Genomic DNA, 144,179 nt, shown 5'->3' on the forward strand with positions numbered 1-144,179 from the left:
AAGTGATGTAGTTGTGCAAATACATCATTTCCAAAATCTTTGGGCTTGAAACATCTTGCAACTGAGAAGTGTTCCAAAGCAGGAAGGCTGGTTAACCAGTCAGTCCACCGCCTCTTTATGTGCTCAGGTAAGTCGTCATCCCACCCGATCTTCAATCTGCACAATTCCTGCAGGATAATCTTTGCTGGCAAGACTGCTGGCGCCAAAATGCCTAATGGGTCATACACTGATCCAATGACAGAAAGAAGTCCTCTTCTTGTGAATGGGCGATCTTTGATGTTGATCTTAAATCTGAATGTGTCTGACTCAACACACCAATTGAGACCAAGGGCCCTCTCAAGTGGAAGTTTGCCATGATCCAGGTCCAGGCTTTTCATTTCTGCTGCCAGTTCAGACTTTGGGATGGAGTCAAGCACCTTCCTTCGGTTGCTCACCCATTTGTTGAGACGGAAGCCTCCGTTGGCACAGATTTTCATTAGATCTTGACACATTGATATAGCTGCCTCCTCCGTAGCGACAGACTTGAGACAGTCATCAACGTAAAAGTTCTGCAATACTGTTTGAACAACTTCAGCTCTGAACTGCCTACTCTGGTCTTCAGCACACTTCCTCAAAGCGAAATTGGCACAACTGGGTGAGGATGTGGCCCCAAACAAATGCACAGTCATCTTGTGCTCAGTCAAAGCTTGATTGCAGTCGCCACCTGTCCACCAGAGGAACCTAAGTAAGTCAGAGTCACCGTCAGGCACCTTCACCTGGTGAAACATTGCTTCAACGTCTGCCATAATTGCAACAGGTTCCTGTCTAAATCGTATGACAACACCAATGAGACTGCTGGTCAAATCTGGACCCTGAAGAAGTTGATCATTCAGGGATGTGCCCTGATAGGATGCTGCACAGTCGAACACAACTCTTAATTTCTGCTTCACAGGGTGGTACACGGCGTGATGGGGTATATACCACACTTTTCCTTCTTTGTGCGCCAGTTCATCATTTGACAGTTGTACTGCATAGCCCTTTTTAAGAAGGTCTTCCATGAAGTCTGTGTACTCTTGTCGGAAGCAGTCATTCCTGAGAAATTTAAGCCTCAAGTTACGTGCTCGTTGTTCAGCGACTGAGCGATTATTTGGCATGTTGACCAATCTGTTCTTCAGAGGTAGACATATTGTATAGTGGCCATCCATCAGTTTTGCAGATTCCATGGCCATGTCCATAAACTGATGGTCCTCTCTTGACATTTCAATTCAATTCAATTCAATTTTATTTATATAGCGCCAAATCACAACAAAAGTCGCCTCAAGGCGCTTCATAGATACAGAGAAAAACCCAACAATCATATGACCCCCTATGAGCAAGCACTTTGGCGACAGTGGGAAGGAAAAACTCCCTTTTAACAGGAAGAAACCTCCGGCAGAACCAGGCTCAGGGAGGGGCGGCCATCTGCTGCGACCGGTTGGGGTGAGAGAAGGAAGACAGGATAAAGACATGCTGTGGAAGAGAGACAGAGGTTAATAACAGATATGATTCAATGCAGAGAGGTCTATTAATACATAGTGAGTGAGAAAGGTGACTGGAAAGGAAAAACTCAATGCATCATGGGAATCCCCCGGCAGCCTACATCTATTGCAGCATAACAAAGGGAGGATTCAGGGTCACCTGGTCCAGCCCTAACTATATGCTTTAGAAAAAAGGAAAGTTTTAAGCCTAATCTTAAAAGTAGAGATAGTGTCTGTCTCCCGAATCCAAACTGGAAGCTGGTTCCACAGAAGAGGGGCCTGAAAACTGAAGGCTCTCCCTCCCATTCTACTTTTAAATACTCTAGGAACAACAAGTAGGCCTGCAGAGCGAGAGCGGAGCGCTCTAATAGGGTGATATGGTACTACAAGGTCATTAAGATAAGATGGGGCCTGATTATTTAAGACCTTGTATGTGAGGAGCAGGATTTTGAATTCAATTCTGGATTTAACAGGAAGCCAATGAAGGGAAGCCAAAACAGGAGAAATATGCTCTCTCTTTCTAGTCCCTGTCAGGACTCTTGCTGCAGCATTTTGGATTAGCTGAAGGCTTTTTAGTGAGTTTTTTGGACATCCTGATAATAATGAATTACAGTAGTCCAGCCTGGAAGTAATAAATGCATGAACTAGTTTTTCCGCGTCACTCTGAGACAGGATATTTCTAATTTTAGAGATGTTGCGCAAATGGAAGAAAGCAGTCTTACATATTTGTTTAATATGTGCGTTGAAGGACATGTCCTGGTCAAAAATGACTCCAAGGTTCCTCACCGCGTTACTGGAGGCCAAGGTAATGCCATCCAGAGTAAGAATCTGATTAGATACCATATTTCTAAGATTTTCAGGGCCGAGTACAATAACCTCAGTTTTATCTGAATTAAGAAGCAGAAAGTTAGCGGCCATCCAGGTCTTTATGTCTTTAAGACATTCCTGCAGTTTAACTAATTGGTGTGTGTTATCTGGCTTCATGGACAGATAGAGCTGGGTGTCATCTGCATAGCAGTGAAAATGTATGCTATGTCTTCTAATGATACTGCCTAAGGGAAGCATGTATAATGTAAACAGAATTGGTCCTAGCACTGAACCCTGTGGAACTCCATAATTAACCTCAGTGTGTGAAGAGGACTCTCCATTTACATGCACGAATTGGAGTCTATTAGATAGATATGATACAAACCACTGCAGCGCAGTACTTGTAATACCTACAGCATGTTCTAATCGCTCTAATAGGATATTATGATCAACAGTATCGAACGCTGCACTGAGGTCTAGCAGGACAAGCACAGAGATGAGTCCACTGTCAGAGGCCATAAGAAGATCATTTGTAACCTTCACTAAAGCTGTTTCTGTGCTGTGCTGAGCTCTGAAACCTGACTGAAACTCTTCAAATAAACCATTCCTCTGCAGATGATCTGTTAGCTGTTTGACAACTACTCTTTCAAGGATTTTTGATATGAAAGGAAGGTTGGAGATTGGCCTATAATTAGCTAAGACTGCTGGGTCTAGAGATGGCTTTTTGAGTAAAGGTTTAACTACAGCCAGCTTGAAGGCCTGTGGTACATAGCCGATTATTAGAGATAGGTTGATCATATTTAAGATCGAAGAATTAATTAATGGCAGGACTTCTTTGAGCAGTTTTGTAGGAATGGGGTCTAAAAGACACGTTGATGGTTTGGAGGAAGTAATTATTGAAGTTAACTCAGAAAGATCAATTGGAGAAAAAGAGTCTAACTTAATATCAATGGTACTAAGAGTAGCTGTAGATAATATTACATCTGTGGGATGATTATTGGTAATTTTTTCTCTAATGATAAAAATTTTATTTGTGAAGAAGTTCATGAAGTCATTACTAGTTAACGTTAAAGGGATGGTTGGCTCAAAAGAGCTCTGACTTTTTGTCAGCCTGGCTACAGTGCTGAAGAGAAACCTAGGGTTGTTCTTATTTTCTTCAATCAGTGATGAATAGTAAGATGTTCTGGCTTTGCGGAGGGCTTTCTTATAAAGCAGCAAACTATTTCTCCAGGCTAAATGATGATCCTCTAGATTTGTGACACGCCATTTCCTCTCCAGATTACGAGTCATCTGCTTTAGGGTACGTGTTTCAGAATTATACCACGGAGTCAGGTACTTCTGATTTGAGGCCTTAGTTTTCACAGGAGCTACAGTATCCAGAGTCGTACGTAGTGAGGAGGTGAAATTATTAACAAGATAATCGACCTCTGTTGGGGTAGCGTTCAGATAGCTGCTTTGCTCTGTGTTGGTACAGGGCATTGGAGATGATAACAGTGGGTGGATTATATTCTTAAACTTAGTTACAGTGCTTTCAGAAAGACATCTACTTTGATAAAGTCTACTCTTCACCGCTGTGTAATCAATTATTGTAAAAGTAAATGTTATCAGGAAATGATCAGACAGGAGAGGGTTTTCAGGAAACACTGTTAAATGTTCAGGTTCGATGCCATATGTTAAAACAAGATCTAGAGTGTGATTAAAGTGGTGGGTGGGTTCTTTTACATTTTGAGAGAAACCAATTGAGTCTAATAACAGATTAAATGCCATGTTGAGGCTGTCATTTTTAGCATCTACATGGATGTTAAAATCACCCACAATAATTATTTTATCTGAGCTCAGAACTAAATCAGATAAAAGGTCTGAGAAATCAGACAGAAACTCTGTGTAAGGCCCAGGTGGACGATAGATGATAACAAGTAAGACTGGTTTCTGAGTTTCACTGCTGGGGTGGACAATGTTAAGCATCAGGCTTTCAAATGAATTAAAAGTCTGTCTTGGTCTTTCATTAATTAATAGGCTGGTGTGAAAAATTGCTGCCACACCGCCCCCTCGGCCTGTGCTTCGAGATTTCTGGTAGTTAGAATGGCTCGGGGGTGTTGATTCATTTAAGCTAACATAATCATCCTGCTGCAACCAGGTTTCTGTAAGGCAGAGTAAATCAATTTGTTGATCAATTATTAAGTCATGTACTAACAGAGACTTGGAGGAGAGAGACCTAATATTTAATAATCCACATTTCACTGTTTTACTCTTTGGTTCAGATGTGGATACTTTATTGTTCTTTCTTTGTGATTGTTTATGTTTAAGTTGTTTGTTGCTGGTTTTTAGTTTGTTTTTTGTCTGTTTGGGAGCTGACACAGTCTCTATGGAGATGGGTTTTTGGGGGGGTAGCAGGAGGAGAGAAGCTGCAGAGAAGCGTGTAAGACTGCAACTCTGCTTCCTGGTCCCAACTCTGGATAGTCATATTTTGGGGGGTTTAATAAATTTGTCCATATTTCTAGAAATGAGAGCTGCTCCATCCGAAGTGGGATGGATGCCGTCTCTCCTAACAAGACCAGGTTTCCTCCAGAAGGTTTGCCAATTATCTATGAAGCCCACATCGTTTCTGGGACACCACTCAGACAGCCAGCAATTTAAGGAGAACATGCGGCTAAACATGTCACTCCTGGTCTGATTGGGGAGGGGACCAGAGAAAACTACAGAGTCCGACATTGTTTTGGCAAAGTTGCACACCGATTCAATATTGATTTTAGTGACCTCCGATTGGCGTAACCGGGTGTCATTACTGCCGACGTGAATTATGATTTTACTGAATTTACATTTCCACTTCATCATGTTTTCCTCCCTCTGGAAAATCCACCATGAACTGTTGAAGCCACAGGTTCTCTAAACGGCTCACTGATATGCGGTTTGCATTAGCCTTGGCTGGGTTTCTCTTGTCTGCATGACAGCCAGTTTCTCTCAAAGGTCCATTCACAGTCCAACCTAGCTTGGTTCTTACAGCATACGGTCCATTACCTACACTGCTTACAACCTCCCATGGCTCCATTGCTTTAGGTACATTTGCTCCTATAAGCAATCCAATGTCAGTCTCAATTCGAGGCAGTTTTACTTCTTTAAGGTAAGGCCACTTTTCGAGATCTTTCTGTAGGGGTATGTTTTCTTTTCCTACAGGTATTGTCCTTTGTGTGAAGACATCTGGCAGAACAATAAAGTCGTCACCAGATAAACTACTGACCTCCAAGCCTGACACTACATGAGTACAGACAGGTTTCTCTTCATTCATAGTTTTCAGTAGTATGTCAGTTTTCCTTCCAGTGATCTTCAATTTGTCCATTAATGTCTCTGTACAGAATGTGGCAGAGCTTCCTGGGTCCAAGAAGGCGTAAGTCTGCACTACTACACTTCCCTTTTTGGCCTTGACCTGTACAGGAACTATTGCAAGTGTGCAGTCATCTTCCCCGGCCCCAGTTGGCCCACAATCCTCAGACTCTGCACAGACAAAGGCACTTAAGATCGTTTGACTTTCACTGTTCTTAGTTTTCTTCTCTGTGTCAGCATCTGTGTCCCTTTTCTTAATATGCAACAATGTATGATGAGCAAGAGAACATACCTCACAGCTCACCTTTCTCTTACAAAGTTTGCTCATGTGACCTTGCTTCAAACAGCTAAAACACAGTCCTTTGCCTTTCAAAAATTCCAACTTTTCGTTGTGTGGCTTGCCCTTAAACTTACCACACAGGTCTATGATGTGCCCACCGTTACAGAACAGACATGCCTGTGGAGTGGGTTTCACATAATTTGTGTTTTCCATTGTCTTTGTGTCTTTCTCCTGAATGTCCAGTGGTATGGCACTGGTGGTGAATGACTTCTTCATTACAACCCTTTTCTGATCCTTGTTACTGTTTTGTTTAATGGTGAATGGTTTAGCAGTGGTGCTATCCTTTATGTCACCAAAAACAGGGTGAAGTGCAATTTTGGCTTGTTTATTAATAAACTCCACCAAATCATTGAACTTGACTCGTCTGTCGCCTCGCTCTTGCATACCACACACAACAGATCTCCACCTTTCACGTAACTTGTATGGAAGTTTTGCTACAATGGCTTTCAGGCTTGCGACGTTATCAAGTTCCTCCATGTAACTCACTTCAGCCATGGTGTTACAGCAAGCTGTCAGAAAGAGTGAAAACGCATTTAAAGCTTCTGCATCTTCTGGCTTGATAGGTGCCCAGTTTGAGACCTTGTTCATGTAGGCTACAGCAACTTTGTAGTCATTTCCGAAATGCTCTTTGAGGAGCTGTTTAGCCTTGTGATAGCCTACATCTGGCTTCATATGAAGGCAGCTCTTTATTAGCTCTTTCGGCTGTCCATTAGTGAACTGCTCTAAGAAGTAGAGGCGATCCTTAGGACTTTCAGTGCGAGACTCTACTCCGTGCTCAAAGGCGCTTACAAATGTATTGTAATCTAGAGGATCACCACTAAAGGTAGGGATGTCTAAAGGTGGCAATGTCATCATTTTTTGTTGTTTCACCATCAGCTCAGTTATATTATTCTGACGTGTCATAACAGTACAGAGCGTTTCAACTGCTTGCTCATCTGCTGCAAAATCCACTCTAGACTGCTGCGTACCAATAGGGTGATTTTGTAAAGGCATGAATTCCCCATATCCATTTTCTGTGTTGGTGACTGGAGTTTGACTTACAGGTAATGGTATGAATCCAGAATCAATAGTCGTTGGGTATGCAGGACTCACATGTGACGAGCGCTCATTTTCAAAATTCTCTAATACCTTTATTTTAGCATCAGAGGCGGCAATAGCAGTTTGCAGATCTAGCTGCTCTCTTTTTGCTTTCAACTCAGTTTCCTGTCGTTCAAGCTCTTGTTTTTGTTTGAGAGCAGTTGCTTGTGCGAGCAATGTGGCTCTCTCCATTTCAGCTTTGAGGCGTGCTGAGGAAGCAGTGGACACTTGGCTCCCAACGGCTGACCTGCGCCTCCTGCTTTTACTGCTTAATGCAGCGGACATCACAGAAACACTGTCGGAAGGCTGGATGTCTGCATCACACTGTCTAGCTTGTTCTGTGCGCTCCTCAGCTGCTTTAACCCACGTTTCCACATGTTGCATAAATCCACGAATACGACTAGCATTAGGTTCATACCAAGCACTTTGGTCCTTTTCAAATTCTTCCTCATGCATTAATACTCTCAAACTATCATTTATCTTACACAGTTCTCCAAATGAATCTTGGTAGTCTAAACGCAATTTCTGCTTAACAGCATTCACGTTAGCATCATCTTCCATTAGCCGTTCGAGCTGATTAGCTTGGCTAGTTAGGTGGCCTAGCTTAGCCTTTCTAGACTGGGTCAACCTGTGCAGCTTTTCCTCGACAGCCTTTTCTGTCATTTTTGGTTCTCTTTTTCCACACACTAGTTCTTCATCACTCTCATGCATTATGACAAATTTCCACAGTAGCAAAGCTTGTTTTCACTGCTTACCGTGATTCTTCCTCCAAGTAGGCTATTGCCTTCAATCCACAGTGCACGGCGTTGCTAAACATGATCCTTTTCAGTATTCCTTTTCCCAAAAAAGGAGCAAGAGGGTTTTCTGACTAAATGTAGGGTAATTTCCAATAAACCAAGTTCAAAAAGGGAGAGTCTATGGCTGACGCGTGTTCCTGGTTTCCAAAAGAAATGCTTCCAGTTGCATTATGGTTTGAAGACTGTTTTATTTATTACAAACTGAGCATGTAACAATGAACTCCTTCCAAAAAAAGGCATGAAAATTCCAAAAAATAGCAGTTATCCAATACTAGCTGTGTACACGGTCAGAAAACCGTGAGACTCCTAACCTCTCTGTCCATGCTCCTCCCCTTCCCTCTCACGCAGGGTTTCATGCTACTACTGCACTTATGTAATGAATCTATGAATAATAAAACAAACATGAACTCAATCGTAAATAAAATATAAAGCAGACGTCTGGCGCTTACACAAAGTAAACTACAGTCTGAACTAACAAGGTTCTCATACACATGTACAGGCTAAAAATTAAATGGCTCACAACTGGACAGAAGATTGGAGAAACATCGTCTGATCTGATGAGTCAAATTCTGGTGTAACATTCAGGTGGAAGGTTCAGAATTTGGTGTAAACAGCATGAAAGCATCATGGATCCATGCTGATGTGTATTGGCAGCTCAGGCTGGTGGTGTAGTAGTTTGGGGGATATTTTCCGATAACACTATGGGTAACTTAGTGCCATTTGAGCAGTGTTGCATGAAAATTGTTGTTGACCACGTTCATCCCTGTATGACTATTTTCTGATGACTGCTTCCAGCTGTCACAGCCGAGGCCACACCAAACAGACTGACTCAGAGCAAAACTCACATGAAAGCACAAGATAACATGGTTTACTTTTAAGACTTTATAGCCAAGAGATCAAGAATATGAACTATAAACTAAGAACTGGTAGGGATAACCAGAAATGAGGACTATAACCTATGAATTAAGGTTTTCTAGATCAGCGGTCTCCAACCTTTTTTGCGCCACGGACCGGTTTATGCCCGACAATATTTTCACGGACCGGCCTTTAAGGTGTCGCGGATAAATACAACAAAATAAAACTAGTACCATCCATCCATCCATCCATCTTCATCCACTTTATCCGAGGCCGGGTCGCGGGGGCAGCAGCCTAAGCAAAGAGGCCCAGACCTCCCTCTCCCCAGCCACCTCATCCAGCTTATCCGGGGGAACACCAAGGCGTTCCCAGGCCAGCCGAGAGATATAATCTCTCCAGCGTGTCCTGGGTCTGCCCCGGGGCCTCCTTCCGGTGGGACATGCCTGGAACACCTCACCCAGGAGGCGCCCAGGGGGCATCCTTGTCAGATGCCCGAACCACCTCAGCTGGCTCCTTTCGAACTAGTACCAGTACCGAAAAAAAGAAAATTTATTCATAACACACGTGAAAAGACCCAGGAAAACCAAGTTAATGATAAAAATGATAACAAAATAAGGCTGAAAACCAATAAAAACCCTGAAAACTATACATTTCACACCTGAGCCTCAACTCTCGCGGCCCTGTACCAAACGACTCACGGACCGGTACCGGTCCGAGGCCCGGGGGTTGGGGACCGCTGTTCTAGATCTATGACATAAACGACAAACTATGACTAGAACTAAGCACAAACATGTTAAACATGAGGAACGTTAATTCATTTAGTAGACTTAGGTTCAAGGCTAGTGGGAAGGGCATCGGGAAATGCAACTGGGAGTCTCCGAACACTGCAAAGAAAAGAGGAGATTTAATGACAAAGCCCTGAAGTCCAGAAGAGGAGAATCAAAGTTGAGTCATCTCAGTCTTACAGCTGACGAAAGGGGAGAGGTCAAAAGGTCCGAATGAGCAGCCAGATTCCAGAGCGGGTAATCCGTAGGGCGCTGTGACGACGACTGGAGAGCAGCCAGGTGAGTAGAATAAACTGCAGATGCGAGAAACTGAACAGCCACGATTAAACCAGCAACAGGATGAGGGTGAGTATTGTTCGGGATTGAGCGCAGCAGTCGGCTGGAAGTCTACAGAGATAAACATAGCATCAGTGGCTTTCTGTGAAAAACACCTCTTTAGACTAAGACTGTGGTGACCATCAGTAACTATGGTTAGCTGAACACTTGGCGGCGAGTAGGGGTGAGCGGTGGTCTTAAATGCTGGCAGCAAAATTGCTCACAGGTGAGGAGGCGTGCCAGAGCACGGTGACTCCACCCAGAGGTGGAGGCAGCAAAACAGATAATTACGCCAGCACTCACCCAGACCATGACACCAGCAGAATAACACACCATGTCAGAAAGCTCAAATCATCTTGAACGGGTTTCTTGAACATGACAGTGTGCACTGTATTCATATGGCCTCTACACACAGCACCTTTGGGATGTGGTCGAACGGGAGATTTACGCAAGGGCTGTGCAGCCAACAAATCTTCACTAACTGTGTGATGCCGTCATGTTGATATGGAGCAAAATCTCTGAGGAATGTTTCCACATGTTGTTGAATGTGTGCCACAAAGAATTACGTTTCAAAGGGAACGACTTGCAGAGGGTATCGATAGTGGTGATCCAGTAAATGAGGGTCGTTACCTGACATAAATGTACAGTACCAGACACAGACAGGTACTGTTAGCCACTGTTAGACTAAAGGGTTCATCAGATCTGTGCATCAACAATCACTTATCTAAAGTAATAAATAGCACAGCTCACGCAATCTTAAACAAAACTTGTGACTTTTTTGAAAGTATGGAAACCACAAATCAGTTGTCTGTGCTGGTTTCCTTCCTCTTTATGGTATGAAATAAGCTTAATATTTGAATATCTGTATATTCCCAACATGAAATGGAAACTGTGCATGAAATCTTCAATACACTATAGGCTGGGTGGGGCAGTCTGAAACATGTACTCCCCCCATCCATGACACCATTTGTTAGAAGAGAATTAATTGCAATAAAATTATTATTTACAGTAGTGTTTGATGATCATTCAATCATTTAACAAATATATATATATATATATACACCCAGCACGCCCCTGCGGGCGGTTTATCCTTCAAGCTCGGGTCCTCTACCAGAGGCCTGGGAGCTTGAGGGTCCTGCGCAGTATCTTAGCTGTTCCCAGGACTGCGCTCTTCTGGACAGAGATCTCCGATGTTTTTCCCGGGATCTGCTGGAGCCACTCGCCTAGCTTGGGAGTCACCGCACCTAGTGCTCCGATTACCACGGGGACCACCGTTACCTTCACCCTCCACATCCTCTCGAGCTCTTCTCTGAGCCCTTGGTATTTCTCCAGCTTCTCGTGTTCCTTCTTCCTGATATTGTTGTCATTGGGAACCGCTACATCGATCACTACGGCCGTCTTCTTCTGTTCGGCCGTCTTCTTCTATATATATATATATATATATATATATATATATATATATATATATATATATATATATATATGATAAACATCAGCAGATGTTTTGGAGGTCCAGCATCATGTTGCTCTTTATCGTCTGCTTTCACTTTATTGTGGTATATGTGGGGTCGGTTTAGTACAGGCATTCAAATTTGATTGGTCTCGGATTTTTATTTATTCTTTAAAGACATGCACTGTCACTTCTTGTTTGTCTTGCAGTCTGTTGTGTAAAGTTCTACTGCACTAACTGCACATAACACGGTCAAAATGCTGAGAAGGCAATAAAAATAAATGCATTTCACTGGTCTGGTGATCAGGCAGCTGCATTTTACCACTGCAACACTTATTTTCAGTTTCATTAATTATATAACTTCTTATTTCTTAATTTTCTTGTGCTGTTCAGCATATCAGAAACCAAGAATGGTCATGAAGCACAGAGAAAGCATAAAATCTGAAACATGGAACAGTTTAACCAACCAGGCTGGTGGCTAACACTGTGGTTTACTGAGGCTAGCTCTGTGGACACTAGCGGTTATTTTTACTCTTTCAATTTACAGACTTCCCCTAAACTGACTGACTGAGTTTTAGATTATAATTGGGCTTTGATGGGTTAAAGCAATGAAAGGGGCGTAACTAAAGATACTGAAACAAACCTGCCTGTGTATTATGTATACAGAAGATGGGCTGAAAAACAAGACACAGCTGGGAACGGGGCGCAAGTAAAAACAGTTACAGGCAAACAGTCACTTCTAATTCTAGAATAAGACACATTAGAAACCAAACCTTCAACCAAAAATAGAAACTACTGAAAGACAATTAACACAGACAATCTAACAGTAACCACAGTGACAGAGATAAAGAAGACAGAAGACATGGGACAAAGAGAAACCAGGAACCCATGACATGACACAACGACAGATCCACTCACCCAAACTACCTCAAACTGTGGATCTGGTCAGCAGTTGTCAAGATGCTGAAGGACAGATGGACACATGGATGGACAGGCTGTCTAAATCTTGTGGACAGAGCTAAGCAACCAAACAGCTGGAGCAACACTGATATGAGATATAAAGGATGCACAAATTATTATTTGCCATCTACTGAGAAACTTGACCCTGCTCCTTCACATCTGCCCAACTGTAAAATACCCACCTACAGTGCAGTCAGAGGTGTGTGGGTATGTGTGTTTATTAAATCTATTTAATGAATGAATACCACTGCATATTAAAATATGAAATATAAAAACATGTCCCCTCACTTACAAACAATTAAACCCATGAAAAAAATCCTTAAGCCCTTAAGAAATATTTATTAAAGTTTTTTTTTTCATTAAATAATATATATCAGTGCATTCCAGTCAGGTTATTATGAGAGTGAAAGCATTGGTAAATAAGTCACGGTCTTAAAAAATAAACGAAGCCACAGTAAATAAAAAATCTCTTTGAGTTGATAGATACATAAAACAGTCATCAGTGCATGGAGACGGAGCTATAATGCATTTGAATGATCGCATTAGAAAATGAAGGAAGCAAGAGTGTACATGTGGACATACACTGATCAGGAGAGTGAGTCATTCACAAACAGTGCATACAAACAAATCTGTGTTGAAACCACATTCATGCACAAATGTGAATACATTTAAAATGCTCTACACTATACATATCAAACAAATTAAAGCCTAGCTGTCATGGAAAATTTCTTCTTCATTCCCAGTTTTCCAAAAGACCATTAACCAAAAACGCTCAACACTCTTTAATAAATACAAACACATCCTTACAGACTCAATGGTAGATTTTCCTGACTGTGCTGTACAGTGCAGATGAATCTTCCACAGTCTGTTCACCTCTTAATCTGTAATGATAAAAATACTGAATTATGAAGATTTTATAATAAGAATCTCACAATATTATGAGCATTAATTAAGGAAAAAAAAGTCATAGGAACAACAATCAAAGCAATAAACATTTTTCAACATTGTGGACAAATAAAGAGGCTCACCCTTGGGCTCCATTAATAAACTTGACAAGAGAGTATTCCACATCTCCCCCTCCCTCTTCCTCATCTTCTTCATTTTGTCCTTTGGGTTTAGTGGGCATAATGTTGGAGTAGAGAGGATCTTCTTGGCTCTTTGAGAAACTGACACTGGCGTAGCAAAGGTCGTCCTGCTGCTCTGCTGGTGGAGCTGAAGGGCCATCATGTTCTGGAGATGCACTTTTCTGAAGAAAAAATTTTCAGCAATAAGAATACTTAATACTCAAATGAATCCCACAGAAACAGGGTTGGACATCATAGGGTCCACCATGAGTGGACTGTATCTGTTTTTGGAGAGGTAAGTATCCCCAGCAAAAGATGGTGACGGCAAAAACTAAGTGAGTGAGAATGACCACCTGAAGGAAAATAACAGAAGGACACAGTGTTTTGGAAATGACAGTCTTCACTAGTGGGGATAGTTACAAAGCTTTCTTCGTTATGAATTAGCATACATGTTTTTATTGAAACTCTTGTAGACAACACAAAGTCCGAGATAGAAACGACAAGGAGCAGGTGCATCTAGTACAGGTAGAGCTGCTGTAAAAACCCACAGAATTCAGCAGCCAGCGCAACAAATTCTGGATCCTTGGCTTTTAGTTAGCAGTTAGCATTAGCAGCACATCCTGCGTCCGATGTGAAAGGACCTTTATGCTGCGCACTGTGGCTCACAGCAATGGTCCCGGGTCAGCCCTGACTTTGTGTTAAACTAATCCTAAAGTAATAATGGTATTTCTAACCACTGATATACCACAACTTTATCCTTTCAACAGCTGCTGAAAGTTAGGGGACCTAGCTTCTATCGATATTTACATAGAGATCCTCCAGCTTCAAACTGTATTACTTCAAGGACCTGCTGAACTGCAGATAGGTTTGGCTGTCGGAGGGGGCTTTTTTGAACTAAAAAGCCCCCTCCGACAGCCAAACCTATCTGTTCTCTGATTTGATAGTTAAATTTGTGATTGACATGACATTGACCAATCAGATGAAAGGAATAAAAATAGGGTCAAAATTCGTACTTGTAACTTGCAGAGTTTCACATGTATTTTTTTGGCTAAGTCCACATAAAAATCTTTTTTACGCACACACAAATTCTTTTTACACATACAAATCCTGATTTACAAGTACAAAATATTTATGACCACACTTTGAGCCCATATCCATCCGTCCGCCCGTCCGTCCATCCATCCATCCATCTTCTTCTGCTTATCCAGGGTCAGATCGAGAAGCCCAGACCTCCCTCTCCCCAGTCACCTTCTCCAGCTTATCCTGAGAAACACCAAGGCATTCCCAGGCCAGCAGAAAGATATAATTTCTCCAGTACATCCTGGGTCTGCCCCAGGGCCTCTTCCCGGTGGGACATGCCTAAAACACCTCACCCAAGAGGCACCAAGATTCATCCTTGTCAGATGCTCGAACCACCTCAACCGGTTCCTTTCTATATCGAGGAGCAGCACAGCTCCACTCTGAGCCCCTCCTGGATGGCCAAAGTTCTCACCCTATCATTGAGGGAAAGGTCAGCCACCCTTCGGAGGAAGCTCATTTCCAATTGCTTGTATCCACAATTGTGATCACTTGTGATCATATGTCAGGGAAGGATGTAGATCAATAGTAAACTTAGAACCAATCCTCAGTTGGGACAACTGTGTGCAGCCATAACCAGAGATACTCCTACAGTACAGCTCTTTCACATTAGTTTTGTATTTATCTTATGTGTGATGACCATTTAATCACCCTTTCTTCCTTACCTGTGCGATGCTGTTTGTCCTGTCTTTGGAGAAAATGACTTTTAAGGGCCTCGTTTTTCTATACAGAACAGAGAACGAACATTGAACAATGAGCATTGGAATTTCAGGAATCTTTGGATGACAAGAGTGAAGAACTAATTGTAGTTCATTTTAAAAACTGATCTGCTCACCTTATGAATATGACTGCAGAGAGGATTACGATAGCCAAAAAGAAAATAGTCATCGATGCAATTGCAGCTGATTTCACTAAACCTGGGAAACAAACTCTGGATTAGTAACTGGATTACAGGATTTTGGGTCTATTAACCCTAGAACACTATCGCTGGGTGAAAATACATTTACATGATTTCTCACTCCTGCAGCTGTTTGCGTGTCGAGGAGCCTGTGCCATCACCAGGGAAGTCTCAAATGTCCCAGGAATGGGTGGACCAAAGACCAGCTTTCCAGAGTCATTATTTTGTTTTAGGAGTTTTATTTTTCATTTTGTTAGACATGGCACAGTTGAAAGTAAAAGAAGACCACTCTAATTTGTCATGTGTTGTCATATTTTGATATATTTGATTACTGTTCATTGGTTATACTATACCGGGTATAAATCACCCGGCATTAGTGATCGTGTTACTATTTATAGCGATAGTGTTCTAGGGTTAAGAATGAACATAAAGCATATCAGACCAAAACCTTCTAGTTTATGACTCATGGACTGTGGTTTTGCATCTAATTCCTGCTAAAGTGGCTTTTATTCTGACAGCTGGTACGTTGTCGAGTAGGAGGAAGGATAGCTCCACAGTGGGTGGCATCAACTGTCAACCATGGAGGAGGACGTGTGATGGTCTGGGGCTGTTTTGCTGGATCCAGGATCGGTGACTTGTACAGAGTCGCCCTGAACCAAAACGCCTACGACAGCATTCTGCTTATCCATGCAATACCCTCTAGTATGTGCCTAGTTGGTCAGGGGTTCATCCTACAGAAAGATAATGACCCAAAATGTAGTCCAAGCTATTCCAGAACTACCTCAAGAAAAAAGAACAAGGTCGTAAGCTTGAAACCATGAAGTGGCCAGCACAGTCCTCAGACCTAAACCCCATCGAGCTAGTTTGGGATGAACTGGACAGAAGAGTGAAAGCAAAGCAACCTACAGGTGCTGCATGTTTATGTGAATTTCTGCAACAGATATGGTAAGAACTCTCTGAACAATGTTTGATTTCTATTGTAGAAAGAATGCCACAGGTGTGTTCAGCTGTTATATTTGCTAAACATGGCTTAGGTTTAAAATACATTTTGGAAAGACTGGGATGATCTAAAAACTTTTGACTGGTAGTCTACATTTTTCTATTTTTTGCAAAGTATTATATTTGGGTAATGCTGTATCTATTTATTCCTGATCTGATCTTATTTTCTCAATGTCAAAGTACTATAGGCACTGTCATCTATTTTGCGTGATTACAACTTCAACAAAAAAGAGAGAAATGGGGAGTTAGCCATCTGTAACATCTTTGAACTGGTAAATGCTGTTTTACATTAATAAAGTAAGAACAATATAACTAGTATTTTTGGAACTGCCTAGCAAAGACAATGATGTTTAACTGTCTAGTTGATGAATCACGCACACACTTAGATCCTAGTGTAATATTTCTACATGTATCAATGTTCAGGTCAATTTTTATTTATTTATTTCTGAAATGATGAAATGATGCAGAGATAAATGGGCAAATTTATAAATTTAGTCACTTACTTGCTGTAACAATCAGCTGTAAGGTGGAGTTATGATGTCCTCTTGTGTTCTGTGCAACACAGTAATAACTCCCAATGTGTTCGGGTCTGAAGTCAGTGATGGTGAAGTTCTGGCCTGATGCTTTTGCTGAGTCTTCATTCTCCTTGTACCAGGTGTAACTAGCTGCTGGGTTAGCATCACTGCTACAGGTCAGAGTCACTGAACTGCCCTCCACTATCTCAGCAGAGGGACTCACTGACACAGAGGGAAGCCTCGGAGGATCTGCAGCATATTGGAGACCAGTCGTCAATATTTGAAAGCCTTGTTTTGTTTAGGTTAATCAGTATTTATTTATTTTTTGACATTTTTAGAAACCCAATAATGCAGAGTCAGAATATATAGATTACATAAAACACATGGTTGTAAACTCTTTGCATGTACAGTACATTCAGAAAAGTGTTCACCACGCTTAACTTCCAGTTCCACATTTTTGTAATGTTACAGCCTTAAAGTTCTACACACAATACACCATAATGACAAAGTGAAAACATTTGCTAACCATTTAGAATAAGGCTGTAATATGACGAAATATGGAACAAGTAAAGCACGGAAAATACTTTCTGGATGTACTGTAATGCCAGTCTTAATCCAGTTTATCCTGTTCACACAGGGGCACAGTGACAGACTATAAATGGTGAGCATTAAAGCACACTAACAGAGAAAGAGACAAACATTCATATTGACCGCTACTGCCAGATTAGAATTACTGATTAACCTCATATGCATGTCCTTGGACTGTGGGAGGAAGCCAGAGCACCAGGAGAGAACCCACACAGGGAGAACATGTAAACTCCACACAGCTGGCAAGAAGATTCAATCCCAGAACCTTATCATACCTATAATTATAGTTTAGCATGTTTGCATCATAGATAGTATAAAAGACGGGCATGACGTGAAAAAGGAGGGAGGAGAGTCCGACTATAAAACCATTTACTTACTGCAAAGACTCAATCACAAGTCATTTGTCAGTTAGCATATAATTTTGAAAAAAGTATGACCAAAAATTCTGGTCTTTTTTTTAGCCTCATCTAGTGCTAGTGAGTACTTAATAGCGCAATTATTTGCAACCAGACATGTTTTCTGAGCTGTTCACTGAAATACTTACACTCAACATCTATGTATAGAGTTACGGACTGTGCTGGTCCATACAGATTCTCAGCTTTGCACGAGTAGTTCCCGCTGTGCTCAGAGCTGATGGAGGAGAAATGGTACCTTCCCACTGGTCCATGAAGCAATAATTTGTTCTCCTTGTACCAGGTGTAATTAGCTGCTGGGTTAGCATCACTGCTGCAGGTCAGAGTGACTGAACTGCCCTCCACTATCTCAGCAGAGGGACTCACTGACACAGAGGCAAGCTTTGGAGCATCTGGAGGAGAAATAGAAAATATACTAAAAAACATGTATTCCTGTTCCTGTTTGACCTAAAATTTGTGACATATTAAACCTTTTCTATAACTGAATACTGATAAAGGTTTTAGACCTGCAGCATTTACTCTGACTCTATGACTGTATCGGGGTTTGTAAAGTCTTGCCTTGTTTGGTTGTAAAAAAAAATTGCTGTTAAAACTATTAATTATGCAAAGATAACTGTCTTCACTCACATTTCACATTGATAGAGATGACTTCAGATGGTCTTTGACCCAGCTCATTCTTAGCGGTACAATTATACTCTCCAGAGTCAGAAGACTGGATGGATCTGAAGATGAGCTCTTGTTTTGTACTGATTGTTTTTTTGTCCTTGTACCAGGTGTAATTAGCTGCTGGGTTAGCATCACTGCTGCAGGTCAGATTCACAGAGCTACCCTCCACTATCTCATGAGAGTTATTCAGCACCAGTACTGAAGCAAATTTTGGAGCATCTAGGAGAGAGAATATAAAGATTGATTAGATTTGATTAGATTTTAACAAACACAATAAATAAAGCAATTTAATTATCAGTCATTTTCTGAATCTGTTATCTTCAGCATATAAACGTGTTTTGTATAGATCAATTGAGTTTCTCAGTCTTACCACTCTCACAATTCACAGGACAGACTTTACATCTGCAACTAACCCTCTGTGTAGTCAGAGCACTGCTGCTTATCTCTTGTTCAAAATTGCCACACAGGTACGAGTACCGCAATGCTCATTACATTGGTAACGGTATCTTCTGAATTAATTAAGCATGCCTTCCAAAAACAAATTTAATGATGATATGATAAGGCTATAATTCAGGTTGGCTGGATTAGGCACAAAAATGATTTTCTCAGCTTTTAGAATTGATTGTTTCTGTCATGGCTGTGTGCAGGCAGGCAGAGAGGAAGGACCCAAAATGCAGGACTCACTGACGCAAAGGTAAACTCAAACAGCTTTATTGCAGCTTGCAGACTGAACAGAAGACTAACTATACTGAGGAAAAAATAAACTAACAGGCAGGCAAAACAGGTAACGGAACACACAGCGTAAACTGAGGGTAAGCAGACATTAACAACGCAACAAAGAGTGTGTGTTCCGTTACCGGCAAACACAGGGCTTATATACACTGGGGAGTAATCAGGGAATGGGAAACAGGAGGGAGACACAGCTGGGAGAAATTAGACTAACGAGACAGGGGAGAAGTAAAACTGAACATTATGACATCAGACTGGGACTATCAATATATAACAGGAAACACAGAACAATTTACAAAGACACAGACCTGACACTGAGGCAGACTGAAAGAATATAACACAGGGAACCCAAAGACGACAGAGACTAAAAGAAGAATTAACATCAAACTAAACTTATAACCAGAACCAAACTGAAACCTAGAATAATAATAAGCAAAAAAGCATATCTTGAGAATCATAACATTACGGAGCCCCGCAAGGGACATGGGAGAAAAAAAAATTAAGACGGACTTTTGCGAGATCTCGCAAAACAAACTCGGGATCTCGCAAAAGTGAAAACATTTCGGAGACCGCCTGCTCGAAGCCGACCGGGAGTTCGAAGCACGATGTGCCGGGAGAGCGGTGTTCCCCCCGGCTGTAGTAGGTCTCAACCTCCCGTTAGCTTCGAGATGGTGGGTGTCAGACATCTCCAAAAACGTCAGAGCACTTTTGCAAATATGTGATGTCTTGTAAACCGAGCAGATATTTGACGTTTAAACAGCTACATTCACACCTCAAAATATCTTAAAAGTTTATTTTGTGACCCAGAAAGAGTAATAGTACAACTAAGTAGCTGCCGCCATTGTTGGAATTCAACTTTTGCAAAACTTTTGCGAGATCCCGAGTTAGTTTTGCGAGATCTCGCAAAAGTTCATCGTAATTTTTTTTCTCCCATGTCCCTTGCAGGGCTAGATTATGATTTAGAACATAAATATAATCTAGAACAGGGGTCTGCAACCCTAGGCACGCGTGCCACAGTTGGCACGCGAAGGGTTAACTGATGGCACGACCATAGCTGGACTGGCCATCGGGCATTTGCTGGGTGGCCAGATTATTTTTTTAAATTTTTTATTGTAACGGTATAAACAATGAAAGGTGGTGGATTGGCCAGATGCTGGCCGGTGTGTAAAAAATAACTCAGTTGTTTGGTGGTGGCTGTGGTGGAGCTTCCACAGATTCAGTAACATTAGCAAGTGGTGGAAGCCAACAGGTGGATGAGGGAAAGGGGAGGCAGGAGGAGGAGAGACCCAAGGTGGCCGCTGGTCCGAGTTTGAACTGAACTTCAGGTAAGAAGTTATGACCTGCAGTCTGTCTGGGTCAGATATAAACCAAGTTTAGGTGGAGTTTATTTTCGTTGTGCTGACTTTCTACAGTCAGTTACAATAACTCGTACTGCATACTAGCTAGCATGATGGATTTTCTATACAGCTGGGTGGGTGCTATGATGTTACTGATAGTGAACTTTATTTTATTTATAAGGTTAGTTAGTAGAGTTGCCAACTGTCCCGTAAAAAGACGGAATCCTCCCGCATTCAGAGACAATATTTGTGTTTCGTGTTGAGCTGAGAAGGGATGCAGTTTGTGTGGTTTTTTTTACATTCTAGCTGAAGTATGGGACAAAGCTGGAGTTATTCTGTGTCGTTACGCTGCACAGCTGCCTCATTCTTTCCCCCTCCCTCACCTGTTGCTACTTTAATCATGAAACTGATCAATGATCAGCTGATTGGCTTTTCTCTCTTGTTTGTTTATCGCCACTTTGCGCCAGAAAGAAGAAACCGCCGGATGTCGCACTAAACAACAGCAGCACATTTAAGCTTGATCAGCTGTTGTTAGAATTTATTTAATATTACTTTCTAGTGGGCAGCACGGTGGCAAGGTGGTTAGCACTGTTGCCGCACAGCAAGAAGGTCCTGAGTTCAATTCCACCATCAGGCCGGGGTCTTTCTGTGTGGAGTTTGCATGTTCTCCCCGTGTTTGCGTGGGTTCTCTCCGGTACTCCGGCTTCCTCCCACTGTCCAAAGACATGCAGCTTGTGGGGATAGGTTAACTGGATAATCCAAATTGCCACTAGGTGTGAATGTGCGAATGGTTGTCTGTCCCTTTGTGTTAGCCCTGCGACAGACTGGCGACCTGTCCAGGGTGTACCCCGCCTCTTGCCCTATGACAGCTGGGATAGGCTCCAGCGCCCCCCGCGACCCTGAAAAGGATAAGCGGAAGCGAATGGATGGATGGATGGATTACTTTCTAGTATCAGCTGATGTTTGCTGGAGCCACAGCTGTAAAAGCTGCTGGTCATGATATCGGTTTGGATATGTGGCGAGAGGGAAACATGAAATCAGGAGATGTCCTTACTGAATCATCAGAGATGAACAGGTGATGGAGAAACAGGTTTACCTTTTAGGTGACATGAATGAGTTGAAGGGAAGTTATGAACTGTTTCTGAGAAATAACACCAGGATCTGTTTCTAAGTAGCTGACAGCTGGTAACTGTGCAGGGGCGGGTCTAGCAAAGTTTTGCCAGGGGGGGCAGGTAGGGCATTAACAGGGAAAGGGGGGCACAAAGATGTACTTTCTTATTCTCATTTAAAATGTCTAGCTGTTATTAAATAATTATCTGAATCTTACAACCAAAGGTGTTATCTGATGTAAAATGTATAGAAATCATACATATACCAACAAGACAGTGTACATCACTGTCACAACAGCGTTTGTTTTCATTCAAAGGCTTTATGGCTTTAATACCTGGTGGGCAGGTCTTTAGTCAAAATGCCCGCGCTGATTTTTTGTCCCAGTCCAGCCCTGGGCACGACACCCAGGGAATTAATCTGAGAAGGTGCATCAAAAAATAAATGGCCGCACCTCGGTGCACACTGCAAATTGGGACTTTCAGGTGTATGGACCAATGTTTTATTTTCTGATCAAACCAGAGATCTTTAATGAGCAGCTGGATTTGTCTCGCATTAACTGGCTGAGTTAATACCAGTTAATGCGACATCGAAGCAGCTGGAATCCACAGCTGTGTGTGTTCATGGAGCTGCATTTTCACCTGCTGGACATCACTACCTGACAAGTTTAACTGTCTTCAGAACATTGCAGAGGCCTTATTGACAGTACTTGGCTCTAAATATCTGTGTGAGCAGATTTTCTCTCACATGAGGAGTGTCCTCAGGTAGCCATCTGAATGGGCACTCAGAGACCTGTGTCTCTGAGTGGGAGACCAGAGATCACATTAACATGTGTGTCTTTGTATTAACAGACATGCTATATTGGCTTAGTTTATTTTTCTTATCATCGTTGTGAGGAGACCATAAATAACATTTGTATTTTCTGTTGTACAGTTCATTTGCTGTTATGGATAAAAAGTGTCTTTTTTTTGTTTCAAAATAGCTGATAACTATTCGCTGACAGCTGCCAACATCTGCAAACAAATATAATTCTAGAAAGTGGTTCTATATATTGTGTAACTGTTCATATAGCGCGTTATTCAATTTATTGCTAATGCAATCATATGGCACACTGACTTCTGAGGAAATTTTAAATGGCACTCGTCATCAGAAAGGTTGCCGACCCCTGGTCTAGAAAAACATCAAAATATAAGAAACAGAAAATGCTGGGTCAAAATGACCCAGAACTGTGACAGTTTGGTTTGAAATGGGTAATTAGTTCAAGTTTAGTTAACTCTTATTTATCACACGTTTAACATTGATATCCATATTGTGACTGCAGAATCATCATGTTCCTGAATTATGAAGAAAAAAAAAGTCACATGAAATAGGCCTGGCAGTGAGAGAACGATGAACGATCTTTCCAAACTTCCAAAGGAAGAGCTCCTTGTTTCCTTACATGAAGCAGATTTCCTGCTCAAAAATCGTTCGGCGTACGGCCGTCTTTCATTAGAGTATATGATATCTTCACTATGCAGTAGCCTACAGCTGGGCAGTGAAAGGAGCTGATATATCCTGTCCTCTGATCACGAACACACACAAAACTGAAAGAAGGTTTCAATTTTGTGAACCTGACTCGAACTATCGTCACTTTGAAGTTATTTATAATCTGTCAGAATGATAAAAGTCTGTGACTGAATCATGAAGTGAACTCACACACTGGTGGAGAGTGGTAATCCTCATATCCTGTGAAAGCACAGGAGATGTTGTCTCCAGGATAAAAGCAGTCTGTATAAGTAGAAGTTTGCTGTTTTGTGTTTTTCTGTCCGTTCTTGAACCAGATGAAAGAAAGACGACCAGCTGGACTGCAGCTGCTTTCACACTTCAGCTCTGCCTCAGTCTGACACTCATGGACTGGTATTATTCTGCTCACCTTCACCTGCAGAGCTGTGTGAAATTAAAGTATTCACATTGTTAAATAGTCAAACGACAAAGACACCAACAAGTAAATAATTAACAACACAAGATTCAGTTTGTAAAATTCAACTGAATGAAATTATGAGTCACTGTGTGTTGATCAGTACCTGTGACAGTCAGAGTTGTTCCAGGTAAACTACTCTTCCATTCAAAGTCTTGTGTTTTGAATTTGAAGTGATACTCGGCTGAATCACTCTCTGTCAGGTCTCTGATTCTCAGAGTGGAGAGTCCTCGCTCTGTTTCAGTCACCTCAGCACGACCTGCATACTGGGAGTCTTCTGTGAGATCCTCAGATCCACGACCAGAACGGAACCAGGACTTTGATTGGATTGAACTTTCATAACTGTTGTAAGTACATGAAATGTCCACTGATGAGCCTTTGAATGCACAGATTTTTCTTTTACTGTAATTCACTTTGTTGCACCGTTGACCCTGTGTACCTGAAAAATTACAATTAAAACATTTTAAAACAAATTTAATGACAGAACATGACATTAATTATTACCCAGATAAGAAGTTTTAATTCACGTAAAACCTCAAAGTGAACTCACAAACTAACGAAGAGTGAAAATCCTCAAATCCTTTTAAAGCACATGAGTAGCTGTTTTTATTGTCATATGACCTTTGATATGTGTAGCTGTTTGAAGTGTCACGTGACACGTCATAAGAAGAAGAGCTGGCTCCATTCACTTGTTGCCCATTTTTGTACCAGACATAAGAAACATAAGGATCACATCTGGTGACACAATCCAACTGTCGTCCATTGAACCCTCTGACCTGAACATCTTGACCAGTGGACAAGAAACAATAAATAAGATGTCAGTCACTCTCACACTGAAGGAGTCATAATAGGGAATTCAGTTCTGAGTAGATGAATTCATGAAAATGATCATTCTCTCAAAGTGTAAACATGAAATCCCTCAAAAGTTAAAAGTGAAAGTGCAGTATATGTATATACATATATGTGTGTATATATATATATATATATATATATATACATATATATATATACATATATGTGTATATATATATATATATATATATGCAGATAAAGTATAAAGTTGTTCCTGATTAAATATCCATCAGTGTGTGTTGATCAGTACCTGTGACAGTCAGAGTTGTTCCAGGTAAACTACTCTTCCATTCAAAGCTTTGTGTCTTGAATTTGAAGTGATACTTGGCTGAATCACTCTCTGTCAGGTCTCTGATTCTCAGAGTGGAGCGTCCTCTCTCTCTTTCAGTCACCTGAACACGATCTGCATACTGGGAGTCTTCTGTGAGGTCCTCAGATCCACGACCAGAACGGAACCAGGACTTTGATTGGATTGGACTTTCATAACTGTTGTAAGTACAAGAAATGTCCACTGATGATCCTTTGAATGCACAGATTCTTCTGTTGCTGTAATTCACTCTGTTGCATGAATCATCTTGGACACCTGAAACATTAAATGATTTTGAAGTCAGATTTAGAAAGTAGTTACTGTGAGTTTGACTATTTTTATTCAGATGTATGTAATGACTCTATGAGATGGTTTTATGTAACTGAAATAAACTCACACACTGAAGGAGAGGAGAAATCTTCATGACCTCTTACAGCACAGGAGTAGCTATCTGAAGGATTCAGATTGGCTGAATACCGATACTGGTTTCTACTAGAAATCTTGTGTCCATTTTTGTACCAGATGTAGGAGGGATGATAATTTAGTCGACAACTACTCTGACAAGTCAGTGTTGCCCAGTTGGAATATGATTTGTCCACGTGTACCTGAAGAGCTGATTATGTCAAGAAATAATATCAGAGGAGAAATTTTAACATCCATTATCCATACGCAAACACACACAGTTATGTTCATAACAAGGTTTGACTGATGTGTAAATAAAAATGTTACCTGTGACAGTCAGAGTGACTCCAGGTAAACCAGTAAAATTTTTCTGGTTTGTTTCAAACCTGAACTTGTACACAGCTGAGTCGCTCTCTCTCAGGTCTCTGATTGTCAGAGTGTAGCCCTTCCAGTGAGAACTGTACGACACTCGACCTGCATACGCTGGGTCTGTTTTCAGATCTTCAGGATTATAATTGTTCCCTTTAGTGAACCAAACTCTTTTTAACACAATTACTCTTGAAGGGTGTTTGAAGGAGCAGCCTATGACCACTGTTGATCCTTTTACAGCACAGATCTGAGTAGAAGTGTAAGTCACTGCATAATCATTCTGACTCTGTACCACTGTAACACAGAACACATCAGAAACTAGATTAATGGCAACAACAAACATATTGTTTCAGTAAAAGTTCTGAGAACCTTTTCTCAGAATAAGCAGCACAGATTTATTGTTCCTGAGATTTTTTATCATGCATATGGTATTAAGTATTTAGGAAGGTATTTTTGTTTTTGTTGTTCTTGTTGTTTACATATGCGAGATCATGTCCATTCAGAAGTCTTCATCCAGTCAATTTCTGAGTGAGTTAATGATGTGATTTTTCTTTGAAAACAAGTCTTTGCAGGCTGTGAGAATGAGTCAAAACAGTAAGTTTATCCATCCATTCGCTGGCAGGGGGCTGCAGCCTATACCAGCTGTCTTAGGGCAAGAGGCAGGGTACACCCTGGACAGGTCGCAGGTCTGTTGCAGGACTAATACATAGACAGAGATAACCATTCACTCACATTCTCCCGCATTCACCCTATGGGCAATTTAGTGTTTCCAATTAACCTATCCCCACTAACTGCATGTCTTTGGACTGTGGGAGGAAGCCAGAGTACCCGGAGAGAACCCACGCAAACACGGGGAGAACATGCAAACTCCACACAGAAAGACCCCGGCCTGATGGTGGAATTAAACTCAAAACAGTAAATCAGTAAATCAAAAACAAGATAATAATAATGGTATCTGTGGGTTTGTTATTACAAATATAACAATTTGCATAATACATCCATTACAGAAATATGACAAAATGTTGTCAAATGTTGTCTATGTAAAATAAATTGCAGTGGCATGAAAGGGCCATTATATAGTGTAGTAAATTATTCAGGTGACATACAAATTTCGCTGTGTGCCTAGAATTTATCTCACAATATAATTTACAAAACATGTTTAGGAACCAGGAACTATGTGTTTGTGCAAAAAACAAAGAAAAGAAAAGAAAAGAAAAGAAAAGAAAAGAAAAGAAAAGAAAATGGCTGGGAATTCACTTTCTGTTTATCTGTTAGTTTCTGTTAAGAAACTTCAACCCAAGTTAAAGCAGCCTGAAAATTGTATTTGTCCATTAAATGCAGTGGAGACAATAAATAAAAAAAACTTTTCTACAATCTGTATTCATTTGCAGTATTGGAAATGCAAACCTTTAACAGCTATGTGCTGCAGATGGTGTGGTGTAAAAACCAATCAAAAACAGTTCAGTTGTGATCTACCTCAAGACTGACTTACTATTACAGAATTACCTGGCAGCGAGAGAAGGAAGAGAACCAATCCAGTTGCTGCTGCAGTTGAACTCATGGCTGCTCCTCTCGTCTCATGAATCCCATCAGCAGGTAGATCACACAACATGTAACATGTTGTAAACCAGCCACAATTTCTGCCAGTGTTGAAGATGCTGTCTCTGAAGACCGTGCTCTCTGTGGTTGGAAAATGTAACAGAGTTATCTGGCTGTCTTCCTTCCTCTGTACATGCTTAACATGCATGAACAGACTTTAAACCTGTAAACCCCCGCGCTTAAATAAAGAAGTGATTCTCTCACAACACTTTGCATGCAGCTTTATGTTCTTAAAATATCACCTTAAGAAAAAAAGGACTGCCTCTGATACAACTGCTGAGGACAATAGAAAACATTTTAACATGAGTCTTTTTTGAAAACTTCAGGCCTGACTTTATTAATGATCATTTTGAAAACTGGGCCATGAATAGATGTTTCATGTTTCATGGGTTCAAGTTCAGTTTAAATCTCTCTAGAGCTGTTTTTTGTCCAGAAGGAAGATAATAACTGCTGAGTGGAATCCTAACAGTTCAGTAGTAGGACGGCTAAAAAGTATGCTAGGTATAGCTAATATACTGATAGAGTTTTAAATGACTAAAAAATGTTCTTTGGCAAGCTAGGCTAACCCTTAAAACAAGTTTAAGTAGGGATGTTTTGTTACCCCCACTTCTGTGTGTAGTGTGGCTGGTAAAAGTGAGGGTAAACAATACCCTGATGCAAAAAGGAAACAAAACAGAAAGAATCACTAAGTGCCCAGCAAAGTTAAAATTGATGCAGCAAAGCTGATGGGAAATTGGGGATTGCATAAACTAGAGACTAGACTCAGACAATATTTAAGGATCTTCTGCCAGCTCTGTCACAGCCCCACAGCCATGTGCCTTGCTTTCTGCCTTGAATTCTTAGTTATTATAATCAAGAGTGAGTTATGTGTTGTTATCTTGTTATTTCTCTGTAGGAAGTTTAGATTAAGATGCCACGTCAATACTTGCCATCTCACATATTGATGTGCAGTTTAAATATTGATGTGGTGGGAAAGAAGGTTTGCTGTGTCTCACAAGCATGCACAAGGTTACAGGAGACAGGCAGCAGCACCCTGACTGCCAAGTTTCAGGATGAAATCCCTGGACCCAGTGTCATTACCCTACACTGCTGCAGTGTGTTACTTTAGTGCAAAGTCTTTATAAAATCAAGGAGACTGTGGTAGAAGATGATTGTTTTCTAAAGCTCTAGCAATGTTTTGAATCCAACAAGTCCAACAAATGCAGTGCCTCCAAAAAGCTGTTAAATGACTCTTCTAAAAGATTCAGTATCCAGCAAAGGAGTAAATAATGCAGTGGGGTTTTGAGTTCTTAATCACACAAAAGTTATGTTCAAAACCTTTGTTATGAATCCTGATTCTGTTTAAACTGCTACCTCGGTTAGCGGACTGCACGGTTAAGATGCAACCACAACATCTAAAATCGCTCAACAGTTCTCTTTTGCCACAAAGATTACATAAACCTTTTCACCAGGGGCAAACCAGAGCACAGGATCAGAAAATGAAACCAGCAGATACAGAACATTGCAGCTCAAACCAGCCCCTGAATACTGTGGTTAATAAAAAAGTGGTAACTGGTGTGGCAGCTGGAGCCTGTTAACACGAGGGCTTCACTTGCAGGTGGAGCAACCACAAAGCCAGCCAGACTCGCCACCTGAGAGAGAAAGAGGAAAACAAAATACATGCCTGACAGTCAACAGGACCAAAAGGATCAGTGTGTGTGTGTGGGTGTTCCTGTGCTCCGTGCAGGTCTGAGAGCCACATCAGTGTTCTTCTTCAAAACTGTGTTCGTACCTCTCATCAGTTAAGAACCTGCTCGATGACGGACTTATGATCTGCAAAGGGCACTGGGACCTCCTGATGAAATCCACAGCGTGTGTAGATTAGTTTATTAACAGGTGACACATAACAGAAAAGACTAAGTCAGGTATGTGCTGACTCAGCAAGGACTCTATAAAGAAAAGTGAAACACAATACCGGAGAGTTTTCCTTTAAATTTTCACCTGGTGCCTGTGAACTGTTCATTCTTTTAAATGCTTTGGATTCAGTTTAACTCAGTTCAAGTTTATTTAGAAAGCACCAAATCAAAGGTCCCCTCAATGACCTTTGTACTGTAAGGTAAAGACTCTTAAGTAATAAGGATCACAGTGGGCTCATTACTAAGGCATTACAGCTGTCACTGCTTATTTTCTAACATTACACAGAGCAACATGTGTATCAAGACAGATACACATCAGTACAGCCTCTGCACTCATTAGATGTAACTAATACTTGCCTGAAATCTAAGATTAATCTTCACACCAAGGATTTCTTCTGATCTTGAAAATGTTATTTTTACAGTTCAGTTCAGTGACTGTGAGCTAAACACACACACACACACACACACAAATGCGCTCACTCTCCTTTGCTGAAGTGTGTGAGTGTCCTCTTGTGTTCATAACGATGTCCTGCAGTGTTGCAGATATATTTCAGCCAGAAATGATCACCTACACAGCTCTGGTTTCTTCCTCTGCCACCGATGAAAGACAGCATGGATGTGCTGTAGGTGTCATTATGTGTATTTAATATGAAGCCATCATTTAGCAGTCTCAAAGGATTAATTACTAATGAAGCTGCTCGTGACCATTATCATTTACACGTGTCATTGTCCACCCGAGATTTACTTATTCTTTTAATGACTCTGATTCTGACTGAAATGAAAATGAATACATTATACAGATATGAATACAGCTGGTTTTATTTGGACCTTTCACAAAACACTGTTATGGTAAAAATGGCCTGTATTTGTATAGCGAAAAGCTGCTCAGATGACAGTGTCATCAAATGAAAGTAGCTCAGGATGCAGAGCGGGTCATCTACATCAGAAGGTTGGTGGTTTGGTGCCTGGCTGCTCTCAGTCTGCATGCCAAATATCCTTACACTTCCTTCAGAGTATAAATGTGTATGAATAGAAGGCACTTACGCTTTGAAAAAAAAGTGCTTGTCTGAACAAATGTGAACGAAGCAAATTGTATGAAGCATTTTGAGTGCTCTGATAGAGTAGAAAAGTGCGCTATAATAACCAGTCTATTTACTATTTAGCAAGGACAGCAACCACAAAAAACAGGAAGATGTAGCATGTTCATAAACAGGGATTATACTGGCAAAGGACGAGTTGATTCCTAAACTAAAAGCTGGAAGAGAAAGTGGAGACGTGTCTTTTTGAAACTGAAAAAGAAGCAGAGTTGATAAGAACATGCTTGTATAGCCGGCAGCCAAGAAAATACAATAAAATGAGGAAAAATGTCACCAAACTAAATCAAAAGTAAAAGACGGCTGTAGAGCCAAGCAGAACAAAGCCATAAAACAGAATGTCGACAACCTACATTAGTGGAAGGGAAGCTTTAACACAAAGTCCAATGAAATTGCAGGTTCGGTTTGCAGGGTGAGGTGCATTAATTAAGAAAGCAATAAAATAGCTTATACATTTTGTACACGGAAGTAAAAACAATTTAGTAACAAGTCTGACAGAATACCAAGAACCTGACAGAGAGGAGGAAAACTGAACGATCCACTCATGGTGCTGATAAACCCATAGCTGCTCCTTTCATCTCTATTCAAACCCATCTGCAGGCACACTCTGCCCCGGGCAAACTCAATTAGCTAACATATAGAGCACTTGTTCAGGAGGATGTGGTCTCGGACAACACAAACAAACGAAAACCCACTTCTGTTTAGATTGTGGTTGGTAGACTCCTCAACAATAAATCAAATAGCTCACAATGGGATTGCTTTCTTCTGCCTCACATTACTGAAAAATAAGAGTTTAATACGCATGAACACACATAATGAGAGCGTCTGTATCTCTGTCTTCTGTTTTAATAACACAGAGCGAAGATCAAACCATCACTCCCAAACCCGAGAATTTCTCTGAAGAACAAATGCAAGCAGCTGGAAACTAAAACAACAAACAGTAAGGGAAAATAAAAGGTCTCATATATCAGTTTTTATTGTTTTATGCAAATATTTATACATTTTATATGCAAAATCTAATTTTACTGATATGAAAATAACTTCTTTTTAAAATCTAAAGTGTTTCCAACATGGTTCAACCAAACATTTGGACCATAAATCCTGCGACATGCGTCTGTACACAAACCAGGAGCTCCTGTTTCTGAAATCCAAGTGAAGCCTTGAAAAATACATTTCCACTGAGGACTGTCTCTGCTACAAGATTTTCTTTAAAATGGATTTATTCTTCCCCGGATCAGGGTCTGCATAACATCCTTCATTATTTCAGAGTCACATCTTCTGACTTTGGTTATCACATGTGATCCATGTCTCAGGTTTCTTCACAAACATTCAGTTGTCAGTGTTCCCAAGTGGACTTTGATGTGCCTTGCGGGCAGGAGCTGAAAAGATAAGGGACATCATGGTTGCCAAGACTTCTTGTCTCGACCTTGCTGGTCTGGTATGTGTTTGAAGCGGCACTTGTCGCCATAGAAACAGCCTGTGGTCCGCCAGTAAAAGCACTCATCTCCATTTAAAGGTGCCCGCCATCGGGACCTGTGTGGACAGAAGCAGAGGAGATCTGATAAGAGATCAATAAGAAAAGTAACATCTCTCAGCTACTACTGAAAACTATTCTACGGTGATTTTGTTTGTGTCACACTGTAAGGGACCCTCCCTCTGGAAAGCCCACAGATACACATTAATGAGTCGCTCTGTACCCAGAGGCAGCTGAACTTGGCTGAGTTCCTGCAGTGTTGGAGGCCAAGCTGCTGCTGCTTCTTTGCATGGAGGACACAGTCCTGTGGATCCAGCGATCTGGGTACCTCATCACCAGCTTGTTGCCCCCGAGCTCCACCCCCTGGACAGAAGGACACAGTGCAGTTAAACTTCTTTAAGACAAATTTTCATGACAATATTCAGTTTTTTGACACTCAGAAGTATCAATCAGCGTAACGAGACACAGACAGTCCCAATGATGAAGACGGTTTCTAGGCCCGTCACACACCTGCAGCTTGTCCAGGGCTTTGGCAGCCATGTTGGCGTTCTTGAAGTTGACAAAGGCACAGAAGCGTTCATGAAGAACTCTGATGCTTTCAATCTCACCGAAGCTGAACACACACAGAAAAGGTTAATACTATTAATAAGCTATCACTGCTGGAAACTCTTTAAAGCTTTAATGTCTTCATAGACACACACACACACACACACACACACACACACAGTCTTTACATTTTGAAGAGATCACAGAGGTCCTTCTCTGTAACTTCCTGTGTAACGTTTCCAACCCACAGAGAGCGACAGTTTCTGAAAGACAGGAGGAAAAAACAGAGAAGCGAAGGAAACGAGTGTGGCGACCACACAGAAGGGAAAGTGTGGTTATTGTTCAGTGTTAACAGATGACAAAGATGCAGAACTATTTTCTCACTTGTATCTACATGTCTCTTTCTATGAAGGAAATAAAATAAACTTGTTGTGTTTCATTCCATTCAAATCACAACAAAGATTTCCCTGAAAGGTGCTCTGGGTTTCTGAATGTGTGATAGATGGGTGAGGTAATAACCTACCCACTCTGGTCCTGCTGAGAAAAGAGCTTCAGAGCTACGAGAGAGAAAAACGAAATACTTTGTCACAAAACGATTTAAACAAACAAACTCCTTAAACTTGCTTAAATTTTGGTTTTATTACAAAATACTGTCATTATGCAACAGTGCTGCCTCATGGTGGACAAAGGTGACATTGCAGGCAGTTCTTACTTCTGGCTTCAAATTGGTTGACGACTGCCTGAACAGTGGTGAACTTTTGTAGAAGCTCTTTGCTCTGCGCCTCATCGAAACCCATCTCCTGCAAAAACAAAGTTAAAAATCATTTATGTCAGACAATAGAAACATTTTACTGTCATCACTTGGAAAGCAACATCAGCTCGAGTTTTGTATTGTATTGTATTGTATCTTTATTTGTTTCAGACATATAAAACAAAAAACAATATATACACACTACATATATTTTCATTTACAGATACGAATATATATGTAGATATACACACACACACGTATGTGTTCAGATAAACAAAAAATATATAATGAAATAAAACAAAATCGTCTGACATAATGTAACAATGTTTGGTCTGAAAAGGAGTAGGAAGAAGTATGAACATACTTATTAATTCCTACCCCTGCTCAACATCTTATTGATCCCACATAATTCACCTAATTCCCATCATCACATACTCCACACGATACACGAGGAGAACCTATATAAACTTGGCTACCGTGATTGATATAATTTGGATATAATTTGATATTTTTATACATACAATGGGTGATCATCTTTATCGGTATCATATTCTTCCAAAATCAGTTTTCGAAGTATTTTCATGAACTTACTAATTCCTGAGCATTGCTGTAGATCTATAGTAAAACTATTCCACAGTTTTACCCCATAAATAGTGACACAAAAGGTTTTAACCTTTGACCGTGCTTTAAGAATCCTTAGATTCAATTTCCCCCTCAATTCATAGTCTCCTTCTCTGTCATAGAACATCCTCTGTATATTTCCTGGTAACATATTGTATCTGGCCTTGTACATAATTTTTGCAGTTTTATATTTTATAAGATCCATAAACTTCAGTATTTTTAATTTCAAAAACATGATGTTAGTATGGTCTCTAAATCCTGCTTTATTAATCATCCTGATTGCTTTTTTTTTAATTTTACATATTGGTTGAAGTGGCCCTGCGGCAGACTGGCGACCTGTCCAGGGTGTACCCCGCCTCTCGCCCTATGACAGCTGGGATAGGCTCCAGCGCCCCCCGCGACCCTGAAAAGGACAAGCGGAAGCGAATGGATGGATGGATGGATATTGGTTGAAGTGCAGTTTTATATGTGTTTCCCCAAATTTCCACACAGTATTCCAAATATGGCAATATAAGTGAACAATAAAGTACCCGGAGTGATTTGGAAGGCAAAAAATATTTAACTTTACTTAGTACGGAGATGCTTCTTGACAGTTTGGCTTGTATATGCTTTATGTGAGGTTTCCAGCAGATTTTGTTATCTATTATCACACCCAGAAATTTTGTATCTGAAACTTGCTCTATTTCAACATTGTTTACTAATCATTTTGCTCCTGCATCTTTTTTACAATTTCCGAATAACATAAATGTAGTTTTTTCCAAATTTAATGATAGCTTATTTCTATCAAACCATGTTTTCAGTTTAATCATTTCTTGTGTGACAATTTCCAAAAGCTGCTGTAAGTTCTCTCCAGTACAAAAAATATTTGTATCATCTGCAAATAGAATAAACTGTAGTATATCTGATGTTCTGCATATATCATTGATATAGAGGATAAACAGCTTTGGTCCCAATACTGACCCCTGCAGAACTCCACAAACAATGTCCATACACTCTGATTGATATTCCCCAATTTTCACAAATTGCTGCCTGTCTCTCAAATAACTCTTTACCCATTCTAACACCACTCCTCTAATGCCGTAGTACTCCAGTTTATCAAGTAATATGTCATGAATAATTGTGTCAAAAGCTTTTTTTAGGTCAATGAATACACTAACTATACATTGTCTTTTATCTATATTGTTGGTGATATTTTCGATCAGTTCCATTAATGCCAATGATGTTGATCTATTTGATCTGAAACCATACTGACTATCCATTATTATTTTGTGTTTATCTATAAATTTGTCAAGTCTATTACTAAAGACTTTTTCCAGTATTTTTGAAAACTGAGAAAGTAGAGAGACAGGCCTATAATTTGTGAATTGGTGTCTGTCACCATTTTTAAACAGTGGTGTTACTTTAGCTGTTTTCATTTGTTTTGGGAATGTACCAGTTTGTAAGGACAAATTGCAAATGTGTGTTAAGGGTTTGGAAATGCCCTCTATCACTCTCTTAACGATTTCCATATCAATGTCGTCAGAGTCTGTAGAGTTTTTTGTTTGTGATTTCCCAACAATATCAATGATTTCCATTTCTTCCACCACCGTTAAGAACATTGAATGAGGATTGCGGTCAATGAGTCTAGTTTCTTTCTCTACAGAATCTGTTATATCAGGAATTGTTTCAGCCAAGTCTGGCCCAACACTTACAAAGAATTTATTGAACTCATTTACCACATCTCTCATATTAGTAATATTTCTATCATTATTTGCGAAATACGAAGGATAGTCTGCCTGCCCCGAGCCCTTTTTGATGATGGTATTTAATGTTTTCCAAATCCCTTTAATATTATTTTTATTCATAATCAGTAATTTTTCATAGTATTCCTTTTTACATGACCTTAAAATACTCGTTAATTTATTTTTATATTTCTTGTATTTATTTTCAGCTTCTGTACTTCTGTTCAATATAAATTCTCCGTATAAGGTATTTTTCTTCTTACATGCATTTTGCAATCCTTTTGTAATCCATGGGCACTCTGCATATTTTTGTTTTTTACTATATTTCTTTACTGGGCAATGACTATTATATAACAGTTTAAATTTTCCTAAAAAAATCTCATAAGCTTTATCAATATTTTTTTCCTTATACAGCATCTCCCATTCTTGCTTGAGTAAATCACTTTTGAATGCGTTTATTGACTCTTCTGTTCTCACTCGTTTGTATTTTATTGTGTTTTGCTGTTTAACCTTCCTGTAATTGCTGTTATACACTATAAAAACAGGTAGATGATCACTGATGTCATTAATTAGGAGACCACTTATGGTTCTATTTTCTATTTCATTAGTAAATATATTGTCTATTAGGGTTGCCGACTGTGCTGTAATCCTGCTGGGCTTAGTGATCACTGGAAAAAGTCCCAAGCTATACATTGTATTAATAAATTCCTCTGTCGCTCTCTGCTTGTTTGGATTTAGTAGATCTATGTTAAAATCCCCACAAATGAACATGACTTTTTGATTTGTCCTAATGACAGTTTGATTTAATAAACACAGAATTGACTTTTTATTGCTCATTTTCAGCAAAAAAGAATTCTTACAGAATATTGGCTTATAACAATAATAAGCTTTTATCTATTTTCTAAGTCATCTAAGTTCAATGTCTAATCTCACATTCGATGAAATTCAAACGTAAACTACAACAGATACACATCTAAAACTGTGTGAATAAATGAAGGAATCTGGTGGAGTTTAAGGAAATGTACAGCTGAGTTGAGCTTTTTCTCTCAGTCGTGTCCCATCGTCCTGTTGGACACCAGCAGTAAACAGCTCACTTTGGTTTGTCTGCATTTCTAAGCACCAACAGTAACTGGTGTTCCCAAGAATTTAGGATGTTTTATACTTTTTTAAAGAATGTGAAATGTTTTTGTAAATTTAAGTTTTTAAAATATCTTCCAGGCAGCTGTTATACCCCAGAACCCTGAAGTCACTCGTGACGTTCCTCACCATGAGCTGAAGGACCCGACAGTTAAAGAGTTTTTTGGATGCTTCCTTACAATTCTGATCCAACTCCAGCACCTTCTCCAGGGCCTTCTCTGCTTCACTGTACCGCTGTCATTTACACAGACACGCAACAGCAGTTAGTGAAAGAAGGAGTGGAGGAAATAAAACGATAGAGTGTTGTAGCATCTTTTATGCAGAAACATATAAAAATAAAGACACAGTTGCTTGGCATTGAAATGTATTATTTGTTATATAGAACTCACTGACCTTTAACCCCACCAGAGCACAGCCCTTACGAAAGTATCCCTTCGGCCAGTCGGGAGCCAGCTGGATGGACCTTCGAGCATCACTCAGAGCTGAGGAGTACCGCTCCAGAAACCAGTGACAGTACGACCGATTTCCATATAACCTGAGGCACAAGAAGAGACACGAACACACAGGCAGCAGGAGACTTTACTCAACCAAAGTGGATGTGAAAAAGGCTGAAGTCTGAGCTGGAGTCTGGGTTCACAGGTCAGCTCACCTGTGATCTTTGGGGTCGCAGAAGATGGCTTCTGTGAACATGTCCACCGCCTCTGTGTACTGGGCTTGCTCGAACATCTTAATGCCCTGCACTGGAGAAGGTCACACACACTTTTATGCGTAGAGTAGGGGTGACACATTCATTTTTTTGTCTTAATTCTTACTTATTACGCACTATCTGGCCACTTTATTAGGTATGTTTTTGGCTAGGCCAAACCATCCAATGTAGCAATGTCTGTTTTCAGTTGTCTGTGCTGCTGCAACCGTCTGACTTTCATAAACAGCAACTCGCTTTCCTACAGGCAAACAATCCAGCAGCAACAATTTATGATTAGCATTTTCCTTTTTGTTTATCATTATTAATATTATTATCATTACAACTGTTGCCATTATTACAGACTCAGTAATAAACAAAGTAGACTGATCACTTTTGTTGACAATATTTTAAAAAACTGAAAACGTAGCTGCTTCCTAAACATAAAATTTACAAGACGTGCATAATTAAAAGGCCAATGAGTATATATAAGCACATATTATTCATGAGTTACATAATCGAATACCGATCAACGCTCCTGAAATAGACACCATCTTTTAGAGAGAAGAAATATTTCTTCCTTTTTTGGGGAATGACTAAATATTTTGCAAATTTGGTCCAAAATTTGGAATTTGACTGGGCTTAAATCTAAAAATGGACCGATGGCATCTTGTGCACTGAAATTATTGCAAGGCTGCAGCAATGTTCCCTCTAAGGGGCGCGCGTGCGCAATTGCGCACTGCTGGCACGGTCTCTGCGCACAAAAAATCTGTTTTGTGCACAAAAAAAAATCTAACCTGAATTGAAATTAAAGTAAATACATTAACAATCTGTTTTGCAGTGTTAGTCAGTGACTGGCTGCTCCCGTATGGGATCAGAACGCTGCCACCTTATCCCATAGTCCAGCCAATCACGCGATTCACATTCGTATATACGCAGCTAATCAACGTCGTTGACAGGCTATGACAGCGTCCTTATGTGCCGACACCGGTGTTTTAGCGAGCAAAACGGCGTGGCTGATGTGGAGTGAAGCCACGTTAATGACAACGTGTACAACCATTGGAGATGTGAGCAGGACAGATGGAACCCAGCCTTTCCTATTGGTCAAAAAATGTACCATGTGTCGGCCAATCAAAAATAATATGGCAACATGGCATTTAGTGGTTTAAGAAGGGGGAAGTTTTAGGAGTGACGGCGGTGTTTGAGATGTGAGAGATTTGCGACGTTTAGCCCATATCTTGTGTAGTTAGTGTGTAGTGTAGTCAGTAGTTTTATTGTGTGTGTCAGAACAATGAGGCCACTGCTGAATGTTACAGGTGTTACAGCAGTGATACATCTCCTGCTGTCAGGCCTGCAGGTATCAGGCTGTTGTTCTCCTTCATCTCATAGTGGACAGAAATTACTTTTTGGAGTGGCACAAATAATTTGTGTGGCATCAAATTTGATGCAGAACAGCTGATTGTTCTGTAAATAATTTGAAATGTTTATTTAAAAAAACGCCTTGGCTGCATTTTTAGGTAAACAGCTGCAAAAAACTTTGTTTGCAAAACTCAGTAACTTTTTTGAAGAAGTAACTATATAATTAATTGCCCAACATTGGTCATTATATGCTGTATTTTGCAGACAGAGTTACAGGACTCTCTCCCAGACCACAGACTCATAATACAAGTCAGAGCTTTATAAAAAATAAAAAAAAAAGAAGAAGAAGAAGAAAAAAAAAGAAAAAAGAAAGTTGTGTTTTCAAAATTGGAGTTCAAGTTATTTTTACTTCCAGTTGTGTTAACATGCTACACAGGTCATGAACAAGATTTTTTTTTAATTTTCATTGTAAGTGGGCTAAAGCAGTTAAGTAAAAGTAGTGTAACATAAATGTAAATGCTGTAATGTGATTATTTTAATAAACCATGTAACTTGGATGGATTCGATGCTGGTGTGACCACAGTGCACACGTCTGCTGTGGCTCACAGTGGTCCAAGGGACCGCTCAGGGAGTTTGTGTGTTCGCTCAGACACATGAAAAATTAGAGGGAACATTGGCTGCAGGATAGAGCTGAAGAAGAACACATGAGCAGACTCACATGTCAGGGACTCCCCCATCCTCCTCATTTCTTCTGTGTTCTCCTCCTGAAATCACCACAGAAAGTTCTGTCACTGCAGTCACGTCACTGGTTTCTAACTCAAAATACATTTAGCCAGCCGTACATGAAAGAGGATGGATCATATAAGCTCATCTCTGGGCTAGATCACTGGACCTTGCGTGTGTGTGTGTGTGTGTGTGTGTGTGTGTGTGTGTGTGTGTGTGTGTGTGTGAGAGAGAGAGAGAGACAGAGAGAGAGTACCTGGCTGCTCCTGGCCTCATTTTCCTTGTTCTCTCTGGAGATTTGCTTTGCTCTGTTCATCAGGCCTTTCAGTTTAATGTTGTTGGCAGCGTTGGCCACAAATGCACTGCTGATATCCCACTCAGGCTCCTGAACCACAGGAAGTAACACAAAACCTTCAGTATTATAGAGTGACAAAAACTGAAGATGTCAATCTGCTCTGACCTGCTCCGAGCTAAAAATACATAAATCAGACTGGCTGATCTTTATGATCCTTTATGATCCAGAACTGGAGGCGCTGAATCCAAAACACGGCGCAGTAGCTTTAGTATTTTTTAGAGGTTTTACTGTGTTTGTGCACAGATCTCTTAGTTCTCACATCAGTTGCCTAAGTCACAGTTTATCCATAAATCAGAGCTTACCTATTCATAGAAATGCAAATACTTTCTAAGACTCTGAGTCGTGTCTTTGTGTGTGTTCAAATAGTTCTGAAACACATAAAAGTCAGTGCAGGTTTAATTTTATGATAATAGGAATACAGGTGTTGTGTACAAGTGTTTCACAGTCTAAGACCCGTATTGCTTAAAATTATTAAGGGAAAGATTTTTAATCAGAGTACAACATCAAGTCAGCTGCTTTGATGTTCATGAAAATAACAACAGCTGCACTAAAGGGACAACAATGAGACAACCCGTGAAACAGGAATGGTGTGGGACACCATGGACACTGAGGTTTTCTCCCTCCTCATCTTTTCTGACCTTTTTCATTAATTGTGCATTTGGTTAGAGTCAGTGTCATGAGGTGATACTTGGATCCTACAGAGGTTGCACAGATAATGAAGGTCTGCTGTCTCCCAGCACAGTCTCAAGAACACGGAGGAGATTCCAGGAGACAAGCAGTTACTCTAGGAAAGCAGGACAGGACCATAGAAGGTCCTTAACCCATCAGCAGGACCGCTATCTGCTCCTTTGTGCGAGGAGGGACAGAATGATCACTGCCAGAGCTACAAAATGACCTCCAGCAGGTTACTGCGTGAATGTCTCTGACCAAATATTTAGAAACAAACTTCATTTAGCGCCCAACATCCCCCCGCCCTGGCCCTGTGCTCAGTGCCCTGCACCATGGGGCCAATTAGCATTTACCATAGAATACCACAATTGACATCTCCACCACTGGCGCCCTGTGCTTTTCACAGATAGGAACAGGTCGCTGCCTGTAGCATTGTTCAGCAGTGGTTGTCTAAAATGGCACATCTATGGACCGACACCCAGACCTCTACAGGCTAGGCAACAGCAACCTGACTTCCATTATGGATTGGGATAAAATTCTTGGATCCAGTGTCAACACCCTACACTGGTGCTGTAGGTCCTGGGTCCTCCTGGTATGGCAAGAGCATGCAGGCAGTTCCTGGAGGATGAAGGAAATGTGATACCACTGACTCACCCTCAAACTCGCCTGACTGAAATCTAATAGAATAGCTCTGAGAGATCATGTTTCGTTCCATCTGACGGCTCCAGGTTGCACCACTTGGAGCATATTGTTAGGCATGCATACAAGCATGCCCAATCAAACTATTAAATGAGTTGCAGCAATGCAATTTCAGCAAAATCTTTGACTTTTGGGTGTCTTTGAATTCAGCCCTCTGTAGGTTGATCATTTTTATTTCCATCAGGTTATGTGGCCTCCTTTGGGTCCTAACACAACACCCAGTCCATGTCAGGATAGATGTTTAAAATGCATTGAGATCTGCCACTGCCACTGCTTTAAGCTTTTTGAACAGTGTATGTGCATGACGGTGCACCGTCATACCAAGTGCAAGTCATACCAAGCATGTTTGGAGCAGGTTATTACAGAGTAGAAATCAGTGTTTTCTATGATAAGCCTCATGTGTCGTACTTCCAGAACACCTTGCAGGTCTGTTAAACCGTTGAGTTTCTCTTTTGCTTCGCTGGATGAAATATGTTCTGTTTTATTATTTATTTCCCACCAAATGGACGGGATAAAACACTAAGTACGGCTACCTTGCTTCAACCCACCTCATCTGACATCCAGTGGGACAGCTGGCGGTTCGTCTTGCTCTCCGTTGTGACAGCAGCCACTGATTCAGGATTGCATCTGGCTCTGGAATGAACGGCAGTCCATCGCTCTTCTTCTTTCATCTCCTCATCACTGTCAGTATCTGACACTTCTCCAGCTGCTTCCTCTTCCTGTTACAAAATAAAAGCATCACTGTGGAATAACTATAAAATCATTATATAAAGTGACTGGATAAGCTAGGCCTTCTTCAGTGTGGGAGTAGAACAACTCGAAACCTTGAGCTTTTGATGAACTGGATTTGCAAGAAGAATTTGTCTTCACTCCGTATTAGGCAGTCTCTCTCTTTTGTGTTGTATTTCACAGAAAGTGAGCATTTTATGTGTTAGATTAAAGCAGCCAGTAAACCCAATAAAGAAGAAAACAAGTGGTGATGTGATTGTTTTCTCTTATGCATTTTATAAGAGCCTACATTATAACAGAAGAGCAAAATGTTGTTATAATAAAGCCTTTAAAAATAAATGTTGAGCAATTACAATCTAAATCACAGACTGTACATAAAAATACAGACTTATGACTTTTGTACTTATTATAAAAAATAAGTAAGATGCAGATACCTGTGAGAACTGATACCTGTCTTTAAATTTACAATAAAACACAGCCTAGCTGACCTCAGAGCAAAGGACACTGAATGGGGCTGTAGCAGAGTAAATGGTTTTGTGTGCAACCTACAGACAAAGGTAAGAGCTGTGATTTCTACACAACAGATTTCTATTGTCTGTAATTTTGTATATAGTTTAAGAACATATATAATACTGTATAATAGTAAGTGTTGTCATTAAACCACCATTGTAAAAAGATGACAGTTCCACCTGTGGTAACATATATTTGCTGCCTGCAGTAGAACAACACAAAGACACCAAGCAGAAAAAAGACTTATTACATGAATCAGATACTGCATAACGTGGAGTGAAGGTGGACTGCAAAGTGGCTTGCAGAAGCACAGCAAGTGTGGGCAGGATAAGGCAACTCAGATAGTTTCCCAGCTAAGTGTGTGAAAGGGTATGAGGCATCAGGTGATGTGGTCTGATGATTGCAGTGAAAAGAAAGAAAAGAGAAAGAAAGAAAGACAAATGTGAATATTAGCACCGCACCTGCTCTGAAGCATCCTCCATCCTCTCCTTTCGCTCTAGTTTCCTCCGTTCTTTCTGCCTCTGAAATTAAGAGCAAGGACATGATGGCTATTGGATGATAGATGATGACATGAAACATGAGTAAACAGAGGTGGAGAAGCACACGTGTATTAGAATGTATCATAAAATGAGGAAAGAGGTTGGTTAATGCATTTTAACAATGTGTGTGAACAGGTGGAGCAGCAGGGAATGTGAGTAGTGCTAAGCTGTATGATAATGTAGCAGATGCAGTCATTTCAGTTAGAAAACAGCTTTTAACACTGACAACATACTATATAAGCTGTAGGTATCGTAATAGTACTGTGTAGACCTGAGCCACCACTCTGTTCTTTACACTTCGCTTCCAAGCAGCCAGACACTCATGTTGTTTTTAAAGTGGGGTTTTTTTGGCACTAGTTCTCCAGGCTTTTTGAAGGTTGGCTGCTTTTCCACTTATCCACTCCTTGAATCTGATCATTTTAACTTAACTTTCACATCATCAATAAGCAGAGGCGGACAGGAAAGAAGTACAACAATGAGTGTCTACAGCCAACCTGTAACACAAAGCAGAGGCTCCGTCCTTGTTTGGAAGTCAAAATTACTGGAATTATGAATACAGAAAAGTACACGAAGATTTTGATCCACCGTGCAGTGCTATCTGGAAGGCATCTGATTACCAACAGCTTCACATTTCAGCATGAAAATTATCCTAAAAACAATCCCATTGCAGTAAAAGCATACACGAACACACAATGAAACACTATCAGCCATGGATTTCCCCAGATCCCAGACCTCAACTTTATTGAAGCAGTGTGGGATAATTTTAATGGAGAATGGCAGCTTTAAATGCCCTTCAAGAAGCCTATGCAGGAAGACTACTTTTACGAGAAAGTGTACAAACTCTGCTTTTGGCTTTGGCTTGTACATTAATACCATTCATGTTTACACGTTTAAATAAATTGCTGTACCTACTTCACATTTTCCTAGTGGTGGTTCAAGACTTTGTACAGTGCTGTTGTGACTTTTTCTTACTTACTTTCCTTTTGGCCCTCCTTCTTTCAGCTCTCCTTCTTGTTCTTTCCTCATCATCCAAATCTTCTTCATTGTGCATCATGGCCTGCTCCACAAACAGGAGCAAACACACACACATTCATTCCATGACTGGCTTTAAACACAAGCTGACCAAATGATGACGCATAGTTTATAATCGCTCAGTGTACCTGTGATGACTTCTGATCCTTCCTCCTGTGTGATGGGTCATGGGGTCCATTCTGAGCCTCCATCTCCTCCTGTCCAGAACCGTCTAGACACAAACAAACAGGAATATTCTCATTGCACTGAGCCGTTTTCCTGCAAAGTGACAGGACACAAAAGGCATGACGCGAAAACACAAACAGCCACTTTGCTATCAGTTTAACTGGGCCTCTAATGACGGGCATTTGACTATATTTTCTGTTTGTCTGTAGAGTACGAGAGCACGTGCTCAATTCAGATCTCTGACTGGCCAATTTCCCTTGCAAAACCATGCAGGTGATCGTGTGGCAGCTTCTTACAGAAGGAAAGGAAAGGAGGAAACACATAAATGTGTCACCTTATCTGATCTCATGTTTCCCCTTCTTTTTCAGCCTTCTGGGCAGCTACAATAAACACAACTGCTATTAACTTATTTAAATACAGGCCACTGTACATCTCTATTCTTAAAGCGTGAAAGAAAAAGCACAACACAGGATCACGGAAAGGTCAAAACTAAGATGTCAGTTTGCTGTTTGGGTCAAACAGACGCTATGTAAAACTCAAAGTACAACAAATATATCAGTGCCAAGTTAGATATTTGTTTAAACTGAAAAACATGCAAATAAATCTGCCTGTTTCTCCTGATAACGTCAGTGGGTGCATCTACATCATTCAAGACCACAAGACAATTTTCCTTCATGTAGTGCTTCCAGCTTACGTGCAACTGAAGCTACTTTGTTGTTTGTGTAAAAGGCACAGATGCAGGTGATTCTACACTCTATTTGTGGCATCAGTCTTTTCATTGATTCTTTTCTTTTCCCCCCTCGAGATGTTTGTCTCATGATTAAAGCCAAAATATAATCACAACTAACTCTGCGCTCTACACGATTCAATTGAAATTTTAATATGGTTAAAAAATATTGAAATCAGAAATGCAACTTGTTACAAAATGCAACATGCAAAATGTAAACAAAGCAGTTTTATGTAAGGAGTTGGGGAACTCCAGGCCTCAAGGGTCGGTGTCCTGCATGTTTTAGATATCACCCTGGGTCAACACACCTGAATCAAATGATTAGTTCATTACCAGGTCTTTGGAGAACTTCAAGACATGCCAAAGAGGAAATTTAGCCGTTTACATGAGCTGTGTTGGAACAAGGACACATCTAAAACCTGCAGGACACTGGCCCACCCCTGAGTTAGATGGTAATAAAGCCATCTCCATTGACAGGATCAGATAATTTAACAACTTAGGCTCTGGTTACGCAGGTCTAGAGACTGATTGGTGACCACCTTACAACCAACACTCACTACGGAGAAATGTGTATTTTCCAACCAACCATTGATTTGTTGGCAGTTTAAACCCTTTAGATGGTAAGTGACCACCTGGTGACCACTAGGGAAAACGTGTATTACCAACCACTAGTGAATGGTTGCTGTAAGATGAAGTGGTATACAGATCTGCAACAAAAATCTCCTTCAGATTGCTTTGTGACAGTTTGCCATAGTCTTCTGTAGTTTGCATTGAAGATGCCAACTTGTCAACCAGAAACTATTGCAAAGTACAGTGGAACTCCGACTTACGAATACCCCATTTAAAGAAAAATTCAAGTTACGAAGGCACTGAACGGCAATATTTCTGCCCATGTTACGGCAAAATGCCCGTGTAACGAAATCCGCTGGCTCTGATTGGCTGAGCCTACAATGCCCACAATGCCTTCCGAATCATGTGACAACCCCTTGAACAACGTATTGTTGTTCTAGTTAGCAATTAGCCTATAGCCTATCGTTCAGCATCGCCTCACTCAAAAGGTGCCATGGGTGATTCGACTTACGAGAATTTTTGACTTACGAAAGACACTCGGGAACGAATTAATTTCGTAAGTCAGGATTCCACTGCACTTTACAGCCTTACTTACTTACAATCCAAGTCTCCAAGAATAGAATTACAACTAACAGTGGTAAATAACTAACAGTGGTAAAAACAATGAGAAAACACAGAACTCATGGAAAACAGCCACCATGACAAGAATAACGACTAAATTCCAACAATGCTAAAAACAATGGTAAAAAAAAAAAAAACAGCCAAACAGCAAGCTTGACCAGAACACGAGGGACCTCAGACTGGACCAGAAGCAGTTAATAATGTCTGATTTAAAACCGTCAGTTGTTGAACAGGTTCTTATGTTGGATGGGAAGATTATTCCAGAGCTTAAGGCCAATAATAGCAGAGGCCTGATGGCTTTGAGTCTTTAGGTGAGAAGAGGGAACTGCGAGAACTTGTTAGGATGATGAGTGCCTCAGTGACCTGGAGGCAAAATAGGGAGTTAAAAGATAATAATAATATTAATAATAATGGATTGGATTTATATAGCGCTTTTCAAGGCACCCAAAGCGCTTTACAATGCCACTATTCATTCACTCTCACATTCACAGATGTGTATTAAGGAGTTAATACAGGGCAGTGTTTAAAAGCACATAACAAAAATGTAAAATCTTTAGAACCCCACAGGTAGCCAGTTCAGCTGAGCTAAAACAGGAGTGAAATTACAATCAAGCAGCTGCAAACAACAGAGATTGGAATTAGTTGAACTAAAATACAAGGAGCTGCAGTAGTCCTGCCAAAAAAGTGTGGATAACTGTTTCAGATCCTTCAGTGCAGCAGCGCTTTATCCCATCATTGTGCTTCTGTTTTTCTTTTTAATGTTATTGTGTTAAAGTGCACAGAACAAAAGAACATTTTGAGTGTGACTACTTCTCTACCTTTCTGTGTTCCTTTTTGTTTTTTCATGACTGTGACAGACCTAGTAGGTCCTAGCATGGTTTTTCCTATGTTGGCATGTATTACTTTCCCTCCCCTGACTAATGTTTATTACATGGCACCACAGTTGTGTCTGTTTGCATAAACATTTGCCTACACAGAGGGGTTTTCAACCAACACACCTTCTCCCATGCAGTCCTCAGCACGTAGCTCAACTTTGTGTATGCTGAAGGCTGACTAGTTGACAATGCTGACAGATGTGAAAGAAACTCAATGATTAAAAATAAAATACACTATGAAAAGCACAGACAGTGGCTGCAGTGGGCATTTTTCACTGTTTTTAACACCTCGTTTCACTTCAACTCTTTATAGGTTACTAACGTTTCCACGCCTGGAAAGGACCAGCAGCTGCACATGTAAGAGTATCCCACAGGCTGGAGGGCTACTGTCTTTATTTGACAACAGCCACTTTTTGTAGGTAGACGGGCTGTGCATAACTCCTTATGGATTACCAATGGAGGAGCACATAGAGTCCATTGGGTATTGCCAGCTGCAGCTGACTCTACTTAGCAATTATACCAGGAGCACTTAAGTCCAGGAAGAGAGCTCCAATACCAGAGAGCTTTTCTCCAGTGTGTCCTGTGCATTTGTAGACTCTTAGTTTCTTAGAGCGTCCCTCCTTTTTTAACTTTCAACAGGTGAGTGGAGGCTGTGGTGAAGGAAACGCTTGTGGGCCACACGAGGAGATCATCATGCCTGAAAAATGCCTGACACATCTGAGACCCTCTGGACAGAAATAGTGCTCAAACAGCTAGAAGCATTCTAGAAATATTTCACTCTTGCTCTTGTTTAATTTTCAGCTGAACATTACCCAGTAAGTTAAACTTTTCAAATTCAAACAAGACACATTTACCAATCAATCAATTATTAAAAACTCAGACGGGATGCCAGAACTGGGATGGTCGAAAAAATGTCACACCCAACCGTTTCACAGATCAGTGACCTCGCGCTTAAACTAGAAGCAGGGAGGGCCAGAGCAGCCTGTGCATTTCAAGTGACTATATTTACTTTTTATAGAATATTTGACATGCCACTGAGATTTAAAGGTTTCAAGGGTTACAAGGGAACCTCCACCTTTATCACACTTGTTAATGACTATATTTGCAAGACAGTGAATCATGTAGTAGTTAGAGGTTAATAAAACTGCCTGCAATTTTTTTACTTCCTGAAAAATCAATATGTTGAGTAGTCATAGATAGTTAATAACTTGTTGAATTTTTTCTCTCTAAAGTATTTCCTTAATAGGTTGCCAGTTTGAATAAACCATGTAATATGCAAACTTTGTCTGGTAAACATATTTAAACATTCATCAGACTTTTCTATTTAGACCAGAAGTTGGGTGAGATGCCAATTAAAGGAGCCACTGGTCATTTTAATTCTTGTGTGAGTTTATTTTTCAGCCATTCAAGATTTGGTCTGCTGTGTTATGAACAACAGAAGAGATCAAATGAAACAGATTTGAAACAGATTCTCCTCCTGCTGGCCACATACAGAATGTAAAAGGGAAATTTTTCCAGTGTGTTTTGTGTTGGTCATCATTTTGTAAGTGCAAACTGATAGACTTGCAGAGAAAGAGCAGGCATAAAATCATTAAAATGTTTAAATCACTTTTAAAAACACACTTTTTTTCAAAGGCCTTCTAGGAGTGTTATCAGAGCCAGTTTGTAGTCAGTTTTTAGTCAGCTGTTGGTCATTCTTAATCTTTTTACTTTGTTAATCTTATTCATTGTATATCTTATTGTTTATTCTACTCATGTTGATTTATTTTTATCTTCTTTTTCAATTATATATTTGTTTTGTTTATTGATTTCATTGTATGCTTAAAGTATGGTTTTAACTGCTATCTCTGTTTTATTATTGGAAAGCACTTTGGTCAACTTTGTTGTTTTTAAAAGTGCTATATAAATAAAGTTGGATTGGATTAAGAATCCTTTTGTGAGTCAGTAATGAGAGCAGTTTTCTGTTGCTGAGCTTCCATGCAAGCTGCGCTCTGAACAATTTGTTCTGCTGCCCTCGGAGCAAAAAGAAGTCAGAAGTTCAGTCGGAGAGCACCCTGGAGAATAAGTCCATTTCATAAAATGTCTTGTGTTAACAACATCAAGCTATCTGAGCTCTCAAGGTGGTAAATTTTTAAGTCTTGAGGCTAAGGCTGATGATACATTTGCACACTCCTGGCATGTAGCCATATCTTTACCTCAGCTATGTCTTCCTGATATGAAGCAAACCTTTTCAGTTATCGTTGTGAAAAACCAAGACCACGTAGCAGAAGGAAACCAGAATTATCTCATACTACCTGTCCATTTGCATTGCTTGATAAGAAATTGAGTCGGAAATGTGGGAATGAGTGGGAAATCTCTGGCGCTAAACGTACATTGGTACAGATTGCCACACACACACAACAAAGTCTCCTATACTCCCAAATATGAAGGCAAAGAGGGGGAAGGAAAGAATATACTTTATGGTGTCATGCGAACATTTTTACCCCTCAAAAACAACATTGCTGCAACTGGTGCTAAGCAGAGCAGACTTTTTCATCAGAAACAGTAAGACACTGAATCGTTTTACCTTTCCGAAATGGCACCACCTGACTCAGTGGCACCAAAGACATGCAAAGGTATGAAAAGAACAGGAAAGAGGGAAGATGTTTACACGGGTGCAACAGGCTTGTTTTGAATTATCATCCACATTTAGCCAATGTCAAATTACAGTTTGAAACAACATCACCACAACATAAATACCACTTACATGAAGACAGCCTATAGAGAGCTATTTTACAGTATGCATTGTGGGGTTTTTTGGGTAGGGCTGCCCTCCATGCTTTAAATTCATGTGTTAGTAGTGGAAGATCAGCTGGCATGAACAGATTTCAATACATATGCAAGGTTGCATTTTATATGTCATCAAATCAGGTGATATCTGTGGTGTTTCATTTCATACTGTCTTTATCAGATTTACTAAGAATACAGTAATCCAAAGATATGCGGACAACAACTGATTAATATGATCATGTTTCAGGGGAGCTTATTGTCTGATGATTTTAGTGTCAGAACCGTCTTTTTCTTTGATGACACACAGCCTTCTAATGCCACCGGTTTAATGTAGCCAGCATAGTTTCCATTTATATTCATTCTTAAAATATTTGACTACACAAATGAAATGTGAATGACCATTTTATGATGAAACTGAATGAAGCTGGATGTTTTGATGAGGCATTTATACGCAGTTGTCTGAAGTGCTTAAACTGTGTACATGCAAAAGCAGACACTTTTTTCAGATTCTTGCTTTGATTTTGCTCATGTATTCGATTCTTCTTCTAGAGAGTTGTACTCAAAGTAAATAACTTGCATGTAAAGCACAATTAATGCAAAACAGTGGCGTCTTCATCCCTTTTTTGTGCTGAACTTGAGTTAAAAATCACATGCAGACACTAGCATACTGCTCTGATAGAGATTCTCGTCTTGCAAGTGAATGAAATGCCCCAGTAATAAGACGTAATATGAATAATGCCGAGTGCTGCAGAACAAAGCGCAATATGCAAGTCCCGATTTTTATTTCTGTCAATATGATGAGAAAACAAGTTCTCCTGGAGGATTTGCTAGTTACGCTACTAAGTAAGCTAGATAGTTACATGTTACAACATGTGCATCCTAATCATTTACTAGCTTCTTTTTGCACTGACTGTGATTAAGAGGCTTCATGAAGTCATTCATTTAACTGGCACATTTAACTCCATCCAACTTCATGACAAAAGAAACATGGGATTGAAATACAGCCAGGGCTATTTTAGCATAAGAACTGAGCTCAATGTTTTTTAATAATCAACTGCAAACTATTTTGGTGAAAAATAAAAAATATTAGACACATTTCAAGAGAGAGAGGCATAACTAACCTAATTGCACCGGTGAAATAAGGTCATTTGCTCGGATTATGTTTTTACTCACAGACACGTGGTATGACATAAATATGATTCCAATGACACTTTAAATCTACGGAGGAACCCCACAATAGCAAAGATGATGGTAAAAGTCTAAAGAGTTGTCCACACAGCGAGTGATTCTCTTCTTGCTTTTTGCTTGGTAGTTACTGGACACTAGTAGACCAATCCCTCCAGTTGCCTAACCAACCTTATAATGCATTAAACCCAGAGCATTGAATAGGAGAGTCGTGCCATCACCACGTGTGATGCTGAACTATTGCGAGACTCCATCATCCTCGCAATAGTTCAGAATGTTAGTAACATATGCTAGCCGCGACATAGCATTATACCAGTATAAAGGTTTGAGATGTATTTTAAAAGGCAAGAACTTAAAAAAACAACTAAAAAGCTACTCAAGGGCTCTGGTTTAAACCTATTCCCTCAAATCTCAAACAGTAGCATTCTTTGCTCTCATTGTTAGTTTCAATCACTCACCTCAAAGTTGGGAGAAGTTTAATTCCGGTTAACCCGCCCGCTTCACAATGCCCACAGTTATGTCACTTGCTGTGACTCAAAGTCACTGAATGTCACTGACTTTCTATGGCTTCTGATTGCCAACCTGCTGTGTGGACACTCCCTAGCTTCCAGAGGAATTTTTTTTTTTACTTTATTCTTTTCTTGTTTTAGGAAGAAAATCAGAAATCATCTTATGCAATTTCTAAAAGATAGTGATTTTATATCCCAGCAACCACTAAAATTAAACTTTACTTAGATTATGTTTGTGAATACCTGCCTACCTTCATCAATACATCATCTTGAATTTTGACACAAATTCTTTCATGCTTGGAAGCTCTGATACACATAGGTCCATAACCTTTGGACAATGGCACTTCTTTTTTTTAATTTTATTTTTGCCTCTATAAACTACCAAAGCTAATTTTACAGAAGCAGTAGTAAGACTGTAGACTTCCAGCTTCCAGTTACAGCCACTTTTATGAGCAGTCCTTCAATTTCAGAGGCTCAAAAGAAAGTCAACAATTAACTGATTGTTTCATAACCAAGTGAGGTCTGTGTGATAAAATATGTGGCGCTGATTCCTCACACCATTTACAGAGCAGAGGAACTTGCTTCCATTTTCCAAATTTGAACCGTAATCAACTTAAAAAGAAAATAATTTTACATGTTTACATTTAGGTAACAAGTTTCTTATCCAGCCTCTGTATTATAGCTGTGACATTAAATTCAAAACGGGTAGTTCCCCCTATTTTAGCAGCTAAATCTTTTGGCTAATTAGTGCCGAGGCTAATCACACACAGACGCACCCAGTTTTGTAAACAAATACAAGACTGAAAGACGCATGCAGGACATGCTATCGCTCTGACTCATGTGTGTCTTTATGTGTTGCTTCATTGCAGTAAGTAGATCACTATAATTCCTGATAGGACAAAAAATGAATTCATGGTCTTCTTAATCATATTTGTATTGGGGGGGGGTGTATATATTCCTGTCTTATTTCTATGCCATGTTTAGTTTTCACCAAACATGGTGCTGTGCATTATGTCCACAGCCAAGTCTTAGTCTTCTAGAGGTTTTGTGTTTGTTCCCCTCCAAACAAGCCTTTCTTTATCCGTCGTGTTCGAATTGTACTTTCATGCTGACTGAGGTCTGTAGCGTCTGAGATGTAGCGCTAGGATTTCTGTGAGGATTGCATGGTCTGATCTTGGGGTGAATTTGCTGGGACGTCCACTCCAGTCACAACCAGTCACTGTCTGTGACTAGGGTTTTTATGTGTTACTTAATTCCAGTAAGTAGTTCATTATGATTACTGATAGGGCGGTAATCATAATGAACCCGTCACTGTCTGTGACTGGTTGTTTTTCAATTCCATTCCTGTCCTATTTAAAAATGTGTTTGTAAAATGATTATCATGATTGAAACCACAGGGCCAAATGTGCTTGACAAGGAATAAAGCTGCCCTTTATGATACAAAAGCTGCTGTAACTTTAACTTCTTCTGTTGTCTGTGTATTTTGGAACCGGGGGAGGTTGTGCTTGAAAGCTTTACTCTGATTTAATGCCAAAATCTGTGACTCTTAACTTGAAGTGTAACATCTTTTAGTTCCTGAAAATTTACCAAGCGATTAAAAGAAAACCCATTGGGACCTTTAAGAGATTTAAGAGATGGGCTGCTCAGTCACCTCAATAACATTTCTTTTTTTTAAATGTTTAAATGCTTGTTTCTTATGCAGCTATTTAGGAAAAGCAGCTCTTTAACTGGAACTAGAAAGTGAAACGCAATTCATACTTGGAACTGTTTTTCGTAAGAGTAGTAAGAAGATGCTGATTTCAAATTGTGTTTAAAGTACCGAGACGTACAATTCTTCTTTAAGATGTGAAATAACATAAGCACTGAAAAGTCAGGGGAATGACGTTCCCAAGCAACACAGTCCAAGGACACGAGGAATGATGAACATGGTAGTACTGATACGAAATACGAAATAAACCTAATTTATGTCTAGAGGTTATAGATGGCAGGAAGAGGACCGTGTTAATGGTGTAGGCGTTTGTTTAACCAGAAAATTAAATATCTTCAGCTGCCAAAGTCATGATACAGACAGCAAAGGTCAGAACTTGAAAGAAGACACAGTGTGATGAAGGATGTTGGGTCTAGTAATGCTTCAGATTCCTGTCGACTTTTTATTACTTTGTTGAAGGAACATGATGAATTTAAAGTGTATCATCAGTTTTAAATGTACATGAGCTGAGTGCATATTATCCCATATGGAAAAGATCTAAATCTTATAAAGTTTGTATCTGTCTTGTGTGAAACTTGTATGAAAAGCATACAAGAATTAAAACAGATATAAGATCCCTTGAAAAATTATATAAATGAAACTTCTATGTTTTGGATACTTCCTAAAACAATATATGAAAGTAATGAGAAAGTGGCCACTTTCATGAGTAAATCATGTAAGCCTTATATGATTCACTATATGAAGTAGGCCACATCTTATGCAAAGTTTTTTCTATTTCTTTTCTATATGGGATATTACACACAGATATTTAATCATGGATCTGGCAGGTTACCTGTAGATGATCCCACTCAAACTGATCACCATGACTACTGATGTTCTAAGAAGTGGGTCTCTCAAGTCTTTCTATCATTATCATTCGATACTGGTGTATCCACCGTAAAGGGCATCCATGTGGGTGCTCGTCACACGTGGTGTGTCGCTAACATATACGCCACGCCATCGTATATCAACAGGATCCCAGGATACGCTCAGTGAAACTAAAAACAAGCTGAGCTCAATACCTGCCTATTTTTCTTTGCATTTTCATCACTTGAAAGTCATTAATGTTCCACAGGGTGTGGTTTCCACATCACAGCAGTCTGCATCCTATGTGGACAATTAGGAAGGGCTGCACGATTACAGCCAACACAGTTCAACATTGAGATCATAATAATTTGTCACAACTTTTCATTGACTGCAGTGACAACATGTTTTTATTTCAATATAAACACAACAGTGCTTTTACATCTGTACTTTATATAGAAACACTATATTTCCAAAATTATTCACCCACACATTATATTCCAAGTGCAAAACTAACCCGGAGACTATCCACCACATAGTAGCAAGAACTAAGATGGAGGCTGAAGCAGCATACACTCAGAAGCACATCCAAGCGACTGTCAAACTCCTGATTTATGGTAAGGTTGGGGTCATCACTGATGAAGTCGTCTCCTCATGGGATTAAAAGAGAAATTTGTTTTAAAAAAACAAAGGGCATCCATATGGATAGACACTTTCAGCGATTGCCCAACACTGAATAGCACGGAAACTGAGCAAAATTAGAAAACTGTGGCACTAAGTGGGCAGGCTCACAGCTAAATTTAGCAAGTAAACTATGCAAACAGAGCCTGGAATGTCAACTAGCAACCAACTACATTGACATAGTTAAAGGCCATGTCATACATAAGGAATTTCCGTTTGGATTTAGTTTCAGGTTTCATTTTCATTCATAAAATTCTGTCTCAACATGTACCTTTGGTGGTTAGGGAAAAATTTAACTGAAAAAATTGAAAAATAAAAGTACAAAGGAAGGAGGTATTTCTTGTAGTGCTCTTTGGTACATTGCAGTGGAATGAGTGGTTTGCTGAACCTGCTTCTGCGTGAGATGAGGCATGTGTGACGGAGATTCAAGCTCCAAACCAATACATAACCTCACTGACTTATAAATCACTTTCTTTAGTCTTTTAGTATTTGATGCCCCTGTGCACCCCACCATAGAGCACAGCACTGAACCCCAGGCACATAAAAGTCCTGTTTATTGTCATACATCTGTACGTCTGTATTGTATGAGTGATTTTGTTCTCCTGATGTTCACAAACAAGTTTTCCTGTTATTTCTAGTAATTTGATTTTTAAAAATGTATATGGTGCTGAATTAATTGAATCCCTAATTTTAAAAATTGTTTAAAAGTCTTCTCATTAAAAGTCCTTTCATGGTGATTTTCCCACTGAGGAAAGGCCAAAACTTCTTTGCGGAGGGCACCAAATTTGTTTGTATGCAAACAAAATTAAAGTACATTTTACTGCTTTCAGTAAAATTCAACTTTTATTTTCTGTCTCCTGCTGCTGGCTTGAATGCCCCATATTTGGAGTGTAGACACTTTTATTAAGTCTTCATTACATGGATGACGTTATTACCGGTCATGGCTGACCATAAACTTAAAGGTTACAGTGGTGGTCAGACCAGTTCCTGTACATTCTTGTGGGGCTGGCGTGCAGCTCATTTGTCAGTCAAATATTTTTGGTTGTGCTTATAATCCTTTTCCAGCTGAGTCTAAACATAGTAAACGCCCAAACAGGGCACCTAAGATCTAATTCATTTGCAAACAGAAATGGAAATCATCATAACAGAAGACCAAAAGTACAATTTTGAAGCCATAAAGGTCTTAAATATGAACTGTGTGGCACCCATCAGTATAAATGCAGACTTTATAAATGACTTTTAAAATAATGTTCAGCTTTAAAAACAGCAAGCTGCTGTAGTGAACTATTTACCTTGTAGTGTTCACTCTTTAACTTTAGTTAAACAGTTGATTAAAAGTGTGAATAGCCTTTGGAACTAAAGGGTCTTCGGTCAATATTATTTGTATGCTCTGTTTACACACTACATAGCAGATCTATATGAGTGAGACAGACTACAAAAAACTCAGATTATTATTACTCAGTAGTAATAATAACTTGGATGCTCATATATGTGCTTTGTTCACAACAGACACTGTTATAAATTAGTGATGCACCAACCCTGTTGGTCATTTGATACCTCAACTCAGGATATCTGCCAATAAAACCATGTTCCAGAGCAATCTTTCTTTATCCTTTATTTATAGTGTTTTTAAAAAAGGCAAAATGCCACAAAACCAATCTCCAAAACCTCACAGCACTTTAGTAATCTGAATGATTCCTATAAAAGCCATGGATTACTGTTGGCTGCTACTGGCCTATTAGTCACACATAGCTAACAATAATCAACTGGCAATAACAATGATGTGTGTGTGTGTGTGTGTGTGTGTGTGTGTGTGTGTGTGTGTGTGTGTGTGTGTGTGTGTGTGTGTGTGTGTGAATGTGTAAAAATATTACTAGTATTATAAATCAGTAATGTCATACCTGATACTCAATGGGACATTAATAGGATTGTGTAAATACATATAGTGCATGAAGCTGAACTCGGATTAAAGTAAAGTGAAACAGGTGGCAGCTCTGGCAATAACCTTCTTCAAATACAATAAAGGTATAGATGGCCAGTTACTATTACTGTGGTTGGTTTGTGATTGTCTCCAAGGTATGTGTATTATACATAAACACTGATAACAATTCCAAAGAGCCCTCATTTCTCCCCAGAAATGTTACTTTGGTGAGCTCTGGGCTCTCACTCAAGTCAGAACTCACTGTAAAATCAGGTCACTTACACAAACACGAAGAACAATTAAAATTACAGGCAGGAGTGACTAAAATGCCCACTCTCCACCTGAGTCCAACTTCTATTAACCTAAAAACACAGTTTGGTCTTATAACACTCAAAAAGGCCACACTTCATTCATATGTAAATGTAACAATGTAGCAACTATAGAAACTCGGAAAATGCCACCAACATCATTATATGTTGGCAGGTGACGGATAACAGTACAGCTACTGAATCTCTGAATAGTCTGTTTGACTCTTTATGTTTTATACATCTTTCTGGCATATTTTTCTAACACATATACAGACTATTTCCGAAAGTTATTCATTGTGAGTGCTACTGAAGCCTGGACAATAGGGGCTCTGAGATACAGTATTCAATAAAAACAGAAAGTCCACAGAGCAACCAACCAGTGTCACCACTTTATTTCACCGAAGAGCCGAAAGTTGGTAACGGCTGGCTGGCAGTATTACTCACCGCCTCTTAAGCCTAGCAGCCGGCAGATATCTCTGGTGAACTTCATCAGCTTTTACCGTCCACACATTAGCGGGCCTCACTCGGCATTAAATCCCAGCTGTCCCTCTGTACACAGTCACACACTTCCACCCTTCATTAAGCGCCGACAGCTCGCCGGTGCCAGTACCGGCTCATATGAAACATTCCCCGCTGATCCGCCTCCGATTGTACGGTCATCAAGTTAACTGGATTACAGCAAAACACTTTTCCGGTTATTGCTTTCAACAATAAAATAGGAAAAACGGCTTCCTTTCCACACCCATCAAAATAAAACCGCGGAAGCGTTAACGTCGGTCTTTTCATAATTTTCCCAAAGGCTTGACATCAAACTGCGAGATTTACACGTTGAAAAGAATAGAAAACAATATAATATTTAAAGATCAATAAATTGTACAACTACAATTATTTTTTTGTGGGTTTTATTTAATGTTTTGTCAATAATTTTGTTTTACTTGCATTTTAGATTCATTTATTTCATTCTGTTAACTGTTCCAGCATTTAACTATAATTCCCTATGAGGGTTTAATTCTGAATAAACTATCCTTTTTTTTTTTACATGTATTCACTTCAACTGAAGATTAATTGAAGATTAAAAATATTAAATCCTGTAGTAAAGCCATCAACAGGGGATATGAAAGGAGCATATACAAATGACATAGTGATTCACATCAAATGCCTCTCAACACATTTTCTACTGTATCATAAGCACCAAATTTTGCTTATAAGACAGCAAATTTAAATATGTACTCATTTGGTTTTCTTTCTTCTTTTTAAATGAAGTTTAAGCTGTTTGAAGCCCAGTAAAAACAATGTTTTTTTTTCCAAACTTTATTTGAAATTATAAAGTGAACAGTCAGTCATTCCAGTTCAGTTTGTAAAAAAAACAATGTATTTGAGGGTTTACTTGAGCAGATGTGAAATGTAACAGTGAGGTCAGAGGTCAAATGTGACATGATATTTGGATGTTTAGAATACCAGTACCATTTACTAAAAGGAAGTATACAATAAGAAGCTGTAGCAGAAAAACAAATATGGAAACTTAACTTATTAGAAATTTTTATATTTGGTTATGGTTTAATTAATTAATTAAATATATAGATTTCTGCTGAAAGCATGGTGTGTGATGTGGTGATGGTGAGGGGGTCTGCACTTGCCTCTAATCTGCTGGCATATACATCCGTCCAATCCCCCCGTTCTGTAATGCTGAAAGACAGCAGGCTGAACCAATAAAACGTCGCTTTAGCAGAGCTTTCAACCAATCATCGACAGCAGCGACTGATTTGGGCGGGTCCCTAACAGAAGCGACAGACTGGCTCAGCGGCCATTGAAGCATCTTTATCTTCAAAAGGACAAGCAGAGATTTTTTTGTACATCTGCGGGGTCCTGCGGACTGAAGCCATGGTCTATCATTCTCTCGCCCTGCCGATGATCTGCTTCACCACGTTATGGGCGTTGGTGGGGGTCGTAGCTCCGTTTTTAGTGCCCAAAGGACCCAATCGGGGGTAGGTGGTGTAACTGCTTTTAATTGGATACAATTAACGACATCATTTTGCGTTCCCTTTCATTTGACAGTGTTATTATTATACTTTGTAACTATAATTGTATTTTCCTTGCTGTTAGTGTTTTCGCTGTGTCGGTCGGAAAGAATCTTTAGACATATGCGACGCGCGCGAGCGTGCTCCTGATCCTCTTCTGGTGATGGAGGCCCAGCGTCATCCACGAAACAGTCATTCAGCTATCCCTCCATCCAAACACACACACACACACACACACACACACACACACACACACACACACACACACACACACACACACACTACCAGTAATTTCAAAGGTCGAGTCGGCTCGTTTGGACAAAAGTCATTCTGATGGTTTTATTTGTGAAAAGCAGAGTACGGGGAAGATTGTAAGTCGTGGAGTCAGGGCCAGTCTCCTTGAAAAACTGTGTGATTACAATATTTCTATCGTTTGTGCATTAATGTCCAGTATTGCTCAGTATGTGACTAGGGATCTAATTTTAATAATGTTTGCTTATGAATGTTATAATAGTAAAAGTGGGCACGTGTGACTCTGACTCCTCTGCTCTCTCTGACAGTGTGATTGTCACCAGTCTGATCCTTACAGCGATCTGTTGCTACTTGTTGTAAGTACCTACTTGCTTACTCTTCTTTGGTATGTAGCTGTTGTCATTTTGCATGTTGGCCACTTTGTTAAGTACACCTGCTCAAGGGCTCATTAATGCAGGGATCTAATTATCCAATCACATTCGAGCGACTTAAAGAATTTAGGTATGTAGACTCCTTGCTGAAGTTCAAACTGATCATTAGAATAGATAAGAAAGGTGATTGAAATATGACTTTGAATGGGGAATGGCTGTTGGTGCCAAGCAATGGTGATCCAGTGAGCTGCAGTAACCTGGGCTAAAATGCCTTGTTGATGCCAGAGATGAGAGGAGAATGGCCAGACTGCTTTGAGCTGATAGGAAGGCGACAGTAACTCAAATAACCACTTGTTACAACTGAGGTGTGCAGAAGCATCTCTTAGCATACAACACTTTGAAGCTTCAAGCCGATGGATTACAGCAGCAGAAGACCACACCGTTACCACTCCTGCTCTTTTATTTAGCACAAACTCACAAAACATTTTCAAAGGAAGACTGTAGGGCTGCTCAATTAATCGAATTTTAATCACGATTACGATCTGGGCTTTCAACGATCATTAAAAATGACTGAGCCGATTATTAGCCCCTCCCTCATTTATCCGCGACACCTTAAAGGCCGGTCCGTGAAAATATTGTCGGGCATAAACCAGTCCGTGGCGCAAAAAAGGTTGGAGACCGCTGATTAAGAGGACCCGAGGGAAGCTCGGAAAGCTAAGCAGAAGTTATTTGGAGAGGAGAGTGACTGCTGTTGGTTGAAAAGAGAGGTAAAAAAAACTTCAGTGGTGTTGCACACTATTTTATATTATTTTTTAAAGTCATTGTTAACCCTTTAAATCCGGTCAGAGCAGCACGCTCCGTGTTGTGTAACTATTTTTAAATCCCTGTAGAACCTGAACCGTGTAAGCTAGCGCAATAATTTGTTTTGCATATGAAACCGGAGGAGTTGTACTTACATCTGATGCCATCAGCTTGTCCTCGGTCACGGTTTCCTTCCACATAAAGCTTTACAAAAACTGCATAAAAAGCGCTTGCAGGAACAAAAACATAATATTCCAGAAACACGCTTTGCCGTTCCTATCAGCTGTTCGTAACACTTCCCACAGTGAAATGATGCACCTGCTGTTTTCTTTGCAAATTTGCATCATAGGATTGTTTTTTGTTTTTCCTGCAGTATATAAAAACTGTATCTCCAAAATAAAACTATGAAGACACTCAAAATAAATTTCCTGTGGTGGGAAACTATTTTTTGCAACTTTATTGTATTTAAAGTTTTGAGGGATAAACCTCTTAAATTTCTCCAAGTAGAAATATATGTAAACAAAACAAAAGCGATTTTCAATATTTTTTGTAGTTTATTGCACTTTTTTGCAATTTATGTAATTACTATGGACTTAATGCATACATATTATTAAAATATGGGCTATAACAGTTGTATTGATGTATAGCAACTTGAAATGCTCCCACAAATGGCACTACAGCATGTAAAAAAAATAATATAAGCTCTGGTGGACTTGGTTCTATAGTACCCGTTGCCTACTGGTGGTGGTCAGAGGGCCCGGTGGCGCCAGTGTCCGGCAGCCTCGCCTCTGTCAGTGCGCCCCAGGGTGGCTGTGGCTACAATGTAGCTTGCCATCACCAGTGTGTGAATGTGTGTGTGAATGGGTGGATGACTGGATATGTAAAGCGCTTTGGGGTCCTTAGGGACTAGTAAAGCGCTATATAAATACAGGCCATTTACCATTTACCATTTAGGTCTTAAAGGGTTAAATAAATATCGTCAAATAATCGTGATCTCAATTTCAGTGAAAATAATCGTGATTATCATTTTTGCCATAATCGAGCAGCCCTAGAAGACTGTAAAAACAATGTCTGGTCTAATGAGTCTTAGATTCTGTTGCAACCTTTGGTTGGTCTGGTCAGAATTTGGCATAAAGAACATGAAAGCATGGATCCACCATGCCTTGTGTCCCCAGTTCAAGTTAGCTGTCGTGTAATGATTTGGGGAAATGGCTTCTGCTACACGCTGGAGCTCAAATCGTCTCAAACTCTTGAACATGGCAGTGAGTTGACTGAACTCCAAAGGCCTCCACAGTCACCAGATATTAATCCAATAGAGCACCTTTGAGATTTGGAGAGCGAAAGATAGAGATTGTTAGTGAGGTGTAACTAATAAAGGGTCTGATGTTCAACTGTTTGCATGAAGCTAAAATTTGGTTATCACATAATTTTCTTACATTGAACGAGAATAAGACCGAAATCATAGTCTTTGGTAGTCACACTCCGCTAGACCAGTTAGCTGATGCCCTAGGCCCTCTCGCTAGCCATCTCTCGCTCACTGTAAGGAACCTTGGAGTGTTCCTGGATGGCTCTTTTAAACTTGAGAAACAGGTGTCCACTGTGGTAAAAAACAGCTTTTGCCAGTTGCGTCACATATCTAAAGCAAAGCCGTTCCTTCCTTTAAAGGATCTTGAAAAGCTTATCCACACATTTATCACATCCAGATTGGACTACTGTAACTCCCTCTACTCGGGCCTCCAACACTCTTCTCTTTACCGGCTTCAGTTAATTCAAAATGCAGCTGCGCGTCTTTTAACAGGTACGAGAATCTATGAATGCATAACTCCAATTTTAGCCAAATTACATTGGCTCCCTGTTAAATATCGCATAGATTTTAAAATTCTTTTGTTCACTTTTAAAATTCTGAATAATTTAGCGCCCACCTATCTCTCTGAACTACTCCTCTTATACAATCCCAACAGAGCACTTAGATCATCCAATCACAGGCTCCTAGCACAACCTAGGTTTCGAATGAAGTCGAGAGGTGACCGGGTCTTTGCAACCGTGGCACCCAGACTCTGGAATAACCTCCCTGTTCATATTCGTACTGCAGAGTCTATCCAGTCTTTTAAATCACGTCTTAAAACGTATCTTTTTACTTCGGCCTTTGATTCTAACTAGTTGGCTGTTTTAGCTTATTGTGTTGTTACCTATTGTTTGTTGTCCTGTTTTATTGTTTGTTTTAATTGTCTCATGTTTTTACTGACTGTGAAGCACTATGGTCAACACTGTTGTTTTAATATGTGCTATATAAATGTATTTTGATTTGATTTGTATTTGCCACAGGCTTACTAGCAAATTGAGAATTTTTAGAGGCACAGAGGGGACAGGGTCTTTTTACCTGGCTCTATCTCCAAGGGTAAATTTTTGCCAAATACATGACATAAGTTACCATTGGTTTCATAAGAATATGAAACCATGTTATTTATTTTTTTATTTTTAAATTTTTTTTTACTGTAAATAAAATGTTTTTTGTGGCTGTAGCATTTTAGTGACCAACATATGAAGTATGAAAATAAACATCAGTGTTTCCTCACACACAGACCAGGTCAGTGACCTGCCCAGGAATGTTGACTGCTGTGGAAATATATTTGGTGACTCACGTTAGGATTTTTTTTTACAATTTATCTGACAGAACAACACTAGCAGGCAGTCCCCTTGCTCTTATTTTGAAAGTTCAGTCACTGCTTACCATTGAGGTCTGGCCCTTCCTGTGTGTTGTTTGTGTGCCCGTTGAACTCTTGCCAGGCTGATATTGAGCCAGTCCTCAGTGTCATTCAGCTGCTTGCCCACTGATGATCTCACTCCCACAGTCACCCACACTCCAACATCTGGGACTGCAGCTGCACACGTAACTCTTGCTCTACTCTTTAAAATCTGCTCTGTGCTGGAGAGTCACTGTAGTCAGAACCTGCAGCAGGTCATGTGGTGGAAACTCGTGCGTGCTGATACACATGAAGCGAGAAGATCTACAGCTACGTTTTAAAAAGCAACAGTGATGAATAGGTTGTTAATTAAGCAATAATGTTCGTCATAGTTTTCTTCTACAAAAACAAGATGATAATGCATGAGGACAAAAACTCTGATGAAATGTATTGACACTTTTTTTCAATAAACAAGGTGAAAATGGAGATGAGACCCAGATAGAACCAGTTAAGTTGTGTAGAAAGGCGAGCCAAGTTTGGAAGTGGTCGCCTTGTGCAGTAAGGATAGACGTGCTGTTTGATGTCAAGGAAAATAAGACGCTTTGTAAACCTTGTGGATCAACTCTCACCAATAAAAACACTTTTACTCAACTGAATCAACTAAAATCCAACTTTTAACTCGTTATTTCTATCAGCTAACAGCTCCATGCTGCTTTCATGGGAGGCGAGGGAAATCAAGGAAAATGGATGCTCTCTGCCTTTCTTTCTCTCAAAAGCATTAATTATGCCCAATGGGACATCTGTTTTACATTTTACAAGGAGGATACTTCTGCATTGGGTTAACAACATCCCGTGTGTGCTGGAGGCCCTAGAAGTCAAGTTACACACTGATAACAAACCCTGTAAAACATCTGCCACCTGACGAGCTGAGTCACAGCAACGCCATCAGCCAGCTGATTCCTGCTGACACGAGTTTTATTTTGTTTTTGTTTTTCCCAAGTGCAATAAGAGAGCGAGAGAGAGCACAAATTGGGGTTTGGTTGAGACAGAAATCCGAAAGATGAGAAAACTAACCAGGCTTGTTCTCGTCTGATAGCACAACGAAGGTCAAACTGAAAAAGATATGAACTCTAAAGTGTCCCAGTGTTGTAGATGCATATATATGTGTATGCACCTAGTGGGGCTGACTCAAATCTTTCATTTGGCCTTATGTGTCTGTAATTTGTCCATATCTACATTTAAAATACCAGCATACTAATAAGACTACTGAAACACAGGAATGAACCCAGACAGGTAACAAAGACTGAAGGATCTCAGTGGCAGGAAGTATCAGTAATGGCTCAGTTGTTATCCTTGATAAATCTCATAAAGGGTTTGCTGTTTAAGCTCATGTAGCCTACAGTTGGTGCACAGCTGCAAACTGCTTTGCAACCCGCAGCCTCCCCAATGAATCAGTGTGGAAAAATCAGCAGATTATGTTGATGGCAGCTCGTAATCAAAACATCTTCATCCACCTCAGCATGAAATAAAAAGAATTCATAGTTTGTGTTTGTTTGCAGTCTGTGTGTTTTAATATTTGCATTCATATTTCATCAATGTGTTTGTTGTCTCTGATATCTGCTCTGTACTGCGGTTAAGTCCTGCTTCTTCTATCACTGCCTCCAGCTTTGTGTGTAATCACATGGAATGGTCAAAAGAGGTCCCAGAGGAGAGCTGCGCAGCTAAAGTAAATTACAGCAGATGAAAACGACCACGACAGTAACAATATTCTTCTCAGCATAGTGGTCCCGACTGAAATGCTTTATAAAACAAACAGCAGTTTGGCATATACACAAAGTGACATGGCAATCAGCATTCATTTTCAGGGAACACCAGTACCGTGCACTCGTTTGGCTATGGCTCTGTGGGGGACCTGCAAATGTGTAGGAGGGCTCTGGTCCTCTGGTCTATCATCAGAAATGTTCAGCTTTCAAAAGCAGTCGCCGTTTTAAGGGGGATTAAAAAATGGGGATGCAAGAAGAGGTGGGATGTGCATAAATAAGATTATCATTCTACCACTAGAGGGAGCTGGGCACCCTCAGGATAAACCTCCACCAACAACAGCATTCGTACTGTAAACATACACTGTTTGCACAGTTTTAGCCTGGAAATGATGTACCTGGATCAGCCGTACAGATCTGTTCCACAAATCTCGCTGTGTGTCGTGAGTGTCTGCTGTTCTTTTCCCAAAAATAATAACAAGCTTATTTACGAAGAGCGTTTAAAAACATGCACAGATTGGCTTACAGGAAGAAAAATAAAAGCAGAAAAGGTTTTAACCAGTTTATTAAAAGTGCTGTGAACAAATGAGGAGACCTTCTTTTCCATTTCATGTTTCTCTGCATTGGATAAACTCTTCCTTCGCTCAGGCTACAGACTGCTTTCTACAAGTGTCTACAGTTGGCTTCGGCTAATTTATGACCCAGTTTTCTGCCTCTGGCAGAACTTCAGCAGTAGATACTGGCTACAAATAGAACACTACAGCCAATCTGTTTTCTTTTTCTTATTTTTGGTATTTTTACTGAAGCCCTGAGATAATAACAGAAAGTGTTTGTGTAAGCTGACACTGATGCAAACTGTGTTGGAGGGTTTCTAACACATTGACATTTAGAGGAGCCAGATTGGAATTTCATCTTTCTTCTGTTTTTCATTATTACTATTATTATGTGGGGCAGTTCTACATCCTTCTTTTAACAGTCAGTCGTTGCCTCGATTCTTTGTCCACATCTTCTGAAGTGTCCTTTTGCTTTCATAAAGATAAAAAGTAATTTTGTCGTCTCAGTCAAGACCACTCAGAGAGACTGATTCTTAGACCCTCACCACTCCTTTTTCTTCACCTTTACAAATAAGCGTCCTGCTTAAGTTGCTGTGCCTGACTCTTAATCTGCTATTAATCACTTTTTCTAAATTGACTCTATAATAAGTTCCCAGAAGAGCGTCTGACTTAAAGTCCAGTAAAGAGGGATGAAGGTCGCACTCCTCTCTCTCATGTCAGTTTTGTATTTTAAAAAGATAGAAATTATGATGGTATTGAATTCCTTGTTTTTCTTGTTAGTAATGATTGGCATAAATAACTGATAACGTTTTATAACAGAATTAGGGCTGTGCGATATGACCAAAATCTCATATCCCAATATAAGAATTCTATCGTCCGATAAAGATATAAATCACAAAAATGTAACATTTTCTGTAAATTCTGTGAATCTCGGGCAGCTCGACTCGCGTGAAGTGTTTCCAGCTGGGCGTCGTGTACCTGGAAACGAGTGTTTTAACAGATGCGTGAAACGATGCATTTTTAGACATAAGTTGTAACGGCCGCCGTTTTCTTTGTGAGTATTTATTACACGGCATGCTGCGAGGAAAAGCCTGTTCTAACGTTTGAGTCTAAGGTTTATTTTTTAGCACCTGATGACTCTGTCTTGCTTCTCATCCGTAAATACTCGGCATAATCTTTCACGTGATTCAGTTTATTTTGAAGTCTCAACAGGATCTTGAGCTTTATTGTGAAAGGTTTATGTGGAAAATAAACAAGCGGACATGCGAAGGTTTTACTGTCGTTGTTGCTAACGACAACGCATAAAAACAGGTGCTTGTCCGTCTGTAGTGTGGTTATATTAAATATAAGAGAAAGAGAGAACTTTAAGAAATTAATATAGCCACTACAGTGACCATCAAAACGATGAAAAAATATTGCCGTAAACAGTTTATTTTGCGACACCACGAAACAAACGATAGCATTTTTATATCGTCATCCGATATATATCGTCATATCGAACAGCCCTAAACAGAATCATTTTTTTAAAAGTTGCTTCAATTGGAATCAGATTTTTTTTTCCAGCTCATACGATCGAATGGTACCGTGACCTGGTTACAACCATGATAAATGCACCCATGTTCTTTCACCACACTGATGGTGCTTTGTCATTTATCTGCTCTCTCTCACTTTCTCTTTCTAGTTGGTTGATAGCCATTCTGGCCCAGACCAACCCTCTGTTTGGTCCTCAGCTCAAGAATGAAACTATATGGTACCTGCGCTACTTCTGGGAGTAAACAGGGTAAGTTTGCCTGAGCAGGACCTCAGAGGCAATGCTGAGGTTTAAATTTATCATCTTAAATGTTTATATGCTGATTATATTGCTTTATAAGAAAGGCCCAACTCTGAGTACACTCTGTGCCAAAAGTGCTGACAGGAAATTACATGCTTTTGCAGAGCGTGCTTTTGCAGCTAGAAAGTGAAACCAACTAGGCTGTTGGATCGAAACTTAAAGTGTGGTGTGACGTGGAGAACAAGTATATAAATACTTAGGCTTCCGTTTGTGCTTCAGACCTTGGGTTGTGTGTTTTGTGTTCAGGTCTCCATATCCCGGATATGTAAAATAAAGATCATTTTTAAAGTAAAAGGACCACTTCTGAGCTGTGTCTTTTTGGCCGTAAAGAATACAAAAGAACCGGGATTTAATACTTGTTGCCACTGACCCGGATTCTTGTGCGGCTGAGGTGACTAATTTGGACCTTAAGGTACGATCTGATACGAGGTGGACAACAGACCGGTCCAAAAGAGTATAGGTAAGCGCAAGCCTGTTGAAAATTGTGCACATTGGATGAATTCTAAATTAGTTGTCCACCGAATTGATCATTGTTACCGTTAAATGGCTCAGTAGTGGAAATTAAACTTAATTATAAAATCTGTTAAGTAGATTTCAGGTGACATGTCCATGATATGATGACAGAATCTAAGCAAAGTGGGTAACTGGCTCACTGAATGTCAGTCCAACACAAGAAATTGGCATTAGCACCATTTTCCTGTCTCCACTATAAACAGCTACAAATAACTACTTAAAAAATACATTTATTTAGTTATTTATAATGAGATTACCTGTACATAAAACAGAGCATCTTATTAGAATATCTGACCATTTAACATAATAATAGTAATCTCTGCCAGACAGACGTTCAGTCTAAAGACTACTTAAGGTGGCTTTTTTAAGAGGCTGCCCCCACAGCCTAGTATAAGATATATAAGGATTATTTTGAGCATAATCATGCAAAGCTAGTCTAGATGATTCCATGCGTTATCCAAAGGCAGCACGGTGGTGCACAAACATGCATGCTGGGTGTAGTACAGTCCAGGAATAAGTGTGGAACTGGAAATGAGCTTAATAGGTCACTTTTATTTATGTAAAATCTCAAATTGTTTATATAACTGTTTCTTTTCCTCATAATTTTTTGGGGGGTGTCACCTGGTTGTATGTAATGTCCTGTTGTTACCAGAAGGTGGCAGTTGAGGACTGCTCGGATATGATAAGCGACTGTAATTATGCTTGAAATGCCCATCCCTGGTAAAAATTAAATACAGTCTGTACAGTCGCTGCAGAATCACAGATCTTTTTAAGTACACCCACACACTGAACATCACCCTTCAAAACAAAAGCTCACTGCTGATTTTTTATTTTTTTTTTGTCATAAAATGACCATTACTGAGTAAAAACAGTGGCTGTTCATAAATGTTTACTGTGGAAAAAAGACTTTAAGTGTAATCAAATCAATGAATTGGATGAATTACGGGGTAAGAAATACACAGGTTTTTATGTAGAGACCTTTTGCTACATATCACCATGTGCATGTGTCGTATATGTGGACCTTTAAGAGTTTAAATGAATGGTTATTTCATAGCTGTGTGGAATCATTTTATGTTTCAAAGAAAAAAACCAAGCCGTTGCCATAGGCAAACAAATTATTGAGAAGAAACCTGAGAGCTGTTTCGTTTTTCTGTATTTCCTTTTCTGCCACTCATTACCATCAGTTCCTGCGCCTTCATTTGTTCTTCGCAAATTAAAAAAAGAAAAGAGGGAAAAAAGCTCAGTTTTTCAAATTTAGAGCACAGTGGGGGGAAGAAGAGGAAAAAAGCTCACTACTAAACAGCCCCTGGGGACAGAGGTGGCATTCAGGCGTGAATATTTATCAACTCCACGGAAATGTGAGCCGGGTGAAATAGAAAATAAGGGCACTTTTATGAATTTTCAGAGGACATGTTTGCCACACGAGTCCCCTGATGCTTTTGGTCACGCAGCGCTGACAATATTTGAAAGAGGCTGTTCAGGGTGGGGGTATTGTTGGCTACAACAAACACGCTGGTTCGATTCACGCCTTAAGATGACATATTTGTGATTGTGCTGAAATGTTTGCTTTCCTTTCTGTTGCAGGGCTGTTCGATGTGATGCCTCTCATCTTTCCTGTCCTCTGGTTTGCTCGCCTTTAGTTTCGGCATGTCCTCAAACACCCGAGCAGCCTGCAGAATGGGTGGATTCATTTTGTTTTGCCACCTTGTTTTTTGTAACCTTGAGGAATCTTAAGAATAATAAGAGTTAAAAAAAAAAAAAAAGCTGAATTCATCCTGTGACTACAGAACAAACCAAGATGAGGAAAGTGAAGCGTAACCACCCCCCCAACCCCCCCACTTGAAATGTGCAATCCTTTAGTTTAGTTCCGTGTACATATTTTCTTTTTGCGTTGCTGCCATCGTCAGCGAGGAACATGGATTTCTGTGTGTATTTATTTTGGCTTGCTGACACTGATCTAAGCCCGGTGTAATCACCTCAGTGTCCGCGAGGTCCTGTTATATAAGTGTTGTTACCCGTGATGTAATGGGGTGTGAGTGTGAGCGCGTGTGCGAGCGTGTGAAGAGTTCATTAATGTGGGCGCTTGGACCGCGGCCACGAGAATCTCCTGAAAGCACGTAAAAAAAAAATGAGAAAAAAAAATAAGCAGAGAGCGATTCCTTCCACTTTGGGGGCACTTCAGCGTGAAACTCCCTCCCACATTCCCTCGTGCTCCGCACCACGGAGGTCCTCGTTGCCATGGTGATCTCATCGCCCAATTCAGCCCCTCTTCACTTGACCCCTTTTGATGAAATCCTGCCCAATTCTCGCCTGCCTGTGTACAGATGTACTGTAGGTTGTACTGTAGGGACGTGTTTTTGGAGCAAAGCTGCAGATAGATTGGGTGTTAACATCTGCTATTTTTAAAATGTACCTTCAAACAACGCTTTCACTGCATTCCTCATTTTAACTTTAGCAAATAAACTCAGACTCTCGAGAGCTTTTAGAAAACAAAGCGATGAAAAAGTGCGTTATTAAAATAAGATGTGAAGAAACCTGCAGCATTGTAACCTCTGATAGGCTGAATATGAGTTTTTTTCTAATTCAAAGGCGAACAATCCCCGTGCATGCATCACTAATTCTTGTTTGGGGAAATAATGACAAGTGCTCTGAATTTATTTTAATATAAGAAGTCTTATCATTGCAGTTATTGGTTATTTATCTTATTTCATCTGCAGTCCCTGCCCTTATAATCGCACACAGAAAAAAAGCATGTACACAATAAAACACCCCCCAAAATTAGTTCATTGCACCTTACCAGCCACTGCCACAATTACACCTCCCCTCTCCAAACCTTGAGCGCCCGTCCTTCCCTCCTCCCTGGAACTCGCCCTCCCTGTCCTCTTCTCTGAAACCGCTTTGCTTCAGCCAAAAAGAATCCAAATCAAAATACAGCTACTTTTTAGAAAGACCAAATTGTGTTCTGTCTTTCCCCCCCCCCCCCCCCCCCCCCTTGCCTTTTTCTGTAGTTGTGGTGGTGGTGGTGTGAGTCTAAAATCGGATGTGTAACAATGTGTGCATTACAGCAGTTTACACATGCAGAGCCCCGTGTCACTGGAGTGCAATTACACTTGATTACACTCTCAAAGTAGCCTTTGCTCACCAGTAAAGTTTGTTGTAGTTGGTATTTAGTTTCTCTGCAAGTAAGCCAGAGTGTGTAAACAAACATCACATGGACTCCCAAGTAGCTCACTTATTCGACAAAGTTTTGGTGACTTTTAACTGCACGTAAAAGACGGGCGTGCCCACGGCGGCGGCGCGCATTGGTTCGTGAACACCTGCTTTTGAAGCAGGTCATCGTCTTTGTTTTTTGAAACTGGACGTGATGAGCACGGGCAGAAATGACTGAGAAACCGAGGAAAACTGCGGCCTCATATTTTTCTTTAGTGGCTTTTTTTCTTTACAAAGGACTGTATTTACAAAAAGTGAACACCATGTTGTATTAAATATAGCTTGCCATCGCCAGTGTGTGAATGTGTGTGTGAATGGGTGAATGACTGAATGTAGTGTGAAGCGCTTTGGGGTCCTTAGGGACTATAAAAGCGCTATACAAATGCAGGCCATTTACCATTTACCATTTTAAATAATACTTCAAATTTTCAAACTGAGACTAGAAACTCCTCAAGAAGGTGTTCGTTAGGGTCACAAGTTAAGGGTCAAAGTAGTCTGTTAGTGCTGGTAAACCATAGACTGGAATATATATATAAAACATAGATGAAACCACCATAACGTCACCCACATGGATGTGAAGACCAGTGTACAAGCCTCAAACGGAGCATTTCAACTGTCAGCAGCATGTGTGACATCACCCAGTGGTTTTTCAAGTCCCAATTTGATGCCTCCAGATGTCCTGGTTGCAAAACAAACGGATGGCATAAAATCGTTAGCCAGTGATCTTCTTTCCATTTTAAAACACGATTCGACACATTACTGAATAAACACATTTTTTATTCGTGTGACCCGAGATGAGTGACTGAGCCCATACACTTCTTTTTAAATAATCAAAAAAATAACACCTAGCCAGTGAAAAGGTGTCCATGCTGTGCAGCTTACTCAGCCTTTTCATCTATTTTACTCTAAATTGGACTATAATTTGCAAGGTGAACATGCTGTATTTTTTTTTTTTAAAAGCTTGAAACTACTAATTGACACCATAAACTTACAAGATGAAAGAATGCAGGTTCAAGGCATTTCTACACTGGCTTTACTTTCAGACCTAAACCGCCTCCATCTTTTATATGCAGTCTTTTGTCAAAACAACCATGTCTTGTAACTTTGGCACTGTTTTGTCTTTGTGGCAGTTGACTGCATGTGAAGAAAAGCTGAAAATGTCTCTGGTTTTGTCCTGACATCTGAATTCTGTTAGACGTTCTGACCGTACAGTTTTGTTTTGGGTTTGTTTCCTTTGGTTAGGATTACCATAGGAAACAAAGCCATTACATTACAGTATCAATCCCACTCATCATAAAACAAACCACAGTTTGCTTGCAGAGTCAGTCCGTCACTGGACACCAAATGTCATTATTCTCCCATATCCAAGCTAATCGACCTAAAGGAGGGAACCGCTGGGACGTCAGATAACCCGTGTAAAATGTGCAGAGTATGAATGCTCAAAAAAAACATTCAAATTTTCAATTTCATTTCTTTTTCTCGTGACTTTTTTTCCTTTTCATTTTTGATAACTGGCTACTGTTCATTTGTTAAATGTTCCTGGCAGCATAGACGAGGATAGATTTTTTTTTTAAGTGTGTTAAGAGTCACCATGGTAACAAACATTCAATAAATCACAAATCGGATTGTTTATGGATTTGGGACCCTGTATGTAACCTTGTATTACTGTGAAGTAAATGCTTGTATGTGAGTGGCACTGTATGTGAAATACTTAATAAAGAACTATGTCTCATAGGATACAATCGCACTCTTCAAGTTATTTATGTTCCATCTGAGCGTTGGCTTTCAGTTGTGGAAGAAACATTTGCAGACACACCGAGAATATACAGGCATGAACTGACTGGTCAAACATACAAACACTGACAGGCAAAGTTAAAGAAATCGTTAAACTGACTACACTTTGTTGCACACTAAGCCACACCCCCATGCAAAACTGTTCACGAATGATTCCTAAATACAAAGAGCCCAAAGTGATGCCCCAGCTTCTAAATTTGCCACGTCATAATCTAACCAAGCATTCAAAGGATACAAAAGTCCCATCCCAAACTAGCACTAACCAAAGAAATTCCATGTCCATGCCCATACAGTCAGGTTTTTTTTGGATTTGCACATTGTTAGGAATGTGATTTTAATCATATTTCAAGTGAGATCATATGCCAAGTAAGTACTGAATGTTTTACTCAATGTTTTGCAAATTAAACTTATCCTTTTCTCTTATAGAGTTTTAGTCTTATTGATGGTACATGATAAGAAACACAGACTGATTCATTTTTAAATGGTGACTTTTTAAAAAAAATTTCTGTGAATACCCAGAACACTGATGGGAAGTTGTAGCAGAATTGTAGATCTACTGTATCGCTGTGTATTTGCGCTAAGAATAAAAATATCATTGAACCTTCCTGGTGTTGACCTTTTTGCAGCATCTCTGTTGATATTTTCCACTATCTCTAAAAGAGACAGAGGTCTATGCTGTGGGGCTGAGCTAGTTTAGGTTACCTTGGTAATCAAGGACAAGGTTGACTCCCTCATGCAAGATTGTCACAACAGAGCAGTAAGATAAGCATGCATGATTTATAGACACTCACCCAAATCTATCAAAAGAAAGTGCATTGCTAAAAAACAAACAAAGAAAACTGAAGAGCTGTTGAACTAGAGAACTCATCAATTAATGTCTTTTTAGGAGAAATGTTAAAAGGAGCCTGAAGAGATGGAGGAGGGCCATATTGGCCTCAACTGGCAGAAGTCACTGACAGGGTAGATGAGAAGAGCTATGACAGGAAGCACCAGGTTCGGATGAGATTTGCCCTGAGATGCTAAAGCCTCTAGACATTATGGGAATGTTTCAGTTGACACACCTCTTTAATGTTAGGTTGTAATCTGGCATTGTGCCTGTGGAGTGGCAGACTGGAGTGGTGATTGCAATTTTCAAAAAGGAGATCCTGAGTGAGTGCTCCAGTTATCGTACTCAGGCTCCCGGCAAAATTTCTTTTAGGGTGCTGGAACGGAGGCCCCAGCTAATGGTGGGACCTCAGATTTAGGACAAGCAATGCAGATTCCAGCCTGGTTCTAAAACAGTTGCCCAGATCTTCACCCTTGCAGAACTTCTGAAGGGAATAGAAGAGAATCTGACCATCCAGTCTACTGGTGCTTTATAGGCACAGAGAAAGCTGACAAGAATGGAGTGAGGGTGAGAGCTGTGTCTGCATCTTTGGTATAAAGTACACCGTGTTTTTAATGGATGTTGAGTTACCGCTTGTCTCTGATCCTGTTTTTGACGTTTATGGACAGAATCTCAAAGTATAGCCAGGCTGAGGAGGGCATCTGCTTTTTGAAGCTCAGTCAAGCATTTCTTCAGTTTGCAGAAGATGTGGTTCTATTGGCTTCATCAGAGAGTTCCCATCAGCATGCACTGCAGTGATCTGCAGCCAAGCATGAAACAACTGGGGTGAGAGGTCAGGGTTCTCCACTGAAAATCTCCTCCTTCTGCTCCTTCTGAGATACAGAACAGAGGAAAAAGAGTTAAAATATCTTGAACTCATTTAGAAGTGATGAGAAGGTGAAGTATGAGTTGGACCAGCAGATTGGTGTAGTGTCAACAGAAATGCACATACCAGTCTGTGGTAGTGAAGAGAGAGCTCGGCTAAAAGACAAAGTTTTGAATTTACCAGTCCATTAACCTCCCAACCCTCTCCTGTGGTTATGAAATCTGGGTGAATACAGCCACAGCTGCTGCATGTCAAAAGAAGCCAGTGGAGGTGGTTTGTGAATCTGGTTAAGAGGCCTCCTTCACTTTGAAGCCACCTTTATCAAATTTGGCTACCACCATCTCAGATTTTGGATTCACCAATGAAAACAACAGCTAATGCAAGCAACTTTGGTTTCGAGGCACAAACACAAATAGCTCCTAATTAGTAACACAAATTTCCAATGCTGTATAGAAAAATACAAAGGAAAGAAATTCACCAATTCAATAAAAACACTGCCAAACATTTTATTTAGCTAAGTTGAAGCACAGCAACCGGCTAGAAGGCTGGCTCCAAGAAACCACGCCTCTTAAGATAACTTTATTGTCGCCTAGACAGACGTCAAGAACGGGTAAATTAAGACTGCAGAGAACTAAAACCTTTTTGTGCTAGGTTGTAAACATATTTGATTTCTGCTGTAAAGTTTATGGAAGTCTATAGAGATTTACTTGTTTTGAAGCAAACAACCAGTGGCCAGTTAAGAAGCTGCAGGTTTTTTGGCACTAAAGCATTAGCCAGCTGGAGATTGCCATCTTTTCCGGAGGCATGGTTGAAAACCCTGCAGACATAAGTAAAATACATAAATTCATTTATTTAAGTATATAAATATTTAGTGTTAAGATTTGGTTACCAAAACACATTCCAGAAGTCAGGTGTTTCAAGCTTATGCTTTGTCTGAACCCTGTTTTTTGCTAGCTAAAACTCAAATCCAGCTTGGGGTGACACTGAATCATAGCTGTACGTTGCTAATGAAACAAGCCAGTGCTGGCAACAGCAAATAACACACTCAGTTATGGGCTCTGTACTTTAAACATAGCAATCTTTGAGAAGAAATAGTAGTTCATTGTCAAAACAATAATGTGTGTTGAATGCAATCACCAAAAAAAAATTTTTATATTAATTATTAAACCAGTATTGGTGTTGTTGTTGAAATACAGAGCCATGGAGACAGCAGTGAGCTAAAGGCTGATGTCATACATTGTGAATTTTACACCTTATTGTGTTTGTATAATGATATACTTTTTACATTGTTATTATTTTACTGTGTCTATAAATCAAAATTTCTTTATCAGAGTAACAAAAAAGGTAGGTGATAGGTAGACATTTAATAAATGAACTTTGAACTCATAGATGACACATCGAGATGTATCAATTGAAACAGAACCATACTAAGTAGAATGCAGTCATGTATAAATACTAAGAAAAAACAGGATTACAACCTTAATATTTTGAAATGTAGCTTAGAATGTGTAACAGAGTGGCAGCAGAAAAGAAACATTCAGAGTTCAGAAAAAAGAAGAAAATCTCATTTCGCATGTGTATAAATATTAATACTTATTATTGAGGGACTACTAAGTAGCAATGTACCTGGAGGGGCAGTTCAGATTGCTGTGCTCGGCTGTGACTATTACTCATATTTCATTGCAATATAAAATTGAAAATATTAATTTATATTTCTCAGCTGAAATTAAATTAATGGTGGGGCAGAACTGCAATTTCACCATGGACATAAATTAATGAGTAAACAATCCTTTAAATCTACACAATCTTTTGAAAACACAGGCGTGTTTTTGGTAAATGATTGACTAATAAGGTGGGTTTTACTTCCCAGTGGTATTTTGGTTGAAAAGGTTAATATTGTTCTTTAAGTGTGTATCTATCTATCTATCTATCTATCTATCTATCTATCTATCTATCTATCTATCTATCTATCTATCTATCTATCGTTGAGAGGGCAACACATATGGGCTTCAACTGGCAGACACAGATAATCACAAACACCACGCAGCTTATCCTCGGTAATATTCATAAAATGTGGTGTAATGCGCTCATGCACCATGACAACCTACTTTCCTCTGAGAGTACATTAAGAATTAACTATCTTTACACAAGCAGCTATATCTGACCTAAATATCGCTGCCTGAACTGTATGGCTGTCTCTGTAATATAAGGCAGCAGCCAGCTTTTGCTATGTCACTGCTATGTAACTGATATAATATAAACATAATTTATCAATATGACATAAAAAATAAACCATGACTGTAAGTATAATGTTGAATTAAATGCAGTTATTAAATGAATATAATGTGTAATCATGTGCAGACTACAAAAGTAAGAATTTCTACGGTAAACCTGGCTTATCAATAGCTGCTCTATACACCCCAGTTTCCTAGGAGGCTGGAATACCGTGTGTAAAATAAACAAACGCAGACTGCAACGACCTGCAGATGAGTTGAAAGATGTTATCTCAACAGCAGCATATTTTGTTCATGTATATGCATGTATAGATGCATCATACATGCCTATCATGAAGCATTAATGGTCACACGCATTCAAGTTCTCCATACCACATGTGCTGCTTGGAGCTATTATTTTAAACAACCTGCAAACCATTGCTCCATGAATCTGCATGTTACAAACCATTGTTTTTGTTTTTGGAAAGTGGTGGTTGTATATCCACAGTAATCAAACAATCTTTTAGTTTTCAAACATTTCAAAATTTATTAATGCTCTTCTTCTGCTGAATTGACTAAATGTTTGCTAAGTGTATCAAATTAGCACAGGAACACAGTTTCTAGCTTGCACATATTTACAGAGTTAAAAATATCTGTTGCCTCTGTTTGTAGTTCAAAGAAAATATTTTTGATAGAAATCTACTGCATACGTTTCTTACATGTTAAGAAATCGTTCTTTATTATTGTGCAAAATGTTTGATCTGATTACAAAATAAATGAATGTTGTTATTGACCATGATGAATATTAATGTTACAGCTTATCGTCTTATGTTTACTGAACACGTTCTGTCAAGTTCGATTATTCTACCTCAGTTGTATCTATATTCACAAACTGGCCTGTCTCTATTTAACTGGTTGTTAATGCGAATATAAAGAACTGGAATTATATGGTACTTTTATTGCTTTACATGGGTTAGAAAAAGACTTGCATCATGGCTGTTCAGTAACAGTAAAGACGTCTTCTCCTCTGTTTGACATGGGGGTATGTAGGTGAAGTGGTCCCAGCGGGGTTCTGCTCTGAAGTCGCCCCAGAGCCCCGCTGAGGTCAGTGGGTTCGTAGCGTGAATCCTCCCGGTGTCCTTAAAGACGGGTCGTATGACCACACCCCTATGACGACACCGTGTCGTAGATCAAACTGTATCCGTTTTCACTCATGGGTGAAGTTATAAAAAGTGAACGAGCGCAAAACCGGCTGGTCTGTCTTTCATAATAAAAGTCTGATCTCACGGGACCCTGGACACAAAATCACTGCTATCATATGATACATTTTCAAACTCGTGATGAAATGTCTTGAGGTTAGAATGAACTCTTTTAGCTTTTACCTGGTATCTGGCTTGTTTGTCATGAGAAAACAACTTAACATATATAACTTATAATAATTCTATTTTCTATCCAAATCAGGAATCATGTTTTTGGCCTTACGGTTTGTATGGATATTCTTTAAAAAAGAATTGTACATTTCTTTTCATATCTTACATTTTGTTACAGTGAACATGTCCCCAGGGGAATCACGGTAGAATGCATGCTTTTAAAATTGTATTTTATGTGTGAAAGAACTTCACTTTGTGTTATTCCGAGGTATGTAATGGGAGAGGATAACAGCTATAGACCTAGCTATAGATAAGCTATAGACCTAACAAATACAATCCTTGAACACAACAGATATGAAGGGATATTAAGGGGAAAAATAGTTATAAAACGTGTATGTACCCCGTTTTTAATTGATTTAATACAAATAGGTATTATTTAAAATGTTGCATTATAAAAAGTATGTCTTTAATATAACCCTAAATTAATAACGTACGTTTCATATCTTATTCTTCAGCGCGACTTTTATTTTGAAAGGCAATCCCAGAAGTGCAGCCCAATCTTTTAGCTCTGACACTCGCTCTTCGGGATTATTCGTAAACTCAAGTGCCCCCCAACCCGCCGATGAGAACTGCAACTGTTTTTTTTTTTTTTTGTTTGTTTGTTTTTTTACAGCTGACACACTTCCCATTTCGATCAGGTCAGTCTCTTTTTCACTACTTGTATGGCTCGCTGAACCCTGAACCTAGTAGCTAACCACAGCGTAGCCAACAGCAACAACAGCGCTGTTACTCAGTGACAGCAAACAGGACACACACTGCACGCGCGGATCCACGCCCTCTATCTCTCTGCTTGTGTTTATATTTCATTCTGAGCCCGTAAAAGTGGTTCTAACCCGCGGAGCCGGCTCCAAAAGTGTCCCCCAGTGTTATTTTGTGAGTCCCGCGGACGGCACCAAGTCAAACACAGAGGGGGGTCTGCTGTACGAGCTCGTAAAAGTTTATTAACGACGGAATTAGCTTCAGAGGAGAGATGAGTGCTTCTGTTTTCCCACCCTCTCATCTCCAAAACGTTAGGTTTCTGCACCAATGAAGGGGAGGGAGAGACAGGAGGAGGAGGAGGACGGGGTAGTGGTGGTGGAGAAGGGGGTGTTTAACAGTCCTACAACCATCTTCTGTCCCGTTTATCCGCCATATAGGCCAGCTCGATACTGCCGTGAACTAACTTCCTGCATGTGGCTGTAGCTTGAACGGGATTTCTGGGCTGAGCGGTCACTGCTGCTGTCCATGCGTGAGCCTCTTCTCCCCCCTCCGTGGATGGTGCGGAGTAATATCATCTGGAGAGGCCGAGGCCGACATTTTACCCCGGTCCGGAGGAGCATTAACTCGGAGGGGACATCCGAGGACACGCGTTAAGGTAAAGCCCGTCTCGCAGCTTTGTGCCTTTGGACAAATACATAAGCATTTACGTAAAGTTTTACGACCGATAATTAACTGACAAAATATTTAAAGCACATATAGAAAAAAATATGACGGCTTTTAACGGTCTTCTGTGATAAAAATGGCTACTTTCACACGGATTTACACACTGTAGCTGCACGATAAAGAACTATACTTTTGAATTTGGAATAATAAATGCACCGCGTTCACAAAAACATCTGGAAATATATGCTTTCCACGTGCGATATACGTAACAAGTTAGCATATATATATATATATGTATATATATATATATATATATATATATATATATATATATATATAAATGTACCAAATTACACTTTTACTACCCCATTTCACGCTACATAACGCATTTATACCGTTTTGTTTATGTTTCCTATATGCGCGGCCAGGCAGCTTTTGCTCCCGGTGTTTATTCTTTGTAATGGCTCAAACTTTACAGTTGCTCGCCGACAAAGCCTACATTTAATGACGGGCATAACTTGCCTCGGCCTGTAACAGCCACCATCAATCGGCAGCAGCACCTGCAGGTGGACCTACAGAAGCCAAAGTTGTTCTGAGATTTATTCAACTTTAATGTAACGAAAGTCCGAGTCGGTGTGGACAGAGAGTGGCCACCTGACCGCAGCTGGGGCCGTTAAAGCGCCGGAGCCCGTCCACAGGCTCTCAAATCGGCCGTATTAACAATTAATATTGGACATCCGGTGGCACTGCCAGCTGCGCCCCATTTTTATTGTCTGTGCGCTGAAAGGATCCCTGTTGTCTCGGCTGGATACTCCGCGAAGCGTGGTGGCTGATTTAGGTAGGAATATTTATTTCTGCGTCATATTGCAGTTTTAAAAAAGTAAACTAAAAATGCATAAAATGTGAATGTGAGGTGTGAAAGAGAAAGGCTGGATGTGGGAGCGCGGCTCTCCAGCTCGCTGTGCCATGCGGGACACGCTGCTGGCTGCCACCATGGCACCTTCCCTTCGTGCTCTGGCTCTTTATGTGCTGCTGCTGTTGTTGTATCCAGCTGTGCGGGGACACAGCACCGTTGTGCCCCGTCAGTTCGAGTCCACCGACCGGGTCAGTGATTAAAAGATTTATTCGGGAATATTGCGGACGCGCACTGGATGGACGGGGAAGACAGGCGAGGGGCGGCAGAAGGGGGCCACTTTTGCTCTCCATCGTTACGGGAAACGGAGCTCCAAGGACACGGAGAGGCGGGGGCGCATCCAGGTCGTTTTGGGTGTTTGTTCTTGTATTTTTTTTCTTTGCAGTTATTAACATGTTTTAATTTTATTGCTGGAGATGCGAAAGATTTTTCCCAGGCAGACCGACCTTTGTCCGCCGCCTAGATTTTTGGAGCTTTAATTTGGCAAATTGGCTTCCCAGACAGACTGACAGCCAGATCGTCTCTCCTCCCCGCTCTCCCGCCTCCTCCTCGCTGTTTTCGGCCACACTCTCTGCTATCACAGCCTCTCACTGGGCTCCTTCTGAATTTACTTTTTTCTCACTTTCAGTCTCTCTCCCTCGTGCGTAACCTCCATTCATTCGTGCAATTTGCCATCAGCCTGGAGTTTTTTTCCCCTGATTATTTCTGAAGAGGCCTCCAGCTGCAAAAGGTTCAGTGTCTGGTCAGACTGCTTTAATTCTGCCTCGTGGTCCAGTGTCAGAATGACTTGCTTCCACTCCCACATTTGTGCGTTATACCCAGCTAGCACTATACTACGTTAATTCTGAAAGTGCAAAACAAGTTTTTATGGAGAAAGTGTGGTAGTATATGGAAAAAAAAATACCATAAATTATCACATGACTGTTTGAAACTTCAAAAATAATAATAATCATAAGAGAAATAGCTGGCACTCCTTAGGCAGGTGCTATACTTATGTCCTTGCTTGCAGACTGTCATGAGGACAGCTGCCACACCATGGACATGTAGTCCTTCCTGTTATACTTTCAGTTAGGTTAGGGGCCAGTTTAAGCAGTTATGTCTAGTTGTTCCATTGCAGTGTTTCATTAATGAACTTCTGAATACTCAAGAACTCTCACTCTCTGGACTTTGAGTTTCATGTGGTGAGATAGTTCACAACTACTGGAGCTCTACAGAAGGCAGAAGGCAAAAAACTGAAATTTTGACTTTTTTTTATTTTTTTTATTTTGGTAATCTTAGTTTAGTTTTTTCCTCTCTCTGTTTTCCAGGTTTCTCTTTTAAAACACCTTTCTGTAAGTATTTAGGACCTCAAAGCTCCAAGAGCCACTTTACAGTAACATCTGCTGTTTTGATTCCAGGCATGAAGCCATTCATTTCAGTTGCATTTTTATTTATATAGTATCAATTCACCACAACTGTCACCTTAAGTCTCTTGACATTGTAAGCTAAAGACCATATAATGCTAGAGAATAAGGACCAACAACCAGATGTGAACAGCGTTTGGTGACATTGGGAAGGAAGAGCTCCCTTTTAACAGGAAGAGACCTCCAGAAGAACAGGCTCAGAGGGGGTCAACCATCTGCAGGAGAGAAATTAGCAGTGGCCACCTGGTAGCATTCACTTTCAACCACCATAAGCTGCTGCTTCTTATAGGCATATGAAAGTATCAGTTGTGGTTGAGCTATGCTCCTGATCTGTTTTAGTTATCTTTTGGAAACAGGCATCGTCAGGGCAGACTCCTCTAACATGCATTTGCGAGATGCTAGCATGCTTTCTGAGAAAAACTAAGACATAAGTGTCATTTTATTTCAGTTTGGACATTACGAAATACATAAAACACTACTGTTCATTGAGCTCCCTCTGCTGCAGTCTCGCTTTCACAGCAGCCAGTTTCGTTCGACAATGGCATTGAAAGGACGATTTCTGAGAGAGTAAATTGGAAAGCCCTCAGATTTCTGTCCAGAGCCTCATTAACCCTCTGATAGTGAAGCTCACCCCCCACACTTACTTTCATTCTTGCAAACAGGGGAGCTGTAACTCTGGTGTCATGGCGATGCTCTTTACCCAAATAAAAACCCCACCACAGGCAAACCGTTTTTAAAACTGCCCGTGTTGGAATACAGTGGGGCTGAAACAATTCATGGATTGGTCACCTAGTTCATCAGCTGAAAATAACCAAGAACTCATTTTGAATTTTAATGTTGTTTTCTTTTTCTTTTTTAGTTTGAAGCAAGAAGTACGTCCTTTTTCCAGCACGTCATTTGAATGACAGTAAATAGACTGGATCTGCATTCTTTATTGTAGCTTGGGTGAAACAATGTGTCAGTTTGGAATGTAGGAAATTGTAAATAAGTTACGTGCCTTTTTTATGACTATTTTCACACACAACAATTGAGAAAACAAATGCCAGATGAATCAATAATAGTGCAACTGTTTGCAGCTTTTGAATGTACTGTAGATTTGTTTTGGAAGGGTACATTATGGCGTGACACAGATTCTTTTGAATACTCTGCCCTGTGTTACATAACAAGCTGTTGCAAGGATATGGGTTCAGTTTTATTTTGCATTTTTCTGTGCCCACACAGTGTTCACCGGATAATTGCTCCAGTGCATTTGTAATAGACTAATAGAAAAGTCAGCTCTAAGTGTACATGGGGTTAGAAATGGCTGCAATTACTGTAAGTTCTGAAGGCATCGAAAGGTCCTCTGTGGCGGGGGATGGCTGGTGGGGGGCCTCCATAACAAGGAAAAGTAAATTTCGTCATGCACCACCTGCACTACATGAACCATTTTCTTACCGCATTGTGAGTGTTAGCATATATATTTACTTTGTCAGTGTGCGTCCAGTGTTGTTACATAAGCCACAGTTGTGCAGGCATCCACTTTGCTTGCGGAGTCTTGTTTACAAAGCGCCAAATGCATCGTTGGCTGAATGTAAAGCCTATGGTTATTGGTTACTGTTGACTTTTTTGTTTCCCCGCTGCCTTGCTGTGAACTCTGTGAGTGTGTTTATGAGCAAAGAGCCCTTTGGACTGTGCCCTATATTTAACCAATGTGCACAAAAGGATTTCTCAGCTGTTATTGCATGAAGCCACCTATATCAGCCATGGTATGAACAAATATAAATACAAGTCTGTTTGGTGTATCTGTTTCATTGTGCAAATTTCCCCTGTAGAGGCAGCAAATAGCTAGAGGAGCGCTGTGTTCATATAAACAAGATTAAAAGAAATGGTAAATAGTACACCATGGACACATTTGCATGTGCGCTTCGCTCCTGTTTGCAGGATATATCAGCACCAATGTCGCATCTGGCAACAGAGGGGAAAGTGGCGTGGTAGCCTACTAAATGCCATTTTGATTTATCGTATTCAAAAGCTTTTTTTTGCTCTGGTAAGTACAGAAATATTCAAAGCTGGCACTCAAACAACTTTATTGTTGGTACAAGTGAACTGCTTCCATAATAATCTACATAGCTTTAACCCTTAGTGCAAACTCCCAGAGCTTCGCGTTTCAAACGGTCCCGCTCTTTGTGCTGTAAACTTTATGATAAATAATGTGTATCTTTTCTTCATTTGTATGAAGCCTGGATTATTATATTTATTCCACCCGTTGGTTATCAGCTTCAGAGGCCTGTTTGTGTCTGATAAGTGTTTGTGTACACAGTATGTTGGTAGCTGGCTTGTCTCATGTGCCAAATACCAGTTTTCCATTTGGCGTGCCAAGGCAGTGTCATAACCGCCCAGCCAATCCTCATTTCCTCATTCTTGTGTGCCTGAGGTCAATCCACAGAGAACGTATTATGGCATTGTTCTCAAACACTGAACCAGGGTCTGTGTGAGCTGCTTTCTTCGACTTTTCCACAGGTACTGAACAGTAGGTCTGCATTGTTCCTGCGGCGTGTGTGTGTGTGTGTGGGTGTTATGTTGCTCGGTATTTCATCATGTTGCCATCTGAAAAGAGCCGGGTGTATTCGGCGCCTGCAGTGTGGCCTCCTCCCTTCTCCTTTAAGGGAGAATCAGAGTTTTGGTTACACAAACATTAATGAATGGAGCAGCTGAAAGCAACGTCAATGCTCAAGTTTACCCGTATGAGGCGGAGCTAAAGAAGCAGTTCTTCAGTGGACCAGTAAGATAGTCCGATGAAAAGCGATTTACTGTGTGTGTTCGTCTGCACCACTGTTGCTCATAAACAATTAAAACACATCAGTGAGTCACAGTGTTGCACTGTGACATGTAGCTTCAACATTATTAACACACTGCAGAGGGTTTTTTGTATCTTTTTTTTAATCTGGCGTGCAATCTGTTCTGCATCTGTTCGTGGCTGAAAATGGTCACCGACAAATGCACCATTTCTTCCTGTTCAATGTGGAATTGGTTGAAATCTGTGAATTTTCCACCCGCCTGTCCTGCACCTCTTGCCTCTCTTCCCTTTCTATTCTAAGCCCCTTCAAACAGACAAGTACACGACACATGCTTCATGGGGCTACAAATAGGTCAATGTTGACTTTTGACTTTATAATTCCTGCGATACTGTATTCAGATATCGGTCCAGTCTTTACTCAAAAAGCTACGCCTTTTATCAGTGACAACGTGCAGATCTGTGAGGTCAGTTGTTTAATTCTGTGTTTAACACACCATCCGTCAGTGTCGGTGGGCCAGTTGTTAGCAGGAGATGTAACATAGTGTGAATGAAATTATCAGCAGAGGGTTAGAACTTTGTAGTATTTCGCATTAGCATCGGTAATAATTTTGCTTGTGCATTACTGTCTAAAAGTCTTGACTCACCCCTCATGTCTTTATATTTTCTTGCAAGAAGCCACACTTTATTTTTTAAAGAGGTCTTGAGCTACAGGTTTGTTTGTTTTTTCTTATACTAATTTTCAGTTCTTGTACCTGTGTGAATCATTCAAACATAAAAAGGCATCTGACTCAAGGGATAAACCAATGTTCTGTTTACACATAACAGACAGTTTGGTGCCAGACAAAAGATCTGGCAGGTGTAAAAACTATCTGCAGCAGATAAACTGAAAGTCATGTCCTTAAGAAATACGAGAAAATCCAGCAAAGACCTGACACAGGAGAGATGCATCTGGTCTTTCTGATAAACCATCGATGTTTACCAAAACCTCATCAGAAGTCTCAGTGGAAGGGAGGTTGTCTTGACAGAGAGAAAACACTGAAGCATGCCAAATTACCCAAGAACTCGACTGAAAATCAGTGGCAACAGGTCTTATAAAGTGAATTTCAAACTTTAAATTTTTGGTTCAGATCGCTATCAATATGTACAGAAGTGGTTAGGAGAGAGGTACAACAGTAAGTCTCTGCAGCCACCTGTAAAACACATTGGAGGCTCTGTCGTGTTTTGGGACTTGCATATCAACCAGTGGTGTTGGGGATCTTGTCATAATTGGTGGAATTATAAATACAAGAAAACACAAACAGATTTTGAGCCACCTTGAAATCTGGAAAGTATCTTATTGGCAATGGAAAATAGGCTGCCCATTCAGTGAAAGAATACCTGGATAGAAAAAAACACATTGGAATACAACAGTTTTGGATTGGCCTCCTCAGAGCCAGGCGTTATTGAAAGAATGTGGGATCATGGTGACAGAGACGTAACAATAGGCAGGAAGCAAAGCCTGCCTACTGGAAGCTGGGAAACTATTCTGCTCCGAGAAATTCTGAAGACTACTTAAAGGAATGACAAGAAACCTTGCCTAAGATTTCAGGCTGTGTTGAAAAATAAACATGGTCATACCAAGTATTAACTTTAAGCTAGTTAGAATTGTACAAACTCCAGTTTTTGCCTTATCTACTGCATTTCCATGTGTTTGCACTGCTAATTTCCCTTTTTTCTAGCTAAATGTAAAAAAATAAAGGGTGGCTCAAGACTTTTGCACAGTACTGTATGTTTGGAGCGGTTGTTCTCAAGTTAGTTGGCATGACTGAAAGTTCTGATTATGATGCTATCCCTGTCAGGCTCTGTGTCTCTTCCTCTTGGGAAGCTTTTATTGCACTCAAAGTTGCAGAGCGTTTTGTCATCAATGCATTTATTATTGTTTCATGTCGACTTTCTTTTGTGATAGCCAGTCTACATGCAGTGTGTGCAGATAGCTGGCCACGGTATCTGTAAGGTACTGAAACTGGAAGAACTGGATGCATATCAACTTTGTACTTTTCACCTGATCTGACTTGAAAAAATGGCAGTTTGTCAAAGTATGTGACCACTTCAATAATATAATGCTGAAACATTATTTAGGGTTTTAAGTAAGGTTACTTGTGATGTTTTTAAAATGTAAAAATAAAACAAAAACTTATTTTTAAAGATTTATATTAATAAAAGAAGGAGTGAATCAGTTGGGCAGTGAAGAGAGCAGACAGAGATGGACTGACTTCTTTCTTTTTTTTTTTGTTTGCTCATGACCTTGGCAGTCATGATACAAGCTAACACAGCTCAATTCAACTTGTCAGCTAAGCTTAACTAGCTTGCTTTGCACATTTTTCACTTAGCTGGACAAGAGCTAATATTTAGCCTTGAGGATATTGACTTCCTCCTGCCCTGCATACTTTAGCCTTTTGATTCCATAGCATACAAAGCATGGAAGCTGTGTTTTATTGACAGTTCAAACTTAACTAGTGCTAATCTTTAGATGATCTATCCAAACTCTTCTCCTTTCCAGCTCATTGATCCTCATCCCACACTGGTCATGTAATGTTTAACAAATGAACATCAAAGTTCTCCTTTAATGCACATAACAGTATAAATAACAAATGCCAGTGAATCACATGAATGCTTTGTCACACAACAGAATTCAACCTTTATCTGGTGCATGAAAGCTTTTGCATTTGCTGTTTTAAACACTCGTTGTTAGCAGAGGTTTCTCAGGAAGTGATATGTCCTACATTTTTGCAGCACCAGCATGTTTTTTTTTCATGTTGAATGAATGGATGTATTAATAGAAAGCTAACCAACTAATGTAAGTAACAATAGCTGCCGCTGTAGAACAGACAAATAAAGAGCTCTGAACTCATTAATGTTTTGCTTTACAAATACAAAATATATAAAAAAAACCACCACAATAAACAAACGAAAGTGAATTTCACAGATTGCCCTTGTGAAATGTTTTCTGTCAAAGAAGCCCATTCATCTAAGAGTGGCACTGTGGATCTGTTATTAAAAAGACACATTTAAAACCTGCATTGTATCATCTGTACCGCTGTCGTCTCCTCCTTTTGTGCCGATCAAACAAACTGAAATCAGTAGCAGCAAACAGACAACTTGTACTGCACGAAGCCAACAAAACAATATAAGGCTTATGTAACACTGTAACATTTTTGTGTTCATATTATGTATTGCATCCCAAGATTTCATTGTCACATTGATTTGCTCCCTTTTTTATTGTTTTCTCCTTCAGGCTGAGAAATCGAGAGCTGCAGAGCTGCGACATGTGAAAAGAGCTCACCCACTTGGCCTACTCACCTCTCAATCTTAGGTAAGTACTTTCTTCCATTTCTCTTTGTCTCCTTTTATCTACCTTCACTTCTATCTTTGTGATGAACTCTTCTTTCCCTCTTTTGTCTCTGCTGGTGACATCTCAATGCTCAGACCGGAACTCAGTTGAGTTTTTCGCTGCTAAACTCACTCACACTCACGTTGGGACTGCGACCTGACAACCTCCTGCCTTGGGCATGCCTCAGGTAAAGTAGGAAAGCTACAGTGGCTCTCACCCATCACCTCTGAATTATCCTACTCCTTGCTTCGGTGTTGGATTTACTCTGTGTCTGTGTGTTTTACCTCCTTTCCAGCCGGGTATGAATGGGATGGAGCCTGCATTTGGCGAGGCCTATGGGGGGCACAGGGGTCTGATGAGCCCCTACCCTCTGGCCATGTCGCCACAGGGAGGCAGGACAGAGTACGACCAGGTAAGACAGCACAACATGGACAGAGCCAAAGCTCACGCAGCTTATAGTGTGACCTCGGGTAGACACTGTATAGTACACACAGATATATTAATAGCTGCCTAATTTGAGTTGGTGAGTCATTGTAGCAATTTAAATGATGTCATTAGTGATTGATCTATTAGTGGACAATACCGTGCTCTTACTTTGAAAGTATATCTTATTGGCTAGCTTGCTGGCTGTCAGTACAGTCACAGTTCAGCTGCTTCCCCAGAGAGGATTTCACCCTGATGTCAGATCCAGATCCAGCATCTGCACCTGGTGATACTACAGGAGGAGGAAACCTGGTTCATGTGTAGCGATGCTCAGCTCACTGAGGCTGCAGAACAGAATAAGCACTGTGATCACCAGCCTATTTGTCTATAAAGTGAAAGACTTGCAGGAGCAGCAGCTGATTATAATGCTCAGTTATAAATTTGCCAACCTGCCAATAATCAATTCTTAATCTCTGGGAAAAAATGTGTTTGTCTTTAAGGACAACAAAATATGACCTGTTTTTTATTTGTAATGTAGATTTTTTTTTTGCTTGCATCTCTACATTTATTGTTCAATCTGTACTATAGTTTTGTGTTTATTTTCTTCAGGAAAATAAACACGGGCCACAGGCTTGATGATGATTGGATCGTGAACCATTTCCAATCCACTTGATCTTTAACCATTACAGCTTTCACTACACCGCACATTAGAGCTATTTCTCAGCTGTATTTAAACACGTGCTTTTATAAGAGCACGGGAAGAAGTCTGGAAAGACTTATCATTAAACAGATGCCCAGGTAAACTGTGCTTTTATGATAAAGCCTATATTATTAGGTTACATACAGCGATGAAGTCATCCTTCCGCTTCAGTGCTGTCACATAATCCTCCTCCTCTGTCTGTGTGTGCATTGATGCATTAAGCTGCTGCATGTCTCTTCTCTTTAATGTCCTATCATGCCTCTATTAGGAATATAATGAGAGCTCAGCAGCAGTAACCGCAGTGGCAGAAGGTCAGGTGGTCAGGCTATGGCAGAGTGGGAAATGTAATTGGGACACGAGACTGTTGTTTGTATTCTGTTTTTGGTTTCTGCTTGAAAAGCCATTAATCCTCTACCACTCTCAATCTTTTTGTATATATATATATATATATACATCGCAAATACAGTTTATTTATTTATTCAGCAATGTTTAAACATCATGCCTCACATGAAAACAAGACCAAATTCTTCACGTGGCATCTCAGTTATCAACAGTCAGTGTATGTGGGCCAGGTGTGAAATAATCCTGACAGGATTACGGCACTGGGGGAGGGTGTGTAATTTTGATTAAGGTTTTTTTTCCCCCCACACAACTCAGTCTGACCTGTTTTAGTAGCAGAAGTAGATTCACAATTTAAAATGCTAGTAAATGCTGTCATTTTACACCAAAATAATCTTTAAAATACTGAATGATTTAAAAGTTTGTTTATTTTTTTGTCACAAATCATATGTTTAAGTGTCATTTATCTCTGTCCCCCTTTTAGAGTGTGCTCCTTATGCTGGGCTCCCCAGCATTGCCAAGGAAACGGCCCTTTGAGTTGCTAAGCGACCTGGTGGACGACGGAGGCTTTGGTGAAGACCTGCACCCAGAGCGCTGGGATGTGTCCGCGCTGGATGAGATGGCTCGTTACACCAAACTGGGCCTCGGGGTCGGAGGGGAGCTGCTGCCCTGCTCCGAGGAGGCTGTGCTGATGGGCTGCTGGGGGAGGAGTCGGGAAGAGCAGGAGGAAGAGGATGAGGAGGAGGAGAGGAGGAGGAACAGACATGCAGTCCCTCCTGGCACCCCGGAAGTCCAGAAAACTGCTTCAGGGAAGGAGGAAGAGGAGGAGGAAGGGTGTATCTCTGTTGCCCGGACAACAGAGCTGTGCGTTTCAGGAAGAGTGACTGAAGGTGGACAGGATGAGGGGGTGTCAAGGGAGCGGACGGTGGAGGTGTATCAGGTGGCCCAAGAGGAAGAGGAAGCAGCAGCAGCTGCAGTAGGACTGGCTCTGGAGCACTGCAGTGAGGAGCACAACTACTCCCTGAGCCAGGGAGGGGAGCTGGGGGCAGGACCTGCTCACAACTCCCAGACAGAGGAGGTGCAGGTGGTGGAGAATCAGCAGGAAGAGCAGGATAGGGAGGACAGCCAGGCCGAGACCAAACTGAAGTTGGAGGATGAGGATGAGGAGCAGGACGAAGACGAGGAAGAAGAGGAGGAAGAGGGAGAGGAAGGAATGGAGGAGACAGTGGTGGAAGCTGAAATTTCGAGCTCCTCGGAAACTGAATGTGGTGAGTTCTGGCTTCAGTGTGTGTGCGTGTGTGTGTGTGATGGCGAGGACATCTCGGCTCATCACAGCGCGGCCAGCAGCCTGTCTGCCCACACACAATCCATTTTGTTCTGCCTCCAGTCCAGACGAGACCTCAAACCGTCTCGTCTGACTTGGTTGGCTGAGCACAGGCACATGTGATACCAAATTTTGCGGGTGTAATTCCCAGACATCACACTGCTTCAGTGACTACAGTGTTACTGTTATAAAATGGCTTTGAGGGCTGAAGTGTCTTTGGGTATTGAAATACCATCTGTAACAGGCGCGCTGCTTTGTTTCTGGGATGGGGTGGGGGTTTAGCTGAGCACGTTAAATAGGGTATGAAAGTTGGTACAGATTGTTAAACAACCATTACAGAAGAACGGGATTTCTAAGCAGCTTCAAAAGCAACATAAACATGCCAGCTACAGACTGCAGCATTCAGCTGGTGGCTCATTAAAAACCATTTTTCTTGCCTCATTATTTCTTTACAGCCCACTTATCTCTCATTCACAAATATCAAAGGTACATAGTACGACTCAAAAGCAGACTTGATCAGTTAATTCTACAACTATTTTGGTAATTGCTTAACTGTAAAGATGCCAAACTATTACAGATTTTTTGCTTCTGTGTTTTATGTAATACAAATAGTAGAAATAGTCTTTGCTTTTCAGACTCTAAATGACAAAAGAAGAACTTTGAAGCTGTCACACGGGTTCTGTGAAATTTGACATTGTTTCATAGTAATGGATTTGTTGCTGTTGTCTTCAGGATGCACAGTTTGTGTGCTAAAAAGCATTCCTACAACGTGTTTCAATGACCAGGACTTTTTGTAATTACTGCTAAAGAAACATTTGTTTTCTATGGCGGATTGAAGTCTCCTGGTCATAGCACCTTTGGGTGCCAGTACTGAGTACCAGAGTTATCATAGATGTGAGCTTTCTAATTAAATATTTTCAGTATTTTTTTTTTAAATTTTCAATTCTAGTTTCAGTTAAACTCTGGCATGAGTTTACTGTTATTGTTGTTGTGTTTGGTTTAGCTTTCATTAGTTTCAGTGTCAGTTTTTGTCTTATTAATTATTACTATATGAAAGCTATTTGTTTGGGACAGAATGTTGAAGTGTTACATTACAGACAGATAATATTTTGAAACTGATTTGAATTAGTTTGTGAGGACACTGTAATGTTTCTGGGGATGTTCAAGCATATTATTAATTATTAATAATTGTAATTATTAATTATTATTAATTTAATTAATTATTAAAGCAAATTATTTGCTAGTTGTTCATTCTGACAACAACGTTTACACTGAGCTCGCTTTAAGAGGATGGAATTAAATATTGGCCTAACAAATATTTTGTTGTTATTATAGGAGCTGTATGAAATTTGTAATCACATTCCTCCTTAATCAAATGTTGTTGAAATGTGTGGCACTTTGAAATATGTGTTTGCGCTCTGTGTGGTGTTGCAAACACACACTACGTCAGATTAGTTTGGCTAATTTTAGCAGTGTTATCAGCAGTAGCCTGACTTTCTTCCATGCTACTGTCCACATCATGATACAAAATATGGTTATATGTAGCTTTGGTTGCTTGGATATATTCCACTTTATTCTGACAAAGCTGACATACAACTGCTCTGTTTTTTTAAACATCAAAGTAATGCAGAACAGAGCCGGCTAGCAAGCCTGTCATCTGTTTACTTTCACCCTCACTCATTTACAACTTCCTTTTTTTTAACATAGATTTCCTACCTGTGTATAGAAAGTGTGCCACATAAATGCATACAGCTAGATAAAGTAGATGTGTGTACAGTAAGATAGTAAAATGGGTAGTAAAAAAAATCTAATCTTAGCTCAGTGTGACTTTACTGTCTTTTCTGCACTTTCTCTTCTTCAGTGCACATGCACACCCTCTCTCTCACACACTCTCTCACAGACACAAACACACAATAGATAGGTGATGTGAACAAAATATTCAGTTTGAGCACAATCTGTTTAATTTTTGTAAATGCAATGAAAGTTTACCTGCAAGAGTTGAACCCAAAATAAGAGAGAGATAGAGTGAAGCCAGCAGGGAAAGTCATCAGCTTTTCACTCAGCTTTAAATAAGTTAAGAAAAGTTCCATCCATCCATCCATTCGCTTCCGCTTATCCTTTTCAGGGTCGAGGGGGGCGCTGGAGCCTATCCCACACAGGGACAGACAACCATTCGCACTCACATTCATTCGCACATTCACACCTAGTGACAATTTGGATTATCCAATTAAGTTAAGAAAAGTTATGAAATGAAATTTGCACTTAAACCACAAACTAACAAGCCTGACGTTAAAAGCACCTGAACTGCTGCTGGTTGGTGTTAGCTTCTTCCATGCTGTGTTAATATGAAGAGTACACTGGTGCTGTAGAGCACAAAGGTGCCCACCCACTTTTGGAAGGTCTCCCATGAATTCATGAAGTGAATTGCCCTTTCATTTTTTCTATTGACATTTCAGACAATTCCTTTTTTAAAGGTAAAGGTACAAGATAGTGTACATAGATACTTTTAACAACAAAGGAGCTACTGATGCAACAATGCCATACAATTCCCAGAGTCTGCATTGAATGACTTCCAGCCTTCCCAGATTTACTCCTTTTCATTATTCCAGTATTGTACAATATCCATCCACCCCTCCATTTTCTTCAGCTTCATTGATTCAGGATCGTAGTTGGGCTGAACGCTATACCGGCTGTCGGTGAGTACACCCTGGACGGGTCACCAATGTAGCCGACATAGAGAGAGAGAGAGACTATTATTCACACTTACACTCACACCTACTGCCAATTTAGGCTCACCAGTTAACCCATGCATGTGGGAGGAGTCTTACATGCCCCCAGGGCCAATGCAGGAAAGGTCTGTATGGCCTAGTTATGTTACAGTGCTTGGTTCCTGACTGTCTTCACTTTTAAGATTTCTGAAGTTTCATCCTTAATCTTGACACATTTCTATGGCAACCGTAACCTCCACCAGTCAGAGACGTCACTGCTTCAAGGTAGGGTTGTGGGTAGAGTAGTTATTTTCTGCAACATCATGAATGAAATTCTTTTTTTCTTTTCATATTTTTATATTAATATTAATATTTTTATATTTTATTTTTATTCTTTTTATATTCTTTTTAGAAAAAAACTATCACTGGGTCAATATCACTAGGTAAGTCAGCGGTACAAGCTGTTAATCAGCATCCCTATGGAGAATATGAATATGGTTTTTCACTTCTGGAACTTAAGTATTGGGGTCTTTATATCAATACAAGCTATATGTTGTTAAAATACATACTGCCACCAGTTTGCTGCATGACTATGACTGAAATGGATGCAGTGTTGTTGAGTTTAATTTCTGCTGCATAAAACTGAGTAGAATCACTGTGAAAAATTTTAGAACAGCTTCAATATCATCACTGTTTATTGACTTGATGCTGTAAGGCTGTTATTTACTCTCCTGCTGACTGTTTTGATTAGATGAAAGTGAAAGAAAGTCAGCTTTTTAAATGTCACTCTGGTTTGCTCATAAAAAAAGGAGCTTTCATTGTATTTCAGAACTCAACTGAGTATCTCTTATGTAGATGTGGGGATGTTTATTCTGGAGGAAATTTGAAAAAAGCATGGAGGTCTTATTAGGTCAGCACAATATGAATCCTCCCTCCCATATTTGCAACATGTCAGTGTGAGTTTTAGGGCAGCAGTTACCACTGAGACCTCGGTGATATTTTCAATAGGAAATTGCTATATCGCAATTCTGATCACTTTCAGCGATAAACACAGCTGTGATTTTTTTTTTTTCATTCTTGCTACTGCACAAAAAGATCTGGTGCCATGACTTTTAAAATCCTGCTTACAATCCAGACACTAAATACCATCAATTGGATTTTCAAAACTAAACAGATGAAAAATTGTTGGGCTCATTCATGGATTGTATGTGCAAAAACAGTGCAAAAAATGAATTCTTGGATTGGCCACAACAAGCAGTCAGTTGTTGCCTGAGTCATGGCTTGCTACATAAAGGCTGATAGAAAGTGTGCTCTGATTCGCATTTCTTTGTCTTTGGCTTCTGAACACTTGTCTATGACGTGTTGCTGCTCTGGAGAAATTTACAGATAGCTTGCTAAAGGTTTTTGTGTTAACAGGTAAAAGATCAGGTTACATTGACATTACAGGGAAGCAAAGGATGCAGAGGTTTAGAGTTGAAAGACTTTGTTTTGTGATAACTAACATTCAAACTAACAGGACTAAACTGGAGGTTTCTAGGCAGTAGTAAAATGTTGTAGTGTAACAATTAAGTACATTGTAGTGGCCTAATCCCTCAGTAATAAACAGATGAAGTCACTGTTTGCTGAGAGCACAGAACATCATCAGAACCCTTTAATGTGAGATGAGTTGTTATTCCCAAACTACAAGCCATGAAACATAAGCATGTATGTTGATAACACCTATGTAAACTGACTTCCATTCAGATTAGCATCTTTTCCCAGGCCTTTTCTGCCTCTAATCGGCTTTGCGTTAGATAAACAAATCTTAGGCTTCTCGTTGCAAGGTAATAGAGAGGTCGGTGGCTCGCTCTCAAAGAGCGAGGTCCAGCTCGTGTTTCAGCTGTCGCAAGACACAATTGTTGGTCCTTTGTTCCTGTGGTGTGTGTTTGTGTGTGTTTGTCCTGTTGAGCTTTTATTACCATTAGCCCACAGCGATAGCAACGGTATAAATGACGGATTGTAAAAATGTGATGTGTACTCGCTAAAATTGATGATGGTTGAGTGAGTTTAGGAAACCAGACAAAAGGCTGAGAAACAGAAAACCATGGAGCAAAAGATCGAGTTGAAGGGGGAGCGCAGACAATGGCGTTATCTGCAGACAGGACCAGACACCATGATGTTACATAAGCTGTCTGTGTCTGTGTGTGTGTATGTGTGGACTGTCCACTCATGAATAAAAGCAAGGGCAGGACTTCACAGTTATCAAGTTCAAATCTGATTTAATCACAGCAGAAACGACTGTGTTCACTGTGACAGCGTCTTCTTTCTGTTTTGGACGTCTGTGCAGCGGGTTCGAAGAAGAGCTTCTTCTCTCCTCCTGCTGGTGGAGCTTTGCACGCTGTATTATTTATGACGCCATTATTCGTGGGTCTGCATGCCTGAGGCTAATCTTCTATGACGTCTTTGTGTGAAACGGCATACGTGCTGGTGGCTTTGTCATGAGGACATACAGCATGTGTTTTTTGGATTGGGGCTCACAGCATGATCTCATAGCGACCAAACATAAACACGAATAGCTGTCAGTTATGATTGGGTTGCATTCGTCATTTCACTTGCTGGGTATTTCTCTTCTAATAAATATTGCATATGTGGCTGTCAGCGTTGTCCACCTCCAAGATTCACTTTCCTCCGGAGCAGTGTGGCCTGGAGCATCAATGCTGGATTTGGATTATCTCGTCAAGCGATTCTGTTGCAACATTTTAACCAGATTACGTTCAATAAATGTTATTTGTATGCTTAAAAAATAATGAAGATTAAATTTTCTCATTGCTATTTTTATCAGATTCTTCCAGCCATTCTGAAGAGCCATGAAAATATTTTCTAATGTGAACTATGGCTTGTGGAGCCGGTGTTGTAGCTGTAGGTTTCTATGACGCTTTACATTTCTGGCATCCTGAACGATTGAATTGAGTAGAGGGTATTTTATCACTGCAGTTTCATATTCATAAGTTAAACACTGCAGCTGTTCTGTGATCACTCAGAGAGTCAGAAGCAACACAATTGCTCTCACACAAAGCGCACGCTCTGCCTGGGTTGTGCTGAATGGTGTTGAGTAAGTATGCCTCACTCTGAGCTCAAGCTCCAGCAGATTATTTTATCTAACTGCTAACCCCTAAATCTTATGAAAAAGTAAAAGTGTCTTCAACAGTGAGGTGAACTGAAGCATGATTATTACTGCTGCTGTGGGGAAAAAATACACGCAACCTGTAATTACCTTGAACAAAGAACCGCAATGAAAGGGTTGTCTAATGTCATTATTCGGACATCATCTGACACAACGCACAGGTTAAATGTTGATGCATCGCTGAGAGAGAACGGTAGAAGCAACAGTAGGTCTGGCACTTAGCGCTCGGTGCTCAGGCTCTGTGGGGATACAGCTGCTGCGCAGAGAGAGCTGCAGGAATGAGCGAGAACTGTGCTGTTCTTAAATATTTTCCCTAGTTGTAGCTCACCAGAGCGGTGTGAAAGTGTGCACCTTTTCCCAACAAAGAGCCTGATTATCACGTTTGAGATGAACTAAAGCTCATACACTCACTTGCCAATTTATTAGGTGCACGTAACCCTAACAGGTTTCCCTTTCCCTGCCTTCTGCCTGGCACAGATTCTACATTCCTCAGAGATTTTGCTCCCTATTGACATGACACACTGTCACACAGTTGCTTCAGATTTAAGGGCAGCACGTGATGTGAATCTCCCGTTTCACCATGTCCCAAAGGTGCTCTACTGGATTGACTGGCATCTGGAGGCCATTTGAGTACAGTGAACTCATTGTCACATTCAAGAAACCAGTTTGAGATGATTTGAGCGACATTGCACCTTATCCTACTGAAAGCAGCCATTAAAAGTTGTCAGGAGCAATACTCGGGTGGGCTGTGGTGTTTAAGGATGATCGGTTGGTGCTCAGAGGTCTGAAGTGTGCCAGGAAAATATCCCCCACAGCACCACTGACCTGAACTGCTGACACAAAGCAACATGGGTCCATGCTTTCATGCTGTTTATGCCAAGTTCTGACCCTACGAATCTGAATGGTACAACAGAAATCGGGACTCATCAGACCAGGCAACGATTTTTCAGTTTTCTGTTGTTGACACGTGTGATCTTCTGCTGCCGTAGTCTGTCCGCTTCCAGGTTTGGCCTGTTGTGTTTTCAGAGATGCTCTTCTGGATATCTTGGTTGTAACAAGTGATTATTTAACTTACTCTTGTCTTCCTATCAACTCAAAGCAGTCGCATCATTCTCCTCTGACCTCTTGGATCAACAAAGCATTTTGGTCCAGTGAACTGTTGCTAACTGGATCATTTCTGTTTGTCTAACCATTCTCTGTAAACTTTAGAGATGATTGTGAAATACTCAGACCAGTCCACCTGGCACCCACAACCATTACACGCAAAGACACTTTTCTTCATCGGTTTGAACTTCAACATCTCGTCTTGACGATGTCTGGCTAATTAGATATTTACATTAATGAGCAGCTGAACAGTAATCAGTGCTTCCTCCCTTCTATCCTTGTACTGTTAAAATTCTAAGTGATAAAAATTACAAACATTTATGAAAATGCAGGAACCAAAACGATTACTCCGGAGTATTTCTGCTGTGCTTCAAAGTAATGATACCCACTATTCTAGAAAATATAAGCTGTATTATCATGACCCTGTCAGTGTTTAAATAAACTCTTTTTGATGGTTCAGCAGTTGTGCCACTTGTATTTGTACTTACATGTAATTTAGTGCAATGGTATCCAGCCAGAAGATAAGATGTCACAAGATAAAAAGAAACAGAGCAAAAGAGAAACTTGCATTTTATACAGAGCTGACAGGGAAGCCTTGTCAGGACAAAAAGGATTATAGGAAATAATTTCCACCCACTCACATGTCTGTTTGGATGCAGCACCAGGGGGAATTCAAGAAACCGACAAGATGGCTTCCGATCTTTCTGGAGATATAAGTTTTATGAAACACTTTCTTCTTGGCTGCTTTCCTTACTCACTGATTCTTTTCATCAAATATTTTGTTCTTGTGTCTATTCTCTGTCACTTAGTTTGTTTGTTGTTTTAACAGGCAAGCAAGTTGCTTGAAGAACTGCAAGGTTTTTCCCACATGAGTGCCTAAGTCTTTGCATATTTGTCCTTCTAGAGGTGGAAGCAGAGCCAGCCAGGCAGCTGGGCGAGCGACCGTCGAAGCGTCGCTGTTTCTGGGAGTACAGACGTGCTCGGGAGTCAGCCACAAAGAAGAAACTTGGCGGTGACGTCCACTGGTCTCTGTCCTGGAGCTCCAGCACTCTTCCCAGCACGCTGTACCGCCGAGAGGGTGAGAATACAGCATTACTGCGTGATGCTAGTGAATGCTATTTAATGCTGATTGTTTCATACAAAAAATAAATAAATAAAAAAGTCAGAAAAGTTACTAGATTATTAAGTGAAACTGGTTGTTTCTCTGGGGAAGACATTTTTGGAGTGCCGATGACCTAATTATTAAAAAAGATAATTGTCAGATTGATAAGTTAAACCCTAATCAAAGGGCTGGATTGAAGGTTTAGCAGCAGGAGTCATTAACCCAACGTGCACGCTGCAGTTGGGATCGTCCCATTTCCTTTTTCTCCCGTGACACAGATCAGACCTGCACCCTCAGGCGTGTGCCCTACATACAACTTGCATGTCAAAATGTGGATTTTTCAACATTCCCATCGTACGCGAATCTCACGTCAGGCTCAACAATAGCTTTGCTGCAGTGCTGCAGCCCGTGTCGTGCTGTACAAACCAGAATGGCAGTCCTTTAAACTTAGTCCAGTCAAACCACTCAAACAAGAGTCAGCACTGATAACAGTTTACGTGTTGTGTAAATACTCCGTAAATCTATCAAACTATTGGGGTGGATGCTTATTTTAAATCATGTCATTCATTGTACAGTAATTTCTATGTGACATCTCTATGATAGTTCTGTATCATGTCATATACCTCTAATGTAGTCATTTCAGGGGGGAAACAATAGCTCTTGTAGCAAGCTCAGATGATCCACCCACACCATTTGCAAATCTTCTATTTTAAGGGGCTAGCAATTAGTAGAAAGTTGGTTTAAATAGCAATTTAGCAAAGTGCCTTGGGTGCCTAATGTTTATTTCAAACTTTAATCATGCAAAGCTGCTCTAGAAGAGTCCAGTACTAAAAATATAGAGCTGCAAACCATAATACCTCCAAATGTAAGCAGATATTAAAACAAATAGATGCCTTGCCTTGTACCACTGGGAGATTTGGCATCCTGACATTTTAAGGCCAGGTTTGGTAGAGCTGCACTGTTTTTACCTGACCGGACACGTATGGAGTTCATTTTGTTGTCGTTAATTCAGGCAAAAAGGGGCGACGCAAAGCCCGGAAAACAGATGCCAGCGACCTGACGCCGAACCCTCAGAAGCTCCACAACATCGGGGAGCAGCTGCAGAAGCTCAACGCAGCGATCGATGGCATGGGTCCGGTCAACGACCTGCCCGCTGTGGCCCGAGCCCGTTCACGCAAGGAGAAGAACAAGCTGGCCTCCAGGTACAGCATGCTCTTTACTGCCCTCCTACATCCTCTGCACTAAGTGAGAACACTGGAAATGCTCTGTATTGATTTATGAGGCCTGAGTGGGAATTTTTAGAGGGTTTCAGCTTTTGTAATTTGTTGGCAGAAAAGAGAAGCCTGTGGGGCTCTGTGGTCTAGTATCTGCAGTCTTTAGCCCTGTCAAGATTGGTTTTCAAATATGTGCAGCATTTAATAGTTGACCTTCTAAATTCGGGTGGTGGAGGACATGAACGGTGAAGAACACATGGAGACGTGATATCTGTGTGGATTTTAGACCATTAGTTGCATTCATGTGATGGAAAATAAAAGGATCTTGGGAAATGGGTCGTGTTTTTGCTGATTTGAATTTTTCCTTTGATGATGCCGTCATGTCGTTGAACTCTGCAGATCAGCAAGCCTTAAAAGAAACTACCATTTGTAAAATTTCAAACGGGCTTTAATTTACTTAAAATATGTCCCTCAGAATAACACACACACACAACACTGAAGGTCGAAAAGCTTGGTCTTCAGTGTATTTTTGCATTGCCTGTTTCTTTGTAACAAACTTACCTTGGATATTATCTTGACAGAATAAGTGAAGGAAGGACGGAGGGAAGCAGAGGAAAAAACAAGAGAGGCGGGGAGATGGAGGGGAGCAGGATGAAAAGCTGAATACAAGGAAATCAGGCAGGATTGAAGAGGCAGACGAGGAGTAGAGGGAAAGATGGGTCATATAAAGTTCATCTTTGCAGGGAGGGAGGGGGAGATTTCAGAATTCAGGACATTATTGCAGGAGCCTGGGAATATCTTGTAATTCAAAACATACATTAAACACGACGCAAACATGTCATCTAATAGAAAGTTTGGCAAGGACTTACAGAAATAAAGCTGAAAAAGAGACTGAAGGGGAGGGGAGTGAGGGAAATTTAACGTCAGAGGAAGTGTGACTGCGAAGTCACCGAGTACATGTTTTTGTTTAGTATGCAGGAATCTCATGTGAAGATTCACTTCTTTTACTCTGTCATAGCTGTGGCTGCGTGAGTCCAGGTTGGGGTTAGTAGTTGGATTAGCCTGACCGCCTTCAGACCTTCCTTCTCATTCTTTTCCCTGCTCATGTCTGAAATAACCTGCCTGGGGCATTCAGGCGGCACAAAGGAAAAACACTGGGCTGGTTCTTAGCCCTCGCCCAGTTTGGCACAACATTCCAGCCAACACGCTTAGCAATGATAACTGTCCCGGATGCTAACTTACTAACTAGACTCAGCAGGAATACACCATCATTTGGGAAAGTATTGTTTAGCTTCTTCAGTGGTTTCATGGTGTAGTGATTTTGACCAGTTAGAAACCAGAGGAGACACAAATCCATACATCCGCTGAAGTGAGCTCTTTCAAGTAATGAACCAACAAAAAGAAGCTTTATAGCTAACTTCTTCATAATAGACCTATATCACTGCTTTTTTTTTCTTTCTTTCTTTTTAAATAATTTTATTTGTATTTTATCAAAGTCCCTCCAGAAGCCTCTCCACTGTTCTGAATAGTAAATCTGGCTGCTTGTTTCAAGCTCTTATCTAAATACATGTAAAAAAAGAAAAAGGTGTAACGTCTATTTTAGTGGTGTTTTGGGCATATGAAGTGCATCTATAGGATCACCGGTTAAATTGGATTAAATAACAGCAAAATAAATGAAAACTTAAACATTGTTGCCATCTTTGCCAAAAAATAAGATATAAATAGCATTTTTACAGACTAGAAAAATACACAAATATTCACACCAAAAAAAAGGTGAGTGGTAGGTGTTGTATGAACACGAGCAAAAGAAAAGCTCTGGCTCATTCCACCAGAGCACTGAGCAAACATTAAGCTAAGTCATGTTGTAGATAGAGAAAGCTAAAAATAAAATCATACTAGAACTTACCATCATCTTTTCTGCTACTATCTTATTATTATACTGTAACTGTATTTGCTTGCCACTACACAATTGAATGTGAGTGAATTTAATTGAGTTGAATGCAGTTTTATTTGTATAACACCGAATCACGACAGCCAACTCAAAGACACCCCCCCCCCCCCATGAGCATGCACGGACTTGGGGAAGGTGGGAAGGAAATACTCCTTTTTAAACTTCAGTATGTAATTGGATCGTTGGAAGCAGGGACAGGACAACCTCCATCATACACTGTTAAGAGGTTTTGGGGGGGTTTTGCTATGCATTTCCTGTTATAATAATTTGTTTCACCTAGCTTGCAAGCTAATGTGAAGTTTGAACCTTTGGCCATCAAGTTTATATGAATTAGCTTAAGTTCGGCTGTGTTCAGGAATATAGGACTTGGTGACACCAGAAATAATAGCAAGGCAAGGCAAGGCAAGTTTATTTGTATAGCACAATTCAACAACAAGGTGATTCAAAGTGCTTTACAGAGACATTAGAAACAAGAACAAATAAAAAGCATGATTTAAAATTGAATAAAACAAGCAAATAAACTAACTAACTAATTAACAAACAAACAAACAAACAAACAAACAACAGTATATAAAATCAAAACAGATAAAATCAGAACAGTAGATAAAATCAGTAGTTAAATGTAAGTTTTGAAATTTAAGCTTAAAGTGTGGATTTGGTGCTTTATTCAAATGCAGCTGAGAACAGGTGAGTCTTCAACCTGGATTTGAATAAACTGAGTGTTTCAGCTGATCTGAGGCTTTCTGGGAGTTTGTTCCAGATATAAGGAGCATAAAAGCTGAATGCAGCTTCTCCGTGTCTGGTTCTGACTCTGGGAACTGATAAAAGACCGGATCCGGATGGTTCATACTGGGTCAGGAGGTCATTGATGTATTTTGGTCCTAAACCATTCAGAGCTTTATAGGCCAGCATCAGAACTTTAAAGGCTATCCTCTGACGGACAGGCAGCCAGTGTAAGGACCTCAGAGCTGGACTGATGTGGTCCACTTTTTTAGCAGCAGAATTTCAGGCTGAAGTCCAAGAACTACTTTGGATTTGACACAGTCTGTAGATTTACCCACAGAAGCAAAGTAAATCTTGCAATCTTTGCAACTTTGGCAATCTTTGACATTACAAATGCTGCTCAGTACTCATGTTAAGAAGGTTAATAATCATGTTTCACAGGATGCATAAATTCAGTGCAGAGAATTGCCAACCGTCATCAGATATCATCAGATTGTAGATTTCCTGCCTGATGCATTGTCCACAACACCCTATTGTGGCTGGCCACAGGTTGGCATACACTTCCAGGTTTCTTAAACACAACCATTTGCAGCCCTTTTCCAAACACATGCATGAACCAGAAGCTTTCAACTTGGTGAACACTTTTCCTACCTTCAGGCAGCGACTGATTTTCATTCAGTACATTACTTAAATCAATTTGCAGCTGTAGGTAATCCATCACAATAAACAGCAAGATCTCTCAAGGACTATTTTTGGATTTGCATTAAGAACAGAAACTCTATATCTCTATAATCACATTTCCAAATGTAAAAACCTGTGGTGCATATTGGAACCTGCTCAGTACTTGGTTAAGTCCCATCCCCGCAGTGATTAGGAACATTTAAATTGTTGTACTGTCGTCCACATCCTCCTCAAACCATCAGGGACTGTGGTACAAAAAAGAAAAACCTGGCAAGGCTCAAGTCAACATGTGGAGAAACACTGAGGAAATATTCTATCCAGCGCTACTGACCTGCAAGTATTTTCTTTCCCTAAGTTTCATTTAGCTCACTCATAGCTGTATGAAAAGAGAAATTCTTTCCACATTGCAGAAAATAGTCCCCATGAGAGGCATTAATATTTGACACGCATTGATTGTTTTATTCTCAGATCCCTTTTTTCCAACACTCTCAAACCAGAACTGGATTTGCCCTTTTGTGGTGTCAAATGGTCCTTCAGAGGGGTTAAAGAGGTTTTCAATCTTCCTCATGGTTTGGAAATACGGTCAGCGTGAGCCAGCTGACTCAGTAACGGGGTCATGTGGAGAATGGGAATGCTCGCACAAAGTCTAAAGAATGACAGTGTTTTATTTTCCTCTGTTTTCAGGGCCTGCCGGCTGAAAAAGAAGGCCCAGCACGAAGCCAACAAGATCAAGCTGTGGGGGCTCAATCAGGAATATGGTCAGTACTCAGGAAATCACTGGGTATTCTTTAGCAGGGGGTTTCAGATGCCTGACACTTCTGACTTTTCCCTGAACATATAGTCAAAATAGTCATTAAACTCTATACATGCTCTTCTTATAAATGATTGCATCTAGATTTTTATTTTATGTTTATTTTTATATTTCTCTCTTTTTCAAATGGGTGACCCTTCTTGCTGTGGGTGGCTAACAATAATGATATCTGCTTTTTCTTGTGATACAGTCACCTATACAGCAGCACCAAATATCAGCATTATAGTCTAAACATTTAGTCAGTTCCCATCAACCTTTTGGCTTCTCCCAGTAGTGACGGTGTTCAAATAAATTAGAGTAAAGTGAAGTTAAATGGAGGAGAGCAAGAAAATGCAAATCAGCTGCTAATTAATTAAACTGCTGCATTCATTAAAAACCAAAACTCTATCCTGGAGGTTTCCACAAAACCAGTGAGTGGTGTCACATGGGTGTGTCCATCTTTTATATACAGTGTGTGGTCCCACACCTAGTCCTAACTGCTTCAACGTGTGTGTTCAGAAATCTTCTTCTACTGTTCAAGTCAAGTCAAGTCAAGTATTTATTTATTTGTTTGAGTTAGTGTTGCTTCCTCATCAGCTTGCACTAGTCTTGCTTCTCTTCCTTAACCTTTTCTATCAAATAGAAGATAATCTTGGCCTCCTCTATCAGTTGTGTGTGAAAATCTAAGTAGATGAGCAGTTTCTGAGACAAGTTTGTCTCGCACCACAGCTATGTTTAGTTCAAAGACACATAAATCAATTTTCCGTCCCTTGCTCGGTTTGCAGTTTAGGAGTTCGTCTTGATCATGTCGACATGCTTAAATGCTCTGAATTCCTGCCAGGTGATTGGTTGATCAGATCTTTGAATTGTTGAGCCGTTAAACGGGTGAAGCAGTTTTGTATGTACAAAACTTCTAAACATTGTGAGTCTTTTTTCACTTCACGTGAGTTGACTTTAGTAGAGGAAAGAAGTGGGAGAACTGGCTCTGTGGGACAGACTGTTGTAACACTATATATGAGATGGAAGAGCCTTACAATTTAAATTGATAGATGATTGAATGAGTTAATTTATTATACCCAGCGTCAGTTAATGAGAGTAAAACCACATCAGAGGCTGCAGCGTGGCAAGGTGGACATTTTCCTTACTAATGAAATTTAAATCAAGCTAAATTAGTGAGAAACCATCTTTTCAAATAACACTGAAGATGCTCTGTTTAAGAAAACCGGTTAATGCAGAGAACTGATAGTAACAAGACCACGAGGAGCAGGGAAACCCTTGGAAGTGCGACTTCACCTCGCTCCTGATAATCAACACCTCGACTCTGCCAAATCTATCAGCCCAGTTCTGCCCACCTACTCCTCCTCCTCCTCGTCCTACTCTTCGTGCTCCTCGTCTGGTTTTCTATCGATCTCTGTGAATTCCAACCTCACTAGCATCAACTTTCTTTGTCCATTTCTCCTTGATTTTCTCTGAACGTTTCAGTCTTTCCTGATTTTGGCCCAGCATTTGCTCGCAAAGATTTTAGTTGTGGCTTCTGCTTTTGTGATTTTTTGCCTTCTGACTGGCCCAAATACAGAACTTAACCTCACAGATTTCCTTCCTTCCGTTTTTCCTCCTCTGCTCCTGTGTCATTTGTTTTTCTCTTCCATTCACTCGCTTTATATCGCTGCTGTTTGCATCTATACATCTATACAAAACACACTTTTGCATACTTAGCCGCAGATTCAACAGGAAACTTCAAACAAAGAGCACTTTGGTACCATGCCAGTGCTGTGTGAAGCCTCCGGACTTGCTTTGTGTGAATGTGTGTGTGTGTGTGTGTGTGTGTGTGTGTGTGTGTGTGTGTGTGTTACAGAGACTTGGGGAGCAGCTGGTCAGACCCACTGTGGTCCTTCGCCCACACACGCACTCCCTGCTGATATGAGCCCTGGACAAATCACATCAAGGCGAGAATAATGTACACAGACAGAAGGGGTGTCATGGCACCACTGGGTCACATGACCTGACAGGGGAGGAGCCACTAGCATAGGAGGTGCCGATGATTCACAGCACTACTATCTGAGCTAAACTAAACCGTTTCTGTTTTATAAGCAAACAAAAACACAGATGTTTGGGGAAAATTTTCAAACACTGGAAAGAAGCGGGGCTTACATAAATATACCATTATAATGTTAATATAATAATTCACTCTTAAACCACTTTTGCTAATTATAGATGTAAAACAATCCATTTATTTTTAAATTAAAAACTAAGATTACCTCTTCTATTAATCACATGCCCACCCACTGGCTGGGCTTGCTGCTTACCATCCGCAAACCTCTCCAAGTATAATATTAATAATAAGAAAATACTTTTTATTAAACATACATTTTCCAAGCCAATTTCAACCCTACATTTTCTGCTTTCCCGTGGGCCCAACCAGCTGCTTCTCTGTGCCACATGTTGTAGCAACCCATCTGCTATTATCTCACAGACCCAAGAAGGATTCCTTTAACAAAAAGCGTGTTTCTTGACTCCAGATGCTTCATATTACTAGTCAGTATCTGTTAGCCACTGAGCAGCTCCACTTGGACAGTTAGGAGTTGAAGATCGAGGGTTGAGTCACAAACTCACTCATCTGACCTTTTGGGCACCACTTTCACTCCTTTAGTTTCAGCTTGATGTTTACTTTCCCTTTCTTTTTCTCTCTGCTTTCTCTTCTGCTTTCTGAAAATAAACATCTGCTTCGTACCGCTGAGGGGAGTTCTGCGAGAGCAGCTTTGCATGATTGGCAGTTCAAAATAGTTCTTATTTATCTCACAGCCTTTCTGTAGCCCCTTCAATTCACCCTATCTCTAAAACAAGCTGTTTCAGCTGCTCTCTCTTTGAGCCAATTTAGTCCCGATTAGCCATCCCTTGCAAACAGAAGGTCAGTATGTTTGACAGCCCTGCACTAAACACTGTAATTTGTCTCATGTAGGCGACTAAAAATGCACGCCTTTGGATTCTGTGGAACTCCACAGCCCTGAATGATATCAGTTATTCTCCCTCGACTTTCAGAAACAGAATTCGACCCCTGGAAACGCTTTCCTGACTCACACTGCTGTTTTTTCCTCTTTTTGCTGCATAGAAAACCTGTTGGGAGCTCTGCTACGGATTAAGGAAGTGATTAGGCGGCGAGTGGAGAGCAGCGAGGAGGAGGACACGGACGAACGAGGGATGACCCAACGGCTCGAAGACATCCTCAGAGAGTCGAGTGGTGAGAAACAGACTAACATTACAGATATGTAATAAGCAGTTTGGATATTTCGTGCTATAAAAACAGGTTTGATTTTGCTTGCGACTTGTCCTTTTCTTTCCATCGCACCTCCTAATTTATCTCCATGGCTACCTCAGGTCCCTTAGTTGCTGGGCGGACCAAAGACTTTGTGCAGAGGATTTTGGCAGCCAGCGCAGGCGGTCAGAACCAACGCAAAGAGCCCCCACAGGACGGGGATGAGGCATCGGGGTAAAACCCCAAAACAGCAGTCCCTTTTCTCTCCGTACCCTCTTCTTCCAACCCCGCCCTCCCAGCACCACCAACTTGTCGAGACCAAGCTCCTCTACACCTCTTCTGCTCTCACGTCGTACACATTTAAGCAAAGAGACGGCAAAGTGGAGAGGCTGGGAACCAAGAGGAGGTGAGGAAGAAGAGGAAGGAGTAGCCTAAACAAAGCGATAGTAAATTGCTACCTTGCTCCTGGTCCTCTCCTGTTGGTCCTCCAAACAGCAGCCGTCTTCACCGCTCTGTCTCTGCAGGCTGCACCACAACCACCAACAGGCCAGAGCTGCTGCTGCTGCTGCTGCTGCTGATGTCTCTGTATTCTGTGTTCTCTGTGTGCGTGCATAAGTGTGTGCGTGTAACATACTGTATGAGCGTGTATAGTGTTCCTCTCTCCCTCTCTGTGCTGTATTTGTACCCCATTGTGCCTATGAATAGACATTGCACTGTTTTGTAGATGGTCGTAGTTGTTGTCAGGGGGCCGTTAGTGAGCTGAGGGCGAGGGGGCATTTGAGGATAAGAGGAAGTTCTAAAAATAAGGAAGTGGGAGGAGCCCAGGCACGGGAAACAAAGAAGAGGGTGTGTTTGTTTTGGTTTGGGGGTTTTTTTTGTTGTTGTTTTTTGTTTGGCTGGGCTCCTATAGAAGCTCTACATACCATTTGAATTGCACCAGCATCTGAAATGAGACCCAATGCCAGACCAGTCAATGGTAACTGATTGAAAAGTCCTCGGAGCTTTAATAGTCACCCATCCCTCTCTGACACCCCCGTCACCCCATCAAAATGTAAGCAGAGATCAAAAGAAAAAAAAAGAAAACAAACTGCACCTTAATTTAAACTGACCAAAGATAAGTGATACTGCTGAACTACTCTGACACCTCTCACCACTTCAGATGCTGCCAGCCATTAACACACCATCCTGTCCTGCTGAGAGAGGGGTGAAGTGACTGATACACTTTTAATTCTTGTCCTATTTACCTGCATGCATCATTCAAAGATGGGCATCACCTGATAGACTTAGATCCTTTTCACGTAAATGCACTACCGTCACGGACCCGAGAGGCCGTGGTGTGGCAGACGGGACTTGACCAAACGCCTTGTCGATTGGTTGGCCGTCTAGCTCTGCAGCCTGGTGCTCCTTTAGCTGATCTGTGGTGGATTTATTTTTTACCCCAAAAAAGGGAAGTGTCCTCGATGCCTGCCCCAAGCCCTCTCCTCAACCCCCTGACCTGATTATGTAGCGCAATTTCCTGACTTGCAATGACAAATAGAGAAAAAAAAACACACACACACACTTGTAGAGCTAGAAAGCAAATAATTTGTTTTTGTTGATTTGATTTTGTTGTTATTTGATGATGCCACAGCCCACAAAGTGGGCGTCAGTCTTGAGAGTTTTGAGAGAGAAAAATCTGCCTTTTTATTTTCTGTTTTTCTTTATTTTTCTGTGGTCTCTGCTAAAGCTGGAGACCAACCTGTCCACACTCTGTAAATGTTGTTGGACGCTAAAAAAATTAATTAAGACCTTTGAATTGCACTGTGGTAAGAGCAACAAAGCACCTTTGAAGAGGGCTTCAAATCCTCCAAAAGAGAGAGGAAAAAAAAGACTCTTGGCACCTTTTTCTAAAGACAGATATTGATTGAGAGACTTGAGGGCACCAAGCGCTTTGCGACCAACTGCTGGTTTGGGCTTGTTTCAGTATGGTGCTACTATATGATGACAGAAAAGTCATGCAAACACATTTGGAGGCATGAGGCAGTAACTGCTGACTGGGTTTTGGCCTGCAAGGACGTACTGTTGTAATAGGCGGTTTGTTTGCATAATGACGCCTTTCTCAAGTGCCTGGAGCTTAAAGCCACAGGGACCTGTGTTATTAAAACCTATTACAAGGTAAAACTTAACTCGTGACTGCTGCGCCAAGCTTGGCATCACTTGACTTTACTTAGAAGAAGAAGAAGGAAAAAAATGCAGGCTCATCTGGGGTCACCAAAAAAAAAAGGTGAAGCAGAATGTTTTCCTTTTAAATTAAGTCTATACATGGAAACCTACATTGTTTTCACGTATATGTTGAAATCTATTTGTGGAAACAATAGTGGGCACTGGTTTCTGTGAACATCATATCTGGGAAATATACATAGGGGAGCGGCTGTTCTCGGAGCAATTCCCTTTTGTTTTTTAACCTTGACAAGCTCCCATCTGGGCTGCATTCCAAAGCTGCTGTTCTACACACTGCCCCCTTTCTATGGAAAAAAAATTGGAAAAACAAGACATTTCCTGTCTCATTCAGGAACGGAGCGGTTCAACTTAAACTCTTCACGTCGTGGATGTCTTGCTTGTTGTCATTTTTTTTAGAAGAGTGAGGGGCAGCTTAGCGTCGCTCCTGCTTTTAGTTTTCTGCTCTGTTCTGGGAAATGTTGCTCATGGTTGTATAAAGCTGTACTGTAAACAGAGGATTCCTGTCGCTCAGCTGGAATGGCCTTCCTTGCTGGGGAACAGAGCATCGAGGCTCTGGTGCCAAAGACGGTCTGAGAATGAAAAGATACCCGATTCAGCTCTAATGTCAATGAGGCGTCCTCAACGTTACCACAGAAACCCGCTCAGGCTTTCATGTGATCATCCGTGAAGAGACGCGTGATCTCGGGGAAGGTCACTGAGTGTAGCTAATGGTGTGCACTTCTACACCCATAACCCCCCCCCCCCCCCCCCAAAACTCACACTTTCTCCCGGGGGGCTGGGAAGCTGCTGATGCTGCCAGCAGAGTCACGGGATCGTGCGCTGGCAGCAGCTCGTGCAACAACAACAGAAAACATGAGGAAAGAGCAGAGAAACAACTGTGCAGATCGCCGAGCTTTAAAACGCTCTCACACCCATCTGTCACATCAGAGGAGGAGGATGAGGTCTTTGTGTTTAAAGACTACACAAGTTTGTACAGATATTTTCCTTCGTTCAGATCGCTGTTACGTAACACAGCGCACCATCTGCTGTGTACATTCATCTATATGCCAAAAACTGCAAACAGTTGTAACACGGTGAATTCCTGCCTCTGATCCAAACAGAAAAACAGCCGGTTTTACACAAGCGGTGCGCTCATCTAAGGGCCTTAACTGATGCTGTAGCTTGTTGTATTGTGGAATATCCCTTTAACTGTAAAGCTTTAATAGGGAGTGGCCGGTCTTGGCAAGGCCACTTGTTTCTGTTTCTCACATTCCTGATTCAGTTCCTCTGTAGTGTTTCTGTTTGTGTGCACCTGGAAGGAGGAGAGAGAGAAAAGTGAACTGACCCAAAGATGTCAGTCGTGTGGTCACTGTTCACTTTTTCACGGTCAGAACAGGGCGAGCCCGGCCCAGGCTCAGCCGCGGATCTGCTGGGGTTTAACAAACAGCCCAGAACAAACAGTCTCGGCTTACAATTTTGTCCACATCCGACCTAATATAGACAATGACTCTGCAGAAACTGGACGATTCTTATCTGACTGGCTTCCTCGTCGGGTGTCACCATCTGCCAGACGCAGAGAGAAGTAAACAATTGTGAAACTTGCCTGTTGCTCATGTGCACGTGGGCTTTTTCTGAGAAAGTTCTGGAGAAAGGGGGAAGACGTTGAGTGCTCAGCAGTTTAGGGAATGGTGACAGTTGAAAGTAAGGAGCTTCTGCATATGTGGTATACAGAGAGGACACACATCTGAGGCTGTTAATGATTGCTACCAGTGTGGAAATTCCCACTGAAAACGTTACAGGGAGGTTTTAATCTTTTCATCCATTTATCTCAGCAGACTAAGTTTCACGTTTCAAAGCAGTATCGTTGACTGTTGACATTTTAAACGTTAGAGGTGCATTAAATGCTGGCACGGAAGTATGGATACGAAAAGATGCAATATAACTGAGGCAGGTACTTATTAGAACAACAACAAAAACCCCTCTGTGGGCTAATAAAACAGTAAAAGGTCTGTATCTCATACACAGCTGTGCTGTGTGGAGATGCTCTGCTTTTGAAAGACTTCCAGTGGAATTTTGAACTGCAACCAAAACATGAGAAAATGAATTAACAGTAATTCTGGTCATAAAGTGATTTCACAACCGAGATGACCAGACCGTCCCTTTTTCTGGCTGCTGTGAACAGGATTTTATTTCATTGTAAGTTTGTCTGTTATCTTCAGTAACTGTTTAAAATCACGAGATTACCCGATTGTTTTCTTTTTTTACACTCTGACGTTTTTATAGCTGCCTGAGGAAGAAGTTTTAACCTCTGTGTGTGCCATGCTTGTAAAGTGTAGCTTAAATCCTTGAAGCAGCAGTGTTAGGGTGAGAACAATTAGAAGTGGTTGACCTTCCTAAGCTTACACATGGCTGCAGTGGCTTTTTGGACCAGGCATTCAGGCCCTGTGGACCCGCTGGGCTGAATAGACTCATCAGTAAGACTACACCGGTGGGACGCTGCTGACCTCCAAGTGCCCGTCCCCGCTCTGCTCCACTGCTCTCATTGTTGGAAACACTCTGGCTTCTCCAGTTTCAAAGGCAGAGGAGGCCAGGGAAGCGGCACTTAGTCAGGGACCCTGAGTAGTTTATCCGAACCCTTCTAATCCACACCGTCACCTCCACCCTCTGCCACACTCTGATATCTTTCAATCGCCCTGGTGGCCTGCGTCTCGATGCCCCGCTTCCTTTATTGCTGACCTGGAAACTTCCATCTGGAAGGAGCCAGATGGGGTCCAAGTGTCAGTTTCAACCTGCAGGTCCATATTACTTTTCTCCATCAATTAAATTGAAGTGGAAGGAGCTAGATGAGGCTTTGCCAGTCGGTGCCTCATGTGTTATCATTGCATTTAAATCAGAGAGTGGAACATCTGTTTTTAGAACATCTGGCAGTGGTTGTTTAAGGACTCTGACTTTGTATGATTAACAAGGTCCTACTTGTGCACACCATGTTCTGCCAAACCTAGATTGCTTGCAAACTTAATGATAAATTATTGAACATTTTATTCAGACAGCAAGATACCACAACTTCAAGGCTTTAGAGGAACTGCTTGGTGCTTTGGGAAATACTGTTGCTAAAGGTTAAATCGTACCTTATGAGGTTATGTGTGAGGCTTTGGTCTTGTGTTAAAGCAGCGGTTGCAATGTCATCTTAACTAATTTGCTAATCTTTTATATGTCTTTATCAGAGTGGAATTTGAACTCTCGCCATTAACATTTTGGCAGCAGCTCTGTTGTTCTTTTTGGAGCTGTATTTAGGCTAGAGGGTGAAAGCACTGTACTGTCAGCTGAGGCCAGCAAACTATATCAAGAAACCGTTTGGTTACAGTACCCACAAAGAGAATACTGTTAATTAGGTATAAGTGATAAAATATTCAGATTGCAGTCATCAAAACTCAAACACAGACTTGTTGAAAGTCCACACAAGTTAGAAAGTCACATTGTTTGTCAGATAATTCCGTTAAAAAATCCTCAAAGGCACCACCTTTAAAGCCGGGACATGCAGTTCAAGCTGAGGCTTAGCAGGATTCATATGTCCAGCAGAAGCAGTGCGATCGCTGTCCGCTGGCAGTCTGAGAAAGAATCATCTCCCTACACTGAGCTCCGTTTCCAGGTGGAGGACGTGTACAGTCTGGTACAACTGGGAGCTTCTCTTGCTTGTGCTGGTGTTGGTTCGTCAGCCAGCTGTGGAAAACAAAAGTTAGGCTTCCAATGAGCTGAAGGGAAACCAAATGTTAAAAGCAAGAGAAAGTGTCACTGTGCTTTTCATGCTGTAGTTTTTGGATCTTAGACACGTACATCATCCACTTCTGCCGATGTGCTGTCAGGATCTTGGAGGACACCAAAGGAGTGTGTTTGGAGTTGGTGAACCCCGTTTATGCAGACAGACACAGTTAAACAGCTTCTGCTTTAGGAAACAGTCATTGCCTAGAGCTGCCTGTGTCTGCACCTGTCAGTCAAACTGGCCATGGCCAGAAATCCAAATGGGTGAATTGTAGTTGCCGTAAAGTGGGAAATTAGCTGTAAAGACCAAAACTATATATTGTACCAGGCTGTAATCATGTTCATGACAGAAGTTGGGCATTTTAACATGGGAGTCTATGGGAAGTGGCAGTTAGACACGTCTGTGGTGCCTTTGTTCTTCAGCCACAGAAGCTGGTGTTTAATAGAAAAGTCCAAAGGACACTTTCATTTCTGTTAAAAAAGTTATTCTTTTGTACTTTTCAGGGGAAATACAGCTGATGTTTTGGCAGGACAGTAACGTATGCAGTGACCAAAAATGCAGACATTCATATTCATTCTCACAGAGCATTTCGTACTACTAGTGGGTTTTGAAAACCTGCATGGTTGTAGCATCCGATACGTTAACAACGTGCTGCACATGTGTTGATGGCACAGCCGGTGGCAGCTGAGACACACCTCGTGGCTTTAACCAAAACCGAGTCAGTCGTTTCTGTCCAGATTGATGATGAGTCGAAACCAAAGGCCAGTTGTGGATGTGAGCAGTTTAAAAAAACAAAAACAGAAAAACATGTCTCATTAGAAATGAAATAGTACTTTAGTATTCTAGAGAAAAATCCTGTGGAGAGAATAAAGAGTGAACAATCACATCCCTGCTGGTTCTTTAATCTGTCTGAAAACACACTGAAAGATGGGAGGAAAGGAAAACTAAGAGACTAGCAAACATTCCACAATGCCATGTCATATACTGTACAGCAACCCTGTCTCCTCCTCTTCCCTTTCTCTCCCCCTCCCACACCCCCCTGTCTGTCTCTCAGTAATCCAGTAATCACAATACTACAGTAATACTTTGGACCTGTTAACACATTAACTCATCTTTATGTAAGTCAGTACGTAATCCTTAATAATAATCAAAAAAAGAAAAAAAAATACAAGAAGTGCCGTACAAATAGAAGCCTAATATTTTTTGTTTTTGTTTTGTGTGAGTGTACTGTACACCTGTATAATGTATATTTTAATATTTATATGCAGCTGTTGTATTAAAGTATATTTTTAAAATAAAACACGAGTTTGTTCTTTTTATGTTTTGCAATATATCAGGTTAGAAATGAAGCATGTGGTGATATTTCCTGTATTTAATGTAAAACTGTATCTGTGCTAACTTTTGTAAACACTTCAGTTGCTGTTTTTACCCCTTCTTAGTGTGACAGAGACAGTGTTTTCGATTAATGTGCTCTTTATTGTTTCTCTTCATTTCTCTGAGTGGCAGGAGTCAGGATTTGCGTTTCCCTTTAGGGATCCTGAAAGGTTCACAAATACTCAACAGCTCCCCCAGCAGGCCTCACAGGGTTAGAGTGGCAGTTATTAATGTGGGTTTTTACATGATATCATACTGAAAACAAATGTTTAGGAAACATGATATCGTGAAGCAGACAGTTAGAAACAGAAAGACTAACAGTAGTCTGGCTCACATTTCTGTTAGATAAAACCAACGCCTCAGAGATGAGCAGAAATACTGAGGTATATGCCTGCAATCAAAACGTTAGAGATAGAATCAGCAAGGGAGAGCGATACACTGGGAACAGTTTTTATACGTTTTTTTAAAAAGCCATTCAATTTGCAGAAGAAGATGCCCAGAACCAACAGCTTTTGGATGAGTCCAAATCAGCCTACATAGAAAGATTGTGTGGAGGAAAAAAGCAACTGGAATACTTCCAGACAGAAAATTTGGATGCAAACCTAAACAAAATTCACCAAAAAAATTTACTTAAGTAACAGAAAATGATACTGATCCAAAGCATATCAGCTGACAGTGTCTTAAAATGTCCCTTTTATAATCCTAAATCCCCCACCCCCAAATTTAAAGTTACCAGTTTTTACCAGACCCTCTGTTGGCCATAGCATAGAGGCAACTTTCACCACAACTATTTCAGAGATGTCTCGATGCATGCTCAATGATCCAGGTAAGGAAATCCCAAAAATGGGATCTGGATGTAGCAGTTTCAGTAGGAGAAACGTTCGGTCAATCATTGAGTGACTTTGCTCTCTCTTCGAAGAGAAAGGGAATGTCTCAGACGAACAATGGGCTGTGAGGGCAGTTTCTTGATCATTAATATCTGTTTTATATTATTGTGAAGCACTTTGTGGTTTTTATCCTGTGAAGAGTCTTATATAGGTCAATAAAGTAAAAATAAGTTAAGTAGTATGCAAATTGTCATTATCATTGATCAACAACCACGGATCAAAGATCAGTGGTACACTGTTAGACATTTTATTGTATTTTTACATTAACTTACTGGCAACACTATTGCCAGTAAGTTACTGTAATTACTGATCTACAGTATCTTTACTGTTGTGATGTTTTACAGTTCAACCACTTTACTGTAAACATATATTACAGTATAACAGCTTTACTGTAAACGTGGTTTACAGTTAGAAAGACTTACCGTGATTAAGTTTTATAGTATCACTGTACTGCAAATGTGGTTTATGGTATAACACTGTAATTGTGTACAGTATAATTTGTTTAATAATAATGGATTGGATTTATATAGCGCTTTTCAAGGCACCCAAAGCGCTTTACAATGCCACTATTCATTCACTCTCACATTCACACACTGGTGGAGGCAAGCTACGGTTGTAGCCACAGCTGCCCTGGGGCAGACTGACAGAAGCGAGGCTGCCATATCGCGCCATCGGCCCCTCTGGCCAACACCAGTAGGCAAGTAGGGTAAAGTGTCCTGCCCAGGGACACAACGACCAGGACAGAGAGCCCAGGGATTGAACCGGCGACCTTCCGGTTACAGATGCGATTCCCAACCCCCTGAGCCACGGTCGCCCGTTTAGACTGTAATTGTGTTTTACAGCATATAAAATAATATTAACATTCATATTCAATATAAGAACATTTACAAAAAACAATATAATTCAATAAAGTAGTCTCAGAATAGTGAATTAAACCAACATTTATTGTTGATATTTTTTTAACAAGAAAAACATTTTTCAACTGAATAAAAACAATGTCAATAACCAAAATAAATAGAAGCGTACATGAAAACTACACAGTCCTTCACCTTTCTGTGTCTGATTTTTTTAAGGAAAACAGTTTTTCATTCCACTAAAAACAGGACAAACCCACCAGCATGAACATTAAATAAACTATTACAATTGTAAAACAAAAATCATTTACAAAATGTAATAAGATAAGATAAGATAAGATAACCTTTATTAGTCCCACACGTGGGAAATTTGTTTTGTCACAGCAGGAAGTGGACAGTGCAAAAGTTATGACGCAAAAATTAGAATACAATAAGAATAAATACAGTACACAACTGTACAGAATAGAATAAAATAATATACTATATACAGTAGAATAAAATAGAATAAAAATATACAATAAGATAAAAATAGAATACGAATGCTATATACAACTGAGTAAAAATACAACGATGCCAGACACACTGGACCCACTACAGTTCGCTTACCGTCCAAATCGTTCCACAGACGATGCCATCTCTCATCTCCTCCACACATCACTCACTCACTTGGACACTAGAAGGGGGAATTATGTTAAAATGCTCTTCATAGACTACAGCTCTGCATTTAACACCATAATTCCCTCCACACTCACCACCAAGCTGGAGCATCTGGGACTCAGCTCATCTATGTGTCTGTGGATCTCCAACTTCCTAACTGGCAGACCACAGGCAGTAAGGATGGGCGGACATGTCTCAGCCTCCACCACTCTCAGCACTGGAGCCCCCCAGGGGTGTGTTCTGAGCCCCCTGCTGTACTCTTTGTACACATATGACTGTGTGGCCACTACCAGCTCCACCACCATCATCAAGTTTGCTGACGACACCGTCGTGGTGGGCCTGATCTCTGATAACAACGAGACGGCCTACCTGAAGGAGATTAGGAATCTGGAGAACTGGTGCCAGAGGAACAACCTCCTTCTAAACGTCAGTAAGACAAAGGAGCTGATAGTGGACTTCAGCACTAAGCAGGAGAGGAACTACCAGACCCCCGTCATCAACGAGTGCCCAGTGGAGAGTGGACAGCTTCAAATACCTCGGAGTTCACATCACGCAGGACCTGTCATGGTCCTGTCACATCAACACCGTGGTGAAAAAGGCCCGACAGCGTCTCTACCACCTCAGACGCTTGAGAGACTTCCAACTGCGCTCCAAGGTGCTCAGGAACTTTTACTCGTGCACCATAGAGAGCATCCTGGCGGGAAACATCTTAACCTGGTTCGGGAACAGCACCATGCAGGACAGACGAGCTCTACAGAGGGTTGTGCGGTCAGCTGAGCGCACCATCCGCTCCGAGCTCCCTGACCTGCACTCAATCTACAGCAGGCGGTGCTGGACCAAGGCCAGGAAGATCGTGAAGGACCTCAGCCATCCCAACAACAGACTGTTCTCTCTGTTGAGGTCAGGAAAGCGATTCCGCTCCCTGAAGACCAACACAGAGAGACTGAGGAGGAGCTTCTTCCCGCAGGCGATACGGTCTCTCAATCACACCACCACAGTACTGACCCACACATATGGTTCTTACACACACACTGGACTTTCTGGACTTTGGTTTTGCACAACACTGGTCACTATATTCTTCATTTCCGGTTAATACTTGTACAGCTGCTGTTATTGTGTATATATTTATTTATATTTAGATTCCTTCATACATTCTTATATAGTTCTATATTGTGTATTGTGTATTTTGTTGTACAGTTATTTTATTTTCAACTTTAATTTATATATTTATCTTATTCTTCCCAGTTAAATTTACCCTTCATTCTAATTTGTGTTGTACAGTTATTTCATTTTTAACCTTAATTTATATTTTATTCCTTCCTAGTTAAATATACCCTTTTTAATTTTTCATATTTATTTCCTATCTTATTCATAGCCTTTTCCTTTTTTGTTCTCTTTAGGTCACGAGCAGTTGTCCAAGCATTTCACTACATATCGTACTGTGTATGACTGTGTATGTGACAAATAAAATTTGAATTTGAATTTGATTTGAAAAGATTATTGCACTTAGTGTTATTGCACATGTGTGGATGTGTGTGTTTGTTCAGTTAAAGTCTTTGTTGTGGAGTCTGACAGCAGTGGGGAGGAAAGACCTGCGAAATCTCTCCGTCCCACACCGTGGGTGCCGCAGTCTCCCACTGAAGGAGCTGCTCAGTGCTGTCACAGTCTGCTGCATGGGGTGGGAGACGTTGTCCAACAGGGATGACAGCTTAGCCGCCATTCTCCTGTCACTCACCACCTCCACTGGGTCCAGAGGGCATCCTAGAACAGAGCTGGCCCTTCGGATCACCCTGTTCAGTCTCTTCCTGTCCCCAGCAGAGATGCTGCCGCCCCAGCAGACCACGCCATAAAAGATAGCAGAAGCCACCACAGAGTCATAGAAGGTCTTCAGGAGTGGGCCCTCCACCCCAAACGACCTGAGTCTCCGCAGCAGGTACAACCTGCTCTGCCCTTTCCTGTAGAGGGCGTCTGAGTTATGAGTCCAGTCCAGTCTGTTGTTCAGATGAACACCAAGGTACCTGTAGCTGTCCACAGCCTCAATGTCCATACCCTGGATGTTCAGTGGTTGCAGTGGAGAATGCTTGTGCCTGCGGAAGTCTACCACCAGCTCCTTGGTTTTACTGGCGTTGATCTGGAGGTAGTTCAGCTGGCACCAGTCCACAAAGTCTTGAGTCAGTCCTCTGTACTCCTTGTCGTCCCCATCAGTGATGAGGCCGACTATTGCAGAGTCATCAGAGAACTTCTGCAGGAAGCACTGGGTGGAATTGTGGGAGAAGTCTGCAGTGTAGATGGTGAAGAGGAACGGAGCCAGAACCGTTCCCTGTGGGGCCCCCGTACTGCAGACGACCCTGTCCGACACACAGCCCTGAGTCCTCACATACTGTGGTCGGTCGGTGAGGTAGTCCAGGATCCAGGTAGTGAGGTGATGGTCCACTCCAGAGTTCTCCAGCTTGTCCTTCAGAACCGAGGGAAGAATAGTGTTGAAGGCACTGGAGAAATCAAAGAACATGATTCTCACAGTGCTTCCAGCGGTCTCCAGGTGAGCGAGGGAACGATGTAGGAGGTGAATGACGGCATCATCCGCTCCAATGCCAGGCTGGTAGGCAAACTGAAGTGGGTCCAGTGATGAGCTTGTTAGGCGCCGAAGCTGAGCCAGGACCAACCGCTCCAGGGTCTTCATCAGGTGGGATGTCAGAGCCACCGGCCTGTAGCTGTTGAGGTCCTTGGGGCGTGAAGTCTTTGGCACTGGTACAACACAGGAGGTTTTCCAGAGCTGTGGGACTCTTCCCAACCTCAGGCTCAGGTTGAAGAGGTGCTCCATAATAATTATCAGTGGGTCCCAGGAAATAGAATGTGACATGGGATTTAGATTTCCGTTACCAGGATGGTCGGGTTCAGCGTAGTCTTTATCACCACCTGTCAAAGACACATCATCAATATTCATGTTTGCTCAGGTTATTCACTTGTTCACATCTGTCTGAGATCATTCATACTGTTGTATGGATGTGTGTACAGTATGTATATAATTATCAGCTATGTAAAAGATATTATCATCTCTGTATTCTTACCTAGTTGGAAGTTCTCCATTCAAACTCAGAGAGCCGCTGGAGGAAGGTGGTGATCCGAGGGCTGATGCTTGTAACCTTCCTCTTTACGACACGACCTGTCTTGCGGCTTGTACCAAGTTTTGCAGGGCATTTTGTTCCCATGTCTCGATTGATCCTCACAAAGAACCTTTTAACGGAAAAAGGGCTGCTTTAATTTCAAAATTAAAACATACATTACAGCAATCACCTATATGTTTCTGCAACTGTAGTCAAGCTATCACATATATTTCATTCTTAAATGGTGTAAGCTTTAATGGTGTAAAGTATTTACCTCTGTATCATCTCCAGTGTGATGGACGCTGACTCCTGATACTCAAGGTTGAAAACGTAGTATGACGCAAAGAAGACAGCAAGGGTGCTGGCAAAGTCATGCATCTGCTCAGGCTCATAAAATACCTTGCCCTCCAAACTGATCATCCAGCGGCTTGCAGACATGAAATTATTCCCTAAAAACAGACAAGAGTCCAATAAGACAATGTGCTCACCCTTACAAATAAGGTTTCCACAAGAATGCTGGATAGCAGGCCTCACACTGTAAAAAAATAGAATCCACACGGTTTGCTGCTATTTCTCTTATTATTTATTATGTAATGAAAATTATGATCAATTACAGGAAAAAACTGCCTAATGTTTTGGCATTTTGGCCTGTGCTGAAATGTTAGGCTGTTTTTTCCTGTTGGTCATTGTGTATAATAAGAGAAACAGCAGCAAACTGTGTGTATTCTATTTTTATACAATATAAAACAGACAAACCCCTGTTAAGTAAGTTGTTGTGGGTACAAATACCACAATAATTACATAGATTTTTTACAAAAATATTACAAGAGGATTGAAAGTATTTACTTACCAAGCGCTATTACCCTTGGTGTGATTGGTAAGGTCATCTCTCTCTCAACAGACATCTTGGTGGAAAAAGCCTTTAAAACACAAACACTGAGGCTACATCACACTGTCAGCGCAGCCAGCAAGGGCAGGAGGACAGCAATGCACCACACTGGGCGGGAAAAGACAGAGAGACAATTGTTAATTTAATTTTGCATTTATTTAACCCTTGAAAAATATATTTATATAAGTAAATAAAAGAAAAAAAAAACACAACCCATCTTTTCAAGAATAATTCAACTAATTGCTCTTTTGACCAACCTAACACAGACGTTACATGGTTTTCCTATGAAAAAGACCCTGGAAGACGTTGCATTAAAGGAAAAAAAACATGCTCCCCTTCCCACTTAAAAAAATAATAAATATTAAACTTAGGTTGGAGTTCCTCGCGCCACCAACCTAATGTTATATTAACTTTTTAATGTTGTGCACTGCAGCTCACACAAAATTAAATAAAGCAGGCTAACCTACATGAGCAAGCTCAAAACTGGATAAGATTGTTTTAGCAGTCTCTAAATTTCCAAAAAAAAGTTGTCTTTCTTTATTCTCATTAAATGTGTATTTTTACCTGCTGCTTTAGCTGAAGCTAAATGTCCCACTGTTAGCGTGGCTAGCTTCTCAATAGTCATAGAACAGAAGCGCAGGAGGACAATGCACCACACTCGGCGGGAAAAAGACAAAGACTGTCGTTGCGCCTGTGTTCTTCGCCCCTCCCCAAAATATATATCTAAATATATATTTAAATAAGAAAAGAAAAAAAACACACAACCTATTTTTTCCAGAATAATTCAGCTAATGTGCTATTTCGACCAAGCTAACACCGATTTTAAGCCCCCCCCTCCCCCACACACACAAAAAATATACATGCTCTTAAAAATTAATAAACGAGTATGTTAGGTAGGAGAGTCCTTTGCATTACCTTATGACGTCCCGTTTGCAGTTTCCACACAGAGGTCCAACAATAACAGGTGCAAAATCTTTTGTCCTCTCGAGAATATCATAACGAAGAGTTAACAAAGTTGGCCTGTCTTTCCTCTCCTGTCAATCACTGGATCACAGGTCATGTCAGTCAGGATATGGAGTGGTGGTTGGTAGAGGTGGGCGGGGCCAGCATGCATTCAGTGTGTGTTTCACTAAGTTGGGTTGACTAGTTCCCAGAAGAGTTCTGTACATGTTGCACGTTCAGTAAATGAGCAATTCAGTTACTGCTCGACTGAGAAGCCTCCGCCAAATTATTACAATATTCTCCACTGACTGAAGTTCGCCTTTGGCAACGCAGTGGCAAGCACACATTTGCAGCAGCTGTGCATGTGCATACAACTGCATGCAGCAGATTAGATGATCAGAATTCTTGAACCTTACACACAGGCAAGTCCCCTAAAAAGTCAAAACCATAATACTTTCACTGGTATCATACTGACAAATGGCATAGGTTGGAGGAAAATCTGGAAATGGTTGGCAGTGAAAGAGTTAAAATGTAATGCACTATTGCAACCAACCACTGAAAGAGTAAAAATACACAAACAGTATGATGAACCATTCAAATCACATAATAATGAAAAATACAGCAAAGGTTAACAGTGTATCATTCACCACATAAACAGGGTGTAACTTTAACACCAATTGTCTGTATGATCAACTCGGTCACCTATAACATCTCAAAGTCTCTGGCTTCGATCTTCAACCCGTTGGTAGGCAGCTCTGAACACCACATCCAGAACACTTTGGATTTTGTTGAGAAGGTGAGAGATGTCCTATGGAGGCAGATGAAACCATGGTCTCATACGATGTTACATCTCTCTTCACTTATGTTCCAGTCACTGAAGCAGTGGAGGTTGTTCATAAGAGATTACAGGATGACCCCAACCTCAGCAACAGGACCACTCTCACCACAGACCAAGTGTGTTTGCTCTTGGAACTGTGTCTTAATTCCACCTATTTCACATACAAAGGTCATGTAATACTGACCCATGGCACACGCGGGTTAGTGCACCATGACAACCCATGGTGCACTAACCCGCATGTGCCATGGGTTCACCATTGTGACCAATGTGGACATGAAAGAAGTGGAAAAGAGAACTCTGTTATCATACCCTGGAACAGCACTAAGTCATTGGTTCAGACACCTTTGTGTCAGGATGTACCACAATTCATGGATCGCATTAATTCGGTGGACCAACACATCAAATTCACCAGGGAGGATATGAAAAATGGCAGGTTAGCCTTCTTAGACTGTAACATTTCCATCAGTAATGGGGGATATTTAAAGTAGATGTTTAAACCTATGCATATGGATCAGTATTTAAGGTTTCACTCTCATCGTCCACCGGAGCATAAACTGGTTGTCATCAGGACGCTACAACACAGAGTGAACACCAACCCCACAGACACAGCGGCCAGGAAGAACATCACATCAAGAAGGCCCTGAGTAAATGTGGTTATCCCAGCTGGACATTTGTCAAAGCTGGGAAGGCTCCTAAGGAAAGCTCCAGCCGATCCAGGAGAGAAGGACAACTGCTGCCTAAGCGAAAACCCTCAGTGATCCCGTATGCATCTAATAATAATAATGTATACTTTATTGATCCGCGTGGGGAAATTACTCTCTTTGTATTTGACTTATTCACTCAGTGAAGCAGTGGGCAGCCACTGAGCAGGGACGGTACCTTGCTCAAGGGTACCTCAGAGTAGCCGTTCAGTGGATTCGAACCCCCGCCTTTCCGATCATGGGAAGGTAAGCAACCACTCTACCTACTGAGCTATCCCTGCCCTGCGCTTTCTCTAAACGCCACCGCGTCTCTGTGGCTTTCAAACCCTAAAACACGCTGCGTCAAAAATCGGTCCTCCCCAAGGATTGGGTCCCTGTTTTGTCTGTATTATCAAATTGAACATATTAGACCTTGATGTTCTTTCCCCATCTGATGATGCAAAGAAATCCTTTATCCTTTATTACGTTAGCTAACGTAATAAAGGAGTTTTTAAGCACAAACTTTTCAGATGGCCTGTCACAAAGGCCAGTTTGAAGACCTGCAGAATTTGTCACTACTTTGTTGGTTTCATTTTTTCAGATTTTTTAAATGAACTATCTTTCTGATTATAAATGCCATTTGGTATCACATTTGGTCATTTTATACAATAAAAATTATGTACTTGTGGTGATTGTAGTATCCAAATACCACTGTCCAGAACAGGCAAAGTGAAGAGCAGTCTTTCTCAAATCCATTCACACTCCCATCACTCTGTATGAAAACTTATGTAAGTTAATGCATTAAAGATGAAAAAATGCCCTAAAGAAATCTTCAAACCCTGCTAACCTTCTGATCTCCTCACACATGCACAGTCACTGAAGCTTGTCAGATTTTTTAGTTGCACTTTAGCTGAAGCTTATTGGCATGTCCATAGATGAAAATATAGTGATATAAAAGAGTTTCTGAATAAATGTTACTAGAAGTGAGGTAGGAAAGTTTAATTAACTGTATCAAACCTTCTCTGAAAAGATCCATTAAATGGCACCATTTATTTGCTTACATTTATATCATCTACATATGATCTGTTGGTTTATTACCTCAGACTAACAAAAATGAAAAATCCACAGCAACTTATTATGAATTGTGATAGTTTCAGTTCCAATATTTCTTTTCCTAAAAAACTTACATTTAATACCAGAAATGACCTGATATGATTTGATGGGAAAATGTCATAATTTGACCACAATGAACTATATAACTGTGTGTTTTTGTTTATAGATTTTGAAGCCTTGACTCCAGCTTTAAGCTTAGCTGGATAGTGCACAGACATCCTGCTAAATATAATTTCATATACTGAAAAGTTAGTCCTCTTAAATAGTCTGCTAGTATATTTAATCACACAGCAAACTTTATTATTTGTCAAACAATAACAAAACAGCCACTAAAAGTTCCTGCATTAGAAAGCACAAAAGTCTGTTTCAGTGACTCAAACCAGCTAATGTAAAAAAAACCAAACAAACCCCAAAACAATTTAAAGGGGGTGGGTGATAATAGGAAAAGTTGCTAATCGGTGTCACTGTGGAGATGAGTGTCTGATTGTGTCACTACTTTTCTACAGTTCCAGCATGATTACACTGAACCCTCATATGCAGAGTCCAGAAACAGTGAGTGAATGAACGTGGCTATTGCCATTATTTGTATACAGTCTTTGATTTTAACATGGGTCTCTAGGGGAAGTGATTGGACGGACTCACTTTTTCAGTCAGCCATTGGCTGCCCAAAATGATCCCGTGGCTATTTTGGCACTTGGATGTTGGATTTTCATATCCAGCAGTTGCTGCTTTGCTTGAACACAGCTAACATCATTTCATGTCTGCAGTTAGTTCTGTGCATTGCGTGAGGTGTGCTATCAAGAGTCAAATCACTTGAATTACAAAGAACCATTTATTGGGATTGATTCGGTTCACATTTACATTAAAAGTACCACAATTAAAAACATTGAAATCAAATCTCCTCTTCAGTGAATTACTGTTCAAGATTGCACAATGCCCAGCTCTGGAAAGACAGTCAATGACTGGTCCTCCGTCAGGAGTCAAAATATCACAGAAGCAGCAGAAATCTTAAAAATTCTCATCAGGATGGATCAGAAAGAGGTTTGCAGTTTTTTAACATAAGAACTGGAATGAAACAAAATGGACCTGTTGGCACTCAAGTCTCATTGATTAAGAATATAAGAGTGAAAGTATTTGTTGCATACACATGGGAGAAACGTTACAAATGAACACTGACGATTTGATGAAGACAAGTCAGAACTCATCTATACGAGGAGCAGCAGAACGGAGAAAACAAGAGAACATATTTAACGTTCTGAAATGACGCAAAGCTCTCAAACGGCTCCGCTTGTCTAAACAACAAAACATTCACATTAGCACCACTTACAGCTTACAAAAGGACAGTTTTCTTTGAAAACAATGGAGTCATCATCGTTCAGCTGGATGAATCATGCCCCGTCCCACTGACAGAAATCGCTGTGAGAAACTCTGAGCCATACATTTGAACATTTAAAAACAATCCACTGTAGGATCTATGATTTATATGACTTCTCAGGAAATGTCACCAGGTGTGGCTCAAACACATATTTCTATCTTCATGGTTTGCTGCACAGCTCCATCAGTTTGTCAGAACATGTCACTCAAAAAGAAAAACAAAACAAAACAGTGATTTCAATTTACAGCTATACAATACAGTAGACACAGAATGGAATACACCTCTTTGTCTGCATTAGGCTCTACTCCTAAAAATGGCTTTAAAGTAGTTCATCTTGATATTCGAAACACAGACTGAGAGCTGTTCTGTACTTTCGTTCATGTCCCAGTATCCATCTAAGCCTGAGGCACAGGAAGTGTCCCTCCCCCTTTCTCTGAGTTATTGCATTCAAAAATCAGACAGCATCTGCTTAAATCAGGCCTGCAGGTTCTTCTTCTGCTTTCAGTGCCTCTGTCCAGACTCTGATTAAGCCTCCTTGCTTATTTCAGCTAAAAAGCTTCTTGGCCCTGCCTACCCTCTGATTAAAATTTGGTTGGACGGGGGTATTGGCAGGACAGCAGTGGAATTCAAGTATCAAACCATGGTCTGAGGCCAAAGTGATGCAGCTGACATCATCAGTCTGCAGGATTGCTTTGAAGGAAATCTTCCCATCGAGACGAACGGAGCTGTGGGTGAAAGCCGATCCTTGATCATGGAGGAATGGTGACAACAAGCTTTAAATCAACTTGCACTAACTTATAATGAAATGCCAGTTTTGGAGAAGTGAGCAATTGAGCTGGGCACGAGGGCTGAAACAAAAAATAAGTTCTCAGGTATGAAGCAGCTTAGGGTTTGTTACAGATGTCATTTCACAGATAAAGGGCAGGTAACACTGGGCTACAGAAATGATGGCGGGGGAAAGCACAGGTCATGTAGGATACAAAAACCTGTATGCAAAAGTGGTTTTTCCTGGTATTTCTCATCTGCAGCAGCCACTGACACAGGTGAGTAATGTTTGGCATGTTGTGGCATAATGTTGTGTTTGTGTGATATTTGGAGATGTAAACAGCATGTAAATAGGATTCGCGTTAAAACGGAAGTCGCTCTATAAGCACATGCATCATATACCATCCAGTCATATATGTACACAACCTGTCTCGTGATGGGTGGTCCATATAAACATCTGGCACTCATTCAGCCTCTGCCTACTCTCAGCTCTGCTCGCATTAAAGAGCTCAGGCTGCCTGGGTTTGTTTCATATGGACCCAATATGCTCATTTTTATCCTTTGACTGTACCAGAGTAGCTCTGTATCATTCACGCCTAAATATAATCCTTATCTAACTTATACTGGGCCTCAGTGGAGCCCCCCAGTTCATCTTCTATCTAAAGTGAACTGCTTTCGCTCTTGCAACCTTCCCTTTAAGCCAGCGGGGGCTTCTGTGCTCACAGTGAGTGTAATGTGCCTGAGATGCCCATATTTGGGCTATCCCCTGTCACTGACATCATCCAGAGCCAAGGGTAGAAAAAACAATGTCAAACTGAGTGTTTAAATCAGTCTGAAGCCTGAGCTTTTACCCACAGAGATTATTGCCCAGTGACTGACCTCATTAATTGACACTTTTATTTCATACGACCACCAACCACTGTAACAATACATAGGTGGGAAAAATGTTAAGGTCCCCTTTAAGAACTGAATTTTTGCGCAACCGCTTTGACTTTCAATATGATAAAACAAAAGACAAAACAATTAGATGATAACGAATGACCACTCCCTCTGCTGTCCTTTTAGGTGACTTTTCCCCTCCAGTGAGCCCATATTGCAAAATAATCTCTATCCTCTCGTGTTTTCTCCTCAGTCAGCAGTGGAAACATTAACAATGACACCACATCCATGTTAACCATCCACACTGCCTGTAACCTAGAAATAAGATATTCGAAGGAATGGGTTACCCCCCCCACCCCCCACCCCCCCCCCCCCCCCCGAAAAAAGGAGTGGTTTGATCCTGTAAACCTGGGGTGATTCTTTTCATCCAAAGTGGTCGTGAAGAGAAGAAAGTGAGCCCAGAGTCTGTCTCTCCAGTCTGAGGTGAGCTCTGTACGATCAAAGGATATACAGAGGTGTTTGATTTCGGGGCTCATTAAACTGTCTCCATGTTGCGATGTTTTTGTCTGGTCTCCTCTTACATCATAATCTACCAAATCACACGCTTTTCCACTGAGTAATTTCTCCCTTCCTCAACTGTCCTCCATACTCACATTTTTCACACACAGTGAGGCACATATAAGACTGTATGCGATTAGTGTGGAGCCTCCCGTCCCAGACATATTTCTCAGGGGAGGAGAGCCTCTCCCTCTTCCACCCAGAGGAGGTTCAGGACCTCGGCCTGCCGCTGCTCCCGCTGGTGAATCCTCCGCAGGCGCAGGATGTAGAGCAGGATGGCCAGCACCACCACCAGGATGCAGAGTGAGAACAGGTGGTGGTTGTAGACGAATGAAGAGCGCAGCCAGCTGGGGTGGTTCTGCCGCAGTGCTTCCTGCTGCAGGTCCCTGGAGAAACAAGCGGGGCAGAGGAAGCACATGTTTAATCCAAAACAAATCCTTGCTAATGAGCAGAGCAGCAGGAGCAGCATTCTGTTTAGCTGGTGTATTATTTTTGGGGGGCAGGTTTAGTCAAGTTATAACTTTCTGTAACTGTTTCATTTCACGGATGTAAAGAGGATGTTTTAAAAATCTTTTCAGGTAAACAAACTCTGTTTATATGATGCACTGTGCTTGTTATTATTAATTTGTGGCTCTCTTGCACAGCGTGTCTTTTGTCCCCCACCAGTCAAAGCAGTTAGCTGCTCCTGTCTCAGCCTGGACCTACTGGAGGTTTCTTCCTGTTAAAAGGGAGTTTTTCCTTCCCACTGTCACCAAGTGGTTGCTCCAAGTGATTGCTGCGTTTTTTCTCTATTACTTTAGCGTCTTTACTTTAGAGTCTAAAACCCCTCGAGGTGTCAGGTGACAGTTGTTCTGGTTTAGTGCTTCATGAATAAAAATGAACTGAATCGCTCTATAGCTGATTTCAGACTGTGACAAGATAAAGACGTAAGCCGTGTTTTTCATAGCGAGCACATTCCTGTGACACATCTTGTGTTTTTTCCCCAAACAAACCTACAAGTTAAAAGGTAACTCAGTGCAGGGATAACAGGAGCAAATCAATGAAAGTACATACCAGCGTAAGTTAGTGTAGAGTTAAAGTGTGACATATCTGACAGTTACCTGAGAGGCAGGAAGCGGGTTTTGTACAGGATGGCCCCCAAAGTCCACTGGACCTCTTTGTCATAAACCAGCTGGGCTGTTTTCAGGTTCAGGTAGTTGGTGGGGAAACGGAAACCAGAGTGTAACACTTCATACACCCAGGCTGACTTGAAGCACTGATACCTGGGGTAAAAACAGCACAATAATGGGTCAGAGGAGGATGAAAGTGACATCTGAGGGCAGGGAAAACAAAGCAGCCATTTAGATTTACAGCTGCAGATAGAGTCATGCAAATGTGCACCACCTGCAGGCAAGAAAGGGAATAACTTTCACAACTTTGCCACCAGCAGTATATCATTCTTTCAAGAATCAAAACACAGTCTGAAGAGTGATGTAGCTGACATCATTAGCCTTCATTTGCCATTTCCCACTGAGACAAACAAAGCTGTGGGTGAAACTCTACGACTGAAAGTGGCAAAACGATGGCAGCAGGCTGTTACATCAACCTGCACTTAACTGCAAAGCTATATCAGTTTCTGGGGTGAACATTTCAGCTGGTACATGACGGTAAGAGTTGCTTTTTCTCCTTTTTTCATGTTAGCGATGTCACATCATAAAGACTCGCGTGTAAAATTTGAGTTTGTTTGTGTATTTATACAGAATTTATGCATAATTTATAGTTAGTGACGTAAAGAACTGAGAAGTGAGCAATTAGGAAATATTTGTTCTGTTTTTTTTGTTTACTGTCCTCGAAATGCTTGGATGTGCCTGTGGCTCCTGGTGTTACTGAAATAATCCACTGTTGTGCATTGGTAGAAGAATTGGGTCAGCCTTACTTACCAAGAGTTTATGGGCTGAAAATCAAGTTCAGAGAGATTTGTTTATATGTGGAAAGCAGGAGAAAAGAAGTATCCTCATTTACAACACACAATATGATCTGCAATTAACTGCAGTTTGCTAGACTGAATAAATATGTGTGTATCTTAAACATGTGAAGATTTTAGCCACAAACATGTCCAGTTCTAGAAATTTGGTTTGATGACAAAAATAAACCACAAACCAACGGCTGACGTAACTTTGTCCATTTTCTACATATGGTCAGTGAAGTAGTTGGGGAGTAACTGAAGAGTTCCTCCTCATGTGGCCTAATAAAAGTGAATTGGCGATTGTGATAATTACACACTTCACATCTCAGGTTCTGCTCTTTGCTATGAAAAAACTCTCACACAGAACTGGAAAATTCTCAAAAGATGCCACATTTATTTGTGTGTGTCGTTTGTGTGCAGGTGTTTCCACGGACAATTTAGAATAGCATGAATACAGCCAGAAAACTGAACTTACTTCAGTCTGCTGTCGTCTGCCTGTTTGGAGTAAAGGTGGTTTTCCAGACGCTGTTTCAGTGTCGACCACTGGGTAGAGCAGTAGTCCTGTTAAATAAACCGAAACATGAAACTGAACTTTCACTGAACAAACACAGAATGTTAAAATCTTTTATCTAATATATTTGTCTAATGGAAGGACTGGTTTTGTTTGTCTGTTACCATAGAAGCTTTGGAGTATTTCTCACTGTTGTACTGTCCTCCTATCCTGAGCACGTCCTCCATACAGTAGTAAAACTCAGAGAAACCATAGAACTCACTGTTGCTGAAGTTGATGGGAGCCTGCAAAAATATTAGATGCCAATTTTTCTTTGCATCTCTACTTTATAAAGAATCAAGGAAAGACTGAGCAGCGATCAATACCATAAACAAAACCTTGCTATCATAAAGGTCCATACCTGATAGACACCTCTTGGTGACATAGTGCCATTATGGAGACCCAGGAAGGGTCGCACTGCCTCCTGACACTTGGTCCAGTCACCCTGACCCCTCAGGTGCAGCGTGCGATTGTCCCGGACTATTGTTTCAGTCAGTCCGACGGGCAGGCAGGAGTCCAGGTACGGTTTGTCCTTACTCAGACCCGTCTGTGTGGTTAGATATCTGGACAATAACATGGAAAAAAAAATTAAATCTACTTCCTTCACTTAGCTACACTGAAAGAATGTGAGGTTTAGAAAGATAAGTGTCTGCAATTAGATAAATCAGTGAATCAGATTTAAATACTTGATCAGTTATAGGATGTTTAAAAGTCTGAATCAACATTGTCAAATCAAGATCATTAATTATTCATATCATTTTATACACAAAAGATTCACAGTCCTGAATGTATGTGCACTATGTTTCACATCACATGCTCCAGATTGGATTTTAGAGAGGATGTGTGATTGTGTGCAGGGAGATGGTGCTGTTTTTCTAGTTTCTGAGATTAAACCAAGTTAAAGGCAGACAGTATTTTTACAAGGTTCAGCAAAACCTGGAAAGAAGCAAATAGAGAAAACAGCTGTGATAAGTGCCAGCTTGACTTTGGGTAAGAGTAATACGAAAGGCATGAGAGGAAAAGACACCGTCTAGAAGCTGATCTCTTATGGTAACACACCTGGGAGACAGGTGTTGATTTTTGTTTGCTTCAGCTTACTTTTAGAGTAAATATGGGAGCTGTTTAACATTGTTCTCTATGGAAGAGTTGGATGGAGGAGGCATTTATAGGAGAACCTTAATGATAATAACACTGATGAAGGAGGACAATAATGGCTATGGGTAAAACAATGGCTGTAGAGGGAAAACTGTCAACACAGCAGCAGTTGAAAGACAAAAAAATGTGATTCATTTTTGGACTTGTCCCACTCTACCCCACTCTAACCGATCCCACAGACACTCATCATAAACTCTGAAACGGGTGAAAAAAAGCATGAAAAGTGGAACTGAAGAAAAACTATAAAAAATATTGAAAAGATAAATACAAGCTCAATAGTTTCATGTCTTGGCTTCGTTTTAAAGTCTGAAAGGTGTCTGTAGGTGAACGTATATGGAAGCAGTTAGAGTTAAAAGAGGGGCAACTGAAAAGAGGGTTTAAACACTTCTCTCCATTGAAATACATTATAGATTTTGTTGAATAAAGTTGAATATTTCAAAAAATATAAAAGTTAGAAATGAGAAAAAGCAGACATGTAGAAAAGAAGAGCAATATAACGGTGGTTGAATGGTTTTTCTAAGTTGAAGGTGATAGCTGGTGAAAAACCTACACAATACAGGATAATAATAATGAAAAATAATAACAAAGATTTGGATTATAATGCTGTGAATGTTTAATCTACATTCACACTAATTAGAAGTAAAGTGAATGTTATAATATATTGGCTATAGAATAATAACAACTGCCTGTAAATATCAGTTTTACAGTGTAGCTCTGTCTAAAGGAAAAATGAGACACATATCAGTTATGCAGCTGTAATGCAAAATGTAGATATTTGCAGGTATCTCACAGTGTGCTTCAAGCATAAAAAACACATGTGACTAACCTGTTCTTGGTGAAGGTGCTGTTAAAGAGCTGGTCCTCGTAGCGCTGCCTGGCCATGTTTCCTCCAAAGCCCAGGAACGTGGTGACATACACTCGGTACACGTGTTGCGTGTGCTCGACATCACAGCCCAGATTAAACTCTGCGAGGAAGCTCTTCCCTGCCTCCTCCTGAAAACCACAGGCGTGTTACGCTAATGCAGACAGGAGCAGCCTTCCAGGCTACATCACAGGCAGGACAGGTCAGTACTCAGTGTATTTCCTTACTTCTTGAGGTGAGTTGAAGGTGATGGCGCTGGGCACCTCATAGGCGATCTGAAGCGAAGCTCCACCCATATCCATGATGCCCACTGTGCGCCGTCTGCTGATTGGCTGCTGGTTCTGAGAACTTGTCGTCACTTCGACTGTGGCGTCCTCTAAAATTTTTTTTTTTTTAAAATATTAAAAAAATTCCACCCCCCCAAAAAATAACAATTTTGCATAAAACACACGTGAAACAAACATTAGTGTGAGTTTGGTAAACATCATGCCTCCGTCACACTCACCCTCATCAGGATGGTCGAAGCGGCCCAAGACAAAGTTAATGCCAATCCATGCATACACTCCTACGAGGTCACAGGAACATGTCGTTTCACAGTGAGGAGACACAGAAACAAGCAGGCAGCAGTTAGAAGTGTCAGATTTAAAGAGTGCCACTATCAGCAGGGTAAACAAGACTGTCAGCTCACCTTCCTGTTTCCCAGAGATGACCTCAACATGTGAACGGGAAAAGAGGAAATCAAACTCCAGGGGGACATCGGTGACAAGATCCTCTATAATGTCTGCTTGCTGCCTACATGCAGAGAAGTACAGCATAAAACGGGAGGTTTTGTTCACAATATAGAAATACAGAACAAGTGAGGAAAGCTGCAAACCCTTCATTTACCAGGGACAGCCAATCAGAAGAAAGGTGAGGGAGACCATATCAGCTTTACTAGAGTAGAGTCAAATGGTTCACAGTGGGAGCTGGAAACAACCATACCAGGTCTCCCTTAAAATACCATTAGATTAAAAACTGATGCTGTTGCGTGGTGTTCTGTTTACCTCTCATGCAGCAGCCGCATGCCAGCAGTACAGAGGATGTAGAGTGGAGTCTCTTTATGTTTGTTCTTTGGGACATGAGCAGCAGCAAAGCTGAGGAGAGGGTGGAGGTAGTCACTGGCCTGCGTTGGTGTGGTTGCCAGAGTAGAGATTCCTGAGAGAATACACACACACACACAGTACAATCAGGTATAAAATACAAAATTCAGAATTTTTAGCTAGTTATAAAATTAGAGCTAGCTAATGCAGAAAGCTAATACGTCGCCCATAATGGAACAGAAAGAAAATCTAATGCTGTCAAGATAAGATGAAGTTGAACAGGGTGAATTTGGGTCATAAAATGACTAATAAATGACTAATATATAGGTATAGTTGAGGTTTCACACAAACACTTTACATGACATGATCTAAAATATATGAGTGTGTTTTGGTAGGAATAAATGCTGAATGATATGAAAAATCTGGAAGTATTTGATGCAGATCACTGAACTAGACAAAGCTAAGACATCAGCATTATAACCTTACACACCACACATCAATCATAAAAGCCTTAAAAGGAAAATGATTAGAATGGTTGTCACACAACGATGTCCCGGCATTCAAAGGGTCAGGTTTCCTTTAACTGCAGCATTCGATCTAATCTGCCTGCTGTGGCAGAGATAAAACAAAGTCGCAGGGACTGAAAGCTCCTCACCACTGATGTGACTAATTATTAAAAGGTACAGTGTGTAAAATCTAGTAGATTGTTTTACCCCTCCCAATTTAGTACATAATCCTATTGTTACTCAACATGCCAGGTGTCTATTTGTTCTGGAGGAGGCTGTGAACATTTGTGGAAGGAGTCGGATATAAGTCGGGAGGGTCACATATCTAATCTGCTGACATTAAGTAATTGTGATAATATCAGCCATGGATAAGCATGTATAAGCATTAATGCACAGATCTGTGTGTTAGAGCTTTGATTTTAGTTCAGGAGATGAGGCCTGAGGTGAGGAGGAAGAGGATGAGGTGGAAATGAGGGAAGACAGAAAAGTGATGGATGAGACAGATGAAGAGGAGGAGAACGACATAATGAAAAAGAGATAAAGAAAATATACATGTACGAATATTAAATGGTCCTATCATTTTAATTTTGGGATCTTTCAATTAGAAGTGACTTATACGGCAGTGTCTAGTCACATACATAAAATAGAATTAAGTGTAACACCACCAAGTTCACTTTGCATGGGAAAACAACTGAAGCCAAATCTGTTTATCTTTTTCCTACTTTCTGTTTTCCATCATGTTCTTTCCAGATTCACATGCTCTGACTTTCACTTTTCTGGCCGTGAGCCAAAGGGCAAACAGTGAATAAGAAATGATCTCGCTGTCGCCATCATCTTCTGTCTCACTGGCACCGTCTGGCACCAAAAACAAAACAAAACAAATAAACAATCAGTCTTTGCCACTTTGTTTCTGGTCTGTACATAAGGCTTAAACAGTTACAGTTAAGCAAACCTAGAAACAATGTTTCTTCTAATTGCTCATTCATTTACGTGAACACTGTGATTCATCTTATGCCATCCGACTTTGATTTACCTCGACTGCTGAGCATAGCCTTTCCTAAATCTTTCTGGGGTGGCTGTAGCTCAGGTGGCAGAGCAGGTCAGCCACTAATCAGGTCAGTGGTTCGATTCCAGGCTGCCTCCTGCATGCCAAATATCATGCAGATACTCAGAGGGCCCGGTGGCGCCAGTGTCCGGCAGCCTCGCCTCTGTTAGTGCGCCCCAAGGCAGCTGTGGCTACAATGTAGCTTGCCATTGCCGTGTGTGTGTGTGAATGACTGAATGTAGTGTAAAGCGCTTTGGGGTCCTTAGGGACTGAGTAAAGCGCTATACAAATGCAGGCCATTTACCATTTCTGACTGAGTATAAAGAGAAATTTAGTACTCTGATCTGCTCCTGTTCTGTTAAGGGTACACCATTTATACAAATGTAACATTTCCTGTATATGTTTCAAATTAAAAGCCATTTAGCATTTTAATACACAGAAACTGTTCAGTTCTTATAAAAAGCCTTTTGCAGTCAAACTTTTGCAAACTAATTTCCATCTGAAAAAAAAAACATTCATAAAATTATCAGTGGCTCACAAAACTGGTCAATGACTCACATGTTATTCTACCACAGCAGATAATAAGAAAGGACGTCTATACTACAAGAAAAAAGGGAGAGAGAGAGGAGGATACACAAGAGTGCAGACAGTAGGATGTGAGGAATATGTAGGAGGATGAAGGACGATAAAAATGGACAGACATGACTTTTCAAATCCAGACAAAGGACTTTAACCACACATTCATACAGTGTTTAATTCTATATGCTCTAAGCACTTCATCTACCCCGCATCCAAGGCCAGCTAGGAACTTCCACTTGACCTAAAATCCATGTCTTAAAACTTTGATACGTAAAGAAAGGCCCCAGCCAATCAGTAGACCTGAACTAGAAACATTGTGGCTTTGAAGTTCTAACCACTGTACACCATACTGCCTGGGGAGTCGCAGAGGATCTATTCATAAAACCAGTCTAACATTTGCTCATGTAGAGCTATGCGTTCTCAGCAAGCTTTCACACTCTGTACAAACTCCGAGTGAGCTTTGCTTACTCACCAGGCTTGATCTTCTTGACGACAGTGTTGCGGCTGCGGTCCCTCATTTGTCTGATGTCCAGTAGGGTGTGGGGGTTCCCGTTATGGGGTGGCCAGTAATACACAAAGATCCTGGAGCCACTGCTGCCACAGTCCACCACGATGCCATAATTCAGTGAAGGGTTGAGGATGTCAGTAGCCTCCATAGACTCAGTGAGGGAGAGGTATCTGAAGGAGAGCAAACAGAAACATTAGGAGATGAAGAATATACTCAGAAAACTGCACTTATGTACCAAAGAAAGCACAAAGGTGTCAAGAGCTTAAATAATATCCACAGACATGCTTCTTCCTTTAAATCCGCTTGAAACAAATGTTCTACACATTCATACAAAGAAACCGCAGAGTGCATTTACATTTTTCCAAATGATCTCCTTATTTAGTATCTTTCCCTTGTTTACTGAGGAGAACACCTGCAGTCAGTCCCACACACTGAGTCCTTTCAACAGTGCTCTCAAAGCTGGTTATCTGTTTACCATGAGCTTTCCACTCGAGCACACTTGAAAGAGAGGAGGGCCTGCATTATTTGAGCTCAAAGAGAATATGATCGACATGGCGGCACTTAAGAAATTCTCTAGACTTCATTGCTCAGATTAATGGTGGCTGATTATGAAATGCACCTAAATTTATGGCATGTTTTGGCATGCTGTTTCACCCTCCTATTTCCTTAGAGCCATGCTTCGTTTAGCTTAGCTTCTACAACACTGACTGGAAAAGGTTTTGGGACTAGATTTTTGAAATTGCATTTTCTAACAAGACAAACTAACACAGGAAGACAAAAATCTATTAAAGTGAGCCCAAAGTAGCATATAAGAGGAAAACACGTTACCAAAAGGCTTCCAGATTTGCAAGAGGCCACTCTGTCAGCCTCTGTGTACGGCTCAAATGAAATGAGTTTATTTGTTTCATTTCCGTCCACTCACTTGTTAATTTGGGTCCCAGACCGTCGCTGGGTGCCCCATAGCTGCCTTTGGTAGGTTTCCAGAAGGAAGAAGGCAGAGGTGATGAGCAGCAGCAGCAGGAGCAGAAGCCTCTGTCTTGGGGCACAGCCCAGAGACAGCAGGGACACGCTGCAGTACCAGGAGGCTGGCAGGCAGGACAAAGTAATCCTGTGGAAGACGAAGACACAGCAGATACTGTTATATACAACAGCAGCCATTCTGACATGAAACAGTAGGTAAATACAAGTTTAAGTTAATTAATTAATTATAGGCTCTGTTGTGTTAAGTGCTGAGCCCACAGTAACATAAGTAGTAACACCTGTGTTTCCCACAGCCATGGAAAAACATTTGTTAGCGTGCCAAGCATAACGGCTTCTCAGGAATACTCTGACAGCAGAAACTGTTATCGGTTTATTACCTTGCCATGTGTCCACATCAGCAAAAGTACAAAATGTCACAGTCGTCACCTCATGGCGGCTGCAGGCTGATTATGATGTTGTCAACTGAATTTTTTTTTCTGCTGGAAGGGAGTAAGAAGGGGGAGGGGGGAGAGAGGCTCAGCGGACTTAATGTTAATGCCCTGTTGTCTAAATGCACGTAAAAATAAAAATAAAAGAAAAACTTTACAACACAATAAATACTTTACTCTAGTCAGCTGGCAGCCTGTACACTGGCAGACCTAACTAACACTGTTTGTCTTCGTAAGGCCTTAATTTTACTTGCTACAACCTCAAAAAATCGAATTTATTTGTAACACTTGCAAACAAACAAATTACTCTAGCCTGCCTGCCAGAACAATAAGCATATTGTGCTTCAAATCTGTGATATATTTTTAAATCCCGTGCTGCACTTGTTAGACGCTGTCGTTAAATAGAAGAGGACCATTTTAGTATAATCTCTCTTTTTTTCCACGGGTCAGTGTAACTAGCCTACCTCTCAGTTATATAAGCTAAAACCGTTACATAAAACACAATAACTGTAACCCAAACCAAATAACAGAGGGAAAAATACATTATATGCTGTATTTATTTATTGGCTACAAATGTAGCTATCATTGTTAATAACTGTTCAATTACAAACCGGATACGTTTACGAACAACTGATAACCATCACAGCACCCGTATGCTATCACTCGCTCTTATAAACGTACCTACAGAAGCCTCTTCTCCACCATGGCAGTAACAGACATTAATAATACTTGTTTGTAGTTCGACAGATAAGACAATACGACCCCTTATTCTCTCGCCGCATCACCGTAAATTATTAGTTTAGAGAACACGACGAGGAGACGGAGAGGAAATGACCGAAATTTCCGGTTAGCCGGTTGGCTACGTCATCAAACACGAAAGGCGAAGGCTTGCTGCATTCAAGCCTGTAGGAATAATCAGAACTATGCAATGCGGTGGAATGGGAAATATTTTATTTTTCCGACATATGGGAATTATTTTTATTACAACAACTAAAATCATAATATTAAAAATACATCAGACTATCGTAGAGTGTGTATGTACGATCATACACTAGCAATATTAATAACAATAATAATATGTCTATAACATTTTATAGACTTTTTTTTTAATCAAAGACTGTTTATTTTATCTTGAAAAATCAGTAAGTTGTGTTTTCTCCAGATCAAAAAGTCCATATGACATATGATTTTGTCATGTAAAAAAACAATATACCCTTTTGCTGAAGTAAACATATCAGTATTAAAGAAAAATAAAAGAAATCCCACAAATGCCCTAACTTTAAGTGTAGATGTGTTTCGTTCAAGTCTACGTTGATGCGTAATCTGGGACGTCCCGTTCCAGCAGGCCCATACGCGTGATAAAAAGAAGTTACAAAAGACGAGATTTAAACTCCACCCACTTTACCTACCCGCCCAGCCCAAACTGGCTAATTGGAGCGAACTGTCTATGATTGACAGCTAGTCTAGCGAATCAAATTCATTTGTTGGCGTGCAACACTCACAACCAACCCATCCTTCCTCCTGGTTCCCGGTCTCTCTGCAGCTGGCTGCCGCGCACTTTCTATCCCCGGCCTGCATTCATAAGCTGCCGGGAAGAACGCGCCAACAGGCAACCGCCGGATTTTTCCATATCAGTAGGACTAAAGTCACTTACCTGAATGGAAGCGGATGGTTTCATGTCCCGGCGAACGTCGGTGGAAGCAGCGGGCGTCGATAGCCGGGTCACTGGCCCTGCAGCCAGGGCAGAGATTCGATGGTTGGGCGGCAGACTGCTGGGAACATCGGGAGGATTTCATGTCTCATCCAGAATGGCGGGGGAACAGGACTTTGTCTCGGTGTCACATCGGTCTACTCTGGAGACCTTGACTTCTGTCGAGACAGAAATAGACTATGAAGGACTGCCTCAAGGAGTATCCACCAGCACACACATGTTGGCAGGTGCCGTTGCTGGAATCATGGAGCACTGCGTTATGTATCCCGTCGACTGTGTCAAGGTATAAGAGCGATGGAATATAATAGGCTACGAGTTTTAAAGTTTGTCGTGCTCTGTTTTTGCAGCATTGAGGGTAGCAACTGGTTGTATAAAGCCGAATCTGACGCAGGCCTCTTTACAAGCCTGAGCTCGATTAACGCTAGCTTACAAGCTAACAGGGGGTAACCTTGCTAACAGAGGTCAGTTAAATCAGCTACGTTACCTAAACCTAAAATTATAAAACTCAGGATTCTCAGGCGGACGCAGTGGGAAGCTTAATGTTAGTGTGTATGTTTACCTTTACCTAGCTTTGATTTGGAGAGATAACTGATGTGTTAGGCTTGATAGTAGCTCACTGAGGTGCCGTTAGTGTGGTAACCGGCACCTCAGTTTGTCCCAGATTGTTAAAGTTTGTCCCTAACATGCATCCTTTATCGCACAGAGTTTGAAATGTGCATTTTTGGTGTGTTTTCTTTTTTCAATTTCAAGTGGACTCGTAAATTTACACCTTGCTACACAGCACTACTTTCCCACGGGTCCCGATACACTTAAAGAAAGTTATCACTTAACCCATTAACTCCATGGACATTTTGTGTTGCTTTGTCCAAAGCCTTCAATTGTGCTACGTTTTAAGTAAATGGTTAGTATCGTAAAAGTAATCCCGAAGAAAATCCAACAGGCGAGATTTTAGAATTAACTTTGGAGTTCACATATGGTCAAAGTCTGATATCAAAGACGTAACCGTAGAGGACTAAACGGAAGCGATACTGGGGACAGTTGTTGCTTTCATTCATTTGCATTGTTGGAGCTACCTTTATGGTTGTAGACAACATCACTCTTTGCTTTACTTTGGGAAAACACTTTGCAGAAACTGTCAAAAAACCACGGTGAAGAGTTGGCTGTAGTAACTGAGTAACTCATTTGGGTCATTAGTCACTGGAGCAAAAGTCAATGACACACTAATTAAATGAAGCACTCCTTGGCAGAAGAGGGTGTGGCCCTGTGCACAGGCTTCTTTCTCAGAATAACTGGATGGTTTAGGATTTTCTAACCATGTCTTCCTATGATATAAATGTCTGTGCCAACTGTGAACAGCTGCTTGTCCCATGCTTTAGCTAGAAAAGTTGAGTAGATTTAAGGATTAGAGGAGGAACTGACTAGTCAAATCTTAGCAGTCAAAAAGCATTTCAGCAATCAAGACAGTGTCTTCCTTTGTAAGCTTAGTGCTCAGTATGCGGCCTGTTATTTCCTTTTTGTATCAGGAGATAAAGAAGCAGTAATTCTGTGGTTTCTTATAGCGGTGGTAAATCAAACAAAAGGCTTATTCACTATAAATTCCAAGTTGAAGATTTGGTGAAAACAAGCTCAAGCTTTCCCTTGCAGGACCTTTCATCAGAATCACACCATGATCAGCAGATGTTTGTTGAAAATGTTTTGACTTGCAGATTTGTGGTTATTCCAAATTCTTATTAACAAGGATGTAAATGTGCAATCTGCTGCAGTGACAAGTCCTGTTCAGGTCATTTTAACTGAGCAACATTTGGTAAAAAATGATGTTGATCACTTCCTCATTTTTAGAAAGCCTTTAACAAAAACATAGAGCAATTAACATTCAGACCTAATGTCATTCCTGGTAGGATGTCAGCTACATGTGCTTCGGGTGTTTTAATTTATAAAGAAGACTTTAAGTTGAGAATTTCGTAAGCCTTTCCTGGCCTTATGTGTCTCAAGACTGTGTCGCTCTTCCAGCAACAAAGCTGAAGTAGAAGGAAGTGGATTACAAAACTTTGTGGTTGAATATCTTTTGTCTGAAGGAACTTTGGATTTTCTTTACAGTAAACTTTTAAAGACAACTTCCTTTTACTGCTAAGGTTTGTTTTTTCACAACCTGTTTCCTGCTGCCATCATACGTAGCTGGCCAGCATCTTTATGTAGTACTGATCGTTATGCTTCAGTCTATTCTTCTCACTAAATTCAGTGTCTGTTTCTTCATTGCTTGAAGGCAGGCAGAAAGCATTATCTTACTAATCTGTTTTGGTGAAAGAAGTTTCTTTCACCAAAATAATATCAGGAATTATTTTTTTATTTTTTTTTGTAAGCGAGTTTTATTTACTCAATCGACACATAGTTTGAGCTTTTTCATACATAAACGTCTATTTTAAGCTAGGGAAAAAAACAAATGCAGACTTTTTCCTGGGTGAACCATTAAAAAAACCTTTTGAAAAAATGGTGAAATATGTTGCAAAATGTTACAAACCTCTGATCCATTTAATCAGACTTTAAAAGGAAGCACTGCTGTAGTTTCTTCAGTATCTACAATTGACCTTGCCCTTTGACTGTTTGCACAAAGCTACCCTGTCTATCTAGTTGGTAGATTTTAATGTTTTTTAGGGTAATGTAGCAACCTAGCAACAGCTGCCAGGTTGCTACATCAGGCCGTCAGAGATGATTGCTTTGATAGCAGAGGTGGCATTTGCTCTTTTGCAGGGCAAATATGACACTAGTGAGTTAGTGGTATACAGTGAAGTAAGGCTGAATACATAAACCGGTGAACTGTTGTCATTTTTTTCACTACCAGCTGCTGCTGTTGTTTGCTGCTCAGTGCTGAGGACGTGGACGTTCTACAACAGTCTTGAATGCACCGCTCACATTGTGGATGGATGAGCACATTCTGTGTGCGTTATCGTTTCCCAGAAGCACAAACCGGGAAAGTCCATGTGAACATTTTGCCAAGAGGAAGATGTGCTCTCTGCTCTTCTGTAAAGCAGCTGGAAAAACTTAGGATTGTGACATGTTAGGGGGCTGAAAATATTGCTCATTGCTTTGGCAATCTGTTACTAGGCATGGGCAGCAAGTCTCAGGTCTACCCTGGGGCCTAGTCCCAGTAAGAAAGGCCCAGTCGGAACACCTTACCCCACCTCAGTTGCCTCCTTTTGGTGTGGCAGTGCAGCGGCTGCACTCTGAGCCCCTCCCAAATGACTGAACTCCTCACACTATCGCTAAGAGAAAGCCTAGTTCGCCTTACAGCGAAAGCACATATCCACAGTCTTATTCTTTCGCCTTTTAATTAAACTTTCAATGATAGCATTAACAAAAGATCAGGCCGAGATTGAGGGATTTATAGTGTTTCTCAACAACAACACTCCCTCTGGTGGCAGATGGCTGCATAACAGTAGGACACAACTATTACACAACTATTTACCAGCATTGGGTGTGAAGTAAAAACAACTAGTATATGTGATGCTGACTAGTGACAATAGCGATGATTGGTCGACTTGTCACGCACATCCCTATCTGTTACTTAGGTGGTCAGATTCATTTATTGTCCACCAGTGAACAGTAGTACTCATTCATGGGCAAAAACACTGATTGAACTCAGATCTAGTTACATTTTCTACAGTGATATGTACTTCCATAAACATTGGATGATTTCCAGTGAAAAGGCTGTTAAAATGACACATACTGCATGATATTTGGACACAGAAGTGAAACCGGGCCATCTTTGTCATCCAACATCATTTGTCTCAATCCTTTACTATATTAGGAGTTGTGGGTTTTGTTGTTTATGACAGGCTTCCTATACTGTCGTCATTTTAAAAAGCTGCAGTTTTCAAAACGCAAGAGCCTCTTCTAAAGATTAAAGTAACTTTGTGTTGCATCAGGAACTGCAGCATCAAATACCCAACATAGTAAGAACCACAAACAGAATAGACGAACCTAAAATTTATCATTTACATGAGTGCTTGCCTACTGCGCCAAATGTCCTGTTAGCTGTTCAGGTTTCCCTGACAGAGGGATAAGTGTTTATAATGGTTATGCTGACAGAAAGGGGCCCTGTAACACTTCCTCCATTTTTATTTTTTTCCTTGTTTGTTGTTTGTTCTCTTTGTTCTTCTGCATCTTTTCTGCAAGAATGCAAAAGTACGCCTGTTAACTTTGAACAAGAAATATCACAATATCCAATTCCAAGTGTTTATAAAATTGAGTGGGCTTAAATAAAAGTTTGTATTTATTTTAAAAATACTTATTATTCCCACCCAGAACGTTAAAAGGTGGGATACAGATTGCAACATTATTTATTTATTTATTTATTTATTCTTTTCAAAAAATTTTTCCTCCCCATTACCTTAGACTCGCATGCAGAGCTTGCACCCAGAGCCGGGCGCACGCTACAGGAACGTGATGGATGCCCTGCGGCAGATTGTACAGACTGAGGGCGTGTGGAGGCCGATCAGAGGCGTGAATGTACTGGCAGTGGGGGCGGGGCCTGCCCATGCTCTCTACTTCGCGTGCTATGAGAAGATAAAGTTCTCGCTCAGTGACGCTATACATCCTGGCACCAACAGCCACTTTGCCAATGGTAAGATGTTTCCCAGTCAGCAAATTTTGACTTATAATCAATGGTGCAGAAGTTTGATTGTGTTTTCTTTTTTCTTTCTTTATTTTAAAGAACAGAAGAATAAAGAAACAGGAAATGAATTCAGTAGAATTTGGTAGAAGGAAGTTACACTTGACTCTGTGACTGTTTATTATTGTCAGTTTGATTGATTAAATTAATTTTTTTTAAATTAAACTAGAGCCAGTTATGCTAACGTTTTTAACACACTCCTTGTAATGTGTTCAAAATATTTGGAGAGTCAGTGACATCTTGTGGTTAAAACTTTTTTTTTTTTGTCTGTTGTGCAGGAGTGGCGGGCTGCATGGCCACAGTGCTGCACGATGCCATCATGAACCCAGCTGAAGGTAAACTCTCCTCCTCCATCTCTTTGCTTAT

At 40.7% G+C, this 144,179-nt stretch overlaps 6 protein-coding genes across 14 annotated transcripts in view; 3 read left to right on the top strand and 3 right to left on the bottom strand.

The window, feature by feature from the left end:
- Positions 1 to 12,403: 12,403 nt before the first annotated feature.
- LOC101487057 (uncharacterized) lies at positions 12,404 to 27,205 on the bottom strand. 2 transcript variants are annotated; one of them, XM_076884593.1, is made up of 14 exons: positions 26,990 to 27,205; positions 25,442 to 25,777; positions 25,110 to 25,325; positions 24,656 to 24,988; positions 24,104 to 24,337; positions 23,660 to 23,992; positions 23,292 to 23,522; positions 18,385 to 18,642; positions 17,889 to 18,149; positions 16,745 to 17,005; positions 15,180 to 15,261; positions 15,010 to 15,067; positions 13,232 to 13,449; positions 12,404 to 13,084 (listed from the first exon to the last, which is right to left on the bottom strand). In XM_076884593.1, exons 1-14 carry the CDS (start codon positions 27,093 to 27,095, stop codon positions 13,015 to 13,017), a joined length of 2,997 nt encoding a protein of 998 aa, XP_076740708.1. In that variant the 5' UTR covers positions 27,096 to 27,205; the 3' UTR covers positions 12,404 to 13,014. The 2 variants fall into 2 exon arrangements, with proteins under 2 accessions (XP_076740708.1, XP_076740709.1); XM_076884594.1 differs by lacking the exons at positions 23,660 to 23,992; positions 24,104 to 24,337 and having other exon boundaries at positions 12,508 to 13,084.
- Positions 27,206 to 31,029: 3,824 nt separating this feature from the next.
- On the bottom strand, positions 31,030 to 57,142 carry LOC101487344 (uncharacterized). Of its 2 annotated transcripts, none has more exons than XM_014411162.4 (16): positions 56,945 to 57,142; positions 43,747 to 43,829; positions 43,563 to 43,643; positions 42,509 to 42,568; positions 41,357 to 41,527; positions 39,342 to 39,470; positions 39,081 to 39,126; positions 36,971 to 37,061; positions 36,715 to 36,856; positions 36,451 to 36,555; positions 32,804 to 32,891; positions 32,615 to 32,648; positions 32,280 to 32,354; positions 32,056 to 32,158; positions 31,769 to 31,908; positions 31,030 to 31,604 (listed from the first exon to the last, which is right to left on the bottom strand). In XM_014411162.4, exons 1-16 carry the CDS (start codon positions 56,988 to 56,990, stop codon positions 31,469 to 31,471), a joined length of 1,530 nt encoding a protein of 509 aa, XP_014266648.3. In that variant the 5' UTR covers positions 56,991 to 57,142; the 3' UTR covers positions 31,030 to 31,468. The 2 variants fall into 2 exon arrangements, with proteins under 2 accessions (XP_014266648.3, XP_024658497.2); XM_024802729.2 differs by lacking the exon at positions 56,945 to 57,142 and adding an exon at positions 50,989 to 51,042.
- A 1,137-nt stretch (positions 57,143 to 58,279) lies between these two features.
- On the top strand, positions 58,280 to 71,569 carry atpv0e2 (ATPase H+ transporting V0 subunit e2). The gene is made up of 4 exons (XM_024802731.2): positions 58,280 to 58,485; positions 59,079 to 59,126; positions 66,622 to 66,720; positions 68,869 to 71,569. Exons 1-3 carry the CDS (start codon positions 58,382 to 58,384, stop codon positions 66,713 to 66,715), a joined length of 246 nt encoding a protein of 81 aa, XP_024658499.1. The 5' UTR covers positions 58,280 to 58,381; the 3' UTR covers positions 66,716 to 66,720; positions 68,869 to 71,569.
- A 6,560-nt stretch (positions 71,570 to 78,129) lies between these two features.
- Positions 78,130 to 114,180, top strand: LOC101477163 (uncharacterized). Of its 5 annotated transcripts, XM_004571780.6 has the most exons (11): positions 78,130 to 78,260; positions 78,759 to 78,976; positions 87,351 to 87,428; positions 87,542 to 87,633; positions 87,742 to 87,858; positions 89,393 to 90,176; positions 98,112 to 98,285; positions 99,322 to 99,511; positions 103,563 to 103,636; positions 106,778 to 106,906; positions 107,044 to 114,180. In XM_004571780.6, exons 4-11 carry the CDS (start codon positions 87,625 to 87,627, stop codon positions 107,157 to 107,159), a joined length of 1,593 nt encoding a protein of 530 aa, XP_004571837.1. In that variant the 5' UTR covers positions 78,130 to 78,260; positions 78,759 to 78,976; positions 87,351 to 87,428; positions 87,542 to 87,624; the 3' UTR covers positions 107,160 to 114,180. The 5 variants fall into 5 exon arrangements, with proteins under 5 accessions (XP_004571837.1, XP_012780322.1, XP_004571836.1 ...); XM_012924868.5 differs by lacking the exon at positions 78,759 to 78,976; XM_004571779.6 differs by lacking the exon at positions 78,130 to 78,260 and having other exon boundaries at positions 78,358 to 78,976.
- Positions 114,181 to 127,607: 13,427 nt separating this feature from the next.
- On the bottom strand, positions 127,608 to 138,292 carry LOC101478017 (ectonucleoside triphosphate diphosphohydrolase 7). Of its 3 annotated transcripts, XR_013098827.1 has the most exons (15): positions 138,115 to 138,292; positions 137,383 to 137,484; positions 136,947 to 137,132; positions 135,989 to 136,194; positions 133,351 to 133,501; positions 132,996 to 133,099; positions 132,813 to 132,872; positions 132,535 to 132,683; positions 132,272 to 132,438; positions 130,652 to 130,853; positions 130,416 to 130,535; positions 130,216 to 130,301; positions 128,896 to 129,057; positions 127,891 to 128,181; positions 127,608 to 127,727 (listed from the first exon to the last, which is right to left on the bottom strand). XR_013098827.1 is itself a non-coding variant. In XM_004571784.3 (14 exons), the coding sequence occupies exons 2-14, from the start codon at positions 137,388 to 137,390 to the stop codon at positions 127,965 to 127,967; spliced, it is 1,818 nt and encodes a 605-aa protein (XP_004571841.1). In that variant the 5' UTR covers positions 137,391 to 137,481; positions 138,115 to 138,292; the 3' UTR covers positions 127,608 to 127,964. The 3 variants fall into 3 exon arrangements, 2 of the variants coding, with proteins under 2 accessions (XP_004571841.1, XP_004571840.1); XM_004571784.3 differs by having other exon boundaries at positions 127,608 to 128,181; positions 137,383 to 137,481; XM_004571783.3 differs by having other exon boundaries at positions 127,608 to 128,181.
- Positions 138,293 to 138,928: 636 nt separating this feature from the next.
- LOC101478476 (mitoferrin-2) overlaps positions 138,929 to 144,179 on the top strand; it is an 8,873-nt gene continuing 3,622 nt past the window's right edge. The window contains exons 1-3 of the mRNA XM_004571785.3: positions 138,929 to 139,427; positions 143,537 to 143,765; positions 144,092 to 144,148. Coding sequence (XP_004571842.1) covers positions 139,092 to 139,427; positions 143,537 to 143,765; positions 144,092 to 144,148 — 622 coding nt within the window. The 5' untranslated portion in view covers positions 138,929 to 139,091. The remainder of the gene's footprint in view (positions 139,428 to 143,536; positions 143,766 to 144,091; positions 144,149 to 144,179) is intronic.

The sequence above is a fragment of the Maylandia zebra genome, linkage group LG6 (genome assembly GCF_041146795.1).
Source record: "Maylandia zebra isolate NMK-2024a linkage group LG6, Mzebra_GT3a, whole genome shotgun sequence".
NCBI classification, from domain to species: Eukaryota; Metazoa; Chordata; class Actinopteri; order Cichliformes; family Cichlidae; genus Maylandia; species Maylandia zebra.

Coding starts and splice junctions, on each gene's coding strand:
- LOC101487057 (XM_076884593.1), bottom strand. CDS start 27,095: ATGTTGTGTGATCTACCTGCTGATGGGATTCATGAGACGAGAGGAGCA. Junction 24,989..25,109: donor TTTCTCCTCTCCTTCAGTGT/GTGAGTTTATTT, acceptor TTAATGTTTCAG/GTGTCCAAGATGATTCATGC. Junction 23,993..24,103: donor TTTTCACTCTTCGTTAGTTT/GTGAGTTCACTT, acceptor GTAATTTTTCAG/GTACACAGGGTCAACGGTGC.
- LOC101487344 (XM_014411162.4), bottom strand. CDS start 56,990: ATGAAGTTCACCAGAGATATCTGCCGGCTGCTAGGCTTAAGAGGCG. Junction 42,569..43,562: donor GAAGGAGGGCCAAAAGGAAA/GTAAGTAAGAAA, acceptor TCTTAATTTCAG/AGGCAGAAAGAACGGAGGAA. Junction 31,605..31,768: donor CCAAGTTCAGCTGCCTCTGG/GTACAGAGCGAC, acceptor CTGTCCACACAG/GTCCCGATGGCGGGCACCTT.
- atpv0e2 (XM_024802731.2), top strand. CDS start 58,382: ATGGTCTATCATTCTCTCGCCCTGCCGATGATCTGCTTCACCACGTTA. Junction 58,486..59,078: donor CCCAAAGGACCCAATCGGGG/GTAGGTGGTGTA, acceptor TCTCTCTGACAG/TGTGATTGTCACCAGTCTGA. Junction 59,127..66,621: donor GCGATCTGTTGCTACTTGTT/GTAAGTACCTAC, acceptor TTCTCTTTCTAG/TTGGTTGATAGCCATTCTGG.
- LOC101477163 (XM_004571780.6), top strand. Junction 99,512..103,562: donor AAGAACAAGCTGGCCTCCAG/GTACAGCATGCT, acceptor CTCTGTTTTCAG/GGCCTGCCGGCTGAAAAAGA. Junction 103,637..106,777: donor GGGGCTCAATCAGGAATATG/GTCAGTACTCAG, acceptor TTTGCTGCATAG/AAAACCTGTTGGGAGCTCTG.
- LOC101478017 (XM_004571784.3), bottom strand. Junction 132,873..132,995: donor CATCTCTGGGAAACAGGAAG/GTGAGCTGACAG, acceptor GTGACCTCGTAG/GAGTGTATGCATGGATTGGC. Junction 129,058..130,215: donor GCAGACGACAGCAGACTGAA/GTAAGTTCAGTT, acceptor TTTTTACCCCAG/GTATCAGTGCTTCAAGTCAG.